Raw genomic sequence first — 144179 nt, 5'->3', positions numbered from 1 at the left:
AAGCGACCGAGAGTTGACAGCAATGTTGTATCGGTGCTCGGCCTGTATGGGACGATACATCTATCATATCGGGCAGAAAATTCGATATGCATCACCCTTGAATCGGTTATTTTTTAATAAATATAAAAAGTACTAAAAATATTTTTTAAATATTTTTTAATAGTTTTAACACGCGTCACGTTCTGATTGACACCTAATGTTTTTTTAGATACAGAACGATTCACTTGAGTATCAGTGTTGGTCAATACAGCTGAATTATTGGCCAAACGATTCATAGCCGATACCGACACTGACAACATTGGTTGGCAGGCAGCATAGTCGAGTGTAACAAGGTCTCTCACTCCTGTAGTGGTTTCTCCATCAGAAAAAAAAAAGTACTCAGCGCTCAAGTTTGGGATGGCAGTGGACCTGTGGACTCGCCCGTTTGAATCAGGGATGGATGACACGAAACGGAGATGGAGGTTAAAATCAAAACCCAAGTGGGGATGGACTTACACTTTCCCCCACCCGGCCTCGTCCTCTTTTTTGATTCCCGCTTTGCCCCGCCCCGTCCCGTCCCGTCCTGTCCCCAATCCTTCTTTAGAGATGGCAATGGACCGAGGGTAAATGGGTCTGGCTCCGCCTTGCCTGGTTTGGACCGGAGATGGAGGACATGAATGGGGATGGAGGTCGGGATGAAGATTAAAATTAAAACCCATGCAGAGATAGAGGGCAGAATTTGAGATGGAGCGAGAGTGGAGACCTTATCCCCTGCCCCCGCCCCCACTCAGATCCACTGGCAATTCCTACTCGAGTTTTTAACCAACCGTAGTTCACAGGCCTCAAATTTAAGATGAGACTGACGAGGGAGCTAAAACAAGCGATGGCTTACCCCCACCATTCACAAGGGGTGTGGTTAGGGATGGCAGTGGGGCGGGGCGGGGCGGGGCGGGGGACAAGGTCTCCACCCCCGCCCCGCCTCAAGATTTTATCCTCCACCCCCGCCCCGCCTCGCCTCAAGATTTTATCCTCCACCCCCGCCCCGCCTCCCAGGCGGGGATGGATTTTATCCTCCACCCCCGCCTTCATCCCCGTTTCATGTCCTCCATCCCCGGTTCAAACGGGGATGAGGCGGGGATATTGCGGGGAAAAGTGGTCGGGGTGGGGATGAGGGGGGGAAAAGTGCATGTCCATCCCCGCCTCCACCCCCGGACGGGGATGGATTTTAACCTTCGTCCCCCCCTCCATCCCCGGTACAAACGGGGCGGGCCCCCCTTTCCCCCGGTCCACTGCCATCCCTAGGTGTGGTGGTTGGGCCCGTTCCTCCCTTGCATTCTATAATTTTGGACTGGTACTACCGATGCATTAAACAGTTGGACACAGCTAATAAATACTGAAAATTGGACCGGGTAGTTCTAGATCCTACTCAACACCCATATTTTCCAGATGGACACACTATGAAAGTTCACGTATGGTATTATCATATTAAAATTCCAGTGCCTATACTTTTGAATGAACCCACTTACCTAGGAAAGCAGGATAAGTGGGGATAAAGAATTATGGAGCAAAGTGCAATATCTCCACTTATCCAGAAAAGTGCATCAAGTTACCCCCTCTTTTTTGGAAAAAGAAAAAAGAGGGTTTAACTGGATCCACTCTTCTGGATAAGCAGGGATATTAATTGCATAGTGACAAAAGTTTAAAACGGCAAAATATCATTTTTCGAAAACTTGCGAGAATTTGAAATTTTTCATAAATCTTGCATTTTCTGGTAATATCTTGGCAATAAAAATTAAAATATAATTTTTATAAGAAAATATTAATAAAATTTATTTAAAATAAAAGCACATGGTTTTTTTACGACAAATAGCCATTTAAAACATAAATATCGTGTTTAAATGGGCATTTATTTATTTTTCATAAATCTTGCGATATTTTAAAAATCTCGCGTGAAATTGCCGTTTTAAACTTTCAGGCAATTTCTCGCGATATTATCGCTAGATTTTCTCGTAAATTTTGCGATATTTGTCTCCACTTTTCTCCATATTGCATAGAGAGTATTTTTTAGGGTTTTTCTAGCAAATTGGTCTCCGCCTTATAGCTGATTTGCAAAATAGATAGTCCCTGACTTATGCCATTTTGCAAATCAGTCCTCCCATTTCTCACCGTTATTACAATCTGGTCTTTCTGTCAACAGCTGCTAGTCTGACCATGGTTAGCTGATCACCAAAATGCCCTTCATCAAACACTAGTCAAACAGCCTCACGGACGGGCCAAAACGCTGTTTTTTTTATAATCGATCAAAATAGGGAGGGATGAAAATAATCCTTTTATAACTTGCAAGTTATCAAAACCAACAAAAATACGACCAACTAAACCGTAAATGGCACGAGCATAAAAAGTAGAAAAGATCAGTTAGAATACCAATATTTTTTTTTGGGTGGTCATCACAAGTACACATAAAAAGCGTAATCCTAAGTACCCAAAGCATATAGATGAACTAATAAAAATTAACAGAAGTTCATATAATTAATAGTTCAGTCGACACAAGTGCAATAAGCTTAACTGTTTATAAAATAAACTTAAAAACAGTTCACAAATAACAAGAAGAACGAAGATATGTAGCATCATCTAGACATACCAAAAGTACCTTGACACACTTGAGTTCAGAAAAGTTAACTTGACAAAGATAGTTTTTTCTTTTTTAGCACTGAAGAGTCTCATTATCTGGCACTTTTGGTGTAATACTGTGTATTTTTTTTATGATTTTTTAAAATTAAAAAATATTATTTTTAAAATTATATATTTATTTAAATTGATAAAATTGTGATAATATATATTAAAATATAGGTGATATCAGCAGGGTCTAGGCATGACCCAGAGCCCCTCTAACGTAAGTTATTTGAGTTATTTATGATTTCAAAACATTTTTTTTAACCTTTCAATTTGAGCGAAATTCAGGCAAAATTCAAAGGTGAAATTCAGGTATGACCACCGATAGATCCACCTCAGAATACAGATCCCGTTGGCGACCTGTTTTTCTGATATCATATTATGGTTAGCCCAAAAAATATATTTTTTAAAAATGATCGGCCTCTATTTTTGACATTTTTTGAATTGGATATGACTGGATCCGTTCTGTTTGATCCAAGTTAATATGGATCTGAACTCAGTCTAGAGATTCATATTGACTAGGATTTGGTTCAGATATGATCCATGTGGATTTAGATCTTGGATCCAGATTTGGATCTGAAATCCATCCATAATCATTTTCAAACTTTAAAATCAACTCTAAATTAAAGATATGATGAGGTAGTAGAACTTTACCCCATAAAGAGTCTTCCAGAAGGGGTGTCACCCTCTGAAATATTCTTTAGAATACTAATTAAAGTAAATAATTAAAATATCTAGAAGATAGAATAGAGTTCTACATGAAGTAGAATTCTACCCAACTAAGGAAATTTTAAAAGGAACGTTGCCCCCTATTCTAGAGACATTAAATCAATATAAAAAGGGGTCATAATCTCCCTCTCTCTAGAACTCATGCTCTAGAGAGAGAGTGAGATAGGAAAAAAAACAAAAAGAAACAAAAATTGAGAGAGTAAAAAAAAATAAAAGAAAGAAGGAGAAGAAGAAAATAGTTTTTTTCTAAACATCCATCGATTTTTTGAGTTTTCACGCTATAAATAAGGTACGGGTTTCTCTGTAAATTCTTACGGGCCAGGAATACGTATAAATCGATTTTATGTATAAGTATTACAGGGAAATTTTTTTTTGATTCTATGTGTATATATATAAATACATAATGTCGAATATATATATATATATATATATATATATATATATATATATATATATATATGTGCATATTCAGATTTGATGATTTTTACATCTAAGAATAGGCATGTCGATTTTGAATTTTTATTGCTTATGCCTAGCAAATATACATATGAATGCATATAATCAAATTTATTGATTTTTATTGTTCATGCCATTAAATATAATTGTGGATATGTATATGTACAGATTTCTAATCATGCAAAGAATACACATGTATTTAGGTTTATTGATTTCATTAAGCTTGCATCTGAAATCCTTAAGAAGTTCAAATTTGATTTTCTTGGCCATGCATCTAAAAATATGCATGAAGTTTTAAATTTGTCGATTTTGATATTCAGCTTATTTCATATTGCCGATTATCCAATATTCACGCATTCTGAATATATATAGCCTATGTGTAATGATTTTTTTAGTTTGTCTCTGAAATAAAATTTGTGTTTCAGATTTGTATACTTTTCTTTATTCAAAACTGTTGAGTTCCATTCTTATGCATCAGAATATATGGTTCTGATTCAGATCTGTCGAGTATATATATATATGAAGATCTGCTTCAGATCTGTCAAGTATATATATATATATATATATATATATATATATATATATATATATTGATTTGGATCAGATTTGTCGAGTACATGCACATGTGTTGATTTAGATCGGTTTAGTTGCATGCTTATGTATCTGAATATACATATTGTTTTGGTTCTGGTTTGTCAAGTTGCATGTTTATACATATGAATATTTTATCTTGATTCAGATGTATCAAGTTACATGCTCATACACCTGAGTATATTTGTATATTTCAGTTTTTATCAAACTTTGTACTCATGTATGTATGCAGATCAGCATGTATAGTTGAGTACACAGGTTTGGCCGACTCATGTACATGACTATGATCATATACATGGATTAGCCAGCATAATGCACATATACTACAGGTCTGGCCAACCCATGTACATGTTCGTGAACATGTACACGGATCAATCAGCAGGGTTGGCAAATATTTTTTTGAGGTCTGGCCAACCTATGTACATGACTATGATCATGTACATGGATCAGTCAGCATGCTGAAAAATTGTATTTTTTAGCTTAGCCGACCCATGTACATGATTTTGATCTTGTACATGGATCAGCCTCAGCTGTTAGCATGTTATTCGAACCAGCAGAGGTAAAAATTTCAAAATAGTTGATTGAGTACAAGAAATTGGTCATGTGCATGCTTAAGATTGATATATGTATTCTTTTTGAGATGATACATAAACTTGATTTTGATTTGATTTATTTGCAATTGTGTATGTCATACACATGAACCTAAAATTTATTTGATGTTTGTATGACTGTGATCATATGCATGTTTGGTTGATTATGCATAGAATTTATTATGAATGGTGTGTTCGCATCTATTTGCATGCGTATATACTTAACTTAATGTGCATTCATATTTGGGTGTTTTAAATGTACGTGCATTGTGAACATGTTTGAAAACATTGTGTGTTGCATGTTCACTGAAATTTTGCAAGTTGCATAAATTATTTTTGAGGTTGTGTTTGATGGTCAAATGTGAACCATTGCGGGCCGTGTAAGCCAGGAGCATGTGTTTCTCCAACTATTGCTGATTTTATTTATGCAATGCAAAATTTATTTCTAAAAAATGTATTGGTTTTTCAAAGTTAATTGCATTGTTAAATTGTGAGGGTCTGGGCATAAAATTGTTTTTGCATGTTAATTTGCAAAACTTTTCTTGTGTAAACAACTCAAAAATTTATTTGAAATGGCAAAAGAGACCAAACTATCTAATTAATTTCTTCCTTAATGTCCCTTCCACAGTGTTTGAATCTTGCATGGCAGTCATGGGGGACTATAAGGATACTAAAACTCTGTATGTGATTGTGGCCCTAAACTCAATATTGTGGTTCACCTTCCACCTACAATTTTAGAAAAATTCAACTACTTTGCCTGGAGTTAGTATTGTTGACTCGGTTGTAGTTATTGGTATATCAAGAAAGTGGTGTCGGTAGATGTTGATTTTCCTAATATCCCAACATTAGATGTTGATTTTTAATATTTCGATGGATAGTGTTGATTCCTAATATCAGTCGAAGAATAAGTGTGAAACCCAGTAATTAAATACAAAATTGTATGTTAAACTACAACTGAGAATCTAACTTGAACTTCAAAAATTTGCATTTATTTTTAGTATTCGTGGGTTTAAGGAAAAGTAAAAATTAAATTTGTGTGCATTTAATAGGGACATGCATGCAAAAGCAACTCTGATAAATAACTTAATAAGTTATTCATGCATGTGCATTGAATCATGCATATATTACTGTTCAGTATTAGTTCATGCATTTATGCATATTTGGTTTTTTATAGTATTTGTCTATGCATCATATTTGGTTAAATGCTTGAATGATAAAGTAATTGTGGTAAGTTGTTGCTTATGATATTTCTCTGAAATTTATGCATGAATTTGTTTATGTTATTTTATTTACTGTTTGGATTTTTAGAGGAATTCGTACAAAGAACTTTGGTTCTTACCCATTTACTTAAAAGTGTTTTACAGGCACGAATGCTCAGTAATGTTTTGATTAGCTGGCTGGAGATTGAGAGTTGTGTGACAAGTGTTCTGGTTTCTGATAGGATGACTCTATTGATATAAATGATTTCTTTTATGTCTTACATATTTGACTTTTGATAAATAAATAAAGTTTGATTTATTTTTTCAGTTGATTCAATGCACGGTATGGTTTGTGGTTTGGTATATTAAATTTGTGATGCCCCGGATCCTTGGGTGAGTTTCTGCAACTATTTAAAAAAAAATTAACTATGTTTATGAGGGTTAATTGAGGTCGTTACAACTTATGAGCTTTCAACATGATTTGTAGAGAGAGAAAGGCCATCAGCAAAATCAAAAGACAACATTAACTACCATCAAGTTGTATTTCAACATGTTATACTGCTGAAATTCCTTTTTGGGGCATTCTAAGCTTATGAAAAACTCAAAGAATCCATCAATCTTCAAGCTTAGCTCTCTTTCCAATTTAAAGGTATCACCATCCTGAAGTACAAAAGACATTGGCAGATGAGCAAAGATATATCTAATGATGTAAATATTTTTTTATTCAATAATTAATATTACCTTTGGCTTTGTCTTCTCATACAAATCATCAGTAGTACAATTGATAATCTTGCAAGCTTGCTCATTAGAGATTGTAATGCCAGCAATATATAGTAATCCTCAGTCTGTAATTGTAAATAATTAGAAGATAAAAGGAATTAGAATAACATATATAAACTCAATTTTGCAAAAATAAAGGCAAAAAAAGATAGCTTTATTGTTTGGCTGTTGAAATCAACAACGCTCTCATAGTTCCATATTTCACTTCAACTTTCTTATTGAATGATGGGCATGCATTGTACCATGGCATACTATTGAAATCAATATACAAAATCTCACCATGTATTTTGTATACCTTATGCTGCAAAGATGTAAATTTCAAGACAATCAAAAGGATAGAAAACAATGGTAGTTGTTGAAACAAATTTTTAGAGTTTAGGTAATTTAAGTAGTTATCTTGTTCAATGAGCAAGTCACTGATATATTTCTTCAGCTCGAGCAATCGATGATGAGGACCCACGGCTAAGAACATTATCAGGTGTTGCCAATAAATAATTTTGCTATAACATTTCTAGTGGAGAGGAATCTATCTGAGAACTTTTTGATGTGATCTTATCCTTCACATCAACATGAATAAGCAAATTAGATAACCCGTGAACAACACACATTTTTTAAAATAAAAGGTGGTGACATAATTACCAATCATAGAGAGCCACAATCTCTTCTACTTTTTGGGTTAAACGGTATTGTCATATCTGAAGATTTGATCGATAAATCCTACAAAATTAAATAAATGTGTATCTAAACATCAAAATGTTCAACTGTCCATAAATATTTTGTACCACATATATAAACAAGAATAATTAAGTATTGAATAAAGACAATACTCACAACAGTACCTTGTCACACTCATTATTGTCAACATCAAGACATAAGGCGTTGAGCAAAGCTCTAGGTCATCAATATTATGTATGGAACAAAGTTCATTCCATAATGTTGCTAGGAAAGTTTTAAAATTGATGATTTCTTTCCACCAAAAGTGTTTTAAAAACTTTAGTGCCATATCTAAGACAAATCAGTTTTTCTAGTGGTTTAAATACAAACTTTGTTCTCCATTCTTTACTTTGGTAAGCCTTGTGTCCATGGGTGGCTTGCGGACGTTGCTGCGCATCGTGCAGCAACGGACGCGCCGTTCGCGCGCACGCGTGCGCGCGCGTGCGTGCGCAAGGGCGCTTGAGGCGCAATGTGGCGTTTTGATGGCGCACTTTGCACTTCGCAGCGGTGCGAGGTGCATATGAGGCGCAAATATCCGTTTTGATTTTTCGGTTTTGAGATATCTGGCCGTTTGAAAAGTTTAATATCATTTATATTGAGATTAAGGCGCTTTGTGACTGTTGGACGGTTTTGGAGGCCTTTGATTAACAGTCAAAGGTGGGTGACCATTCCGGTACCTTTTTGTCCTATTTTCAAACCGTCAGATTTATGGCCATTAATCTCATTTATCGCAAAACGTTTTGGCCACTCTAAAAGTCTATAAATTCTTCTTTTTCGTCTTTTGAGGATGATCAGAATCTCTGACTATCCAGTTTTCTCCTTTCTTTCTTCTCGGTTTGGCTTGCAGAGTTCATGTGTGGGCGAGGTCATCTGTTCTTGCGAAGCAATGACTCTCTTGAGGTTCAAGCCTAGTTGTATCCTGGGAACTCAGTCGTAACAAAACCTTTTTTCGCATCTTCGGAATTTCCGGAGTGAGGCGATTGAAGTTCTAAAGATAGCGATCTTAAGAACGTGCCTCTAGGCTTGAAATCTCTTTTCAGAAATCCAATTTTCACGAGGTTGGTATAACAATTTTAGAACTTCAATTATGGCCTCTGGTTCGACATCCAACTCCATCAATCTGCTTAGCCGTGACCTTGAAAAACTCGATCGATTTGATGGGTCAAACTTCAAGCGATGGCAATCAAAGGTATCTTTCTTGCTGTCTGAGTTGCATATCGACTATGTCCTCAAAAAGCCCTGTCCCACTGTCGTTGCTGGAGAAGTTGAGACAGAAGAACAGAAGAAAGAGCGAGAGAAGTGGCATACTGACAACTACAGATGCAAAGGGCATATCCTGAACACTTTAGCTGATTCACTCTTTGACCTGTATTCACCATTGGAGTCGGCTGGAGAATTGTGGAATGCTCTCGAGATCATGTACAATGCAGAAGATGCTGGTAACAAAAGGTTTATCGTAGATCAGTATGTTAATTTTTCTATTGTTGATGATAAGCCTATACTTGCTCAAATTCATGAGATGCAAATACTGGCCTATAAGATCAAAGGAGAAGGTATGTATCTTGATGATGACTTCCAAGTTGCTGTCATCATTGAGAAACTGCCGGATTCCTGGAAAGAATATAGGAATCACCTAAAACATAAAAATGAGAAAATCACTTTAGATGGCCTTCTTAAGGACATCCGAATTGAGGAAGAGACTCGTCTTCGTGACAAAAAGAATTCGAGTCCTAAAGAAGGTTATCCTAAAGTGAACTTTGTTAGTAACAAGGGTGGCAAAATCATGAAAACCTAGAAAATCAAAAAGAATTTTGTGAAAGGGAAAAAGCCAACTGATAAAAAGAAAATTAGTTGTTATGTTTGTGGCAAGTTTGGCCATTTTGCTAGAGAATGCAGAGAACGGAAAAGGACTGGTCCTAAGCCAAATGAGTCAGAGGAGAGGCTTGTTGTTGTAATCTCTGAAACCTTTATGGTTGCTGCAAATAAGGACTGGTACCTGGATACTGGAAGCACTGTTCATGTGGCAAACGACAGGAACTTGTTCAAGTCGTATGAAGTAGTGGGGGAGGGATGCAATCTCTTTATGGGAAACTCTTCCTCAACTAAAGTGCTGGGAAAAGGGAGTGTGGAAATTAAGTTCACCTCCGGGAAAGTCCTAACACTTGAGAATGTCCACTATGCTCCAGAAGTTTGAAAAAATTTAATCTCTGCAGATCTCCTGTCACGAAATGGTTTTAAGATTGTTATTGAGTCTGGGATTGTAACTGTGACCAAAGGAAAAATCTTTGTAGGAAAAGGGTTTGCCACTGGTGGTATGTTCAAGATGAGCATAAATGAAGCTACTACTTCTGTTTATATGGTTGACTCCTATTTTCTTTGGCATTCACGATTAGGACATATAAATTCTCGTTGCATTCATAATATGAATAACTTTGATCTTCTTCTGTGTCATGTGAGAATAGAACATAAACATAAGTGTGAGACATGCATTCAAACTAAGCTAACTAGACTCCTGTTTCCTAGTGTAGAAAAGAATTATAAATTGCTTGAATTAGTGCATTCTGATGTGTGTACGATGGATAATGTTTTGAGTCGTGGTGACAATAGGTACTTTATTACCTTTATAGATGATTACTCAAAATTTTGTTATGTTTATTTGTTGAAACATAAATCTGAAGCATTTTCCAAATTTCTTCTTTATCTAGCTGAAGTACAAAATAGGTTTAAAACAAAGATTGTACATTTAAGAACAGATAGAGGAGGTGAATACTTAGGTGGAGAATTTGATAAATTCTGTGAAGATAATGGCATTATACATCAAACGTCAGCTCCTAGAACTCCTGAACAGAATGGAGTAGCAGAAAGGAAAAACAGAACACTTGTAGAAATGATGAATGCTATGCTGCTTAATACGGGTTTGCATTCCAACTTATGGGGAGAGGCTATACTTTCTGCTTGTTATATTCTTAATCGAGTTCCTTATTCCAAATCTGATAAATCACCTTATGAATTGTGTTTTGGTAAGAAACCTAATCTGAGTTATTTTCGTGTTTGGGGTTGTTTAGCATATGTTAAAATTCCAGAAAATAAAAGGAAGAAGGTTGGACCTAAAGCATTTAAATGTGCATTTGTTGGGTATGCTGAACATAGTAAAGCATATAGATTTCTGGACATTGTTAATGATGTTATTGTAGAATCTAGAGATGCATCTTTCATAGAACATAAAAATGCATTTGATTCTCTTCTTAATGACAGTCGAATTATAGTAGATGAACTTCCTGTAAATGACATGATTGAATATTCTAATGAATGTGTTGATGAACCAGAAACTGAAGTTAGACTCAGTAAACGCATTAGAAAACCAACTAATTTTGGTTCTGACTTTTATACATTTCTAATTGAGAATGATCTTGTGTCTTTTCAAGAGGCTATGTCTTCTCAAGATGCTGCCTTTTGGAGAGAAGCTATAAATGATGAAATAGAATCAATTATGTCTAATAATGTTTGGAAATTAGTGGATTTACCTGTTGGTTGCAAAACTATTGGCTGCAAATGGATTTTCAAAAAGAAATTAAAAGCTGATGGTACAATCGATAAATTTAAAGCACGTTTGGTTGCAAAAGGCTTTAAACAAAAAGAAGGTATTGATTATTTTGATACTTTTGCTTCTGTAACCAGAATATCTACTATTAGAATTTTGATTGCCATGGCTGCCATATATAAGCTTCAAATCCATCAAATGGACATGAAAACGGCCTTTTTGAATGGAGAATTAGATGAAGAGATATATATGGAGCAACCTGAAGGTTTTGTAGTGTTAGGGCAAGAGCGCAAAGTTTGCAAACTTGAGAAATTCTTATATGGATTAAAGCAAGCCCCTAAGCAATGGCATGAAAAAATTGATAGTTCTCTGGTGCATAATGGTTTTAAAATTCATGATGCGGACAAATGTGTCTACAGTAAAGTAGATAGTAGCTCAATTATTATTATTTGTTTATATGTTGATGATATGCTTATTTTGGGTAACAATAGTGAATGCATAAATCAAACAAAAAGATTTTTATCTTCCTTGTTTTGTATGAAAGACTTGGGTGTGGCAGATGTTATTTTAGGAATCAAAATTATAAGAAATAAAAATGGCATTGTATTATGTCAATCACATTATATTGAGAAAATTCTTACAAAGTACGGATATCTTAATAGTTCACCAGCATGCACCCCATATGATCCAAATATGAAATTGACTCCTAATGACGGTGCTAGTGTTCAACAATTAAAATATGTCAGTGTTGTAGGTAGCCTTATGTATGCAATGAACTGCACAAGGCCTGACATTGCCTATGCAATGAGTAAAGTGTGTAGATACACTAATAATCCTGGTCATCAACACTGGAATGCAGTGAACAGGATTCTTAGATATCTAAAGCATACTTTAGATTATGGAATTCACTATACCTAGTTTCCTGCTGTTATTGAAGGGTATAGTGATGCAAGTTGGAATACTGATTTTGAAGATTCCAAGTCTACGAGTGGTTGGGTTTTTACCCTTGGAGGAGGAGCAGTTGCATGGGGGTCTAAGAAACAGACCTGTATAACTCATTCTACAATGGAATATGAGTTTATTGCTTTGGCATCTGCTTGTAGAGAAGCTGAATGGCTTAAGAATATGCTAGTGGATATTCCACTAGGTGAGAAGCTTATACCTGCTATTTCAATGTTTTGTGATAGCCAATCAGCTATATGTAAAGCAGGTAATATGAAATACAATGGGAAGTCTAGACATATTAGTCTAAGACACAGTTTTATAAGACAAATGATTGATGACAATATTATTTCATTGAAATATGTGAAGTCATGTCAAAATTTGGCAGACCCATTTACGAAAGGCCTTTCGAGAGATGTCATCAATAAAACATCGAGGGGAATGGGAATTAAGCCAATTAAGTCATCACCTAAGGATACCCAACCTAGAGCGCTGGAGATCCCACATGCATAGGTTTAATGGGAAACGAATTGGTGAATGACAGATACTGAGCATATTTATGTAAGCCCATTACTGATGTGTGCTCATGAGCTGTAACTAATATGAGGGTTGAGCTAATAGCTCTTAATGAGTTTGTAGGCCTTAAGGCTAAGGTGTGTGTTACAGTACACCTAGACAAACTCACCTATATGAGTGTAGAAATGTGAGCCGTTTCTTATGAGAATTGGCAATTCTCTAGAGCACTCATGAATCCAGGAAAGCACAAGTCTCTAAATGTGCCAACATGAAATCCACACAACTGAACTTTTGGAAACCTATGTATGATTGAAAACTCCGTTAACAATATAAGGAGCTAAGTTCAAGGTAAGTCCACTTAGCACCTTGGTTAATTTAGGTTTTCTTTCAAATAGTGGGGGTTCAAGTCATGCAGACACTCTCACTGATGCATAAGTTTCTAGGAAAGCCAATTATATTTTAAAACTAGTGGGGGATTGTTAGGAAAGTTTTAAAATTGATGATTTCTTTCCACCAAAAGTGTTTTAAAAACTTTAGTCCCATATCTAAGAGAAATCAGTTTTTCTAGTGGTTTAAATACAAACTTTGTTCTCCATTCTTTACTTTGGTAAGCCTTGTGTCCATGGGTGGCTTGCGGACGTTGCTGCGCATCGTGCAGCAACGGACGCGCCGTTCGCGCGCACGCGCGCGCGCGTGCGTGCGCAAGGGCGCTTGAGGCGCAATGTGGCGTTTTGATGGCGCACTTTGAGTGCATATGAGGCACAAATATCTGTTTTGATTTTTCGGTTTTGAGATATCTGGCCGTTTGAAAAGTTTAATATCATTTATATTGAGATTAAGGCGCTTTGTGACTGTTGGACGGTTTTGGAGGCCTTTGATTAACAGTCAAAGGTGGGTGACCGTTCAGGTACCTTTTTGTCCTATTTTCAAACCGTCAGATTTATGGCCATTAATCTCATTTATCGCAAAACGTTTTGGCCACTCTAAAAGTCTATAAATTCTTCTTTTTCGTCTTTTGAGGATGATCAGAATCTCTGACTATCCAGTTTTCTCCTTTCTTTCTTCTCGGTTTGGCTTGCAGAGTTCATGTGTGGGAGAGGTCATCTGTTCTTGCGAAGCAGTGACTCTCTTGAGGTTCAAGCCTAGTTGTATCCTGGGAACTCAGTCGTAACAAAACTCTTTTTCGCATCTTCGGAATTTCCGGAGTGGGGCGATTGAAGTTCTAAAGATAGCGATCTTAAGAACGTGCCTCTAGGCTTGAAATCTCTTTTCAGAAATCCAATTTTCACGAGGTTGGTATAACAAATGTTACTCTAATAACCTTGCATCTACAAATTATAAGTTTTATTAAGAGAAGAAAAGAAAGTTTTTATGAAGTAAAGCATTTCTAATAAAACATGCATCTTACTTATCATTCATCAGTGTGAAATCCCTTGTGGTAAAGTTTTCATCTCCATTCTCTCTTACCTCTTATAATTAGATTGGTTTACAGGACAATACCAATGATGTCTATTTGGAAGACAATTAATGTTAGTGAAACATAATGCATACCAATGTATATTAGAACAACTATAAGTTAACAAAAAGAAAATCCTTAGTTAACTAATATACCAATTATAGCTTGTTTTTCATTGTAGCCAGGAATTGACTCAAATGACACAAATGAGTAGAAACATTGTTGTAGAGGAAATCCAGGTCCATCAATTTTTTGCACAACAACGCCTGATCTAATAACTATTTCTGATTCACTACACAGATATATGTAGTCAAGTGTTGTTGGATTGAGTTCAAAGTTTTTTATTTGATAGACTAATCCAATCACTTAGAGTGCTTGGAACAATGAAGTGGTTGTATCATAAACAATAGCAGAAACATGATTTCCCTGTATAGAAAACACAAAAAGATTTATTCACAATATGAAGCAATAATGTATAAGGATTAAATAAAAAAAATGTGAGTACTCATTGTTGATGTATAGACCACCATTTTAAACATCGACCCTATACTGCTATTTCTCATTCCATATTGTCTTCCAGACCTCATTGTAAGCACTCCGATTGTTATTGATACAAACATTGCATGTTTACCAAAACACTTTGTTACGAATTTCATTCAAAACATTGGAACAAAAAATACTAACAATTTAAAAATAAACATCTATATATGAAATCATAGCAAAAAGGTCATGAATAATTTAACAACCCTTGAGATTTTAAATTTCACAATATTTTTGCTGCAGAATCTCATGCAAAACCTTTCAAAAAACATTAGAGTCATATGAAAATCTCTCTATGTATTTTTAATATATGTTTTATTTTTGTAAACTTTTCTATGATCCCCAATATAAACTTTAACTGTGTTTGAGTCCTTATCCATTATAGAGCAGATCCTTTCAGTTGAAATTTCTAAGTAATATGATAGGGCAACCCTTTTTCAAGATTATTTTGTGACGAGAGAATCCTGATGGAGACAAAGTGTTCAAAAATTCTAATGAATAAAGATTTTCACAATTTTCAGCTTATCTATTAAAGCTATAGTATGTTACTTTAGCTTCATGAAATTGACATAATATTCAACTATTAATTAAATTAACATTTTCAGTTGTAGTAGACAAAATCCCTCACTCAACTAACCATTGGTGATTTGAAGAGTTAGTCTCAATCCCATTATTAACAAAATTCATTTTTGCAATCTTATAGTATCATCAGTCTCATCAATTAATAATTTATTAGGAACACGAACAAAGTTCTCACCAAGAAGTGAAGAACAACCATTTCTTATATTAAGGACATAACTTGCATACTCAAGATAAATAGATGCTCTCATATTGAGAGCTAATAGCAGGATGCGAATAAAAGGCCAAACTTTTGATCTACAAAGTGAATATTTCAATTACAACTACTCTAGGTTCTTTTAGAACAAGTAATACTTGTTTAAAGTATCCTAACAAAACTACTTTCCCACCAAATGTTATTTGCAATGTTCTCTCCAATACTTCAAAAGCATATTTCACGACCATATGTGCCTCATCTCAAATGATAAGTTATGTATTTTTTAAAGCAGATTTCTTAGATATACCACACACACATGTTTCAGTAGTCACACTTAATGGTATTTTGAACCTTGAATGAGTTGTATGTCCTCCAGGTAAAAAACAGTAGCAACACCTAAAGAAGTTGTGACAATGACCATTTTGTTGTTGTCACGTAAAAATGTGATTATTGCCCGATACCAGTAAGATTTTCCCAACCTAGTTGGTCCATCAACAAAATATAATCCACCATTTTGTTCTTCTATGGTGCCCATGATCTCTTCAAATGAAAGTTTATGTTCAAAATTCAATGTTTCATAATCAACCCTTTGTCCATCTAAAAATATCGACATTAATATCATTAAAAACACCTCCCAAAAGCATCTTCTGGTGTAAGATTTTGTACCAAAGATGGTAGATCATAATTTATTAAGTTTTTGTTATTCATCTCTAAATAATGATTTACATCAAGTGACACCTTATTTAGTATTGTGACATCAGTTAAGTTCTCATTGTGCATAAAATCTTAAGTCATTGCATAATAAAATTTATCCCATAATCCCTAACATTGATAACCTCACAAAAAACCAATAATGTTGCAAACAACCTACGCAAAGGCATTTGATACTCAGAGGTCTCCTCCATGCATTTTATTACACAATTGTCATGCTCAACAAAACCAAAGGTGTGAGAAAAAATTTATTTACCTAAAAAAACTATCATTTCATCCCTTACCATTATTATTACCATTTATCTTTATTATTTCAAGCCCAATGGCCCATGTCTTATTATTTGTTTCAAATTTTTTGAAAAATGTCCAGTCACTTGAGAATATTCAACATGGATAAGTTTGATGAAAGCCTTACGGTGAGAAGGTTAAAGTGCATCAGAATGAAAAGTCTCAGGCTTTTATATGCTATTTGGAGATGAGCTTTCTGGAGTCCTATCTCTATCTCACGAGAATCCCCATCTCATGAACTCGTGAGAGAGATTCAATGTACATAATCCTATACTTAAAATCCTAAAACACTTTCTACTTATCTTTTCCTTAAATCCTAGGCTAGGGAACCCCTTAACCAATAAAAAAGAGACCTCCTAGATCTTGATCAATCAGATCTTGCCATCTCACGATCCTCAGATCTCAGATATGTAGGAGTCGTATCAAAATCTGCCAGAAAATTTATTAATAGGAGTTCAGCCTTTTCATTCCAACATCTAGCACCCAAGATATAGAAGCGCCCTTACCTTGCAGAAATCCCTACTCAACCTAGCCTTTTAAACCTAGTATCTTAACCTAGCTAAGCCCATTTAGTCTAGCATATAACCCAAATTCTTTATCTCACCCACTTTCTAGATCCCACACTTACCTCGTCACCGTCGTAGGAAGGGGCTACCTATGTTCGATGTGAGATTCAACTTCCTTTTGTATTTATTTTGTTTATTTCATTCATTTATAAGTTTGGATTTTCTAACATTTACATATTGTTTGTGTTTCATGCTTTTTTCGAGCTTTGATGAAGGCTCCCACCATCAAACTCGTTTCTTTTATAGGATCTGCGTACGATATACGACTACTCGCAAGCTAAATCCCGACATTGAAGATTTTAAGCATCTTGTGCAACTGATCTTTGCTCAACGAAAGGTACACAACTTGAAGAACGAACCCCACAATTCTCTAATCTCAAGTTTGGATCTGATTTTTTAATAAAACCCGCTTTTTGGTTTTTAAAATTTGAGAATATATATATATATATATATATATATATATATATATATATATATATATATATATATATATATATATATATAAAGGCTATCAACAAAATAGCACACACAACCAAGAAACACCTAACAACCTTAGGTATTATATATTGCCTACAGTGGTTGCACCGCGCTTCATCTCCTGACAGTCTCTCATATTTTTAACAGGCATAAAAGCAAGTTGAACAAGCATAAACCTACAAAGAGGAAAAAGAAAGACAACAGCAGCATGTCTAGTTCCCAATAGAGAACGAAACCAGAACAACACACACACACACACAGAGCATAGTGACAAATATTGCGAGAATCTCGATAATATCATGAGAAATTACCTGAAAGTTAAAAACAGCCATTTCTCGTGATATTTTTAAAATATCATATTTTTTCATCAAAACATAAATATCATGATTTAAACATAATATTTACGTTTTTAAACGGATATTTATCATGAAAAAACAGTGTTGTTTTTATTTTTAAGCATTTTTTTAATTATATTTTATTATAAGAAAATAGTTTTTATATTTTGAATTTATTTTTTATTGTCAAGATTTTGCCAAAAAATGCAAGATTAAAAAAAACAAATTCTCCTGAGTTTTTTACTGCATATATTTTGCCGTATTTTACTTTTGTCACTATGAGAGAGAGCAGAAAAACACCATATCCCCCTATAATCACATGAATGTCAGAATCACATTTTTTTATATGCCGATCTGGAACATGAGCGGCTCAAGAAAAATTTGCATCCATCAAGAAGGCAGGCAATCCAGTCATGGTGTTTGGCTATGTCACAATGATTCGTGGACTAGAGGACATGGGATTGACTCCAAAGTTGGAATTTTCTTTTCAAAGGTGGGACATGAGGACACTAAAGTTTTTAATCAATAAAAAACTATATTTTAATATTTTAACATTAAAATGGCTTCTTATTGAAATAAAATTAAAATATTGACAAAATATTTTTTAAAATATTAAAATAATATTGTATGTGTCGGTGTCAGTGTCAGTGTCAGTGTCGGCTTGTCTGCTCGTGTCACCAAAGACATACAACCAAAATGGAGGTGTTTGGGATGCCAATGCCATTCATGATGGATGAACGGCATCGTCCATACCCCTGACCTGACCTGATCCCCTCTCCTATTATTTAGGTGACCAAGAGTACCCATCTTAAAAATGATTCAACTGAGGTATAGATGTTTTTTTACCAACAAACTTGGTCAGTAGGTTTAATCAAGCAAGCCAGTATCGCTCATTAGGGGTGCCAACGGGTGGGGTTTACCCGGACCCTACCCAGATCAAACCTTATAGGGTCTGGATATGGTGGTAAATAAGAAGACCCATTAAGACCTGGGACCAGACCCAAAGGTCCGATTAATACATGGATTCGGCTATAGTTTGTGAAAATTTATACCAGACCCATTCCTGACCTGAGTTCTGATTAAGACCCACAATTTTTCAATGCAAAAATGATAAAAAAAAATATTATTTTCCCAGGTCTGGTTCATTTTGTTCTTATGGGATCTGGGTATGGTTTCTCTTATATAAGTGAACGCGATTAGACCTGTGTTTGGACCCGATATTATACCCAAAATCAGATCCAAGTCTGATTCCACCTGGGTCCTAACCAAACCCGACTCTGTATAAGTATCATTGTGCCAACAATTTGAGAACGTCATTTTAAAATTGTTGAGTATTTGTGTATCATATCTTTCACTAAACAAAATGTTACTTATTACATGGCACTTTGTAATATATTGAAAAACCAAACAGTTGCTATTTAATGCCAAAATTCTCTCTCTCTCTCTCTCTCTCTCTCTCTCTCTCTCTCTCTCTCACAAATTATAAAAGTTTATGTTAAGCATGGGCAGGGGCGGATCGGGGAGGGGGGGGGGGGGGGGGGCTTAAGCCTCTCCTCAGGTTTTGAAAATTTATATTATTTTATTATAAAAAATAATATTGCTTCCCTTTATATTTTAGTTTTATATTTTATTTTATTATAAAAAAAATTTGCTTTCTTTAAGCAAAATATAAAAATTTATATTACCTCCTTTTATATTTTAGTTTTATATTTTATTTTATTATAAAAAATTTGTGCCCCCCTTTAAACAAAATATAAAAATTTATATTGCCTCCCTTTATATTTTAGTTTTATATCTTATTTTATTATAAAAAAAATTGCCCCCTTTTAAGTAAAATCTCTCTCTTTATATTTTAGTTTTATATTTTAGTTTTATATTTTATTTTATTAAAAAATATTTTGCCCCCTTTAAGCAAAATTCTGGATCCGCCACTGTGCATGGGGTATCCAGCCACATGCATAAATTCCATTTTGACATGACTTGTATTAACAAATATAAGGATAAGTTAATACTGATAGTTAGTGACCATAATCTTTAATTATGACAATATTCGAACCTGTTAAGAGAGTTCCCCTCTTTAACAGTTTGAAATAAAGAGACTATGACATTAAAATTAGAAACAAATGTAAGATTAAAGCAAGTTCCCTCTTCATCTCATAGTAATCAAACATACAACCAACAATACGGCTGAACAGTGGTTGCACCGCTCTTCATCTCCTGATAGTCTCCCATATTTTTAATAGGCATAATTGCAAGTTAAACAAGCATAAGCTTTCAAAGAGGAAAAAGAAAAACAACAGCAGCATGTCTAGTTCCTAATCGGGAACGAAACCAGAACAACGCAGATAGAGAAAGAGCATACTGACAAATATTGCGAGATTTATGAAAATCTCGTGATGATATCGCGAGAAATTACCTGAAAGTTAAAAACAGCAATTTCTTGTGATATTTTCTAAATATCACATTTTTTATCAAAACATAAATACTGTGATTTAAACATAATATTTACATTTATAAGGGTTATTTATCATAAAAAAAAACCATGTTTTTTATTTTTAAATATATTTATATTATATTTTCTTATAAAATTTAATTTGTATATTTTAAATTTATTTTTTATTGGCAAGATTTTGCCAAAAAATGCAAGATTTAAAAAAAAAAAATCTCCTGAGATTTTTACTGCATACATATATTTTGCCGTATTTTTACTTTTGTCAGAGAGAGCAGGTTGGTAAGACGTGACATGACGAAAAATACACCCTGTCCCAAGGCAGAATTGGACATTTCTGGCTAGTATAAACTGTATAATCACATGCATGAATGTCAGAATCACATTTTTTCTATATGCCGATCTGGAACATGAACAGCTTAGAAAATTTTGCATCCATCAATAGGGTAGGCAATCCAGTCACGGTGTTTGGCTTTGCCACAATGATTCGTGGACTAGAGGACATGATATTGACTCCAAAATTCGATTTTTTTTTTCAAAAGTGGGACATAAGGCACTAAATTTTTTAATCAATAAAAAAACTATATTTTTAATATTTTAACATTAAAAATGGCTTTTTATTAAAATATTAAAATAATATTGTATGTGTAAGTATCGGCGTGTCCGCTTGTGTCACCAAAGACACAACCAAAATGGAGGTCTTTGGAATGCCAATGCCATTCATCAGATGGATGAACGGCATCCATACCCCTGACCTGATCCCCTCTCCTACTACTTAGGTGACCAAGAGTACCCGTCTTAAAAATGATTCAACTGAGGTATAAATGTTTTTTTTACCAACAAACTTGGTCAGTAGGTTTAATCAAGCAAGCCAGTATCGCTCATTAAGGGTGCCAACGGGTGGGGTTTACCCGGACCCTACCCAGATCAAACCCTATAGGGTCTGGATATGGTGATAAATAAGAAGACCCATTAAGACCTGGGACCAGACCCAAAGGTCCGATTAATACATGGATTCGGGTGAAATTTTATACCAGACCCATTCCTGACCTGAGTTCTGATTAAGACCCACAATTTTTCAATGTAAAAATGATAAAAAAAATTATTATTTTCCCGGCCTGGGACTAGTTTTTCCAAAATTCTGATCATGATGTGTTAACATGATTAATTTACTAAAAATTGACGCTTGGGTCATGCCTTTTGAATGGAAAAAATGGTAATGGGAGCTTTGAAAATTTATGAAATTGTAGGCCGTTCATTTTTTGAAACCTTATAAAAACATATCCATGCATCGGAATCAAATGCTCCAAGAACTTATTCCCATAAAAACAAATGCATACATCACATCTATAGGGTCAGAGTTTTAAAAAAATACTAAAAATCCTATAAATGTTTCTTATTGAGTTGGTTTAGGAGGTTTTCTATTGATTAGGTTTTAATTCATGTGCCAAAAATTTGAGAACGTCATTTTAAAATTGTTGAGTATTTGTGTATCATATCTTAGAATAAACAAAATGTTACTTATATGGCAGTTTATAATATACTGAAAAACCAAACAATTGCAATTTAATCTCTCTCTCTCTCTCTCTCTCTCTCTCTCTCTCTCTCTCTCTCTCTCTCTCTCTCTCTCTCTCTCTCTCAATAGCCACAAATTGTAGAAGTTTACGTTATGCATGGTTAGGGAAGGATCCAGGGGGGCTTGAGCCCCACCTCAAGTTTTGAAAATTTATATTATTTTATCATAAAAATTAATATTGTTCCCTTTATATTTTAGTTTTATATTTTATTTTGTTATAAAAAATCCCCCCCCCCCAACCTTCAAGCAAAATATAAAAATTCAATATTGCCTCCTTTTATATTTTATTTTATTATAAAAATTGGTTGCCCCTTTTAAGCAAATTATAAAAATTTATATTGCATCCCTTTAGATTTTAGTTTTATATCTTATTTATTATAAAAAAATTTGCCCCCCCCCCTAAGCAAAATCTCTCTCTTATCTTTTAGTTTTATATTTTATTTTATTAAAAAAAATTTGCCCCCCTTTAAGCAAAATCCTGGATCCGCAACAGTGCATGGGGTTATCCAACCACATGCATAACTTCCACTTTGACATGACTTGTATTAACAAATACAAGGATAAATTAATACTGTTAGTGACCATAATCTTTAATTATGACAATATTCGAACCTATTGAGAGAGGTCCCCTCTTTAACAGTTTGAAATAAAGAAACTATGACACTAAAATTAGAAACAAATGCAAGATTAAAGCAAATCAATTACATGCATGATGAGACAAGTTTCTGGATTGAGAAGGGGCGTTTCCCTATGATCATGAACCACTCCAGTACTATGTAAACAGCATTTTATGAAGAAAATATACAAGAAACTTCCTTAAGGGTTTCCTAAGCTTTGAAACAGCCAAAACCGAAGTTCTGTGGGAATTAATACAAAGGAGCAGAAACCAAGGTTGTGGAAATTAATGCAAAGAAGCAGCAGGAGGAAGAAGAAGCAAAAACAGAAAAAAAAAAGCAAGAGAAGAAGCACAAGATGGGGTTGAAGGAGCTGAAAGAAACATCAACATTACTAAGGCAGGGGATCAACAAAGAGTAAGCAAACAGATCCAAAACAAAGGGCCGAAAGCAGCAAAACAGAGAAAAAAGAACACAGACATCAGCCAGGGTCTTGAGGAAGAGAGGGCGGCAAGATGGGGTTGAAGGAGAAGAGAAGGAAGAGCATACAACAGAAGAAATGAACAGAAGATTTACTGAGTTCATTGCTAAAGAGCATGAGAAGATGAGCCGTGCAGAGCTCTTGAGTTCCAGGGCTTAAAGCAATCACAAAAGAGTTCTTAATAGGCAGACATCATTGTTAAGAACTCCAGCATTTTATGGGAATGCTAGTTGTTCCAATTTTTTTTTTTTATCTTTTTCCTTTGTTTGCTTTTCTTTCTTGTTTGGGTTTTTCCCTCGTGATTTTTCAGATGGCTAAATGAGATGCTTGTAACCTGAAACCAAAACAGCAAACAATTTATAGATTTTTTGTTGTATATTTTAAAAAGTAAGATATAATGTTTTTAAACATATACTCATTTGTATATTAGTATTTATTTATTGTAAAAATATTAATATAAACATGATTTATTTAGGCCTGGCCATATGGAGGGGCCGTTAAATATCTAGTATATATACACTTTTTTGGCTTACTGCCTCACAGGTTTTTGAGGAGCTTTTCATTTTTTCTTAAATCTAACCGTACATATGTCTTGTACATGCTTGATTTTACAAGAATCTAACTATTTGAACATCCAATTCTAACACAGTATAAATTTTAAAAATCAATTGTCTAAGATTTTCATAAATATTTAAAGCTTAAAAATCATCTTTTTATCGAAAAAACATGAACCAAGTGTTTACTAGCAAATCAACCACGCTGAACATATCTATATGGTCAGATTTGTGAAAAACAACTCAAAAATACCCATTTGCTCATGGAAGACTAGTAGTAGGCAGCTATCACTTTTCATATATATATATATATATATATATATATATATATATATATATATATATATATATATATATAGAGAGAGAGAGAGAGAGAGAGGTGGTAGCTATTAACCACTTTTCTAGCTAACCTCCAAGGCTTTTCGAAGAGTTTCATGTTTTCTTAAATCTGACCATAGAGATGTGTTTTACATGTTTGATTTTATAGGAATTGACTCATGGATCATCCAATTTCGATATTCTAAGTACGTTTTTATAAGGTTTAAAAAAACAACAATCTAAAATTTTTCTAAGTATTCAAGGCTTAAAAACTCAAATATTTTATCAAAAAAACATTATCCAAGTATGAAAAAACCCTTCAAAAGCCTGATTAGGTGGCCTGTTAGATAGAAAAGTGATCAACTGCTACCACCTTCTATATATATATATATATATATATATATATATATATATATATAGATACATATATGGTAATACATCAATGCTAAATGAAACATGTTAAACGAGGTTTTCAGGCTTTTTCGTTTTACTTTTGAATTTTGACCATAGAGATGTGATTTTATAGGGATCAGCTCTTGAAGCATTTGATTTTGACACATGGGTGGGTTTTTATAAGGTTTGAAAACCAATGGTCCAAAATTTTTGAAGCTCGAAGGATTTCTTTAAAATCGACTACACCCAACACATTTATGGTCAAAACTGCAAAAAAAAATGAAAAAGCTGAAAATTAAACCCATTTAGCATATATATATATATATATATATAGAGAGAGAGAGAGAGAGAGAGTAATGCATTTCTTAGGCCCCTTTTTCATTAGGTCTTGTTAGGCTCCTCCAAAAACCGTAGTTTTAAGTATTTTTCTCACGTTTAATACCCTTGATGTGATTTATAAGCTTTTTTTTGTGGGAACCGGATTTTGGATCGCCAAAATCTGACCTGTATGTAGGTTTTTCTGGTGATTCAAAATCAATGGCTATGAAGGTACCAGTTTTTTCTGGCTCAGAAAAACATTTTTTTGGTCTAAAAACATGATCCAAGAATTTATTCCTACTAAATAGAACATGTTAAACACATCTAACAGTTTAGATCTATCATAAAACACTTAAAACCTATGGGACAGAACGAGAAAAATGGGGCCTAATATGTTCAATTATATATATATATATATATATATATATATATATATATATATATATATATATATATATATATATGTGTGTGTGTGTGTGTGTGTGTGTGAGAGAGAGAGAGAGAGAGACGAATGAAACATCAACATTACTAAGACAAAGGGTCAACAAACGTTGAGCCTGCGAGCAAACAAACAACAGACCCAAACCAAGGGCCGAAAACATGAAAGCAAACAAAAAAAACATAAGGACAGAAGTCCAAAAAAGAACGAAAATTTGACAAATTCAGCTAGGGTCAGGAGGAAGAGATTGCGGTTGAAGGCGGTGGAGACCAAGGCAACAGAGACGCAAAATTGCGTACACATCAGCCAAGATGCAATGCACGAGCTTATTGAAAACAATCGGAGTTTGATGGAATATCACATTGTTGCGGGCCATCCAAACAGCCCACCAAGTAGTGAGGAGTCAAGTTCTCCAGATCAGTTGTCATCTCTTGCAACTGTGCACCTGCGGCGGGCCCCGCAGAAGATCGAGCGCGAAGGAGCCTTGTCGCACGTTAACATTAGGTTTGTTTCACGTACTCTTGAAGAGATCCACAAAGATGGGGGGCAGGCCCAAAAGAGATGATAGGTGGATTCTTCCGCCACATTGCACAAGACGCAAGGAAGCTGAAAACCCACTCTTTTGAGGAAGTTGTCCATCTGAACCCGATCATGCAGAATCAACCAAGCTAAGAACCGAGACCCGGAGTTGGGCTTTTAGCCTATAACAAATGCTAGCTCCAGGAGGAAGAAGAGACCGATAAAGAGATTTGGTGCAGAAAGCACCGCTAGGCGCAATTCCCCGATGCAAAAGCTGGGCGGCAGGGTCGGGATTGCCCTCATTCATGAGGACGAAAGACATAGCTTTGAGCCACATGCGACGCAGGTGCATAGTAGAAAGCTTGTGATGACAACGATAAAAAAAGAATAACTGAAGGGAGTCATATTTAGCATACAGTAAGGGAGCACACAGATTGCCAGGACGGTGTGTCATCCAGCATTGCTTCACGACGAGAGCAATACTTCTAAGTCTCGGAGCAAGAATCCCCAGACCCGTCATACACCTAGGGGAGAAAGAGCGAGAGATACAAAAAATGAATCAATGTTGGATCCCATCTATTCTTTTGCATTTTTAAAATGTGTATTAAAAGAACCTATGAATTCAAAGAAACAAATGAGAAATGTTGTGAATATACAGTGTCTTGCAACCCGGCCTGATCTGAATTAGGCTCATAGGCCTAACAGGCAGGTCGTGGGCTTTGTATTAGACCCGGGCTCGACCAGGTTGGTCAAAGGGTCGAGCTTGGCCAGGCCCGTCCTGTCAACAGCCCGGTCAACCCCATCCACTAAATGGGCCAAGCCTGCCCATTGTTCAGCCCTAATCATCATTATCATTGAGCCTTATCCTGGCTACATTATCTCAGCTTTCATATTAATGGAATTACAGCCAGCTGACGCTTATGTCAATCCTCTAAGACCATTTAATTGGGTGCAAAAGGATGCGTTTGCATGTCTAACCTTTTTGGGAAGGTACATAACTAAGCTTAGAGGTAACACAAAGGAGTGAATAACATTATCCTGTCCACAAATGTTTAAGAAAAGAACGAGACATCTTAGCTGAGCTCAAGGTTGGCCCTTGTCTGATAAGCGAGCCGACTGCCAAGCTCAAGCAGACCTTGTTGGCTTGTCGAGCCTAGCTAAGCAACGTGATGGGATAGGCACATTCCGGCCTAATGGCTTGATTGGGCCAAGTGGGATTCCAGGTTCTCGCGAGTACTTGGTAGTTTCTGACCGACTGGCTCCCCAATTCTCCCGTCTCATAGCTGCTTGGATTTATGTATGTCAGAACACCTGAAAAGTCAGAATCTGTCTCGCTGGAGGCATCCCTTGCCACAAGGTTAAAGCTGGGCGTACTCTTCAGAGGGCAGGGGGGTCAGAACAACTAAATACATGAGAATTCAGATCGGAATCGAATCCGGAACAGCCAAAAACTGCAAAACCTTCATCCTTGATCTGACCTATTTGCATCCCTGCTTGTACTCTTGCTCAAGAGAAGCCTCTTTCATCTGAAAGGGTCCTTTTGGAGAGAAAGAGCCCTTTTGGAGAGAAAGAGCTTCCCCGGGGGAGAAGTGAACCCATTTTAACAGAAAAGTTGATTTTTTGAATTTATCATGCGGGTCCCATCATATATTTCCCTGACATGTTTGTTTCACCCTTTGTAAGAAAGAGGCTCTCAGCCCTGTTTCCTATGAAAGAGAGCCACTCAAAGAGGAAAGGGCATGAAACAAACGCCCCCCAACTCCCTAAGAAACTGCCATGCAGTGTGATCCATGCAGAGCTCGCACTAAAAGAGTGCACGTAATTGTGAATCTTTTTAGGTGCCTAACAAAAACAATATTAGTCATGAATATTGGCATGTGGGTGTAATTCATTGACATTGTGATATTTGCAAATTAAATGAAAAATAGAAAAACTAGGATTCTTTCAGGATTTCATTAGTTTTGAAAAATATCGGGATACGTCCCAAACCCAACCGACTTTTGGTGAGATGAAGAAACTGGAATAAATCGTTGAACAAATGGTTTTTAGGAATTTCAAACAAGATTCATTTGCCAGAAGTGCTGATTAAGTGAGATGATTTTCTAGTAGCTCAAGAAAATGACGCTGACTGGGTTCATTTTTACAGTTTCCTCAATTTATGCCTTTATTTTTCTATTTTATTTACCATGAATGATCACGCCCTTAACTAAGCTAAAATAAATAAAGGTGTAAAATTTTTTATAGTAGAATTCTCTCGCACACTTTTCATTCTATTCCAATCCAATTGGTTTGGCTTTGTACCCCACTGGATGCAAAAATTGCATCCTTGAATTGAGTCAGCTTAATGAAAGCAATTAATATTCTTCGATAACACATGAATGACAAAAGTACCCTTGATCGTTATCAATAGTGAGAGAAGCACATGCTAATAAATTATTTCAATTAAAAATAATAATAGTACAGTACATCAAGCTTGACCACCAGGAGCATTATACACCTCAAAGTTCAAAATGATGCAATTTCCATTCAGAAGGCAACTATGCCAAGAAACAAAGACCACAGAATTATATGGGTAACTCCCAACATATGACACAGGGGGTACATGCAACCAATGCATGGTGCAGGAAAAACCACAGAATTATATGGGTAACTCCCAACATATGACCATAAATCAATCAGGCAAAGTGTCATCCTTCGGGACCAAACGGGCTAAGTTACTGTATGCCATCTCGTAGATGGGTGACAATGGTGCAGATAGCTCACCATGCCTCCACTAGGGATGGATCTAAGATCAGTGTAAAAGACAATCAAGGGATGTGGGCACTAATTTCTTGCATAAACCTGAAAACAAAAACCCAATTGATTTTCCCCAGTGGTGTGTAAACGTGTATATATAATCAAGGGAACCAGAAAACCATCCAAAGGATTTAGAACTTGCTTTCAATTCACCTTAGAAAGGCCACAGGTCACCCCAAAGAGACCGTCGAGCCTGTTGATGTAGGGTCGGGTTCTTATGTTGTGTGACAATCACACGTTCAAAGCAGCCATCAGAGCCATCACGTTTTGTTGATCGGCATACATCCATGGATATGCGCTTACCCCTTCTCACAGGTGTGAATATAATCCTGCCCCATCCACTTCCAAGATCTGCAGGAACAGTTTCGTCTTCAATTTCTTCCTCATGTGTAGCATCAGCTTCTGTGAGATCGGAGACATCACTTCCTGGATCCACTTCATATGGTATATCCTCAATCTCGGACAGAAATTGATCCTCTGTCCAATATTGGTCATAGTTAGTACCAAGTCTAACCACATGAAGGAAAATCGAAATGTAGCATAAGGCAAATTCATACGTGGTTAGCACATAAGTTTGACCCTGTAATGTGAAATGACAATTTATGTGGCACTTCATCCTTTGATGGGAAGAATTGAAAGTTGAAAGCTATGCCTAATTAGTGAAAATGGGGCAAGCATCTCACCAAAGTCAATTTCAAGGTCTTCAGGATTCCGTTTAGCATGTTGTTCTTTCAAGGTTTCAAAACTCATACCATCAAGTGGCCAAGCTGCCCTGCAATACCAGCTTTAGTTAGAAAACTTAATAGCATGTCAAAGTAGATGCTTATGTGCAAAATAAAACAGAGATGCAACACCAAAATCAAACCACTGTCATTCAAGATCCAATTTAGAAATGCAAGATCAAACACTTATAGACCAAAGCTATGTCACATGGACATGCTAGACAAAATCGCATGTCAAGAGACACAATAGGATGACATAAGGCCTGCATGTTATGATATGCATCAGACGTACATTATTTTTGTATCTCCTTAATTATTTTGAGTTTCATGTTTAGTTAGTAGGCATACAGTTGAAGAAAATAAGAATTATTTGATAATGAACACTGGAGCATATGATTTTGTATCTCATGTCGATATCCCCATCTGTGTCTGTACCCATGTCTATATGACATAACACTGAAGAAGTTACCCTTAGTAGAAACCATGTTCAGTAATGTACAGAAAAGAACAAAGCATGTATGCTTTCATAAATGAAGCAGAAAAGGAACACAAGCATGTATGCACAGAGGTTGGCACCACCCTTGCAGTAATTTAGTAATCATAAAGTTCAGAAATAAGTCAACAGCTGAATGTTCACAGAATCATTTTCAGGCAAGTACAAATGAAAAGGCACCTCTCTAATTTGAGTATGATAAGTGCAACTTATTTACCGTGTGCCATAGATGTACACTTTGGTATCAATAAAATTGTGGTACTCACTGTTGCTTATCCAAAAAAAAAAAAAGAGTTGCAGCACATTGGACTGAATAAAATTGTGGTTCTTTTAAATTGATGACCTGCATATGCACCATGTAATCATGAGAGATTAACAAACAAGATGGTCCCTTTCAAATCGGCTCCAGTTCAGTTCTGACATTTCTTTCTTTCTCTGGTCTTTTCTGGTACATATCAAAAGCTTGAGGAGCCTAAGAGTACTGTTACATGATGCCATATGAGTTTCCTCCTTTAATCTTAATACTCTTTTTGTTACTTTTCTATCTTCTTAAATACTGATGATAATTGTAACGAAAATCTTTCTTCTCATGATCAAACAGGTCCAGGACAGAGTGAATAAACACCTTCGCAATCAATAACCTATAGTACATGGGAAGCTATGTCACATAGGTGCGGGTGTGGTGATGTGGCACTTTAAAAAAACTTGGGTGCGGGGGTGCGGGAGGGTATATATATATATATATATATATATATATATATATATATATATATATATATATATATATATATATATATATATATATATATATATATATATATAACTTATCCATAAAGCAAGCTCCCAATAAAAAAATCTGTTTTTCACCAGAAACAATAAAAAATTTAGAAGTATTGCTTAATCAGATTTTAATCGGATATTGCTTAATCAGATTTGGATTTATATACATTTAATACAAAAGTTCATTCCAATGCAGTTTTTACTTTTTTTATTAATGCATTCAATACAAAAGTTTGACCTACTCGGTTCTTCCCATTTAATACAAAAGTACATTTAATACAGAATTTGACCTACTTGGTTCTCCCCATTTAATATAGAAATTCATTCCAATGCAGTTTTCACTTTTCTATTAATACATTTATGACAAAGCTCTATAAAAAGTATAAAAGAATGTAATGGCTCAACTTTTCATGAAAAAGCTTTTTAAAAACAGTAAAAGAATGTATATGGCTCAAAACATTTAATGCACGACGTTTCAAACTTTCAAAGCTTTGTATATGGGACAAAACTTTAAATAATTTTAAATTTATTTTTTTAATGTATTTATTTTGGACAAAAATAACCCTAGGTGCGGGTTGACCGCACCCAAGGTCACATTGACTACACAGGGTGTCACACCTGCACCGGCACCCGTGTCGCGTCTGAAAAAGGTGCAGGATCCGACCTGATCCATGTCACCGTCCATGTATGTAAAGATCATGTATTTAGTTATCGGGTCTGGATATACAAGACCCAACCCATAGTGTAATGTAAACTTAAATACATGTTTAGGTCACGATTTTTTTTACCGAAATTGTGACAGCCGCAGTCGATCTCTCCCTTTATCTCCCTCTCTCTTTCTCTTCTCTTTCTCAATACAGGAACAAGAAGGAAAATTTACATGGTATCAAAGCCAAGATTCAGCTAAGGGTTGAAGTGGATTCCGAAGGTGCGGCAAATCAAGGTTTGAGGTTTCGCCTATTCTTTCCTTCATTTTCTTCAGATTTTTTTTCTCTACCACGATTTCAATCTCCACCTCTTGTTTTCCCTTTCTGTTTTCCCACCTTTTTCATTTCTTCCTTTAGTGGATTCACATCTCACGTGAATCCCTAATCTATTCACGCAGGATTCACGTGAATCTTGATTCACGTGAACGTTGTACATCAAAAGGTCGTGAATTTCACGTGAATATTCTTTCTTTATTCAAATCTCTTTTCTTGTATAACCCTTCTTTATTTTGGGCAGACTTGCAGACTTGCAACATAAAATCTGGGACACGTGAATCTCCTTTTTTTTAAATCTCCTTTTTTCAAAACTTTTTTTTTAATCTCTTGTTTTTGTTTCTGTTTCACGTGAATCTTCTCTCTTTATTCAAATCTCTTTTCCTGCATACCCCCCAATTGATATATAATCTGGGATTCTAAAATCTAAAAAAAAAAAATTTGTTGTCCAGCCTGCTGTGCGACAGAAAATCTGTTCATTTCTTTGCTCTCATTTGCCTTTTCTCGTATCATTTTTCTTCTGACTGTTACGAGTGGGATTCACATTGAAAACTCAGTCTTTCTTTTGACAGCTTCTGGTTGTCTATCTTTGAGTTACTCAGTGCAAAAAAAAAAAATAGGCGATCAGCAAACCTCTCTGACTGCAGACTGAGCACTCTGTGAATACTCCAAAAAAAAAAGAGGTTCCCTTTCTTGTTAAAACTCCTTTTTCATGGATCTTCATTCCTCTTCATCCAATCTTTCCTCAAGTTTTCTCACTCAACTCGTTTCTGAAAAGTTAACTACCTCAAACTTCTTGATTTGGAAGAGACAAATCATTCCTTTTATAAGGAGTCAAGGTCTCTTAGGTCACCTTGATGGAACCACTCCCGTCCCACTCGAATTTGTTACGAGAGAAGAAAAAGACGACAAAGGAGTAAGTTCAATTGTGTATGTCAAGAATGTTGAGTACCTCAACTGGGAAAGGAAAGATCAATCAGTGGTTGCATACATCACTTTCACCTTGTCCCAAGAGGTCCTTGTTGTCATTCCCGACAATTGTACAGCTCTGCAACTTTGAGAAAAATCGGTTCAAACATATTCACAAGTTTCGCAGGCCAGAATGGTTTTTCTCAAGAGGGAATTCCAGATGTTGAGAAAAGATTCCATGACCATCATGGAATATCTAAACAAGATGAAGACTATCACAGACCAACTTGCAGTTATAGGATGCGCGGTGAGTGACAGCGATATGGTACAACAGACTCTGAGTGGATTGGGATCCGACTACAACATGATCATCACTTCCCTATTGTGTCTCCCTGCCCTTCCTACCTTTGATGAGTTGCGAGCAAAATTAATTCAGTATGAGATGACTCTGAAAGGGTTCTCTCAGGAATCTCACGTTCACACAAATTCTCAGGAAGTTTTTGCCACAGGGGTGTCTTATGGTAGAAGACGCGGACGAGGAGGACAAGGGTGAAGTGGACACGGAGGGCGTGGTTTGCTTCCCACTCCAAATATGTTAGCTCATGCGCAGGGGTCAAGATCCATTCCTACCTGCTTACTTTGTAACAAAAAGGAGCATATCAAGGCAAATTGTTGGCATAATCCAGAGAATAAAGGAAAGGGTCCACAGACAGAAAACAAAAGGAAGTTCTCAAGCAGTGGAGAGATTAAAGATCTGCTGATATCTGCCTTGTCAGAGTTGAAATTGAAGCAGAGCGATGAAGGCACCTGGTTTGTCGACTCAGGGGCAGCGACTCATGTAACAGGTGATGCAGGTAAGATTTCTAATCCCATTCCTTATTTTGGAAAAAGTAAGATTGTCACTGGAGATGGATCCCACCATCCTGTTTCTCATGTTGGAAAAACTGTCATTCCCATGTCACATTTCACTCTTACTCTTTCTGACGTTCTTCATGCTCCTGACATTAAGAAAAATATTGTCTCTGTTTCTAAACTTATTGATGATAATAATGCTTCAGTTGAATTCACTCCCTTCTCTGTGCAGGTCAAGGACCTTCGCACGAGGGAAACATTCGTTGAAGAAAAGAGACGAGGCAATATGTATGTCTTTGAAGAACCTCCTTGTCATGCTGTCCGCCCTGTCCACCTGAATTCAGAGCCTTCATTAGAGTCGTGTTCATCTTCTTTTGCTAATGTTTTTAGTGTTTCTGAATGTAATAAGCCATTCTTATGGCATAGTCGATTAGGACATTGTGGGGGCCATTTCATTGAGAAACTTATATCTAATAATCTCATTCCAAAAGAAAGTCTAAATAAGGATGAGAACAGTCACAAATGCTCCAGTTGTCTTTCCTGCAAGAGTCATGTATTGCCTTTTCATTCCATTAATAAGAGAGCTTCAAAACCTTTTGAGATAATCTGTTCTGATGTATGGGGACCCGCCCCAGTTGCCTCTGGATCTGGGAGCAAATACTATCTAATCTTTGTTGATAGCTATACTCGATACACTTGGATATATTTCATAAAAAATAAGTCGGAAGTCTTCTCTTTGTTTCAAAATTTTCTTTCCCTTGTCAAAAATCAATTTTCTGAGTCCATTCAATTTTTCCAATGTGATGGAGGTGGGGAATTCTCATCCCGTGATTTTATCTATTTTCTTCAAAGTAACGGAATAGGAAGAAGGGTGTCTTGTCCTCACACCCCTCAACAAAATGGAATTGCTGAACGAAAACATAGGCATATCGTTGAAAGTGCCATGAGTATGCTTCATGACAGCAATCTTCCCATCAACTTATGGACAGAAGCTTTACATTCTGTCGTGCATGTGATAAACAGACTGCCTATGGTTATTCTGGAAAATAAGTCTCCTTATCACTGTCTTTTTGGAACTTATCCTAGTTATTATGATCTGCGTGTTTTTGGATGTGTTGGCTATGTGCATATCGATCAATCCCTGAGAAACAAGTTTCAAGACAAAGCCCAAAAGTGCAGATTTGTAGGATATGCAGATGACTACAAAGGATATAGGTGTTATGATCCCACCAACAAACGTATCAGAACCTCAAGAAATGTTGTCTTTGATGAACAAAATTTTGATCACGGAGCTGACACAACGAATATGTCAACTGAAATTTACTATCCTTGGCTAAGCTCAGAACTTTTTGTTGGCTCCAATTAAACATGTTCCTCAGATTGCGTGCAACAAGAAGAAGAGGTATTTGAGAACACTGGGACGTCGGGGTCACAGAATGCAGAGGAAGTACCGGGCAGATACAAAGGCATTGTCTATTCCAGACAGAGACCGACAACATCAAGCCATTTAGATCATGTCTCAGTCGCCAATCCTACTCCTCATACCCTCGCAGTCAGAAAATCAAACCGCATACGGCATCCTATTGACAGGTGGGTTAGTTATAACAACTTCTCCTTGGATTTTCAATTGTTTTTAACTGCCATCAATAAGGATGAAGAGCCCATCATGTATTATCAGGCAGCAGCTTCTATGAAATGGGTAGAAGCCATGAATGATGAAATGCAAGCCTTGCATGAATGTGGAACATGGGAAGTTGTTCCCAGACCACCTGACAAAAATGTTGTCGGATGCAAATGGGTCTACAAAATTAAGTACAAGCCAGATGGAACCATTGAACGATATAAAGCAAGGCTTGTAGCAAAAGAATTCACTCAAATAGCAGGGCAAGACTATGATGAGACTTTTAGTCCGGTTGTAAGAATGGGAACGATTCGAATTATCATTTCCCTGGTTGTTGAACATGGATGGAAGTTGAGTCAGTTTGATGTAAAAAATGCATTCTTACATGGGGATTTGAAGGAGGAGGTATACATGGAACAACCCCCTGGATATCAAGAACAAAATTGTAAAACCCATGTATGCAGGTTAAAAAGAGCCATCTATGGCCTGAAGCAAGCATCTCGCTCTTGGTTTGATAGCTTCTCATCAGAGATTCAAAAACATGGATTTTCACGTTCCATGCTGGACCACTCATTATTTATCTTTAAAAGTCAGTCTGTGACCACTCTATTATTAATTTATGTCGATGATATTATCATCACAGGAAACTCTGCGAACCACATCCAAGAAATAAAAGACTTATTAGGTCAAAGGTTCAAAATGAAAGACCTTGGAGTTCTACGTTATTTCCTTGGTGTAGAAGTTGACAACCAGGCTCATGGATTGACACTCACTCAACACAAGTACACCGTAGATGTTCTCAGCAAGGCAGGCATGAAAGACTGCAAACCTCTAGGAACTCCGAGTGTACTTCATCAAAAACTTAGAGCTCATGATGGAGATCTGTGTGATGACCCCACCAGGTATCGCAACATAATAGGAATGTTACAATACCTCACATTCACTAAACCTGATATTGTTTATTCAGTCAATCAAGTGTCTTAATTTATGCATGCGCCACGTACTGGACATATGGAAGCGGTCAAGAGGATCCTTAGATATCTGAAAAGGACTATTGGGGATGGATTGATATATTTACCACAGTCCCATGGCCAAAACGAGCACGAAATTACAGTCTATTGTGATGCAGAGTGGGCAGGAGATCCCGACGAAAGAAGATCTACATCAGGATATTGTGCCTTCATTGGAAGAAATTTAGTCTCTTGGAGCAGTAGAAAACAAAAAGCTATCGCTAGATCAAGCACTGAGGCTGAATATAGATCCATGGTTGCGGCCACTGCCGAAGTCACATGGATCAGGCATCTTTTAACTGAAGTAGGAGAAAAGATCTCTCACACTACCTTGCTTTGTGACAATCAAAGTGCTATCAATATGTCATTCAATCCAGTACATCACAGTCGTGCCAAGCACATTGAGATCGACCAACACTTTGTGAGGCAGAAGGTTGAAGAAAAAGAGATTGAACCTGAGTTTGTCAGTACTGAAAGACAGGTTGCAGACATATTTACCAAAGGGTTAACCAAGGATCGCTTTTGGATGCTTAAAAGCAAGTTGTTCATGGTCCAAAACCATGATCAACTTGAGGGGGGGTGAAAAAGGTGCAGGATCCGACCCGATCCATGTCACCGTCCATGTATGTAAAGATCATGTATTTAGTTATCGGGTCTGGATATACCAGACCCGACCCATAGTGTAATGTAAACTTAAATACATGTTTAGGTCACGATTTTTTTTACCGAAATCGTGACAGCCGCAGTCGATCTCTCCCTTTCTCTCCCTCTCTCTTTCTCAATACAGGAACAAGAAGGAAAATTTACAGCGTCGACGTGGGTGCGACGGCCTCTATGCTGAGTCCATGTGACATGGATGGGAAGTCTCCATCTTCCTAGGTATGTGATTATTGTTTGTGGTCTTCATCTTCCAAGGTATGTGATTATTGTGTGTTTCAAAGTTTGGTTGAATGGCCATGCATCTTCATAAGGAACTCTTATTTTATTCTGAAAGAAGCATATATGGAGGACCATGCTATTCATAAGGTTCTTCAGCATGCCATGGATCTTCAAGATGATGGGACTTCAATGTTGTTCCTCTTTATTAGTTCATTATAAGAGTAAACATTAAAGCCAAATTACTTTTCCATGATAGAAAGAAGTATGTTGAGCTAGAGCGTCAATACTGTACACATGGTGGCATTATCTTCACTTCCATGTACTCACTAATGAGCTTCCAGTTAACAGGTTTCTTTACAAAATCAGTTACTTCATTTTGTTGCCTTGTCATCCCCTTACACTCGCCATGATCACAAATAGCTTGTGATTTCAAGGTAATTTTTGTGTGCATGAATGCATGAGAGAGAGAGGGAGATTGTCATCTATCAAACCTAGGTAATGCTCTAGTTTCTATTAGTCTGGAAATTTTCTTCCAAATGTTAAGCGCATTTGACCAACTACCATCATGAAATTGAGGCTGAATCACTCAGATCTTTAATTTTTGAGGTTTTCCCAAACATTAAGTGGAAATGAATCAGCAATGCACAACAATGTAATCTACAACAGCAGTTATCGGAACAATATGTAGTCAATGTAATCTACAACAACCAATACCTTGTATAGTAATAAACATGAACAAACAAATAGTTACAGAAAACACTTTTGTACAACCACAATCCTAAATAGGAAAGAGATGACAAATAAAATTCACCTGTGATAGAGCTCATCTATAGGAAGATGATACCATAATGGTGAAATATTTTAAAAAGCATGCGTCACTGGAACTTAGTGTAATGAAACAAGGGAAAAAACAAAAAGAAGCCTCTAAGGGCTCACAAGATTACAAGGCAATGTGCACAAGTTCACTAAGGGACAATACAAAAGCCAATTAATGGAAAATACAAAAAACACAAAGGTGCATATAATAGCCACTAAGGGCAATCACAAGAGAGCACAACACATAAAAAATATATCTTTTATTCACTAAAATGCTTAGAAAAAGCATTGAGAAAAGAGGGGGCAAACAGCCCCTATATATACACAATAAGGGCCATTGGGAGCTCCCCAATAGTCGTTGGGAGTTCCCAATGACTCTATGGACTTTTGACCATAAAGCCCTCTCACAAATAAGAAAAGATAAAAAATAAAATAAAGAAAAAAAAAGACAAATCTGTTCATACTGGATAGAACCTATTACATAGGTAAAATGACCAAAATACCCCTGATGGGTATTGTCTATTACATCAATATATACAATTATATATATAATCAATATACACAATTATATATATACATACACATATTTTAACACTAAGATTATATTTTGCACCAAAAGAAAATGTTCCCCATTCAAAATCTAACAAACACCCCAGTTGTTCAGACCAGAGCAAGGATTGCTTACTGTGGTCGTTCACCACGCCTTATAACAACAAAACAGAACTTCTCATCCTCAAAACCCCGCAGTGTTTGGTTCTTTTCTTTCTGCAAAAAGAAGTCGAGACAATATCTGAAGCAGTTCAAGCAGAATAAAAAATACTGTAGCAACTACATTCCAACTTAATAAACATAAGAAACACATAATTAGACATACTCTGTAATGGACAAAAACTGCACAGTAAAGGAGGGATTGTGCAGCCACCAACTCATGTTGACACTATTTTCCATGACCTTAAGCTTAAGCCATTTTTTACTAAGGGCGACCTATTCTGTCTGCACATTTACATTTCATTAATACAAATTTACATCTCTTGGATTTAAAGAAAAACTAGTAGCACATGCACATATGCATGAAATATAATTGTATACACATGTGAGATGAACTTTTCTCTAGACCAGCCTTAGCTCGTATGCCATTGCTACTCTTGACAAACCTCAGAAACACACTGTTAGATGAATAGAAGGATGTGCGCTGGCTTCAACACCATCCTTGCCCACATCCCTCTGAAGGACAACACATTAAAATACTCAAGGTATTTATACATCAAAAATAGTGTGATAGGCATCAAACATATTGTTAAACTATAGGACGATACAAAAACCTTTGCATCAGATAATATACACGAAAGGCAAAACCTTTGCATAAATGTCAAACCTAAAAGGCTATCCCTATTGCAACATTATTGAAATCAAAAGAAAACAAGAATTTATGGGTGTTTTGAAAAAAATATATGATATGCACAAACCCTTGTATCAAATAGCATATCTAAAACCAGGCCATTGCAATAACTTATTGAAAGCAAAGGAAGAAAACAGGAACTTGTGGGTGTTTCGAAAAAAAAATATGAAAAGCACAAACCCTAACCATTAAGCACCAACTACTAAGTGATGGGAAATCAAGTTATTAACCTGTGAGTGAGCATGGACTATGGATTACTTCAAACTCAATATCCTTTTAAAACAAAATTATACGGATAGAAGAAATTGTTAGAGATAGAAAATATCATGGCACCATCAGACATTAGTTTCAACTTAGCAATACTATGGCGACATTTCAATCGATTTTAAATTTATTAAGATATTTGTCTTTATGTATGTGCATAAAATGCTCAAATACAGTACATACAATACACTCTTATCCCCAACTACAATCAAATAATCTTAGCACTTGTTGAACACTGCAAAGTTCATGAAAGCATGAAACTGCAATTCATAAAGCATTCTCAGTGTATAGGAGTTGTTGATGTCTATGGCTTGTAGCAAAGAACTCTTGTGCCAACCAAATTTTAGGTCTTATTGAAGAGAAAAAGCTTTAGATTTAAGAACTGCAAATTAAAGACAGATGGTGGCTCTTTCTAAGAGTTTGTAATATATACCAATGTGAGTGCAAACAAGGCAACAATTTGTAAGGCACTACCATAAAAGTATAGTCGTGCCTATATTCCACCCAATAGGTTTGTGTCCTATGATTCCTTGTCACCAAACTATAGAGCTTTCTTGATAGCACTACATTTTATCATGAACCATCACATTAAAATGAAGCTAAAAAATTTTAACATTAAATTGAAGCAACGAATGTAGAATTAGATGCTCTTAAGAAAACCAAGACTTGGGGAAATAGTTACATTGTCATTAGCGAAGAGAACCATATGATCTATATCACATAGGTGCGGGTGCGACGACGCAGCACTTTAAAAAAACTTGGGTGCAAGGGGGAAGGAGGGTATATATATTTTTAATATTTTAATATATATATAAAACTTGGAGGCTCGAGGTACCCCTTGGGGGAGGAGGGCTCTGTTAGTTTTGCAACCTGCAGTCCGTTCCACGTTGGAGAGCTGCAAAACAGAGAGAGGTAGAGAAAGGGAGAGAGAGGTTTGGGGAAAACCGATACCCTGCTGTACATGGGTCGGCTGCTGTGTATTCCTTTATGTTAACATGAGATTACAAACAAAATTAGGGTACTAGAATACCCTTTTTACAATAATCAATATTACATAATGCCATTAATGAAGAAGTGGGTGTCACGGGTCTGGATCTTTAGATCCATGACCCGTAACCAATGAAAACACTTCTTTTCACCCTCCCTCAAGTTGTGCATGATCTTGAATCATGAACAACTTGCCTTTTAACGTCCAAAATCTGTCTTTAGTCAATCCTTTTGTAAATATATCCGCCACTTGATCTGTAGTTCGAACAAATTCAGGCTCAATCTCTTTCTCTTCTACCTTTTGTCTCACAAAATGCTGGTCTATTTTAATATGCTTGGCACGACTGTGATTAATTGGATTAAAAGACATACTAATGGCACTCTGGTTGTCACACAAAAGAAGTGAACGAGATATCGATTCTCCTACTTCTGTCAGTAGATGTCTAACCCAAGTAGCCTCTGCAGTAGCGGCTGCCATTGACCTGTATTCAGCCTCTGTACTGGATCTGGCAACAGCCTTTTGTTTCTTACTACTCCAAGAAACCAAATTCATCCCAATAAATACACAATAGCCGGATATTGATCTGCGTTCATCTGGATCTCCCACCCAGTCCACATCAGAATAAATAGTGATCTCATGTGCACTTTGCCCATTTGTCTTTCGTTTATATATGAGACCATCCCCAACCGTTCCCTGTAATGAAATAAGCGGAAGAAACCAAGAATGCTAAAGCATTCACTATGTCCCACACGGACAAATGCAACAAGCACAAGAGAGAAAATCCACTAAGGGATATACAAAGGGCCTTATAAAAAGGCTACACACATGAAAAATAATATCACTATTATTGAAGAGAAGCTCTCAAGAGCAATACAACATACATGGGGGGTTCCCCCTATTTATAAGAAGAGGAGACCAAAGGGGCTCCCAATAGAGTCGTTGGGAGCCCCCAACGGTCACATATGTGACCGTTGGGGGCCCCAACGACTCCATTGTGGGGCCCCTTTTCGGTATCCAAAAAATACAAAAATAAAAAGAAAAAGAAAAATAAAAAATAGTGAAATATGAGAAACAAAATAAGTACCGCTATGGGGTACTTTGTGAAATGACCATAATACCCCTATCGGGTATTATGGTATTATTACATATGTTTTAACACCCCCCCTCAAACTTTACGGGGGAATGACCGAAAGTTTGCCAAGGAGGAACAAGAAGCGAGGAGCAGGCAGGGCTTTGGTGAAGAAATCAGCAAGTTGATATTCTGAAGTGACATATGGCAGTGTTACTGTCCCACGAAGATATTCATCACGTACATAATGACAATCCATTTCAATATGTTTCGTCCTCTCATGGAAAGTGTGGTTGCTGGCAATGTAGATAGCACTTTTGTTGTCGCAACAAAGCTTCGAAGCCCCGGTAATTTCGACTCCCATATCTTGAAGAAGACTTCGAAGCCACACCAGCTCCATTGTAGTGGTTGCCATAGCCCTGTATTCTGCTTCAGTAGACGACAATGAGACTTTCTGCTGTTTCTTGCACCTCCAAGCAATTAGCGAATCTCCTAGGAATACACAAAAGCCAGTAGTTGAGATTCGATCATTTGGGTTTCCTCCCCAGTCAGCATCAGTATAAGCTAGTAAATCTAAGGAAGAGATTGAGGATAGGAATAGCCCTTTAGTCAAAGTATTTTTAATATATCGAATGATCCGGAGCACAGCACTCATATGCACAGATGTAGGAGCATGCTGAAATTGGCTTGCAGAGTGCACAGCATGAGCAATATCGGGCCTGGTGATAGTCAGATAGGTGAGGGAGCCTATGAGTTGCCTATAGGGCGTAGGATCGTCCAGCAGAACTCCATCCTCCAGTCGTAGTTTAGCATTGATAACCTCGGGAGTCTCCACCTTTTTATCATCTGAAATCCCAGATTTGGAACATATATCTGCAGCAAGCTTCATCTGTGACAGTATATACCCTCGAGGAGAGTATGCAACTTCTATGCCAAGAAAGTACCTGAGAAAACCCAGATCAGACATATCAAAATTATGTTTTAACATATTTTTAACTTTAAGAATACCGCTTTCATCATTGCCAGTGATGATCATATCATCAACATAAAGCAGAAGGATGATGATACTATTACCTGCATTTTTAACAAAAAGAGCAGTGTCAGTATAACATGAGCGAAATCCCAATTGTAACATGGCACTAAATCTATCATACCAAGCCTTAGGGGCTTGTTTAAGACCATATAAGGCTTTTAATAACCGAAGGGTTTGACCTTGGTTAACACTGATTCCCGGCGGAGGATCCATATATACTTCTTCATTCAACTGACCATTAAGAAAGGCATTTTTAACATCTAATTGGAATATAGGCCATTTCTTAGATGATGCTACCGCAATTAAAGTTCTAACGCTTGTCATGCGAGCCACGGGAGCAAAAGTCTCCTCATAATCGATGCCATATTCTTGTGAGTATCCCTTAGCAACTAATCTAGCTTTATAGCGCTCTAGGGAACCATCACTTTTTGTTTTGACTTTGTAGACCCATCGACATCCTATAGCTTTCTTATTTGGAGGAAGGTGAACTATTTCCCAAGTTTTAGCTTTATTTAAAGCATCTAGTTCAACTTTCATTGCTTCAACCCAATGAGGTATACTTTTTGCTTGATTATAATGGGAGGGTTCATAGTAAGAATGCAAGGCTATTAGACAAGCTCTATATTTAGGTGAAAGAGTTTCATATGAGACAAACCTATTAGGTGGAATTGATTCTCTAGAAGAACGCCTAAGGGAGGTTTCTTCTAGGGGTTCATTAAGCCGCAAGAATTTTTCTAAAGCACTAATAGGTTGGGCTTCCTCACGCCGAGTGTATACTTGGAGATTGTCACCATTAGTTGGTGATACATCATCATCATGAGAATCATGAGTATTTTCTAAAATTTCCGGATGACTCAAAGAGTCATCATTTGAATCTTCTAAAAGATCATTGATAAACATATAATCAATTTCATTTGATTTTTCCAATATGTCAAATCCATTTTCATCTTCTAAAAAGGTTACATCTTTGGAGACAAATAACTTATTGTTTTTATGATCAAAGCATCTATAGCCTTTTTGATTTTCACCATATCCTAAAAATACACATTCTATTGCTTTAGGTGACAATTTATCTCTTTTATGTAAAAGAACAAAGCATTTACACCCAAAAATCCGAAGACGATTGTAGTCGGGTGTCATATTAAAAAGTTTTTCATAAGGAGAGATATTATTCAATTTTGAAGATGGCATCCTATTGATTAAATAGGTGGAGGTTAACACGGCTTCGGCCCAAAAATTTTTAGGAATATTTTTAGAAATGAGTAAGGATCTAGTGGTTTCCAAAATATGCCTATGTTTTCTTTCCGCTAGACCGTTTTGTTGAGGAGTTCTTGGGCAAGATTTTTGATGACAAATGCCATGTTGTTTTAGATATGCTTGAAAATCATTTGATAAGTATTCTCCACCCGAATCGGATCTAAGAATGGATATTTGACTTTGAAATTGATTTTGAATTTTTGCATGGAATTCTTTAAAGAAGTTAAAAACTTCTGATTTAAAGTTAAGAAAATAAATCCATACATATCTAGTATAATCATCAATAAAAGTAACATAATATGAATAACCACCTTTAGATAGAACCGGAGATGGCCCCCAAACATCGGAATGCACCAATTCAAAAGGTCTTGTTGTCACAAAGGATCTAATAGGAAAAGGAGTAGACTTCATTTTGCCAAAAATGCAATCTTTGCAATTGATATCTTTTTCTTTACAAAACTTGTGTCCAAAAGGAAAAAGATACATTTTAGAGTAACTTGGATGTCCAAGCCTTTTATGCCAAGTTTCAATATTTTTGTCTTGGACATAAGTACAAAATGAGGTATTTGGAAGCATTAAATTATCCATAAAATAAAGGTCTCCCTTCCTATGGCCTTGCCCAATCCGCTTCCCGGACCGGAGATCCTGCACAAAGCACCCTTGGGATGAGAAAGATATTTCACATCCATGGTCGGCTATTTGAGAAACGGAAAAGAGGTTAAGATTTAATTTTGGAACTATTCTAACTTTTGGAACAAAGAAATTTTGAACATTTTTAGAATCAAGAGTTCCAACACCATTTATTTTGAGAAAAGTTCCATCGGCCGTAGAGACACAAGACATTTTTGAATTGGTGTGCACATTGGTTAATGCGTTTTCATGAGGGGTCATGTGAAAAGAAGCTCCGGAATCTAAAATCCAAGAGTACGTACCGGGAGGTGATGATGAGGCAATGGCGGCACCGGAGGTGGAAGAAGTGACCTTTAAAATTTGTTGAAGAGCCAAGGAGATTTGTCCAAGAGTGTCTTTGAGATCCCCGTTCTTGCCGTCATCTTCTTTGGTGGTGGATTCTTCAACGGAAGCCACCTTTGGCTTGAATGCCCCATTTAGCTTTGGGCAAACGGGTTTAATATGTCCCGGCTCATAACAATGGTGACATATAATCATTTTTCTTCCACCACTCCCTTGCTTACCAAAATGAGGTGGTTTGTATGTTTTAACATGATTGCCGGGTTTAGATACGGCAAGAACTTCCTCTATGCTTTTACCCATGCTATGCCTAGTCTCTTCTTGAGTAATCTCGGCAATAGCTTCTTCTAAGGGAGGAAACGTGGATCTATAGAGAAGTGAGGATCTCACTTGTTCAAATTCGGGACGAAGCCCAAATAAAAATTGAAACAATCTATCTTGTTCCATTTGTTTTTGTCTTAGAACCACATCTTCCATAGATACCCATTTAGGCTCTAAAAGAGCCAATTCATCCCACAAAGGATTTAGAGCACTATAGTAATCTTGTATGCTCATGTCGCCTTGTTTTGTGGTTCTTACTTTTTCTTGCAAGAAATAAGCTCTTGCAAGATCCTTTTGGGTAAACATACCCTTCATAAAAAACCAAGCTTCATTTGCCCGACGGAATTTTGCAATATTTGCACATACCTTAAGTTCGACATTATTCATAAACCATGCAAGGATTTTTGCATGGTTGCTCTCCCAATCTTCCATTTGATGATTATAATCTTCAATGGCATTGAGACGAGCATCGCCTTCAAGTGCTTTCTCTTGATCTCCTTCCATCTTTGTGAGCCTAAGTTGGGGTTCCGGAACGGTTCCCATTACATAACCCCAAAGCTTCTTGCCTTTGAGATTATTCTCCATTGCGGATGCCCACATCATGTAATTTTTTCCATTGAGTTTGAATGATAGATCGATCTTGACTTCCATTGCTACACAAGGAAGATGTGAGAAAGAAAGGAAGTAGAGAGAGACAAGATTTTACCTTTAGAAGATCTTATGACTCTGATACCATGTAATGAAATAAGCGGAAGAAACCAAGAATGCTAAAGCATTCACTATGTCCCACACGGACAAATGCAACAAGCACAAGAGAGAAAATCCACTAAGGGATATACAAAGGGCCTTATAAAAAGGCTACACACATGAAAAATAATATCACTATTATTGAAGAGAAGCTCTCAAGAGCAATACAACATACATGGGGGGTTCCCCCTATTTATAAGAAGAGGAGACCAAAGGGGCTCCCAATAGAGTCGTTGGGAGCCCCCAACGGTCACATATGTGACCGTTGGGGGCCCCAACGACTCCATTGTGGGGCCCCTTTTCGGTATCCAAAAAATACAAAAATAAAAAGAAAAAGAAAAATAAAAAATAGTGAAATATGAGAAACAAAATAAGTACCCCTATGGGGTACTTTGTGAAATGACCATAATACCCCTATCGGGTATTATGGTATTATTACATATGTTTTAACATTCCCTTCAGATATCATAATATCCGTTTAACTGCTTCCATATGCCCTTCACATGGGGCATGCATAAACTGAGAAACTTGATTCACCGAGTAGACTATATCAGGGAGAGTAAAAGTGAGGTATTGTAGCATACCCACTATGCTACGGTACTGTGTGGGATTATCAAATGGATCTCCATCTTGAGAGCTAAGCCTTTGATGAAGAACACTAGGAGTGCTTAAGGGCTTGCAGTCTTTCATACCCGTTTTATTGAGAACATCAAGAGTATACTTATGTTGAGTGAGAGTCATTTCTTCAGAGGAACTGTCGACTTCAACTCCAAGAAAGTACCGTAGTTTGCCAAGGTCCTTCATTTTGAACCTCTGATTCAAGAGATGTTTGACTTCTTCAATGAGGTCATTGGAACTGCCAGTAATGATGATATCATCCACATATATCAACAACAGAGTAATTGTGTCTTGGTTCTTAAATATAAATAAGGAGTGGTCAAGAAGAGATTTCTTAAAACCATATTTTTGTATTTCAAGAGAAAAGCTGTCAAACCAAGATCGAGATGCCTGCTTCAATCCATATATCGCCCTTTTTAGTCTGCAGACATATTTTGTAGGATTACCTTCTGCGTAACCAGTGGGTTGTTCCATGTAAACTTCTTCTCTCAAATCTCCATGAAGAAAGGCATTCTTCACATCAAGTTGGCTAATGGTCCATTAGTGTTCAATAGCTAAAGAAAGTATGACTCGGATTGTCCTCATCCTCACCACTGGACTAAAGGTTTCATCATAGTCCTGTCCTTGCTCCTGTGTAAAACCTTTAGCTACAAGTCTCGCCTTGTATCGCTCTATAGTCCCATCTGGTTTATACTTTATTTTGTACACCCATTTCGAACCAACAACATTTTTGTCAGGTGGTCTTGATACGACATCCCACGTACCACATTCATGTAGAGCTTCCATCTCCTCATTCATAGCTTCAATCCATCTTCTGGAATTTGATGCTTGAGAGAACGTTGTGGGTTCATCTTCTTTATTCAAGGCTGTTAGAAAGAGTTGAAAATCTAATGAGAAATTTTCATAACTGACCCACCTTACAATTGGATGGCGAGGACGTGTGGATCTTCTAGTATCAACAATGTTGGATGTTGAGGATGGGTCCATGACTGAATCAACTATGGTGGGTGACTCTCTTTCTCGTCGAGTATAGACAAAGCCTCTATATCTTCCTGGATTCAAAGTTGAGTCTGTATTTTCATGATCAATCATCCCATCAGTAGACACAGGTATCTTATCCTTTTGAGTGCAATTTGAGCAAGCATCACTAGCTCCTGCGAGGAGTTCATAGTTCAACCAAGGATAGTAAGCCTGAACTTCATGTTTTGATTCTGAAGAACTAGTACATTGACAATCAAAATTCAATTCATCGAAGATGACATTTCTTGATATTTTGATGCGCTTGCTCACCGGATCATAGCATCTGTACCCTTTATAGTCATCGGCATAACCCACAAACTTGCACTTCAAAGCCTTGTCCTGAAACTTATGTCTCTTTGAACTGTCAACATGAACATAGCATAAACAGCCAAACACATGCAAATCATAGTAGTTGGGGCAGTGTTGTGAAAAGCGTTGAGGCGTAGCGAGGCGCTCCACCAAAATCTGAGGCGAGGCGTAAGCCTCGAGGCGCAAAGCGTAAGCCTCAAAAAAAAATTAACTTAAAAAAAAAACTATAAAAATGATCTAAAATTATAAATAAATAAGAAATGCTTTATTGATGAAGCGCCAACCAACACGAGTTTCAGGTAGAGTTTCCATCAGATTGGGAGCCTCCCGACATTTTGCAGTTAGAGTTTCAGGTAGCGTAGTCTGTTCGGGTGCATTCGGGTTGCTTATGCCCTTCATGATGCTGCCGGTTTTATCAGGGTGGCTGGTGTAATGCAGAGCCCATTTGATATCATTCTGCCTGAGACTGATGTGTTGTCTGATATGCTAAATGATGAGGATCCGGCTGGTTCATTTGTCGGTGTTGTCCAACAATTCTATTTGGCTTGCCTATATGGAGGAAGCAATGAATGGACACGGGTGCTCTTAGGAGTGAGATCGTTCAAAAACTCTTAATGCTGCACTGTTGTTTAAGGAAGAAGCGGCCTGATTTGATGCTGTGTAAATTGTTGGATACTATTTCTGTAGATGGAGATAAAAAAAAAGAAAACCAAAAAGATTTGAACGCTAAAACTTATTACTTGCAAGCCAAACACTTTAATCATCGCTATGATACAAATTATAACTTGGAATATGGTTATCTCAGTGATGTCTTGGCCAGATATTTGAAACATGGCTCAGATGGCTTGCATAAAAATAGGCAAGACAATTCAAAGAAGGAAAAGATTTAAGTGGGGATCCACAGAAATCCATAAAAGCTTTTAGATTGTGGATATACAATTGAACAAAGGAAAAATCTAACCAAACTGCGATTAAACAGGACGCGAGCTCTTATTTCACAGCATATACGAAACATAAATCCTGAATCTCATTAACCATCAATGCTGTGTTTGGGATCCTTGAACTAGAGATGTGTTGCGGTTTCCCCAACATCCTCTGCACACCATTCAGCAATTCTATTCCCAACACCACATTTGAAAAACATATTTTAGCAACGACAATTTGGCAGAACCATCTCTCTCTCTCTCTCTCTCTACAGTTTCAACAAACCATTTAATTATAAGTTCATGTTAGACTACATAGCTTTCACTAAACTTACTTGAGGGTTTTGCAATCCTTTTTTAAGAGTTTAGACATTTCTTTATTTGTGTTAATACAGTGATAAAAAGGTGGTACTTTCAAATAAGAGATGTATCGTAAATATCATTTTTTTCGACATATATTCTTTCAAAATATCGTGATAAAAGCGTATCTCAGATAGGTGAAAACCAATAATAAGGTAAGCAGCAAAACAAAGAATTTATAGGAACAACTCGCAACACTTTGCCTGCGGTTTCTCTCACAAGAGTTGGAACTACACAATAAAAAATACATATTGGAGCGCCACTACTTCTTCTCTGATCTTCCCCACAGCGACTGCCAAAAAACGGGCCAGTTCCTCTGAGCTTCGTTCCATCCCAAAAGGGACCCTTCCCTCAAAGGGTCCCAACTAGAGGACACAATCCCATAACTCACCCCCAACAGAGCAGAACCAAAGAAGAAAAAGGAGACGGTGAAGGGCAACCACATGGGCACATCCAACTTCTGCACAACCTTCAGATAATAGAAGAAAGGGAAGAAGGGGAGTCCCAATACCAGAGGGATTCCAACAGAGAAACCCATTCTTCTCATCATTCGATTGGTTACGATCCCTTCTCAGCAGAGGCGATGATCGGCGAGTGGTGGCCGGCGGCGAGCAGTGGTGGTGGACGAGAGGGGACGGAGTGGAGAGAGAAGGGGCGAGGGCTTTCCCTCGCCCCGAAGCGCCTGTGTCTTTTTTAAAGACACAGGTTCTCGATTTTTCGAGAATACGGGCCCGGATCCGGGTCAAACTCGGGTCCGGGCCATCCGATGTTTAATGCGCGCCTCACTTTGAGGCGCGCCTCGCCTCAAGGCGTACGCCTCAAGGCGCATGAGGCGTACGCCTTGAAGCTGTTGCGCTTTTTAAGTGCGCCTCAAGGCGAAAAGGGCCTCGCCTCGAGGCGAGGCGCGCTTTTTGCGCCTTGAGGCGCGCTTTTAACAACACTGAGTTGGGGTGAATACCAAAAAAGAGACAAGTAAGAAGACTTGTTTTCCAAAATAGTCATGGACAATCGATTTATCACATGAACTGCAGAATGAAAAGCCTCTGTCCATAAAGTGATCGGAAGATTACTATCATGCATCATGCTCATCGCACTCTCAACAATATGGCGATGCTTTCTTTCAGCAATCTCATTCTGTTGAGGTGTGTGCGGGCAAGATACATTTTTCCTTATCCCATTACTTTGAAGAAAGTTAGTAAAGTCAATGGAAGAGAATTCACCTCCTCCGTCACATTGGAAACTTAGGATGTTTTCAGAAAATTGGTTTCTGACAAAGGAATGGAAGTTACGGAACAACTTGAAAGTCTCAGATTTATGTTTCATGAAAAATATCCAGGAATAGCGAGAATAACTGTCAATAAATAAAAGATAGTATCTAGTTTCAGACATAGAAGCAACTAGAGCAGGCCCCCAAACATCAGAACAAATAGTCTCAAAAGGTCTTGAAGCTCTTTTATTGATAGAATGAAATGGTAAAACATGACTCTTACATAAGAGACAACTAGAACATTTGTTGTCATTTACATTTATTCCTAAACTTGACTTGGGAATGAGGTTACTTGAAACAAGTTTCTCAATAAAATTATTACTGCAGTGACCTAGACGACCATGCCAAAGGTTTGGCTTATTGATTTCAGAGACACTAAAAACGCAGGTAGGATTTTCAGAAGACAATGATGATTGGAGCTTCAAGTTTGGGTCTGCAGAGCGAATATGTGCTGAAGGATCTTCTTGAAAAACATACATATTGCCTTGCCGTTTCCCTCTAGCGAACGTCTCCTTCGTGCAGAGATCCTTAACAAGAACAGAAGAGGGAGTAAATTCAACTGAGGCTTTGATATCATCAACAAGTTTAGAAACTGAAACAATGTTTTTCTTGATATTAGGGGCATAAAAAACATTTGAAAGATTGATGGAAGATTCGGGCAAGGGTATGATGGAGTTTCCAATATGCGAGACAGAGTGGTGTGATCCATCTTCAGTAACTATACTACTTCTACCAATGTAAGGAACAAGTTTTAGGAGCTTACCTGCATCACCAGTAACATGAGTCGCTGCGCCAGAATCCACGTACCAAGTGCCTTGCTCATTTTGTTTCAGATTCAATTCTGCTAAGGCTGACAATAACAACTCTTTTACTTCTCCGTTGGTCCTTGTATTGTCTGTGCCTCTTTTTGCTTCAGTTTGTGTTGATTTTCCTTTATTTAGGGGATTGAACCAGCAGTTAGCTTTGATATGCCCCCTTTTATTACAAAGAAAGCAAGTAGGAATTGGCCTCTGTCTTTGTGGGTTGGTATATGAGTTGGGTGTAGGCAATAATCCACGACCTCCATGACCACTTCTACCTTGTGCTCCTTTTCCCTTGATATCATAGTTTCCTCGTCCCCGTGCATAAGTAACCCCTGTAGCAAGAACTTCTTGTGCCCCAGCATGCATAGATGATTCTTCAGAAAATCCCTTTAGATTCATCTCATATTGTAACAATTTTGCACGCAGATCTTCAAAATTGGGCAGCTCAGGTAAACATAACAGAGAAGTGACAATCATATGATAGTCGTGTCCCAATCCACTGAGGGTTTGTTGTACCAAATCTTTATCAGAAACTGTACTTCCAACAACTGCTAATTGATCTGTGATGACCTTCATTTTGTTCAAATATTCCATGATGGTCATGGACTCCTTTCTTAACATTTGAAATTCTCTTTTAAGAAACATAATCCTGGCCTGAGAAACCTGTGAGTATGTCTGAACAAGTCTGTTCCAAAGTTGCATGGCAGTGCAGTCATCTGGAATGGCTACAAGAACCTCTTGTGAGAGTGTTGATGTAATATAAGCAACAAGCGCTTGGTCTCTTTTCATCCAAGCAACAAATTCAGGATTTCTAACATATACGGTAGTAGATTCCCCTTTGCTGTCTCTTTTTTCTTGTGATATGAACTCAGAAGGAACTGGAATAGATCCATCCAGATGTCCAGAAAGATCCTGACTCCTAATGAAAGGTATGATTTGCCTCTTCCAAGTCAAGAAGTTACCATTATTTAATTTTTCAGACACAAGTTGGCTGAGGAAACTTGAAGAAAGAACTGACTGGTTAGGAAGAGAATTCATGTTTCAGAGAATGAAGAATGTATTCAGCACAATCTGCTTACACCTGCAGTTCTGAATTTTTTTTTTTTTTTGTTGCAGGAACTAATTCAGATTGCTGATATGAAACAGAAATTAAATGACAATCAGATTTCTGATTTGTATATGAAATGGAATATCGGATATGAAAATCCAAAAAAAAACAATGTGCATATGGATTCCTAATGTATCGGCTTGTTAATGGCTGAATGAGGGAATCTGGGTTGAGTCACTCAAGAGATAAGAATAAACAGTGGCGAAACCAAGGTTCGGCCACCACCAAAGTAGGAGAAAAGGGAACGGTAGGGAGAAAAATTGAGAAAAGAAGAGGGTGAATAAGACGTGAATCCAAAGTTGGCTGGGTGAGAAAAGAAGGGATGAATAAGACGTGAATCCAAAGAAAAACAGAATTAGTTGGGTCAGTCGTGAGTCCCAGAAACCAGAAAAAAAAATCTGAGTTGTCTGGGTCAGTCGTGAACCAAAAAAAAAACTGACTGGGTCAGTCGTGATTCCAGAAAGAGGCGAGAAACAGGCTAAGACTGACTGGGTCAGTCGTGATTCCAGAAAGAAACAGAAAACAGATGTAGGATCTTCATACTTTGGAATGAAACTGACTAGGTCAGTCGTGAATCCAAAAAGAAAGGGAAACAAGAACAGCCGTACCTTTTTTTTTTCAGACTTTGGAAGAGGGGATAGAGGAGAAAAGGATCTTCAGACATGTCTTTTGAATCGATCCCAGTTTCAGCTGAAGCGTGGCTCTGATACCATGTTAGTTTTGCAACCTGCAGTCCGTTCCACGTTGGAGAGCTGCAAAACAGAGAGAGGTAGAGAAAGGGAGAGAGAGGTTTGGGGAAAACTGATACCCTGTTGTACATGGGTCTGCTGCTGTGTATTTCTTTATGTTAACATGAGATTACAAACAAAATTAGGGTACTAGAATACCCTTTTTACAATAATCAATATTACATAATGCCATTAATGAAGAAGTGGGTGTCACGGGTCTGGATCTTCAGATCCATGACCCGTAACCAGTGAAAACACTTCTTTTCAGGCTCAAGGTACCCACCCTATTTTTTTTTAATTGGGGGGGGGGGGGGGGGGGGGCTTGAGGTACCCCATTTGTTTTTAATGGGAGTGGGGCTCGAGGTACCCTTTGGGGGTAGGGGGCTCGAGGTTTCCCCCTATCTTTTTAATTTCACGGTTTTTTTGTCCAAATGGACTCTGTCAAAGTTGAGCGAGCTTATTTTGACCGCACTGGGTACCGTACTCGCATCGACGCGGGTGCGACACCTTATTGAGCGAATCCCTGTGACATAGCATAGGATGTAGATGGGTATATAAAGTTAAAATCAAAAGTGATGGAACCCTAAAAAGATATAAAGATAGGTTAGTAGTCAAAGGTTTCTTCCAAGAATACGAAATTGATTATGAAGAAACCTTTACAGTTTGCACTCGTAGCTAGGATGACTAGTGTTAGGACCCTTATAGCAGTTGCATCTATTAAAAAATAGCTTATATATCAGCTAGATGTCAAAAATGCATTTCTCAATGGAGAATTAAATGAAGAGGTTTATATGGATCCTCCATCGGGATTTAATACAGAAAAGGAAAAGACTCTTAGACTTAGAAAGGCCTTATATAGCCTTAAACAGGTTTCAAAAATATGGTATGATGGATTTAGTAATGTGATATCACATTTGAGATTGTCACAACCCTATAAAATGGCATGGTTCAAAAAAGGAAACGAGGTACCCATCACCCTGCGTTGCCTAGTTTGATTCTCCATGGGGGAGCATTACCTCGATGAAGTGTGGTGTGATGTGGCCCCTATGAGTGTGTGCCACATCCTTTTGGGGCATCTCTGTCAGTTTGACCGTAAGATCATTCATGATGGCCGTAGGAACACATACACATTTGTTTTTCAAGACCACAAGATAATTTTTCTTCCCACCAAGGAGCTCGGGCTTTCCCAGCTCGCGAACCTATTAGACCGATCTTACCTCCTTGAGCTGCCCGAAAATTGGCACTTTCCTTCTACATTTACTGTGTATGATCTAAACGCTTACTGTGAGAACAAGTCATCGGAGCCGACTTTTTCCCAACTAGGGGAGAATGATGCAGGGCACGATGGATCCGAGTTCATACAACGTGACTCACGTAGGGGACTGGATTTGCACTCTGAGAATCGAATCCAAGCAGTGGATCCAATTCCCATATTGGTTCCAAACCATGGAGGGGAGGTTCCGTTGTGTACCAGTGCCAAGCAAGCGCAGAGAGTACGGGTCGGACAACTCCAGATCCAGCATCACGCCCCGGATCCAGCCAAAGTCTTTAAAAACCCCTCTAAGGTTTCGTGCGCAGGCAGAGAACATTGAAACCCTTGCAGCAACTTTGTTTTTTTTGTTTTTTTTTCCTGTCAGACGTCTCCTTGATTTCCTGTTTTCTTTTTATGAATCTTTATTCATTTGTCTAGTGCCATTAGATTGATTTTATGCATTGTCTCATTGGTTCCTATTGAAATAAAAAGAGTAAAGAGTATTTCACTGTTTCGGGTGCCCTCCTGGGATTCTTTTCATTGGTCCATCGCACGACTTGGGGGTCGTGCCTTCGATTCAACCCACAGCACACGAGAAGTCGGTACTCCACTGCATCATATTTCATTATTATTAACTATTCTTTTGGTCAAAAGTACAGGTAGCAATATCGTTATTGAGAATGACAAACAAGGAGTTAGTGATATTAAAAATGTTTTAAAACAAAATTTTGATGTCTAATTTGGGTTTCTTAAGATATTTTTTAGGTATTGAAGTTGCTTACTCTCCCAAAGGGTATATCCATTCGCAAATGAAGTTTGTTGATGATATTTGTACTAAATCTATAATTTCAGATGATAAGAGAGTGGAGACTCTTGATATAGCCAATATTAAGCTAAGACTTGAAGATAAGACTTTTCTTGAAGATCCCACACCTTATAAACAGTTAATTGGGTCACTCACTTACTTATCTATCACTAGACAAGACATAGCAAATGTCATTCATTCTGCTAGTCAATTTCAGCATGCTCCAACCACCGTATATATGAATGTTGTATTAAGAACTGTCTGATATATAAAAAATATCATAACTAAAGGGCTCTTAGAATCATCTTCATCTTTGATTTAATTGCTTATACTGATGCAAATTTGGGAGAAAATCCCAATGATAGAATCTCAATTATTGGTTTTTATGTTTTTTTAGAAAATTCATTGATTGCTTGGAGATGCAAATAACAACAAAAAGTATCACTATCATCAACTGAAGTTGAATATAGAGTTATGGCTACGACAACCATGGAACTTGTATAGTTATAAAATCTTCTCAGAGATATGGGGGTTGTCATCTCCAAACTATGTCACACGGACTCGGCCAGAGAATCAACGCACCCGCGTCGACACTCCCCGACACGGGTGCGGCATCGGACACGGGGCAAACTCGGTCAACAAGTGTCAGACTCGGTCAACGCACCTGAGTTGAGTTCGTCCACTTTATAGACTCGATCAACTTTGACCGAGTCTATATTCGTCCAATTTTAAAAAGTAATTTGGACCCGATCCGGATCCAAAACAGTCGAGGGGTCGGGGCCCGACCCTTAAGAGGCGCAGAAGGAGGGGAATACCCCCCCCCCCCAGAATTCTTTTTAGGGTTAGGTCTTCTCTCATCTGAGCTCCGATAGGCCACCGACGACCCTCTGCCACCGCCCCCTCGAGCCTCCCTTTTCTCTCTCGTTTCCCGGCCACCCGGCACCGGCAGCCCCCCTCCCGCTCGTCGTATTCCGGCAGCCGACGCCAACACCCCCCGTGCGCCTCCCCTTTTTCCGGCCACCTCTAAGGTAATATCTCTCGCCCTCTCGTTGTCTTCTTCTTCTCCCTGTCATCCCGTTTTCGCAGGGGAGGGGCCAGTGCCCCACTTTCGCAAGGGAGGGGTTGAGCCCCTCCCTGCTGCCCTGTTTCCATAGGGGAGGGGTCGAGCCCCTCCCTGTTCCTTTTGTACGCAGGGGAGGGGCCGAGACCTCCCCTCTGCGTCGCTTCCCCCTCCTCTCTTCGTCTTCTCCTTCATTGGCGGCAGGCAGGGCCTGCCAACCCTCCTTATTGCAGGATAGGCAGGGGCTCAACCCCCCTTTCCTGCATCCCTTTGCTCACAGAGGAGGGGCTCGGCCCCTCCCTGCGCTCTTATTCCGCAGAGGAGGGGCTCGACCCCTCGTGTTCGGCAAGGGGCTTCGCCTCCCCTTGCTGCTTGTTTGCCCAGCATGGCAAGGGCACCGCCCCTGCCACACGTGGGTCTTCGACATGGGCAATGTCCTCTGTCGATTGGGGTTTTTCAGCAGGGCCGATGCCCCTACCCCTGAGCACTCTTAGGTAGGCAGGGGCCTCGCCCCTGCCTCTTCTCCCTGTCACATGTAGGCAGGGCAAGGCCCTGCCTCCCTGCATCTCATCCAGTAGGGGCTTCGCCCCTGCCATTCAATTTTTCCAGCATTGACAGGAGAGACGTCCCTGATAGTCGCTCTCTCTCCTGCAGCGCAGGCAGGCGCAAAGGGCCCCTTCCCCTTCTTACTTTTTCGATTTTGTGTTTAGTTTTCAATTTCACTTTTCTTTTCTTTTCATTTTTCACTTTAAAGATATAATGGCGAGTTCTAGTGGCAGTGTCAATACAGTTGGTTCAAATTCTAACCCTGAATTAGAAGTTTCTCAACTACTTTGGAGGCTTGTGACAAAAGGGATAAAAGCTAGTGGTGGTGGTGGGAATGTGCAGTTTCATTGTAATCTATGTAAGACTATTTTCACAGGTTCTTATATGCGTGTGAAAGCACATCTTTTGCATATTCGTGATCAAAGAATTAGGGCATATTCTGGGGTTGACAAAGACTTGTTAAAGCAATTAAAGAAAGAACAAGAGAAAGCTGAAAAGAAGAAAATTGCAGAGATGAGAAGCAATTCGATTAATCTGTCTTTTCCTATTGCTAGTGATGTACAAGAAGAGCTTTTGAAGAAAAGAAATATGGAAAGCAATAAAACAATACAAATGTCATTCAAAAACATGGCAAGAGCAGAAATTGATAAAAAGATTGGTTGATTCTTTTACTCAAGCTCAATTTCTTTTAATGTAGCTAGAAGTTCATACTGGAAATATATGATTACATCTTTGGCTAATTGTAATTTAAGTGGTTATGTGCCTCCTAGTTCAGAAAAATTAAGAACAGTCGTTCTTGCAAAGGAAAAAAATAGAATTGAAGACTTGTTAAAAACCCAAAAATTTGCATGGAAACGACATGGAGTGTCTATTGTTTCTGATGGGTGGACTGATATACAAAGACAACCACTGATAAACTTTGTTGCTTACTCACTTAATGAGCCAATCTTTTTGAAGACTCTTGACGCATCTAGGGAGTATAAAGATGTTGAATATTTAAAGAGATTATTTGTCGAAGTGATAAAAGAAGTGGGTGAAGCAAGTGTAGTGCAAATCATTACTGACAATGCTCCAGTTTGCAGTCGTGCAAGAATGAATTTGGCAATTGAAGATACATATTCACATATTTTTTAGACTCCTTGTGCAGCACACAGTTTAAATTTGGCACTTAAGAGTATATGCAATCCATCAAAAGATGATGCACATGCACGTGAAATGTGTTTATGGATTGAGGAAATAGAGCATGATGTTCAAAATATTAGAAATTTTGTTGTAAACCATCATCATGCCCTTTCTATATTTAATAGGCATTCTGATCTCAAGTTACTGAAAGTTGTTGAAACTCGTTTTGCTTCTCTCATTGTTATGATGAAAAGTTACCAAACCTCTTGTTGCACCTCGTTTCTTGTTTCTTCTCAACAAACTTTCGGTGATCACACCGTAAGTTTGAGGGGGGTGTTAAAATAAGTTTTATATATATATCCAATCTTGTAATTTGTATTGCCCCTCAAGGGCATTTTGGTCTTTTTACTACATGTAATAGGTATTGTTCATTAAGAACAGTTTTTTTCTTTTTTTTTGTCTTTATTGTTTTGAGCATGGGTTTTATGGTCAAAAGACCATAGAGTTGTTGGGAACTCCCAACGACTCTATTGAGAACTCTCCAATAGAGCTCAATGCTCCTTTATGTGTATAAATAGGGACTGGTCCTTTCTCTTGTATTTGATGCTTCTCTTAAACATTTTGTGGCTAATAAAGACTATATTTTTTATATTGTGTTCTTTTTTACTCTTGAAGTCTTGTATTTGCACTGTGTTTGTGAAGTGCCTTAGTGCTCTTGTATTGTCCTTTATTGGACTTGTGTTGGTGCTTGTGCACTTTGTATTTGCTTTTCACATACTTCATTACAAGTCCACACTTTTGCTGCCTCCAGGTAGAAGGCAGTTGTCACACATAGCAGCTTGAAAGCTTATGTTCACTTTTAGCCATAGGAAGCACACAGTATTGCCTTTGCAAAGCTTACACTTATTCAAGAGCCATGCACATCGCACTAATTATGTTTAGGTCATAAATTCACAACTTCTGCGAGCATTGGTATATTTTTTCCACTTCATCCCCTTTTTCCTTTGTACACAAAACTGGGAGATTTTTCCCATGGAATTTGAACCAAAGACCCTTCAGCTAAGACAATGCAACTCTACCAAATCCAGCTGCCACATTTAGCAAGGTTCCTGTGATGACCTATCCTCAAATAATTAGAGACTGTTGCCATCATATGAATGACTGAACCCACCATCTGAAGTCTAAAAGAAAGTATATTTGAGACGACACTTAATCCCTTATCTACGACCATATCAAAATTTCCAGACATTAAAATGAAGGTTCTGTTTCACTTGTTTTCTTAGTGAAAGTGCTCGGTCAGAAAGAATCATGCTCTCAACTTAAATTTCTTGTCCAGTTGACAGCTTGATTTACATGCTGATCTGAGAATTTACTGCCCGTACTATTAGTTGTTTTTAATTTCTAAAAGCTTCCCTAATTTTTCCTTTTCTGGAGTTTCAATATTTTTCATGGCTTATGCCCTAGAGGAGCCAAACCTCTCTTACAGCTTCCCACCTTCTATTATTTGAACAAATGTGCACTTTATGATACATGTTGATAGGTTTATAAGCATGATAGAACTAATACAAGATGTGCAAGCATATTTAGATCATAGATTCATATATGCAAGTGTCATGCAGTGCATACATTTATGCTGGTTAGGGGGTGGAGGGAGGTCAGAGGATAGCGTTAGGGGGATTGACTAAGCTGAGTAACATAAAGACTCAGTTAACTCAAGCCATGACCTGGCTAACTTGAGCAATAACCAAGTTGACCCACTTCATATCCAATTGAAGCTGTCCCAAAAGACACAGAAAAAGCCTAAAGCTTCTGATGTTATAGCCACATAAAAAGGAAAAAGCCTCAGTCAAAGACTAATTTTCAAAACTACATAAATACCTTATATGCTCGTTGTGATGACGTTCTCTCCAACCGCTGAACAAAATGACAATACTTTCCTGTGTTCTCCAAAGGACAAGGTCCATCATGAGGGCACTACAAAGCAGAAAACAAAAATTTATCGATGGTTCAGCAAAACAAAATATTATACTCATTGTGATAGGAAACCTGAAAAATAAATCACAAATACTCACAGGTGCAACTACAAAAGCATCACTTTTGGAAGGCACCTTACTGTTAGTAGCCTCCACCAGTTCTTCAGAAGCTTCATTGGAGATGTGGTTGGACTTTTTGGATCTCTTGTAAAAAAAAGAAAAACACAAAGGTTAATAAAAAATTTAATTAATTAGACTTACGAAAATATTGAAGGAAATATTTTTATCTAGTAGTCTGTATCTCTACATGGAGCAGGCAATAGAGTAGTCACAGGCATTGTAATAGCAGATGAACGACGCATATCCAAATTATAAGATAAAAGGACTATATGTTCAAAACTAATATGCCATTTGTAAGAAGCTTTCAGAAGATGAAGTGTTGTACCCTTTTTGCCATCCATAGGATGTGAGACCGCATTTGAGATATGATGCTAAACCCTAGGGGGGTGCCAGGCTCAATCAAAACCTGCCAATCCGAGTATATAATTGTATAATGACAAAGCTGAATAAAATGAATTAACGGGAAAACTACACGAAATGCAACAGAGGGAAGATACACAAAATGATAACAATAATGCTTATGAAGGTACAAGAAAATATATATTATTGTAACTATTGTCATTTCTGGGAATAACTAATGCACTTTTTTATATGGAAATAAGTAATGTTTACATTATGCTAACTACTATAGAAATTGGGATTTTGAAATATGAGCAAGGCGCATTTCGATATCAAAGCAAAACAAATCTACAGTCTTTTGCTCAATGACGGACACTACGAAAACAACTTGTACTCAGATGAACTCAATAAATCCACCAATATGGCAAATTCCAATCAGATGAACTTCATGAGTCCATTAATATGGCTAAATGCAATATCGTTACCATTTTACAGTTTCAAGCAATTAACATACTTTTTGCTTTCTTTGCATGTAAGTCCACCAATTGTTTTCGTGCATAATTTTAGGAACTTTTTTTGGCTTCCTAAAAATATATTTTATGATCGTAAATGCCACAAAAAGAGTTGCTTGTGAAGCAACAAAAGATTACCAAAGGATAATCTTAAGATGCTCAAAATTCTGAGAAAATGAAGCATAATCAAAATGACAGGCTACCATAATCAAGCATAAGCAAGCATTTTGACATTGTTAAAAAATCAAGGACATAATATACTTTATTGTAAGGCTAGAAGGCAGACCAAGACATCTTGTGTAAGATCCCAAAGCTGGCGAACTGTTGTAATCCGATCTTTCAATGATGGAATCTCTCCAAGAACATATGACTGCATTGATTTAGCACAAAAATATTAAATGGCATGAGGAACAGTATAGCATATAAAACAATGTAAGGAAAACATAATTGGAGCAGATGATTCAGTCCCTATTGTAAGGAAGTCATATGTGTTGAGATTTATGTATCATATGTATATTACCATTCTTGTATGCTGCCCCTTTATGTATTTATATGTACATAGCATTCTTTTTAGGGATATTTTTGTACTTTCTAGGGTCATGCAGAGTTAACGGTTTTGGCCTGCAGTGGGGTAGAGGGGATGTCCCCTTATATGGCTGTATTCTCCTCATTTCAAGGTTAATGAAGTTTCTCTTCTCATCTTTTTTTTTTGCTCTCTCTCATGGTTGAAACTCCATTACTTTGATATGGTAATCAGAGCCATATTCAACCTTAGATAGAGGTATTTGATGATCATCTAGAAGGAAATATGAAAAATTGTATATTGGTGTGTTGGGTGTGTGACTCGTTTCGCATGCCCAAGAAGGGCGTTTGTACATTTGATGCAGCTTGGTTTGATTGAGTCGAGGCTTTGGTAGCTCTTGATTTTAGATGATTTCTAAATCAAGAATCATTCCAATCGGAGGTATACTTGATTTTATATGGATTGTTTTCTGGTTTTTTGAATAGTGACATGAATGGTGTCCAGATTTGATGTTTTGATGGATTTTGATCAGATAGATTGTTGTTTAAGTGCCCTAAATGCATCGATTCAGGTTGTTTTTGAGTTAGGAAGTGATTGAAATCATCTTGGGTGTGTTGTGCATTTTTCTAGGTTCTTATTGCATTTGAGGAGGGTTCTTGCTGGCAGTAACTTGGTTACAGCTGTAGATCTCTAGTGCTTTGGTCTTTGGTGTATATGCTCTAGTTTGATTGTGCACTTGGTTGTTGCTGCTGGGTCATGAATCTTGCCATTTGTTTTCAGTTGTGTGATGTTTCTTTCATACCTGTAGTGATCTGGGAGTGATTGTCTTGGTATACTCCTTGGGATTTTACTGTGGTTGTGGGATTTGCATTGACTTGTGTAGTTGAGGCTTTGTCTTCTAGTATATAGCATATTGGAGTTGGTTTTATTGTATTGCATATTGTCTCTTGTGCAGGCATTGAATTTGTAGTTTGGGGGTTTGGAGAGTCTGAAGGAGACTGTTCAAGTCATTCTCATGAAATTCGACAAGACTAATTTTGCATTTTAGGGCTGATATTGTGCATACCATTGTGTTTGGGGTGTATCATGTATAGACACAAAACTAGTGGTGTTGATATAGATTAGTGGCTTGGATAGTGTGGTGATTGGTTGTTACATTATTTTTGGCTATTTTGTTGTCGTTATTGTTTGTTTTGTGCAAGAAATTTATTGTGTAATTGGGGGTTGTGGCTGTGATGGAGAAGGGAGAATTGATTTGGCTTGATCCAGCGAAGTTTGATGGAATCCGTGCATCTGTTTGTCAAAATGGTAGATTCACTGATGAGAGGGTTACAATGTCAGGAGCATCCAGAGGTGATGTGAGTGGCAATGAGATGTCACTATTGCAAAGAAATGGGGCACATGAAATGATCTTGCCTTGCATTAAAAAAAAAGAATGGAGTTTCTACGATTCAGTCCATTGGAGAGAGTCTGTGGGAGGTTTTGTTGTTAGTTACATGTTTTGAAGCTGATGCAGCAGATGCAACAGCAGATCTTCTAGTTGCAGCTCTTGACTTAATCACTCAATGTTGCCCCCTTCTATTGCTCTCTTATGTTCCCACTTTCTCTCCTGACATTGCCTATGCAGGTATTTTTAGTAGTCCTCTTGGGTGGCTGATAGATTTAGGAGCATCATGTCACATGACTGCTCAGTGGTACCTTTCGCACTACAAATGGCTCCTCCATGGTTGTATCCAAAGTTGGGTCCATTACTCTCAATTCTTGTTCCAAAAGTAAATTGAATATTTTACAAGTTTATCATGTCCCTTCTCTTGCAATGAAGCCAAATTACCAAGATTAATTGTATGATTACCTTCTCTCCTGATGATTATGATGTATAGTATCAACTGTCAGGAAGAAAAATTGGGGTTGGCCATAGGAGGGAAAACTTGCATAACCTGGACGGGCTGAATATGAGTTAACAAAGAAAACATTGAGTTAGACTAGGAGCTGCAGTTGTGGATGAGTCAAAGTTAGTTGTATTAAGGCATGTACAGGAGTGTGAGAGTTATAGCCTGGAGAAGGGCTATGCCTTGCCATTTGAGACTAGAGATACGAAACTTAAGTGCCCTTTCGATCTTGTTCATTCGGATGTGTGGAGTCTCTTATCGGTCCTGTCCAAGGAGGGTTCTTCATAGTTTGTCACCTTTATTGATGACTACACAAGATTGTAAAAGTATCTTCAACAAGATACTATGATCAAGACCTTAATATTCTTGATGATAAGCCCATGCACAATAAGAACTCTTTAAATCACTTGTGCACAAAAGCACAACCCACTAAATCTCACAAATGCACACATGCATAAAAATATAAGAAATTTGTATTGGAGAAATTGGAGACCATAAGCTCCAAAGAATGAATTTACAAAGGGGAGAAGACCCCTATATATAACACAAAAAAGGGGACCTTGGAGAGGCCCCAATGTGATTGTTGGAGACCCTCCAACGGTCACAAATGTGACCGTTGGAGGGGCCCAACGATCATATTGGGTCCCTCCCAAAGCAAATAAAAAAAGAATAAAAAGAAAAGTAAAAAAGAAAAAGGAAAAAAGTAAAAAAAAAAAAAGAAAATTACATGCACATTCCAAAGGGAATATGCGCAAAAATATAAAGGACTAAAATACCCCTACGGCAGATATATATATATATGGGCATTACAATGATAATGGATTACAATTTAACAACCCCCCCCCCCTCAAACTTAGGGCATGATGACCGAAAGTTTGCCAAGAAGAAAGTTGAATCGCGAAGAACACAAAGCTTTGGTGAAGAAATCTGCCAACTGATATTCTGAAGTTACATATGGAAGATCTATGACTCCTTTGAGATATGCTTCTCGAACATAGTGACAGGCCATCTCAATGTGTTTAATCCGCTCATGAAATGTATGATTTTTGGCAATATAAATTGCATTCTTGTTATCACAACATAGCTTGGTGGGCCCTTCAACATTGATCCCCATATCTTCTAATAACTGATGAATCCATACAATTTTCATGGTAGTAGTTGTCATGACTCGATATTCAGCTTCATTACAGGATAAATACACAAAAACCAGTGGTGGAGTGACGGTTATTTGGGTCACTTCCCCAGTCAGAGTCAATATAAGCAATTAATTTCAATTCAGAAGAAGAGGATAAGAATACTCCCTTGTTTAGTGTACCCTTTATGTATTTCACAATCCGCAAGATAGCACTCATATGAACTGATGTTGGTGCATGTTAGAACTGACTTGCAGTATGAACTGCATGAGAAATATTTGGTATAGTAAAACTCAGATATATCAATGATCCCACAAGATGCATGTAGGGGGTGGGATCGGAGAGAGGAATGCCATCATCAATCTTCATTTTAGCTCCTACTATAGCAGAAGTTTCACAAACTTTATCATCCGTAATACCTGACCTGTCAATAACCTCAGATGCAAGCTTAGTTTGAGACAAAAAATACCTTGTACGAGAGTATGTCACTTCAATACCCAAAAAATAAGTTAGAAATTTCAAATCAGACATTTCAAATCTATCCTTTAAAATTGATTTTATGCTTTTAACCCCTTTAGTATCACTTCTGGTCAATCTCTTCATTGGTTTTTCTAACGAACAAAGCAGTGTCAGTGAAACAGGATGAAAAATCATTTTCTAACACTATAGAGTTAAACCTATCATACCAAGCCTTAAGCTTGTTTTAAACCATAAAGTGATTTTTGAAGGCGAAACACTTTCTCTTTGGGAGTCTCCATTCCTGGTGGAGCATCCATATATACCTCTTCATTTAAATCGCCATTTAGAAAGGCATTTTTAGCATTCATTCGATAGATGTCCATTTGTTAATTGAGGCAACGGTGATGAGGCATCGGATAGTGACCATTCGGGTCACAGGGGCAAAGGTTTCTTCATAGTCAATCACGTATTCTTGACTATATTCCTTTGCAACTAACCGAGCTTTATATCTCTCAAGAGATCTATCGCTCTTAGTTTTTACCTTAAATACTCATCTGTACCATATTGTTTTCTTACCCTTAAAAATAACTTGAAATTCTCAAGTTTTTGCCCTGTTGAGAGTTGAAAGCTCACGTTCCATTGCTTTCAGTCACTCATCATTCTTTTTAGCTTCTTCAAAGTTCTTGGGTTCTACATAGGAATTAATGGCGCTAAGGCAGGCTCTATGTTTAGGAGTAAAGGAATCATATGATATGAACCTAGAAGGCATCTTTCTATTTCTCTCAGTTCTTCATAGATTTTCATCATTTGTTGAATTGGAACCACTAGGTTCACCATATTTTTCAATGGCACTCATAAAAATGTTTTTGTCTCTATGAATGTTATAGGGCCTTTCGATGCTCCTTCATCACTATATTGGGAGATAGGAGGATGGAAAGGAATATCTTCTTCGTCTTCTTTATCATTGGCCTTATTAGGAGTGAGTTCATCATCACTATCATCATCATGAGCTAATAATTCAAATAAAAAAGAGTAATCCATGTTTTCTTTAAAAGGTTCACTTCTTTCTAGACCATTAGCATTTTCCAAAAAACTCACATTTCTGGAAACATATAATTTATCATTCTTAATATCATAACAATGAAACCCTTTTTGGGTTTCAAAATATCCAAGAAAGGCGCAGGCAATAGCTTTCGGTGAAAGTCTGTCGTTCTTGTTAGTAAGAACAAAGCATTTGCAACCGAAAATTCTCAACCGACTATAGTCGTGTTCTTTGGTATACAATATTTCAAAAGACAAGATATTGTTCAAGTTTTTCGAAGGTAGCCGATTTATTAGATAGAAGAACGCTAAAGCAGCTTCATCCCAAAAACCTTTTGAAATATTTTGAGAAATAAGTAGAGTTCGAGTTGTCTCTATTATGTGTCTATGCTTTCTTTCGGCTAATTCATTTTGTTGAGAGGTTTTCGGACAAGATCTTTGGTGAAGAATACCATGACTTTCAAGATAATTTTTTAATTCACTTGAAAAATATTCTCCACAAGAGTCTGTTCTGAAAATTTTTAGATCCCCATTGAATTGATTTTTAATCGTCATATGATAGGTTTTAAAAGTCAAAAAACTTCATATTTGTGTTTAAGAAAATAAATCCAACAATATCTCGTGTAGTCGTCAACAAAAATGACATAATATGCAAAACCTCCTTTTGACAAGACAGGTGTCGGTCCCCATACAACCGAATGGACAATTTTAAAAGGTCTTGTTGTAAACATAGATCTTTGACAAAAAGGTGTTTTTTCATTTTCCCAAGTATACAATCGTTACAATTGAAATCATTTTTACATAGACTTTAAACAAAAGGTAAATGGAAAATTTTTACAATATTCGGATGCCCAAGTCTCTTGTGCCACACATTAATATCTTTTTGTTGGACAACATTACAAAATGTGTTCTTTGGAATTTGAAGAGAATCGACGTAGTAAAGATCGCCCTTCCTAGAGCCTTCCACAGTCAACCTCTCGAACCGGCGATCCTATATCCAACATTTGTTAGATGAAAATTTTATATCACGCCCATGATCCAAGACTTGAGAAACCAAAAAGTAAATTTAAGTTTAATTTAGGTATAAATCTAATTTTTGGAATAAAAAAACCTTGTTTTCAAAATTTTCAATTTCTTTTACTTCAAGAGATGTTCCATCCGCGGTTGAAACAAAGGATGGGGAGCGATTATTTGAGTAATCGGAAAAGGAACTCATACTTGGGGTCGTGTAAAATGAAGCACCCGAATCTAGAAGCCACGATGTCTTACCAGGAGGAGAAGAGGTTGACATGGCGGCTCCAGAAATAGCCCATTTGAGAAGAGGTTAAAGAGCATCCACAATTTGTTGCAATGAGAGAGCTTCATTTGAAGATGATGAGCACTCTTCCTTTTGAGGTTGGGATGTGGTAGCCATGGCTAGCAACTTCTTCCATTTTGGACATATTGGCTTGATATGCCCCGGTTCCTTACAAAAGTGGCACAAGAGCTTGCTATAATCTCTCTTTCCTCCTTGACCACTTGAACTTTGATTTTGATTCTTGAAACGAGGAGGCTTATAGGTCCTTAGATTGCTCCCCGATCTTGAAACCAAGTTTTTAAAACTCGTGACTCGGAACTCGACTCGTTCTTTATGGACTCGTGACTCGGCGGGTCAACTCGGTGACTCGGACCGGGTTTTGTTAACTTTTGATTTTAAAAGAAAAACAATATATAAATTATCATTTAAACATATAAAAGTTTGTAGAATGACTTAATTACTAGTGTAATTGATTAATAAGTAAAATAACATCAAGTAAAACTATATCTAACTTATAATTACTCATCTAATAGCAAGAAATCGAACAACCAAGCAAAACAATAATTCAATATTTCAATAGAAATAAGCCCTAAAGTAAAGTTAAGTTACAAAGTTCATAAATATAAAGTTAATGATCATAACACAATGACAAAATCAAATTTCATTCATCCAAAATTCATCCACTTTTACAAAATATGATATCTCAATTCTCAAGTCAAGAGTCAATGACTCAAATCTCAAATAGAGGCGAAGTGCTATTATTTGGAACTTCATTTGAATCAATTCTTGAGTTTGAAGTAGAAATTAATGGCTGAATTGGAGTACTAGTGGTTGCATTTTCCCTTGCATCTTCATCTTCAACTCCATCACCACCTTCGTCATCAATAAGATTAGCTTCTTCAATGTTTTCAACTTCCATCTCCAAGTCTCTTAAGAAATCCTTCATTCAATAAAATATGACACATTTGAGTTAACATGCAATAGAAAAAGACAAAAAACTAAATTAAAACAATTTTAATCAAGTTAAAATATCAAACAAACTTTTACGATTTTACTTCATCTCCATCTAAAACTCCTTCTTGCATGACCCATTCATCCATTGGTGTTTGCAAATATATATTGTCCAAAGAAATTGGGTCAAGACGTGTTCTCTTTAATTGCTTTTCTCTCAGACGTAAATTATAATGGACAAACACTAAGTCATTCAGTTTCTTTTGAGCTAATCTATTTCTTCTCTTAGTGTGAATTTGATCAAAGGTACTCCAATTTCGTTCACATCCAGATGAAGAACATGTTTGACTAAGTATACGAATAGCAATTTTTTGAATATCGAGGGCACATATTCCATGCATTTTCCACCACATTGCTGCATAAAGCCAAAATACACAAAAATGAAAAGTTGATTAAAGAAATATTCTTTTGCACAACACAACAATAATGTTAAAGATAAATCACCTGGCTTATGCTCATCTCTAGTCATAACAGCTATAGAAGTACCAAAATCTGCACTTGCGTCTTCAAATAACTCAAGTTGCTTGCATGCTCTTACTCTAGCTGAAATATTTGGCTCCAACTTCTCAATACATTGAATTAAACCACGCCTTACTTCAGGATGCTTTGTGAATTACATGAAATAGTGCAAATAGTCAAATACATTAAATTGGTAATTGATAAAAGAAAGTTCATATTCAAAATTTAAAACAATTAATAAAAAGATATAAACAAATACATACCTTAGAAAATTGTGGACTATAGTGGTATTTGGGATTGAGATAGTATGCTGCTGCATGAAGAGGATGATGAAGTTGATTTTCCCAACGATTGTCAATTATTTTTCAATAAGGTTTATACTTTTTCTCGTCATTGTCATGAATTTCTTTTATAGCCTCTTTGGCTCTATCCATAGCTTCATAAAGATAACTCATTGTAGGATTTTCTTCACCACCGACCATTCTCAAAACTTTGACCAGAGGTTCTATAGTTTTAACAGTTGATTCTACGACTCTCCAAAAATTACTATTCAATATAATATCCTCCATCTCTTTTCCCTCAGCAAATGATGAATATTTTGAATTGTTCCATTCATCTGATGCCATCATTTTTCTAAGACCACTTCGATGTTCTAGCAAAGATTGAAACATGATAAAATTAGTGGCAAATCTTGTAGTAACCGGTCTTAGAATTTCTTTCTTATTAGAAAATTGAGTCCTCATTAGGTTCAAAACAAAAGTATGATTGTAGATGAACTTCGTGATCCTTTTTTCTTTTTCCACACATCCAGCTATGCTTTTTATCTTAGAAAAATCTTCAAGCATGAGATCTATGCAATGAGCTGCACAAGGAGTCCAAAATATGGTTTTCCTCCTATCCTCCAACATCTTTCCAGCTGCTTGATAGTTGGCTGCATTATCTGTGATTATCTGTCATTTTTAAATTTCAAAACATTATTAACATACTAGACAAATTATAAATATCAATGTTTAATAGAAAATTACAAAAGAACAGAATAATATACCTGAACAACATTCTCTGCACCTACTGTTTCCACCACTTCATCAAATAATTTTAATAAATTTTCTCGATTCTTCACGATACTTGTTGCATCAACTGATTTCAAGAAGTAAATGCCCCTTGGACAGTGAACCAAAAAATTTATCAATGTCCTTTGTGTTGCATCTTTCCAACCATCAGCCATAATAGAACAACCCATTTCAGCCCAAGACTCCTTGTATTCTTTGAAATAATCATCATTTTTTTTAATTTCTTCTTGTAACAATCTTCCAGAAATCTCAGATGAAGAAGGCGGCTTCAATCCCATTCCTACTGAGGAACAAACTTCAATCATCTTCGTAAAGTAAGGAGAATTGGCTGCGTTGAAAGGAATGGCTGAATGATAAAAAAATCTCGCAATAGCTGAACATAACCTTGTGAAATTGTCTACGAAGAGACAATACATAAACAAGCATAAAAACCTTATAAAAGAAGTGCACGAAAGCACTCTCACAACACTTGAACAAAATACGCAAAAAGCGTATAAATAATAAACATGCAATAATGCATGTATTTCAATATATAAAAGCAAATGCTTGAGACTCTCAAGCTTATTCTACAACAAGGGGGAACACCCCTATTTATACAAGAAAGAAGAGGGCAAGAGGGGGCTCCCCAAAGGAGTCATTGGGGAGCTCCCAACGGTCACAATTGTGACCGTTGGGGGCTCCCCAACGACTCTATTGGGGAGACCCCCAATGCCCCTTTTTGAATGTGCAAAAAGGCAAAAATAAAAGAAAAAAAGAATTACAAAAAATAAAAAGAAAAAGGAAAAAAAGTACAGCATATTCCAAATGGGATATGCGCAAAAATGTGAAAAGACAAAAATACCCTTATCGGGTAAAAAGAGAAAAATGTATAAATATATATACTTATATATAGAGATACGTATACATATAATATATGTATACGTATCTCTATGTATATAAGTATATATATTTATACTTACAATAATGCTTTTGAGTATACATTTTAACAAACCTATCTCTAGCTTTTTTATCCAAAGCTGCTTTTATTCCAAGTTGTTTCATTGATGGATACCCTGCCTTCACTTTAACAAAAGCATCAAGATTATGCTTTGGGGCATCGTTCATCAATTTTTTTCCCTTTATATATCTTTTCTCAGAAGACTCATCACTTTCATCTGACAAGTTCATATCATTATCATTTACTTCAACAAAGGAACCAATCTCATTTACAATATTTCTCTTATATAATTTGTGTTCCTTAAATGACTCCAAATTCTTACGAATTTTTTTTCTTACAGATTCTTCGACTTTGTCACATGGTTCCACCTCTCCTTTAATACCAGCAAGATGATACTTAAGTCTATTAATGCCACCACTCATTTGTTTTGTACACCAAGTACATTGTACCCTCTTCTTTTTCTTATCAAGTGGTAAACCAAAATCCCACACAGGGTCCTTTCCTTTAGTGAATGCTATTGGAGTCCTTGAAGATCCTTCTTCTGACATTTCTTTGATGATTGATAAATCTATAACGCACGGTTAGTAGATTATGCACAAACCCACCAAGGAAAGTTAAAAACTTAAAAACATAGTGTCATACAAGTATAAAACTAAAACTATACATGGTACACTACATAATGCACACAAAATGAACACTGTATATGCTCATCAGCATAAGCAAGTTATCATTTTTTTTTACTATTAAGTTATCAACAACAAAAAAAACCATTAGTGCATGCTTCGTTGCCAAAAAAAATAAATAATGGATCCATGCTAATTTTTTTTGTCAAATTTGTTTGTTTAAAATAGCGAAAGAAATGATGGCATATTATTTCACAACTTCAGCAGCCTACATCTTCAACGGTGAGAATAAAGCAAACCCAATCTTGGCTGCATCTATCAAGGATAAGAACAAGAAATATGCAATGCTATTGATTTATTTACAAACTACCAAATAGCCACATTGAATTTCTCCAGAATATGATGGTGAAAAAAATAAACAAAAGCCTTCAAAGAAAAGTGTCCATAGAAAAAGAAGAGGTCTACAACATTGACATACACACAAGCAGAAAAAATAGAACTGCATCTCTTATACAAACATAGATAATAGAAATGTTCACAACGATATTTATATATTTGACAGGCTGCTATTCAAAATGGAAAAAAGTACCCCTAGTAACCATGTGGAAGTTCTCAAAGCAAAAATCCAGTGAACTTGTCATATATTTATTAAAGGCTGAGGAATTTGACTTGCAGTATTTGTGTGTCTGTGCCTAGTTTTCAATGTGTATTTAAGTGTGCAGGGATAACAATTCAGCTCCTGAAGTCATCAGAATTTGGTGTGGAGAAAGCAAGAACGTGCTGTAAAAATGAGCACCATTAGGTCCAGTGTCAAAATTTAACAGTTTGATTGGATGGAAACTTGGTGCTGCCTGTGAGGCGTACGCCTCGCCTGTGAGCCAAACTGGCGATCCAGGGGAGATTAGTGCTATTTAACAAAGGAGCCAATTGTTCTAGTGGAAATGGATTTTCTCATTCATAAGGTTTCAAATCTTTTATGAAGATTTGAAGGCAAATAGAGAGATGTAGGATAAGTGGAATCCACGTACAATAACGTTTGACCTTTTCTTTCTCCATTAATTTTAAAATAACGCTTGCAAATATGCCACAAAAAATAGCTAGAATAAAATGGCAGCTGCAAACTATTTTTTAAACAACTGGAGGCTAAACCTTGACCTTGCCAATTGGACTCCATTAATAACGGCCATGAAACTAAGGGAACTCTTGAGGGGGCAAACAAAGCCATGAAAAAGTCACATCTTTCCTCCTAAATGCAAAGACTTCACATCGTATGTAGCTTGGCTCCACAACCATCCATCTTAGCATTTCAAGAACTGAGGCGTACGCCTTGCCTGTGAGGCGTACGCTTCAAGTACTGAGGTGTATGCCTCACCTGTGAGGCGTACGATTCAAATACTGAGGTGAGGCGTACGCTTTAAATACTAAGGCGTACGCCTCGCAGGCGATGTCGCTGCAGCCGAAGGACCACCTTGAATCGAACGTTTAAAAACTCGCCGGAAAATCTTGCCGGAAATTATCGCAGCGGCAGAAAAAAACACAAAAGGGGAAAATTTGAAAAACATACCTGGTGGCGTCAAAAAATGTCGCCGATGGACTATTTTTGCTGGAGAAGACACGTCGGAGCGCCGTCGATGTGCCTTCGTCGGCGACTTGGCGTCACTGTTCACGCCGGAGTTAATGTTCGCGATGCAAATACAAAACGAAGAAAAATCCCACTGTTCACGCCGGCGTCACTGCTCGCGTCGGCGTCACTGCTCACGCCGGAAACTCCTTTCCGGCGTCGCTTTTCTCGCCGGATGGCTGGAGCTGCAGCCGCACCTTCTCGGCTTTTCCCCTCTTCAGTCGAGGGTTAAACGCAATAAACAGTGAAAACCCTTTAGGTTTTCACATTTCGTTAACCATTTAAAGGGTAAAATAATTAATATTGTGAAACTGCCATTAAAACAAACCCTCCGAGTTGTCCGTTTTTTTTGACCCATGACTCGTCCCAAGTCGCGCGAGTCCTCCAACGAGTTTTGTAAAAAGGAAAACGACAGAACTCGCCCGAGTTCTACGTGACTCGTGACTCGGCCGAGTCAGGCCGAATCTAGCCGAGTCATGCCCGAGTCTTGGTCACCCGAGTATGCCTTACCGGGTTGACCCGCTGGAGGGCCGAGCCGAGCCGAGCCGAGTCAGCCGAGTCAACGAGTTGACTCGGCGAGTTTTTAAACGTTGCTTGAAACGACACTAACACCTTTATTTTCTTCATTATTGGAAGGTGTTGCTAGAACACTTGGGTTATTCTTACTTATACCCATGAGTGTCTCTTCCCCACTTAGTTTAGTAATTACATCTTCAAGAGAGGGGAAAGTGAAGGTGGATAGGAGAGACGATCGGATTTGTTCAAATTCGGGCCTAAGCCCATTCAAAAAATTGAAAAAATGATCTTCTAATTGCTTGTGCCTAAGCTCAATAGCCTCTCCGCTCCATTTGGGTTCAAGCATGGCAAGCTCATCCCAAATGGAAGACAACTCCACGAAATACTCTCTAATAGTTATTTCGTTTTGTTGAAGGGTCAAGGCCCTTTTTTGAAGATAATATTTGTGGGACAAATCCCTTGAAGTGTACATTTTTCCAAGGTATTCCCACGCTTGAGAAGCTTTCTTGAACTTTATAATGTTGGCATCGATTCTTGTCTCTATGGACTAGAAAATCCATGAGAGGATTTTGAAGTACATCTCCCGTTCTTCATGTTTTTTGCTATAATCTTCAAGAGCCTTGATTCTTTTTTCTCCTTCAAGAATTTTTATTTCTCCTCTCTCCATCAAGGTTATCTTAGGCTCTAGTTCGGAAATCGAGCCTTGAACATAGCCCCAAAGCCCTTTTACTTTAATATGCATCTCCATATTTCCGGCCCAAACGTGATAGTTGGAGTCATTAAGTTTAAAGCCAAAGAGAGAAATGGGAGTCTTTTTCACCCATTGGAGAGGAGAAATGAGAAAAAAAGATGCGTACCTCAAGAGATGTTTAGATCTTTCTTTGTGGAAGAATCTTCTAAATTATTGGATAAACAAAAGGATCCACCCCAATCACCAAATATTTGAGGGCATGTTTTTCGAGGCACCAGAAAATGTGAGAATCTGCACGATGTTTCTTTCTCCAACCTCGCTCTGATACCATGTAAAAGTATCTTCAATAAGATACTATGATCAAGACCTTAATATTCTTGATGATAAACATGTGCGCACATGCATAATAAGAACTCTTTAGAATACTTGTGCACAAAAGCACAACCCACTAAATCTCAGGAATGCAAAAAGGCATAAAAATATAAGAAATTTGTATTGAAGAAATTGGAGAGCATAAGCTCCAAAGAATGAATTTACAAAGGGGAGAAGACCCATATATATAACACAAAAAGGGGACCTTAGAGAGGCCCCAATGTGATAGTTGAAGCCCCTCCAACGGTCACAAATGTGACCGTTGGAAGGGCCCAACGATCATATTGGGTCCCTCCCAAGGCAAATCAAAAAATAAAAAGAAAAGTAAAAAAGAAAAAGGAAAAAAGAAAAAAAGAAAATTACATGCACATTCCAAAGGGAATATGCGCAAAAAATGTAAAGGACTAAAATACCCCTATGGCTGATATATATTTATATATATATTTATATATATATATATATAATTAGATAGATAGATATACATATATATGAAATATATATGTATATGTATCTTTCTTTATATATATAAAATATATATGGGCATTACAATGATAATGGATTACAATTTAACAAAGATATACTTTAGGTATATTTCATGAGAAGTAGAAGTGAACTCTTTGAGATCTTTAAAAAGTTTTGTGCTATGATTGAAACTCGGTTCTCAGCTAAGATTAAGACTCTTTGAACTGACTCTAGTAGTGAATATGTCAATTTCGTGTTTGATAAGTTCTTACCGGAAAAAAGAATAGACCATCAAAATAAAAAACGTGTCCCTATACTCCCGAGCAGAACGGAGTGGCTGAAAGGAAGAATAGACATATTTTGGAGACAACGAGAGCTCTTCCCCTTGGAGGTTGTGTGCCAAAAGCTTATTGGGCTGATGCAGTTCAATTGGTTGTCTATCAGATAAGCCCTCATGCCATCAAGTGTTCTTAAGTGTACAACTCTATTTTAAAAGTTGGAATGGTTCCAAATTATAGCATCATGAAAGTGTTTGGGCATACATGCTTTGTGCTTTTACCTGATAGATATAGACAAATTGGCTCTCAGAGTTGTTAAATGTTGCTTTCTTGGTTTTTCAAATTGTTAAAAGGGTTATGAGTGTTATAATTTGGTTGAATGAAAATGAAAAGTTTGGGTATCTAGAAATGTTGTCTTTCACGATGATACGCCGTATTTTAGTCAGATTAGAGATAAGGTGTGAGATGAATTTAATTTGTCTTTCTTAGTGTCATTTCCTGAAAAAGAATGAATAAATGATTGTGTGGAAGTTCGGGGGAGCAAGTCCATTTGAGAGATAATAAGTTTGGACAAACATATTCTAGAAGACATGAAAATATTGTTGAGATTCCATTATTGGATCAAGTGGAAGCGAAGAAAGTAAAAAATATAGAGGTCAATCATGATTCAATTCCTTCAACTGAACTTGATCACTCAAGCTTGAAGTCACCTACTTCATTCTCGCCTCAGGTACGCCAAAGTTCTAGAATATCTATTCCTGCTCATTTTGTGTCTTACGAGTCACTCTCTCCTAGACATCATGCATTTTTGGCATTGATTCAATCCTATGTTGAGCGTCAGTCCTATTTAGGGCATCTTCGAAAGAAGCGTGGCAACATGCAATGGCTGAAGAGATGAATGTGATGGAGAGGATGTGTGCATGGGAGTTGGTAAATCCTTCACCTAGAAAGAATATTGTTTGGAGCAAGTGAGTCTATAAGATCAAGACAAAGGCAGATGAATCAGTTGAAAGATACAGCGCAAGATTAGTGGCAAAGGCTTACGGTCAACAGTTTAGAATTGATTTTGCATAAACCTTTGCACCAGTGGCTCATATGACAACCATAAGGACCTTACTAGTAGTAGTTGTAGTGAGACAATGGAACTTGTGGCAACTAGATGTGAAGAATGTTGTCTTAAATGATGATCTAGATGAGGAGGTTTATATGGAGTGTTCACAAGGGTACTCAGATCCTGAGGGTAGAGTTTACAAGTTGAAAAGGGCGTTGTATGGACTCAAACAAGCACCACGAGCCTAGTTTGAAAAATTCAATTTTGTTTTCAGATCTCTTGGTTTTGAGCAAAGTTATCATGATCCAATATTGTTTATGTCATCCTCCATTCAAGGGAGGTGCATATTACTCCTATATGTTGACGATATGATTTGCAGAAGGTGGATGATACCAAGAAGAAAGTGGCTAATATTTTTTAAATGAAGGAACAGAGAAAACTGAAGTATTTCTTTGGTTTAGAGATTGCATACTCGAAGAGGGGATTATTCATATCTCAACATAAGTATGCAACTAATTTGGTTGTGAAGGCAAGATTGGCAGATGATTCAAAGAGAGTTAGTTCTCCCATAAAAGCAAACTTAAAGCTAAGGGCTTCAGATGGAGTGGAATATAAACAGTTAGTTGGGAGTTTGATATACTTGACTATATCCAAACCAGATATCACTTAAGCAGTCCATGTGGTTAGTTAGTTTATGACCTCTCCCAGGACAGTCTATCTTATTGCAGTTCTCAGAATCATTAGATATGTGAGGGACACCATGAACTATGGAATGTTCTTTTCATCGTCTTCTTCAACAGAGTTGAGAGCTTACTGTAAGGATCACCTTTCTACTACTAGATTTTGTATTTTTCTTGAAAGCTCTTTAATCTCTTAGAAAAGTAAGAAACAATAGAGAGTTGTCTTATCTACATTTGAAGCAAAATACAGGGCTATGACTCAGGTTACAACTGAGATTGTTTGGATAAGGTGGCTATTGAGAGAGTTAAGTATTCATGTTGATGGTCGAACTTCCTTATATTATGACAATATGAGTGTCATTCATATTGCAAAGAATACGAAATTTCATGAAAGAACTAAGCGCATTGAGATAGATTCACTTTCCAAGGAGATCCTATGAAGATGGAGTTTTCTCACTTGAGCATGTGGTTCCTAAGGATCAATTGCAAATGTGTTCACTAAGAGTCATACTACATTTTAGTTCATTCCTGGATGATTTCATTTGCATCATCTCAAGTTTGAGGGAAAGTATTGAGACTTATGTATCCTATGTATATTACCATTCTTTTGTGCTGCCCCTTTATGTATTTACATGTACATAACATTCCTTTTAAAGGTATTTTTGTACTATTTCAGGTAGTGCAGAGTCAACAGGTTTTGTTCTGTAGTGAGGTAGAGGAGATGTCCCCTTATATGGTTGTATTCTTCTCATTTCAAGGTTAATGAAGTTTCTCTTTTCATCTTTTTCTTTGCCCTCTCTCTCATAGTTGAAAATATATTGCTTTGATAATAAGCAAAGAGAAAGTTAAAAGCAAACAGTTGATTTTTTCATAGAGTAGATGCACCAACAGTTGATTTTTTCATAAAGGAGTAGACGCATATCCAAGCAGCCTCTATGAGAGATTTAAACAGTTAACAGCTAAAAAAGATGTGGAAACATAAGACAGCAACTGCTAGTAAACATACATACTCTAATAAAACTACAAATTTAGACCTCAGCCGGCACAAGGATTATTCTCAACCCACCAAGTTGACGTGGGGGGTGGTGGAATAATTCAACTCAAAGCAACCATGAGACCAGCAAAGCCAAACTTAAAAACTGACTGATGGTCAAAAGCCAAACTTAAAAACTGACTGATGGTCATTTATTTATGTCAAACAACTCTAAACAATAAATTGAGACACTAAAGCAATATGTAAAAGAAGTTCAAGGAACTTTATTGAGATCAGGAAGCTTACAGCGATTACAAGGTCATGCTCTCTCTCAGGCTTTTCAAGTTTTTGAGACAAAACTTGAATGCTTTCATGGTTCTGAGTTAGTGGCAAACCCTTTACATCTCCCAAACCCACAGAAAATGTCAGTCATCAAGGATCTAAAAGAGAAACATCTTTTCATGACAGTGAAGCTCGCCAATCTAAATCAAAGAAAACAACAGGGCAATAATCAAAGGTTCAAGTCAAGAATTATTACCTTGTAAAAGGCTAATACTTGCACGCAGCATAGATTTAGATGGCTCCACCAAATTGATCCGCTCTAAAGATCGTGACCAGAGCTCATGCATTGCCCTGCCAGATTTGAAATAAGAACAAAAAGCGAAATCAACACATTTAGATGACTGAGCAACTATATTGCATACTGCCAGTGAAAATATTATTTATCAGTAATAATACGGAAAGAGCTAAATCCCTTCCTCATCATTGATCTTGCTATTAACAAAAAGCCTAAGGCCACCTCACCACTAAGTTCTCTCAAAAATTAAAGGAAAAATATATGGTGGTTCTGTCTGTACCATGATACCATACAGTGGTACACACTCTTGTTTGTATAGATCTAGACACCAAATGGTAAACCTAACCTGACAGATGTGTTTAGTATGGTTTATTTACTATATTAGAAGGTTCTATCATGTCTAATACACCATAAGATTCTATTTTTTTAGACAGTGAAAATCAACGGCTCACAACTCATGAAAATAAGGATGGTTTAAAAATGGTATAAAACATCGTATTTGAGTCAACTTTAACACATGAAAATAATAAGTAGAACATTCCAAACAAGATCCAATGGTTAGATTTTGCATTTAGAGCTTAGATCTATGTAAATCAAGTGTGTACCACAGCAGCACCCAAAATTAAAAAGCACAAAAAAAGGAAAAAGACTATGTCACATGGGTGCGGGTGCGGGTGCGGCACTTTCAAAAACTTGGGTGCGGGGGTGCGGCAATATATATATATATATATATGTGTGTGTGTGTGTGTGTGTGTGTGTGTGTGTGTGTGTGTGTTTACATATATATGTATCGTGTATTTATTATATATATTTATACATATATATTTCATATGTATATGTATAAGATATATACTTTTTATGTATTTTCTTTTGTAATGCCCACTAGGGGTAATTTAGTCTTTTTGTTAACATGTAAATAGGCATGTCCACTAGGGACATTTTTATAATCCTTTACTTTTGTTTTGTTTTTTTATTAGTTTAAGGGGTAATAAAGGAGCCTCCCAAAAGAGCGGTCACAAAAGTGACCGTTGGGGAGCTCCCAACATCCCCAACGTCTCTTTTGGGCCCCAAAAGTGTGTATAAATAGGAGTCTTATCCCCTACTTTTCTATATACTTTTTCAAGCATTTTATCAATAAATCTGTTTTTATTTTAAACTCTCTCTCTTCTCTTTCTTAAGTGTATTTGGTGTTTACCCTTTGTGACATTGTATCTTGTCCATTAGAGACAACTTGCTTATGTGTTTGTGCCTTCTTGTAGTCACTTTGTGACATTATTCTTGGCACTTGTATTTCATTACATGGTATCAAAGCCACTAGGTGTTCGAACGCTCTTGGGACTTCTTTCTTTTATATTTGAGTATGTCTAAGCTTCACACTCATTTTTTCAACTCTTTCTCAATAGTCGACAAAGATGCAAAGATTGACCTCTTATTCAAATTGAATGGGACCAACCATAGAATGTAGGTGACCGCTATGGAAAACAACCTCAAAGGCAAGAAACTTTGGGGATATGTATGTGACACCGTTCCGAAACCACAACTAAAGCTCACCAAGAAAGAAGGAAATGAAGAAAAAGCTTTGGGTGATGAAGAAAAAGTCAAAGCTATTGAAGAATGTCAATCCAAAGTTGAAGATTGGGGAAATGAGCATGAATAATGTGGATCTCAATATTTGTGCTAATCTAGCTAAATTTAAGAAGGCAAATGAAGGATGGTTCTTCATGAAAGGTATGCATACTCAAAAGGATCTTGCCAGGCATTTCTTTTTACAAGAAAAAGTAGAAGAAACCAAGGAGATATGAGCTTTAGAGACTATTATAGTACTTTATCTCCTCTATTTGACGAGCTTGCTCTCCTTAAACCACAATGAGAAGGAAGTGTTATTGCTATGAGGCAAAAGCAAATAGAGGGAAAAAGATTTTTTCAATTCATTAATGGGCTTCGACCTGAATTTGGACTAAGAGGATCCCTTCTTCATAGGGAATCTACTCCTCTTAGTGAAGTTTTTGCCGATCTATGCCAAGAATAAACTCGCTTGGCTCTTAAAAAAGACATTGATGAGGTCCATGCAGTATCTAAACTGAAAATAACATGAGGACATATAAACCCCTTCACTTTTGAAAAAGTAACTATAACAATGGTGGAGGAAGAAAAAAAATTCACCATCGTAATGAGCCGAAACATCTTAGACCCGATTGTTGACTTCTATTGAAAATAGTCCAAGCAATTCAAGTAAAGAATCAAGAAGAGATGGAGACATAAAGGACTCCATTGCTCAACTTACAGAAACTCTCCAACAATTTATGAGAAATAGCTCTTCCACACCTTTCACCTCCAATGTCGCGGTCTCATCAACTCCCGGTATGTCCTCTTGGATCCTTGATTCGGGTGTCTCATTTTATATGACTCCAAATGCATCTCTTTTATCCAAACCAAATATTTACTCTTTTAAATCATTCGTTTTCATGGCCGATGGAACATCTTTACATGGTAAAGGAATGGGAAACCTTAAAAAAATTTAAGTAAAGACAGAATTTTATGTTCCAAAATTTAAAATTATTTCAAAATTAACTTAAATTTTTTCTTCGTTTCTCAAATAACTTATTTTGGATGTAGTGTTTCTTTTTCACCTACCAATTGCTATGTGCAGGATCTCCGATCCGGGAAGCAGATTGGGCAAAGGCTATAGAAGAGGAGACCTATATTATATGAATTTTTTGTCATTACCATCAAAATTGTTGAAGATTAAGAGGTTTTAAGTTTAAGTTTTCCTAGACTAGAGGTTATTTGTTATTTTTGTTTAATGAGGGACTTATATGTAATTTCTTCTTTTTGGCCTCTCTTTATTTAACATAGAGATTAGCCCTAATAATGATTAACGAGTTCTCTTATTGTGCAGTCATCTCTCTCTCTCTCTCTCTCTCTCTCTCTCTCTCTCTCTCTCTCTCTCTCTCTCTCTCTCTCTCTCTCTCTCTCTCTCTAGGTTTCGGTGCATCTCTTCTACCTTCTACATGGTATCAGAGCCATTGATCTCGGGAGCGTGATCGATAGTGATTAATCTACACCAACGAAAAAAAAAATTGGAATCAGGCGTGCAGGTTCTTTTTTCTTTTCTCTCTTGTGTAAGATCTGATAACAGATCTGGAGTCTGACCAAGGTCATGACACAGATCTGTCATCAGATCTAAGGGACACGGTGCGTGTCTTTGGTCTGGTAGCCGTAACCCTTGACCCTAGCCCTTGAGTTTTGGATATTTTTTCTGCCGTGATTTCCTGTTGTTTGGGAGCAGCGGCAATCGCATTTCCTGTGTTGTTGCTTGTGATCGAGATGTGACTGATTTGTTTAACCGTGCCCTGAAGAACTGAAATTCTTGTTGGTTGTCGCCTGTATATGTCTGGGAGCAGCAGCTGTCGTGAATTTTTTTTGCGTCTGCATATTATTGTTGGTCGTGAATCTAGGTGTCGAGTTCTTCTCAAAATCTTAGTTGGTTTTTTTCATTTCAGAATATGAACTTCAGCAGTCGTGATTCCCTGCTGTGTCGAGATTTTTTTTTATCATGCGTGATGTGAAAGAAGCATGTTAGTATATGTTGTTCATTACTGTCGTGGAAACAGCAAGCGTGATACACTGCTATGCTGAAAAAAATTATTATTCATGTTTGTGGGCTGCTGTTCATTACTGTCGTGGAAACAGCATGCGTGATTCCTTGCTGTGCTGGGAAAATATTCCTGTTGTGGGCTATTGTTCATTACTGTCGTGGGATTTTGTATTGTGTACAGCTGCTGGTTGTCGTATTGGCTGATGTGTGATTGTAACACACGCTATTCCCTGTGTTGCTTGAAGCCTGTCCAGATTTTATCTCTGCTGAAATAGAATTATATCTTCAGTATGGTTGAAACTTCGAAATGTGATTCCAAAATTGAACATATTGGGGAGTATAAGCATTTGCCAATCCCTTCTCGTACGGCTCTTTTGTAAGGTTGAATGAAACTAACTATGCCAGATGGTCCAGAACTTTTATGATGTCGGTATCTGGACATCGTAGAAAACATATCTTGTTGGAAGACGAACCCACTGAAAAAGTGGAAAATATGTTACTTGGGATGAAGATAATGACATAGTTATGTCATGGATCATGAATAGTGTTGAACCCCCTATTGCAGATGGTTTAATTTGTCAGAAATATCCACCTGCAAGGGTTAGAGATGAGGTAAAGAGAGAAGAGAGGGGTCGGCGACAATAGGGTTTTCCCTCTTTTACTTAATATTTATAAGTGTTGTACATAGTATAACATTACACAAGAAGTAAAAACTAATTACAAACATGCCACCACCCATGCATCCCAAGATGGATCCTTGGAATGTGGTGCGGGTCGGATCCATGATCCAAAACTAACAGCCTCCCTCAAGTTGAGTATGGTCTTTGATCATGCTCAACTTGCCTTTGAGTGCCCAAAACTGATGAGTGGATAATCCCTTGGTAAAGATGTCAGCAACTTGCATATCTGACCGAACATATGCAGGTTCAATTTCTTTTTCTTCCACCTTTTGCCTAACAAAATGTTGATCGATCTCGATATGCTTCGTGCGACAATAAAGGATGGGATTAAAAGCAATATTAATAGCACTCTGATTATCGCAAAGAAGCATAGAGGACGAGATTGGTTCTTGTAATTCTTGCAGTAGATGTCTCACCCATGTAACATCGGTTGTTACTGTTGCTATTGCACGATATTTTGCTTCAGTACTAGATCGCGCCACTGCCTTTTGCTTCCTGCTACTTCATGTTACAATATTATTGTCGATAAGAATGCAATACCCCGAAACTGATCTTCGCTCGTCAGGATCACCCGCCCAATCCGCGTCTGTGTAGGTGAATAGTTGATGCCCTGACATATAAGTTGTGTCCTTGGTGTACATCAAGCCATCTTCAATCGTACCCTTTAAATACCGAAGGATCCTTTTTACTCCTTCCATATGTACATCTGTAGAAGCATGCATAAACTGTGAAGCCTGATTGACAGAGTATGCTATGTCAGGCCTAGTGAATGTTAAGTATTGTAACATCCCTACAACTCAACGATACAAAGTAGGATCATGATAAGTAGTGCCTTCTTTTGCACTTAGCTTATGATTTAGAAGGCAAGGTGTGCTAATTGGTTTACAATTCTCCATCCCTGTAGCAAGTAAAATATCAATGGTGTACTTATGTTGGCTCAATATAATAGTCTCATGTCGACTATCAATTTCCACACCAAAAAAATATCGCAAGGGACCCAAGTCTTTCATCTTGAATTTAGCCATCAGCATAGACTTAACCCAAGATATGTGAACCTCATCACTCCCGGTAATAATGATGTCATCAACATATATAAGCACCCAAACAATAGTTGAATCGCTTTTGAATATGAACAATGAATGATCTAGAACACTTTTAGTGAACCCATGATGTTGGATCTCCGTGGAAAAACTCTCAAACCAAGATCGAGAAGCTTGTTTCAAGCCATAAAGAGAGCGTCGAAGTTTACATACCCAATTGGATGAATCATGCATACTATAACCAGGTGGTTGCTCCATGTAAACTTCTTCCTTTAGTTCACCATGCAAAAAGGCATTTTTAACATCAAGTTGACTGAGTGACCATTCATGTTGTAATGCCAATGCAATGATAATTCTGACGGTGCCCAATTTTACGACTGGGTTGAACGTTTCATCGTAATCCTGCCCATACTGCTGTGTGAAGCCTCGTGCGACCAGACGAGCTTTATAGCGCTCAACACTGCCATTCGGTTTGTGCTTGATCTTGTACACCCATTTGGACCCTACAACATTCTTGTTATCTGGTCTTGGTACAATTTCTCATGTATTGCATTCATGCAATGCTTCCATCTCCTCATTCATCGCCTCTACCCAGGCACAGAAATGTGCAGCATCATGAAAAGAGGAAGGTTCTGTTTCTTGGGACACTCTGGTTAGAAATGTTTGAAAATCCAAAGAGAAATTGTTATAACTTACCCAGCGATCTATAGGATGTCTAATCCAAGTGGAACGTCGTAGAGGAGTCTCATCATTGACTGGATGAGCTCTACGAGAATAAACAAGACCAGAAAAATGTGAGGATGTTGTTGTAGGAGGAATGTCTTTCATATGCGGTTCCACGGCAAAAGCATATGGTTCATTGTCTGTCAATAAAGATGAATCTTCATAAGGCAACGAGTCATATAAAAGTGAGTCACTGAGCCAAGGATCATAATTGTCCTGTGTATCTGTGGAAGACGAACCCAGAGTGTCAAAATTTTCATCATCAAAAACAACATTTCTAGATACCCGAATTTTGCCTGTATGAGGATCATAACACCTGTATCCCTTATAGTCATCTGCATACCCAAGAAACTTGCAATGTACAGCTTTGTCTTGAAACTTATTTCTCAATTAATGATCAATGTGAACATAACATACACAACCAAAAGGATGTAGTTCTTCATATGATGGATGCTATGTCACACGGACTCGGCTAAGGAGGTGCCGCACCCGAGTCGACACGCCCCGACACGGGTGCGGACTCGGGTGCGGCTTCGGACTCGGCCCGGACTCGGCCCGGACTCGGTCAATGCCGAGTCGGACTCGGTCAACGAGTCCAGGCCGAGTGCGTCCACATTTTGGACTCGGTCAACTTTGACCGAGTCCAAAAATGTCTCTACAACAACAACAACAACAACTACGCCTTCATCCCAAAACAATTGGGGTCAGCGATATGAACCAAAAAGAAATTCATTTTGGGTCTTCCACATGAATCCTTTTCCTCCAATCATTTCTATCCAACGCCATGTCCTCGGTGAGGTTCAAAGCATTCATATCCTTTCCTATCATCTCCATCCAAGTCTTCCTAGGCCTACCCCGACCTCTTTTAACTAATATATTTTCCCATTTCTCCAACCTTCTAACTGGAGCATCATTAGGCCTTCGCCGAATATGTCCAAACCACCGTAAACGATTCTCTCGCATCTTATTTTCAATGGGTGCAACACCTACCTTCTTACGTATCTCTTCGTTCCGAATCTTATCTTTTATTGTATTTCCACACATCCATCTAAGCATCCGCATCTCAGCTACACTCATTTTTTGAATATGATGTCTCTTGGCAGCCCAACATTCCGTACCATATAGTAAAGCGGGTCTAATAGTCGTCCTATAAAACTTTTCCTTCAACCGCAATCGCATTCTACGATCGCACAGCACTCCAGTAGCACTTTTCCATTTCATCCACCCAACCTTTATCCTATGATTTACATCTCCATCAATTTCTCCATACTTTTGAATGATGGATCCCAAATATTTGAAATAATCATTCACCGGTATATCTTGCTCACCAAGCTTCACTACACTCCCATCACTACTTCGTTGCTTACTAAACCGACATTCCATATATTCAGTCTTACTCTTACTCAACTTAAAACCTCTAGCTTCCAATGTCTGTCTCCATAATTCTAACTTAGCATTAACCCCAGCTCTAGACTCATCAATCAAAACAATATCATCAGCAAACAACATACACCACGGTACATTTTCTTGAATTGATCTCGTAAGTTCATCCATCACTATCGCAAATAGGGAAGGGCTTAAAGCAGATCCTTGATGTAACCCAACCGTTATCGGAAAATTGGTTGTCACCCCTCCACAAGTGCGGACATTGGTTACTACTCCTTCATACATATCTTTAATTATACTAATGTACTTGAGAGAAACACCTTTCTTCATCATTGTCCACCAGAGAACGTCCCTAGGTACTCTATCGTATGCCTTCTCTAAATCAATAAAAACCATATGCAAATCTTTGTTCATCTCTCTATATCTTTCAATAAGTTGTCTAAGAAGATGTATAGCTTCCATAGTTGATCTTCCAGGCATAAAACCAAATTGATTCTCCGATATCATGACAACCTAGACTCAATCACCCTCTCCCAAAGTTTCATAGTATGACTCATGAGTTTTATACCACGATAGTTTGTGCAATCTTGTATATCACCCTTATTCTTATATAAAGGCACCAAAGTACTCTTCCTTCACTCATTAGGCATCTTATTTGTTCGCCAAATCAAGTTAAAAAGATTTGTCAACCATTCTAAACCTTTCTCTCCCAAGCATTTCCAAGCCTCGATAGGTATACCATCTGGGCCAACTGCCCTTCTTGATTTCATTTTCTTCAAAGCCTCTGCAATTTCTTTCTTTTGAATCTTGCGCATGAAGTCACGATTTATCTCATGAAAAGGAATGGAGAAGTCTCCAAGATCTTGAGCATGACTATCATTAAATAGCTTATCAAAATAATCTTTCCATCTCTCCTTAATCTCCTCATCTTTGACTAAAACCCTTTGCGTTTCATCTTTGATACATCTAACCATACCCAAATCCTTCGATTTCCTATCTCTCATCTTTGCAAGCCTATAAATATCCTTCTCGCCTTCTTTGGTATCCAACTTGTCATAAACCTCCTTATATACCTTAGCCCTCGCGTTTCGAACAACTTTTTTAGCTTCCTTCTTTGCTATCATATACTTCTCCAAATTCTCATTATCACGACTCTTACTTAGATTTCTATAACACTCTCTTTTAACCTTAATAGCTAATTTGACATCCTCGTTCCACCATGATGTATCCTTACCTAGTGGTGCACCGCCTTTAGACTCACCCAATACCTCCTTAGCTACTTTTCTCATACCACCCGCTATCTTATTCCAAAAATGTCTCTAAAAAACTAATTTTTTATATTTTTTATTTAAAAAATATATATATAAAAAAAAGGCACTGTGACTGTGCAGTCTTTGCAGTGTGCACAGTCACAGACTGTGCACAGTCTTTGCAGTGTGCACTGTGCACAGTCTGTGACTGTGCACAGTGCACACACAGTCTGTGACTGCACAGACACCTGTGGCATTTTAAAAATAAAATAAAATAAAATTATATATATATATATTTTGCCGAGTCCCCGTGTCCAAAAATTTTAAAATTGTGCCGCACCCGTGTCGCACCCGCACCCGCACCCGCACCCATGTGACATAGGATGGATGACAATTATAAAGAACAAAGTATGGAGAATAATCTTCAAGGATGGTCATGGGCAACCTGTTGATAACGTAAACAGCTGTATGGAAAGCCTCGGTCCAAAGAGAGAAGGGAATACCCACTGTGTGGGTCATGCTCAAGGCTGTCTCAACAATATGCCTGTGTTTTCTCTCAGCTACTCCATTTTGTTGACGGGTATGAGGGCAAGAAATGTTACGTGTAATGCCATGCTCCTTCAAATATTCACTAAAATCATGGGATATGTATTCTCCCCCCCATCACACTGGAAATATACAACATTGGTATTGAATTGGTTTTGGACTAGTGCATGAAACTGTTTGAACAACTTGAAAACTTCATGTTTGTTTTTCATGAAGTAAATCCAACTAAAACGAGTGTAAAAATCAAGAAAGAGTACATAGTATCGAGATCCAGAAAGAGAGGCAGTGGGCGCAGGACCCCAAACATCTGAGCATATAATCTCAAAAGGCTTTGTTGCTCTTTTATTGATACTATAAAAAGGAAGTACATGACTTTTGCATAAATGACAACTTGGACATTTTGACTCTAAACTGACTGCGGGTATTAGAGCTTTAGCAGACAACTTGTCAAGAAAAACTTGACTACAATGACCCAAACGAAGATGCCATAAGTCTCGCTTATTAAGTTTCAAGACTCTAGATGAAGAACTATGATCTGTGGATCGACTCAAAAATGTTGGAAAAGAAGGAGCTGAAGAAGCCACGGCTACAGAAGACGATGTCTTCAAAGGCACATGAGATTCTTCAAAGACGTACATGTTCCCGCGCCGTTCACCTTTGGCGAGCGTCTTCTTGGTGTGAAGATCCTTAAGATAAACAGAAGGAGTAAATTCAACGGAAGAATTTGTTTCATCAACTAATTTAGACACAGATAGAATATTCTTTTGAATAGCAGGTGTGAGTAAGACATTTGACAAGGGTAATTGAGATTCAGGCAAAGAAAGGGAGACATTTCTAGTGTGAGAGATGGGGTGGTGAGATCCATCTCCTATGACTATAGTGTCATTTCCAGTGTAAGGAGTCAAGTGAGAAAATTTACCTGCATCAGAAGTAACATGTGTTGCTGCCCCTGAATCAATATACCATATACCATCATCATTTTGATGCAAGTTCATCTGATTGAAAGTAGTCATAAGGATATTTTGTACGTCTTGTGAAAAGAACTTGTCCCTGAGGAGTGTGTGCAAACGTCTGAGTTGCCCTCTGCCCTGGCCTCCCTGTTTTGTTCCGGTTCTGAGGATTGTACCAGCAATTTGCTTTAACATGTCCCCGCTTGTTGCATAGAAAACAAGTAGGGACACGTCCCCCTCGTGGTACACTGCCTGAGCCAAGGCCTCCTCGAGCTGGTGTAGGTAGTAATCCTCCTTTGTTTATAGTTGTTCCATTTGGACGAGGAGGAGTAAATAAGGCTCCCGTTTGAATAGGCGTATGTGCCATCATCACAGGATGAGTATCATCTGACGCGTGTTCCTGATTTAAACTGACCTCATATTGCAAAAGTTTAGATTGAAGATCATCAAAACATGGAAGAACTGAGACAACCTGGAGTGTTGTGCAAAACATGCGATATTCAGGTCCAAGGCTACTTAATACCTGTTGTACCATGTCCTTATCTGATACAGGACTTCCAATGGCAGCTAACTGATCTGTAATAACCCTGACATCCCCCATGAACTCTGTAATAGATTTGTTTCCTTTTCGCATGGATTGGAATTGCCACTTGAGTTGCAAAGCCCGAGATTCAGAAACCTGAGAAAAGGAATGAGCTAGTCCATTCCACAACTCGGCAGCAGATTGATCATCAGAAATAGTTTGTAAAACACGGTCAGAAAGTGTGGATCCTCACCAGTGGTTGGACAGGGAAACATTTTTATATCCTCCTCCTTACAGTTGAAAAATGTTCTTCATGCTCCCAACTTTCCTCAAAGTTTACTCTCTGTTAGTTGCCTTACAAAAGAATTAAACTGTAAAGTGATATTTGATCCGATGGGTTGTTATTTTCAGGATTTGCTGACGGAGAAGAAGATTGGTGGAGGCTATGAAGAAAATGGAGTCCACTACCTACATCATCCAGTGGGTATTGTTCATGCTGCAGTGGAACACTCATCCAGTCCTGTTCAGTGGCATCGGCGTCTTGGTCATCCTTCATTGTCAAAGCTTCGTTCTATCTTTCCTCAAATTCCTTCCACTACATCATTTCAGTGTTAAGCATGTTAGTTGGGCAAGCATCATCGAAGTTCGTTCCCTTCGAGTCAGAGTCAGTCTAGTCATAAAGTTTTTGAACTTCTTCATGCAGATGTATGGGGTCCTAGTAAGATTCCTACTAGGACTCAGTGTCGATATTATCTTGTTATTGTTGATGATTTCTCTAAGTTATCATGGGTGTTTTTAATAAAAGAACGATCTAAAGTTCCAAGTATTATCAAATCCTTAATTCTTGAAATAAAACTTCAGTTTGAATCTATTGTCAAGATTGTTCGCACTGATAATGCTCTTGAGTTTAAATCAAAAGTTATGTTACAATTTTACCAAGATCATGGCATTCAACCCCAAACTTTCTGTGCCTATTCATCTCAACAAAATGGGGTGGTTGAGCGAAAACATCGGCACCTGCTTGATGTTGCCCGGACCATTATGATTCAATCCAATGTTCCTGCATTATATTGGGGTGATGCGATTACCACTGCTTGTTATCTGATCAACTGCATGCCTTCATCTGCTGTGGGTGATCAAATACCACTACATATCCTAAAACCTAATACCCCACTCTTCTCTTTCTCACCAAAAATATTTGGATGTGTTTGTTTTGTACACAAACTTGGTCCTGACCGTGATAAATTATTTGCTCAAGCTACAAAATGCATATTTATAGGTTATTCAAAAAATCAAAAGGGATACCGATGTTATGATCCTATTTCTCGCCGAGAGTATGTCAGTGCGGATGTATCTTTCTTGGAATCCATTCCATATTTCTCTAATACTGCTTCCCCTCTCCAGGTTGGTCCAGCTGACTCTTTTCCCTTACCTATACCTTCTTTTCCTTTGGAATATGTGCCCTTGGTACCGAACCAAACTTCATCATCTTCACGATTTAATAATCCTCCATTGGTATATGTGTGTAGAGCTCCACCTCTGCCCGAGCCTCCATCCTCTTCTTCTCTTGAGGTAAGTACTACTGACAATAGTGATCTTCGTGATGATGATAACAGGCCTATCGCTCTACGAAAGGGGACACGACAATGTACCTTATATCTCATATCTCATTTTGTCTCCGATGTCAGAATTGGAAATCAAATGAAAACTTTTATTTCAGCCTTATCTGCTGAAACGATTCCTCTGAACTATCAACAGGCAGAGCTAGATAACCGCTAGAAGCTGGCTATGCAAGAAGAAATGGATGCTTTAGTGTCTCAGCATACATGGGATTTAGTTGATTCCCCAGTAGATGCTGACATTGTTGGATGCAAATGGGTATATACAATCAAGTACAAATCAGATGGTTCTATTGAAAGGTACAAGGCCAGATTAGTAGCAAAAGGATATACTCAGACATATGGTATTGATTTCTTTGAAAGCTTTTTTCCTGTTGCACGGATGGGCACCATTCGTCTTGTTCTCTCAGTAGTTGTACATCATGGTTGGAGCTTATGTCAATTAGATGTGAAAAATGTGTTTCTATATGGGGATTTATCTGAGACAGTGTACATGCAACAACCTCCAAGTTTCGAGGTTGAGGGGGAGTGTCAAAAGGTGTGTAGATTGAGAAAGGCGATTTATGGCTTGAATTAAAGTCTGTGTGCATGGTTTCAAAAGCTATTTGAAGTGATGTCACGCTTTGGCTTCAACAGGTCAGCGGCAGATCATACACTATTTATCAAAAAAACTAATTCAGGCATAGTTGTTATGGTGGTATATGTGGATGACATCATTCTTACAGGAGACGAAGTGAAAGATATTGAAGCCACAAAGGCTCATCTTCAAAAACACTTTGTTACAAAAGACCTTGGTTCACTTAGATATTTTCTGGGTATAGAAGTTGCCAGGAGCCGTGAATGGATGGTTTTGTCTCAACAGAAGTATGTTCTTGACTTATTAAAGGAAACGGGAATGTTGGGAGCTAAACCAGCAAATATTCTCATGGACCATAAAGTTCAGTTATTTGAAGAAGGGTCAAAACCGGTCGATAGCAAAAGTTATCGCTCACTAGTAGGGAAGCTACTGTATGTAACTGTAACCAGGCCGGATATTGCTTTAGCAGTAAGCAAAGTTAGTCAGTTTATGGACAAACCAACTGAGGTACACTAGAATGCAGCTATAATGATTCTCAGGTATTTAAAATCTTCTCCTGGAAAAGGGTTATTGTTCAGGAAAGGTGGAAATCTGGAGATAGTGGCCTATTTTGATGCTGACTATGCAGGATCTATAGTGGATAGAAAATCTACCACAGGATTCTGTGTTTCTGGGAGACAATCTGATTTATGGAGAAGTAAGAAGCAAAATGTGGTTTCTAGATCGAGTGCAGAATCAGAATATAGGGCTATGGCCCAAACAGCTGCTTAATTGATGTGGGTTCGTACTGTTCTTCATGATCTTCAGGTGAAGGTTTCCTCTCCTATGACCATGATGTGTGATAACAAGGCTGCCACATATATAGCGAACAATCATGTCTTTCATGAGAGAACAAAGCACATTGAGGTTGATTGCCACTATGTAAGAGATATGGTTCAAGCTGGTCATATCTCTACCAAATATCTAAAGTCGGAGGACCAAGTTGCAGATATGTTTACAAAGCCTCTTGCTAGACCAAATTTCTCAAAATGTTGTGACAAGCTGAGCATGATTGATATCTATGCTCCAGCTTGAGGGGGAGAGTTGAAGATTAAGAGGTTTTAAGTTTAAGTTTTCCTAGACTAGAGATTATTTGTTATTTTTTTTAATGAGGGACTTATATGTAATTTTTTCTTTTTGGCCTCTCTCTATTTAACATAGAGATTAGCCCTAATAACGATTAACGAGTTCTCTTATTGTGCAGCCGTCTCTCTCTCTCTCTCTCTCTCTCTCTCTCTCTCTCTCTCTCTCTCTCTCTCTCTCTCTCTAGGTTTCGGCGCATCTCTTCTACCTTCTACAAAAATCATTTTGTAAGCATGTTCAATCTAAAGATGGTGTCACTTGGCACAAAAGGCCTCTCTAAGTTGTATCTTTTTCCATTTTTGGAAAAAAATTATAATAAAAAAAATTTACATGCAATAATTGTATTCTTGGAAAAATGTATTCTCTTCCTTATCAACATAGCAACTTTATTTTTAAGAGACCATTTGAATTTATGCATTCGGATGTATAGGGACCATCACCCGCTATATCTAAAGGAGGATACTCATATTATGTTGTTTTTATTGATGATTTCACTAGATACACTTGGGTTTACTTTATTAAAAACAAATCCAATGTTTTTTTTATCTTTAAAGAATTAATATCCTTATTCAAAAACAATTTTAAAATAATATAGCAATTTTTAGATCTGATTTTGGAGGGAAATATATGTTAAATGAATTTTAAAAGTATCTTAAACAAAATAGCATTATTCGTCAAAGATCTTGACCTAAAACACCCCAACAAAATAGTCTCGCCAAAAAAAAACATAGGCATATTATCGTAACAACAAGAGCTCTTCTTATTTATAAAAATGTTCCAAAGAGCTTTTGGGCCGAAGCCGCTCTTTCCGCAATTTATCTTATAAGTGGGATGTCATTCTCATTTTTAAATAATGGTTTTCCTTTGAAAAAATGTTCAAAATATGTCCATATTTCAAAGATAAAGAATTTTTTGTTGTGAATGCTTTGTTCTTTTTCAAATACAAGATAAAATTTCATCAAAAGCCCTTGAATAAACTTTCATCAAAAGCTTTTAAATGTGCTTTTATTGGCTATGGTGAAAATAAAAAGGGATATAGGTGTTATGATATTAAAAGTAACAAACTTTATATTTAAAGAAATGTGACTTTTCTTGAAGAACAAAATGGATTTGAACCTCAAAAACCTAAGGAATATATTGACTATTCTTTTCTCTTTGACTTATTACCTGGAAATGAGTCTAAAGATTCTAATGATACTATTAGTGATAACAATTCTCATCAAAATGATGATTTGCTTCATCAAATTGATGATTCTCCCAATGAGAATCCCAATGATATTCATGGATATACTCGGCGAGAGGAAAATGAGAATCAAAATTCTTTTGACATGTATTCATAAAACATTTACTTAGAGGGCCAAGTTGAAGAATCCCTACCTAGGTGATCTTCTAGGAGTAGTAGACCTCCTCAAAAAATTGTGTCATATGATTTTTTTTTCCTAAATTATAGAACTTCTCTAATGATGATCAATTCCAATCATGAGCCTTTCAACTTTAATGAAGCCAAGCAACATCCACATTTGATTGATCCTATAAAACTTGAACTAGATACACTCAATAAAGCTAACACTTGGACAATTGTAAGTATTTCTTTAGAAAAAAAGGCTATTGGGTGTAGATGGGTTTATAAAGCTAAAACTAAGAGCAATGGGTCATTAGAAATATACAATGCTAGGTTAGTTGTTAAAGGGTATGCACAAGAATATGGAATCGATTATGAGGAAACCTTTGCTCTAATCGCTAGGATGACTAGTGTAAAAACTTTAATAGCCTTAGCGTCTATTAAACAATGGCCTATCTACCAATTAGACATCAAAAATGTCTTTTTAAATGGAGACCTTTGTGAAGAAGTCAACATGGATCCTCCGCCGAGTCTTGAGATTTAGAAACGAAAATTTATTAAACTTAATAAAGTTATTTATGGTTTTAAACAAGCTCCAAAAGCTTGGTATGATTGTTTTAATAAAGTTGTTTTTGACAATGGATTTACTTGTTATATTGATACTGCTCTTTTTGTTAAGAATGTGGGAAATTACATAACTATTTTATTATTATATATTGATATAATCATCACTAGGAATGATAAAAGGGGCATTGAGTTATTAAAAATGTTCTTAAAAATAATTTTGTTGTCGGACCTTCGATTTCTAAAGTATTTTTTAGGGATTGAAGTTGCATATTCTCCTCGTATATATGTTCTTTTTCATATGAAGTTTGCAACAAATATTATTGTCAAGTCTGGCTTAACTGACGGAAAGAAAGTGAAGATTCTAGAACTAATCAACGTTAAGATGAGAGCCAACGATAGAACTCCTTTAGAAGATCTCACTCCTTATCGTAAATTGATTGGGTCACTAACGTATTTGTGTATTACCAAGCCAGATATTGCTCATGTCGTTCATAGTGCAAGTCAATTCCAAAATGCTCCCACTACTATTCATATGGTTGTTGTCATATAAATTATCAGATATTTAAAGGAAACAATAACAAAAGGGTTATTCATATCCTCTTCTTCATCTCCTAATTTAATTGCGTATACTGACTCTGATTGGGGTGGTAACCATCGTATTTCTACCACAGGTTATTGTGTTTTTCTTGGACAATCATTAATTTCTTGGAGATGTAAAAAGCAACAAAATGTGTCATTGTCTTCCACGAAAGCATAGTATAGAGCGATGGCCACAACTAAAATTGAACTTGTCTGGTTACGAAATCTGCTTAAAAGTATATGACTCATCATCTCTATTCCTTCAAAATTGTGTTGTGACAACAAAAGTGATATCTACATTGCTAGAAATCACACCTTCCATGAACGAACAAAGCACATCGAGATGGACGGTAATTATGTTCGAGATAAATTTTTGTGAGGCAACATTCAACTGCCATATGTCACTTCAAAATATCAACTCGTAGACTTTTTTACAAAGCTTTGTCATCCCCCCGTTTCTACTTTCTCCTAAGCAAACTCTCGATGATCTCACCGTCAGTTTGAGGGAGGGTGTTAAAATATACATGGATCTCACACACACATATATATATATTGTATATTTATACATATATATGTGTAAGATGTCTACTTTTATGTATTTTCTTTTGTAATGCCCACTAGGGGCAATTTAATCTTTTTGTTAACATGTAAATAGGCATGTCCACTAAGGATATTTTTATAATCCTTTATTTTTTTTATTGGTTTAAGGGATAATAAAGGGGCCTCCCAAAAGAGTTGTTGGGGCCATCCTCAACGGTCACTTAACGTCTCTTTTGGGAGCTCCTTTTGGTCCTCAAAAGTGTATATAAATAGGGGTCTTCTCCCCTACTTTTCTATATGTTTTTTCAAGCATTTTATCAATAAATCTGTTTTTATTTTAAGCTCTCTCTCTCTCTCTCTCTCTCTCTCTCTCTCTCTCTTCTCTTTTGTAAGTGTGTTTGGTGTTTGCCCTTTGTGGTATATTGTATTTTGCCCATTGGAGACAACTTGCTTATGTGTTTGTGCCTTCTTGTAGTCACTTTGTGACATTATTCTTGTCACTTGTATTTCATTACAAGGCGCTATCATGTTCATATAGCTTATTTATGTACTTGTGCATAGTATTCTATGTTCATTAAGAGAATTACAACAATTGCCCTGTTTATTTATTTTTATTCATAAATGAAGGCAGTGCTTTTGCCCCTTATGCATTTGTATATTTAAATAGAAGTCCAAAGAAGTGAATATGGTATCCAAATGACAATAGATATATAGAAAGCATGTCTAATTACTCTTCTTCTAAGCGTGGGATAACCACAAGGAGTTGTCGATTTTTTTTCTACCAATTGGGGCTCTCCCTTCACCACCTCCATGGGGATGGTCTATCGGATTCATAACCACTCTTATGCACAAAAAATAGGCCAATTTAGTAGATTTTGGTTCAATTCCTCGGAGCTAAATTCTCAATGGTACATGTCAATGGAATATCTTCCAGCCTCCGATTTCTATATAAAGGATGTGGCATCTTCCTCCAAGTCATACACACAACTTTCATTGAATAAGACTTTCCACAAATTGAAAGTGAATTGCACTCCATGAATATGATATTTATCTAGTATGACAAGATGGAGTGTTGGAGTATTACTATTAATCAATATTGTGGACACTTGTTCATTCTAATTAAATCAAACCAGTGTTATTAAAAACGTGCCTCAAGGTGCAAAAAGCACGCCTCACCTCAAGGCGAGAGGCTTTTTGCCTTGAGGCGCATGTGTAAAACGCAAAACCCTCGAGGTGTGCGCCTCATAGGCCTTGAGGCGCGCCTCAGGCTGAGGCGTACACGCCTCAAAGCATTTGGTCAAATGAGGGTCAAAACCCTCATTCGATCAAAAATTAGGGATAAACATACTGCCCTCTCGACTCTCACAGTTGCAGCATTCTCTTTGTCTCTCTCGTGGTGGAGCCGAAACAGGCACGCCTCTCTCGTGGTGGAGCTGAAACAGGTACGTCTTCCTCTAGGCTTTCAGCCGGTTCTCCTGGCAGATGATGGCGTAGCGGGCGAGCCCGTTGGCATTCTCGTGGATGGAGAGCTCAGAGGGCTCGTTGGGTCCGATCTTCAGGACAGCCCTCCACTTGGCAAAGCGAGCGTCGGCGTTGTAGTATTCTGCGCACCGCTTGCCAAGGCCATCGAGCCCCTGGGTGGTGGTCTCGTCGTTGGTGCCGACGAGCTCGACGGTGCCCTTGTCGACCTTGATGACCGGGAGGACTCCGCCCTCCTTAAGCACCTCGACGAAGGGCTTCCCGGAGGCGGTCTTCTGATAGAGGGTCTACTCAAAGAGGATGACTCCGCTCAGGTACTGGAGGGTGCCAGGGGTGCAGAAGAGGAGCTCACGGAGGGCGTGTTTGAATCGCAGAAGCCGCTTGAGAGGGGACTGATCAGTCCATGCCTGGGTGTCGCCCCATGTTTGACATGCCGGAACCAACTGGTCTGACAGGGAGTCGTTGGTTCTCGCCTCTTTGTTTTTAACAGGGCATAAGGGAACCAGTGAGTCGCACCCCCAGGTCCTAGACAAACGCCACCTGGTGTGTCCAGTGAGTAACACCCCCCAATAGTATACTTGAAACGCTGAAAAAATCTCGCCCACGAACAGATTTGTCTGTGAGTATATTTGAAACACAGGACAAATCCCCCGGGACCGCTTTGCCCCCCCACGGTGTTTGAAACACACAGGTAGGGGCAGATGAGGTACTATTCTATCAAATTCGTCCAGGGTGTAGCTTGGTGGTGCCAGAGTGATACCCTCTTATTTATTCTCTGTGAAGCTCAAGCTCTTCAATTTTAATGCAAGCTATCAAGCACAAATTGTTTCATTGTTTTTGTTGAATTTTATGTTATGCCCGTCTTTTCTTTATAGGGTTTTGAGAATGTTGAATTTGGTACCAACTCGTTTGTTGTTGAATTAAAAACAGAGATTACTTTTATTACTTTTTATGATTTTAAATACATAAACAAATTTAAGAAAAAGGCCTAATCACTTCTAGTATGAAGAACTAAGCATCTCAGAGAGTCGTAGCGTGGTATTGAGGTCGTCCATAGCCTAGTACAGGCATCACAGGTAGGTTTTGGGTTGTAGGTCTTGAGCGAGAGTATAGATCTGATCTTCACTCATGAAAGCGAGTGGAAAGGCACGAGTGCAAACTGGCATTGTGTGGCAGTTGACCTCTTGCGATGGTTTTGAGCATAAAAGTAATATATAATAGTAATTTGACAATGTTTGAATAGCAAACTGTAATGAAAATTAACGTAAGAATAAATTCATGCATAATTGTAAATATCTATCATCATAATTCATATACGTGGCATCAATCTTATGCAACTAAAACCCCGAAAAGAAGAAAGGTGACCCTAGTTATGTTTGATCTGGGTTTGTATTGGCTTGCCCTAACGCATACAGGTAGGCTTTTAAGTCGGCCCAAGACTCCACTAACAATGGTTCTTATATACTTTACTTCTCCGAAGTAATTATTGACATCAGTGTTATAAAAAACACATTTCTTTATTTATTTGTATTTTTATATATTTTTTATAATTTTTTAAAAGTTTTCAAAAAAAAAATTGAGGCTTATGCTTTACGCCTCGCCTTGGTTTTTGGTGGAGTGCCTCGCTACGCCTCAACGCTTTTCACAACACTGAATCAAACACATGGTCCACTCACTTGTTCTCATTTCACTTTCATGATTGAGCCAAGTAGGATTTGGGTCAATGCATAATATTTACTAATGCACATTGATGTTGATCTCGTTAAAATGTACATATATATACTATATATATTATACACATATGTATAATATTCTTTTTTTGTATTTTAGTTTTCCTTTTCTTTTCTGTATTTTCTATTTTTTATTATAGTTAACAGGCTGTTGACTTCTAACGGCTAGAAATCTAGCTGTTAGAATCAGTCTAACAGCCAGTTTTCCCCCCTCTTGTGTATATAAATAAAAGGTGTTTACCCCATTGTAAGTATGCTTCTTGCATACTTGTTCAATAATAAAATAGTAACTTTTTACATATTGTGTGCCTTCTTTTGTTGTGTGCCCTTAGTGGCATTTGTGAGTGTGCCTTTAGTGACCCTTTGTGCTTGTTCACTTTGGATTCTTTGGTGGACTTTTGTTCGTGCTTGAAGGCCCTTCTTTGATTTTGAAAAACCTAAGGAAGTTACTGAGTATTTTTTCCGATTAGATTTTATTTCAAAACATGATATTGATGTTTGTGATTGTGAGTTTGGTCTTGATAGTGACAAGGAATCAAGAGATGATATGATTAGTGAAGAGCAATCTCATGGTGATAAAACTTATTTGCAATACACTAAACATAAAGATCTAAATCCTCCATGTGCATTTGAGAAATATTCTATCATAGAAAATGAACAGGTGTAATCTAAAAGATTATCTAGAACATCAAAGCCCCAGAAAAGTTTGTATTATGAATCTCTTTCATCTAAGTACAAGGCATGTATTGTGTTAATTCACGTACAACCTTCAACCTATGCACAAGCCAAGGAACATTCAGAGTGAGTAGAATCCATGAGTAGAACTAGAAGCATTAGAGAAAGTCAAAACTTGGACACTTTAAGATATTTTATAGGGAAAGAAACCTATATGGTGTAGGTGAATATATAAAGTGAAAACCAACAGTGATAGGACTCTAGAGAGGTATAAAGTCAGATTAGTAGTCAAATGATACTAATAAGAATATGGATTAGATTATAAAGAAACCTTTACTCTCATTGCTAGGATGACTACTCTTAGGACCTTAGTAGTCGTTGCTTCTATTAGGAATTGGCCAATTTATCAAATGGATGTCAAAAATGTCTTTCTTAATAAGAATTTGGTTGAAGAAGTGTACATGGAGGCACCTCCTAGTGTGAACATCCTTGGGGAAAAAGCTCTTTGTTTGAACAAGGCACTTTATGGCTTAAAGCAAGCACCGAAATTATGGTATGACTGGTTAAGGTTATGCTTGATATTGTCTTTAGATCTTGCTTGACTGATACAACTTTGTTTGTTAATAAAACAGATGCATGTATTGTCATTCTACTCATGTATGTGAACGATAAAACCATCTTCGGGAGAAACAACCTAAGTTGAAAATATTAAAAAACCTTTTAAAAACAATTTTGAAAAGACTAATTTTGATTTTTTAAGATACTTTCTAGGGATTGAGGTTGCTTATTCCTCTAGATGGTATTTGTTGTTTCAGTCTAAATTTTCTTTTGACATTATTTTTAGCTCTAAAATTATGGATGATAAGAAAGTAGACACTCCCAAGGTTACTAATGTCAAGATGAGAATCGATGATGGAGAACCTCTTAAAGATCCAATACCTTATCGACAACAGATCAAAACAATATTACCTTTCAATTACTAGACCAAATATAGCACACGTTGTACACATAGCTAGTCAATTTCAACAAGCTCTTACATCTATTCACATGGGAGCAGTTTTACGAATTATTAGATACATTAAAACTTCTATTTCTAAAGGCTTTTTTTAGTCTTCTTCATCTATATTAATATGTATTAGATTTAATTGTTTATATTGATATTGATTGGGGAGGTGACCCCAACAACAAGCACTCAACCATGAGTTTTTATGTTTTTATAGGTGAAACCCTAGTTTTGTGGAGGTGTAAGAAGCAATAGGTCTCACTTTCATCAACAGAAACCGAATACAGGGTCATGGTCACTATCACGATGAAGATGGTTTAACTGAGAAGATTACTAGCTGACAAGGGGATTCGAGTAACAGGAGCTTCGAAGATGTATTGTGACAACAAGAGTGTCATTTACATCGTCAGCAACCACATGTTTCATGAGAGAATAAAGCACATTGAAATGGACTATCACTAAGTTCGAGAGGAGTATCTTCAAGGCAACATGCCCTATGTTACATCAGAATATCAACTGGCAGATTTCTTCAACAAACCTCTCTCAGCTCCTAGGTTCCACTTCCTTGGCAAACTTTCGGCCATTATATTGTAAGTTTGAGGGAGTGTTAAAATGTATATATATAGTGAGTGGTAGCAGTCTGACGGCTTTTGTGCCTGACAAAAAAGGGCATGTGCTGAGCGTCCACAAGCGCGCTACTGTCTGTAAAGGGCCTTTAGCGGCGCTTTTGAAGCACCACTAAAGTTCCCAACAGCTTTTTAACCTTTAGTGGCACTTCAAAAACGCCGCTAAAGGTCCTTTTTACAATGGATGTGCGTTGAGTGTCAGTGCGCATCCATTTGCATCAAGCACAAAGGTGGTTAGGTAGCTACCATTTTCTATATATATATATATATATATATATATATATATATATATATGTATGTATAATATTGTTTTTTGGTATTTTATTTGTCCTTTTTCTTTTCTGTATTTTTTATTATAGTCAACAAGCTCGTGACTAGTTGTTAGACACAATCTAGCAGCTAGTTGTTAGAACCAGTCTAACAACTAGTTTTGCCCCCTCTTGTGTGTATAAATAAGGGGTGTTTACACCATTGTAAGTATGCTTCTTGAATACTTGTTCATTAATAAAACATTAATTTTTTACATATTGTGTGCATTCTTTTGGTGTGTGCCATCAGTGGCCCTTTGTGATTGTCCACTTTGGATTCTTTGGTGGACTTTTATTTGTGCATGAAGGCCCTTCTTTCTTTACAGATATCACCACCCCCTAACTACCTTTATTCGTGTTTCAGAGAAGAAAATCATAGATTACATGTTTCAAATGACAGATAACACGTAAAGGTTCCCTCATTATGAGAGAAATACTCAATAATGTAACACTATGTGGAATGAAAACTGATAATAAAAATACTAGAGTTGTTTACCATATTGCAGCTCCTGAACCAGAGCCAAAATCTAAAGCCCTCTTAGGAGAAAAATCCACCAGCCTCCGAGACACCTACATGAATCAGAATAGTTAGTGCAACTTTCATGCCTAGAAAGTTCAAAGATATCATTCAAAAATAGCAACACATAATATACAAAATGATAAAATGTTCAAAATCAAACAAGCATACATTTTAGTATATGACCTAAGCACCCACATATTCAGACAAATTGGATGCGCTGGCACAAACACAGAATCCCAATTTACCCACTTTTCTGGATAGGTGGAATATGCCCAAAAGATACATTTAGATGCCATCCAAACTTCACAGTTTACTCAAATTTGAATTTCCCATAGAGATATAACGGCATCAAAATATCTCCTGATGCCACTGATATCAAAAAATTTCCTGCACTTTCAGCTTTCCCACTAGTAATGGAAATTTTGAAAGACCAGAACATTTTAATATTAGTTGTCAACCAGTATACTGATCCAAATCCAACCAAGGCACAATTCACTTAAATTTTTTATTTCTAGTAAATGACAGTCAAATCTAAAACAGTTGATACTGACTGCTGCCCAATAATTGTGAAGTACACACAAAGAAGATAATTTTAATTAGTTCAATCATGGTTTTCCATCATTCAATACAACAGTTTCATAAGGGTCCCATTCCCTAGCATGAAAAACTACGTCAAGAAATGCATTAGAAGGTACATATTAGGATTATATACCATAAGTAACATCATTACAAGCACAGCCAACAACCTACAGTAAACCAAGCATCATAAAACCCTTTTTTAATTGGGAAAGAGAGAGACCATCATAAGCCTTGCTTTACCATTTTCCTCTCTCGTTGTATAATTTCTATAATTCCAAGCCTTATATCCAAACCCCATAACATAAAATGTATTTAAAGAGGGACACTATGATCAAGTACTTATCTTTATAGTAGATCATTTAACAACACCAATTACAAAATCGATCAAAACAAGCCACAATAATAAAACTAAAAAAGGGAAATCAAGGAAAAAGCTCAATCATCTCTAACATGTGAATTCATACGCCACCCAACGTTGAACTACCCATAACCTAGATCGCTCTCATTAGCAAATTCACAAACAGATAGTGGGCATATCAAACCAAGGCAGATAAACCTAAAGATGAAAAGAAAAACAAACACCATGTTGGATTTCTACCTCTCTCAGCACTCTGTAACACGCGCAATAGACTGCGGGCATCCGGGCGGCCACATACGCGGCGGTCTCGTTGTCGGTATACTTGAGGCCTATATCCCCATACTCGCTCTTGATCTTCCAACGCTTGGAGTGCTGGCTGGACGCCATGAGAGGGTCCTCGACGAGCTCGCGCGACGCCGCGGAGCTAATCTGTACATTGGCGTTCTTGATCTCGTTGAAGGATTCTGCCAACCTGAGGACCTTCCTCTTCATGTGGTCCTGCTCCTGTTCTGGGGGCTCCCCATCTCCCAAAATCACGAAAACGCTACCACCACCCAAGAGAAAACTTCTACTGAGAGAAAGGGGGGGGGGGTGAGGATTTACCTTGAAGGAACTTTCTGATGGCTCTGCGGAGGCGATGAGGGACGCGGTGGATTCCAAGAGACTGCCTCGCGGTAGAACGAAGCGCCTCGGCCGTCCAGACCTTCGCGGCAGTCTCTGGAACTAACGAAGACGCCATTTCCTTATTCTTCTTCTTCTTCTTCTTAAAGCTTTAGTTCGGAGTACAGGGCACGGTGAGCAACAAAGCAAAAATGGCGGCATTTGTACCCAGGGATGTCAACGGGTCGGGTTTACGCGAACCCGAACTCGACCCGTATCAAACCCTACAGGGTCCGGATATGGTGATAAATAAGAAGATCCGAAGCTCCGATTAATACATGAACCCGGGTATAGTTTGTGAAATTTTATACCAGACCCTGGCTAGACCCGAGTTCCGATTAAGACCTGCATTTTTTCAATGTAAAAATGATAAAAAAAAATATTGTTTTACCAGGTATGTCCTGAGTCTGGTTCATGTAGTTCTTGTGTGGGTATGGTTTCTTTTATGGTGGATCTGATTAAACCTAAGTCTAGACCAAATACCATAAAATCAAGACCAGGTCTGTTTTCACCTAGGTCTGAACCAAACCCAACCCAACCCGTTGGGATGCATGACTAGAGTTTTGACACGTATGTTCAAAATCCTTTTCAAAAGTAAAATATGGTGACACAGATTTTTTAAATATTTTAATCAATAAAAACTATTTTTTATGATGTTTTACTATGTAAAAATGCATTTGAAATATTACTAAAATTTAATAAAATCATATTTAAAAAATATTAAAATAGGGTTCGTATATGTCATTGCGTGTCCAACTCTTGTCACTGATGACATGCCCCTAAATGGCGTGTCAATATGACATCTGTGGTTCCTATGTCAAGATTGAGCCCGGCTAAAGCATGAGGCTGCTGTTGCTTTATCACGCTTGGAGAAAATAAGGCTGGGTAGTCATACCCACAACTAGGGGTTTTACCTGTCAAGGAGGACGAAGTGACCCAATTCTGGATGTAACAACGGGCTTCGGGTGGTTGGTAGGAGCTATCAGTGCACGTCTCCATGTGGTGGGATGTTGCATGTTCAAACCCCAAACTTTCGTTGAATAATAATTGGTAGGGTCTGACTAAACCCAGCTAGCCTTTTAAAAAAAAATATAGTGTTTATGGAGAGTTGTTGGTTTAGTAACACCGCATTGAGTCTGTCCGCCACATTGACAAACGGTGCATAAAATGACAATTAAACGGCTGTTAACTTGGGGGTAATGGGGCCTCACTTTCCATGCCCCTTTTGGATCGAGGATGGAGGACATAAAACGGGGAATGGACTGAGGATGGAAGTTAAAATCAAAAAATCGTGCGGGGATGGAGGGAGGATGAACTTACTTTTGCCCTCACCCCACTCTGTCTCCAATATCCATTAAGGAAATTATATATATATATATATATATATATATATATAACCATAACATAAAACCGTTTCTCGAATCTCTTTTCTCTCATTCAATCTCCTTTCTCGCTTTCTTCTAACGAGCCATGCGAGCTCTCATTTCTCTCATCTTTTCTCTCTCTTTCCTCTAACAATGGAAGATGGTAATGACAAAAGGATAACAGGGCCTTGCCCCATTTAGACCGGGGATGGAAGACATGAAATGAGGAATGAACCAGGAATGGTAGTTAAAATCAAAACCTATGCAAGGATGGAGGGCAAATTTTTTAGACGGGGCACCCCCACCCCCTGGTCCACTGCCATCCCTACATAGAACAATAGATATTTTTCATATTTCTCATATTTTTATCAGCAAAATAGCTATATTAAAATAATGGAATATGAGTAAAAGGAATTAAATAACAAAATACATAAAGAAATATCAATGTCACTTTTATCTCAAAGACAAACATCATGGTAAATTTGCAAAAGTAATAAAAAAAAGTTTTTGCCGCTTAAACATATCGCAAATTATCATAATATTTTGTATAAACACCCAATTTTTGACCGACATTTTATACATCAATGGACTCATGTTATAAGCTTACTTTAGGAATAAAGTAGACTTTAATCATATTTTTGGCCTTCAAAACAACTTTGTTGAAGATTTTTATCAATAGGAGAATTAAAGTTAAGGATTTCATCTTTCTAATAAGCCAAAAATCAAGTTGATCTTATACTCAGATCAAAAGTTATAATCAAAATAAGTTGTCAAAAGCTAACAACTCATAGAGTATTGTCAACATTCTCCAAATCTATAGTCAGCAGTGAACCCTTTTTCGTGTTTGTTGTCGAGACTTTTCTAACAACACATGCATTTTTCATCAATAACTTGACAACCCCATGCATCTATCGTCAACTATTGCTAACGATACTTAGTATTTGTCATTAGTGTTATTTATTGTCAGCATTTTTCATCGACTTTGGAAAGTGCATTGCTTAGAAAATTCGTTCAGATCTTATCTCTACCCCTTTCCAAACCAAAATTATGATATTCTCAAATCCCAAAGCACCTGACTAATCTTACCCTGCAATTTAAGTTAGAGTAGCTTGGACCAATTAGACATCAACTTTAAATGCATCTGAAAATGCAGATCCTGAATATTCAAAAAACTTGTTCGGATCCATCAGAAAAAATATAAATAAGGGCCACCTCCCCTATTACAGCATCTAAAATTGGAGTCCTAGTTGCACCTTTCCTTGTTCAAAATTCTGCATAACTAAGCATAGCGCACTTAGCCTAATTGAGCCTACCTACCCAAGCCTAGGACCTAGTTCCCTTATTGTACCCATCTTTCGGAGCCCACACCTAGTCGAAGTGTTATATGCAGAGGCAGAGCTAGGGGGAGGATTGGGCTGTATCACAGTCCTGCCTTCCGAAACAGTTAATTTTTTTTTTTACTAGCCCAGCCCTGATTCCATATGAAATAGATTTTTATCCATTTTTTTAGCCCAGTCCTAGTGCAGTCCTAGTCCAGCCCAGTCCTAGCCCAGCCCTAACTGCAGCAAATAGTTTGACTTGTCTATATGAAAAAGATTTTTATTAATAATTGTAGCCATTTTTTATTTTATCTTAAAAAAAATATTTGGGGGGCACTATCCCCGAACCCCCGACTATCACACCATTTTTTTTTTTTGCTACACCCCTGTTTCCCCCCCCCCTCACATGAATCCTAGCTACGCCACTGGTTATATGTGTTCCATTGTGCTCATCAACAATGTTTATGTTGGGTTGGGTACCGGGTCCGCCCATGATGGGCGAGATCCGAACCCGGCCCACCACTTAAGGAGGGGACGGTTTTAGAAATCGATGCCTCCCTTCTTTTTTGGGGCTCTCTCTCTCATTTTGAATACACAGAGAAGAAGTGCAAAAGAGAGAAAGTGTTGTGCACATTTTGTTGTGCAAAAGAAGAAAAGTGTTGTGCACATTTGTTGTGCAAAAGAAGAGAAAGTGTTGTTCACATTTTGCTGTGTGCAAAAGAGAGAAAGTGCTGTGCACATTTTGCTGTGAAAAAGAGGAAAATGTTGTGCACATTTGCTGTGTAAAAGAGGGAACCAGTTGTGCACATTTTACTGTGCAAAAGAGGGAAACGGCTGTACACATTTGTTGTGTGTGTACACAGTAGTTAAATGTGCACAATAGAAGAAAGAAGAAGCAACAGTGATAGTGAATCAGTGGGCATTTGGTCTGTGGATAATCGTCCTCTCCAAGTGAGAGCACGAACTCGTTGAGAAAAGCAAGCATCATCGATCCGCTGTTCTTTTCGCTTCCGCAACAAACTGAAAGGTATGTATTCATATATCTACATTTGTATCAGAGCAACGGGTTTTAGATGCTCATTTTTGCTTGCGAATTTATTTATTTTTATTCATGGCCGGAATAAGAAGGGGTTCATGCTGGACGCATGTTATGGGGCTTGTTTATATCCCTAGTGCCTAGGGCAACCCGATGGGCCAAGCCTACTCGGCTTGCCATGGGACAGGTTAAGGATGGCATGGGCTGGGCATGAGCCATGTTGGGTCTGACCTGCAGCCAGAAGGGCTGCTAAATGCTGCAGCACAGGCCCGGTTTTGGACCAAATGCTGCAGCACAGGGCGCAGGTCATGCTTTGGCAGGCAGCACAGGCCGCAAGCCTGCCCAGGACCTGTGGCGGCAATGGCTGCAATTTTTTTCCCAGCCTGCAGCATATGACACAGGCTCAGTCCAGCCTTACCCGGCCCTGTGGCACAGGCCACAGGTTTTCTCATCCGGCCTGACCCGGTTTTGCGGGTCCAACCGCAGGCTTGTTTGCTCCTGGCCCTGCGGCATAGGCCGCCGGCTTAGCCTGGCATGACCGGCCTTGCGGCAAAGGCCGCAGGCCGAGTTCTTGGAACTGCAATGCGGGCTGGAAATTTTTTGAACCTGGTAGGGCCAGGGTCCTTGTGGGTCGAGGCATTTTAGCTAATGGTTGGAGCCACGAATGAGTCGGGCATTCATGAATCCATTTTTTATTATTTATTATATATTTTATTCATGTATGTGAATGAATATGATATAATCATATTGATTATACGATGAATTTTTAAGTACTTTGGAAGTACTTATTCTATGAATTAATATCTTATTCAAACAGTTATAATACAGTTTAGATGAATATAATTATCTTACGGAAAGTGGGAGATGATTGTGAACGTAGTGATCTTTCGATTCCACACCCTATGAAAAATTATATGTTATCTAATCGTGTGATTATAACTGCATATAGATGTGCTAATGATTAGATCATAACATGCTTGAATAACATTTTTTGCGCATTGTTTTATTCTTATCTAAAAGGACATGGCTGCACCAAGTAAATCAATAATGGACTTGGCACGTATTGAAAAACTGAATGGTGATAATTATGATATATGGCATAGAAAGATTCAGTTTACACTGGAGGAGGCTAAGGCCTTGGAGGCTCTCAACCATACTGTGGAACGACCTGAAATTGGTACTAGGGCACAATCTCGTAAGGATATGGAAACCTATGAGAAATGGAAGCGCATGAATACTGTTGCGCGTGTCACCATGCTATGTTCTATGCAGGATGACATCATGTGCCAATTTGAGCATTATAAGACTGCCCAACAGATGTGGATGGCCCTTAAAGATAAGTTTGGGGGAACATCAGCCACAAAACTAAGGAGGCTGACCATCAGGTTCGATTCATACAGAAAGTTCCCTCAGCACACCATGAGCCAGCATCTCAGGGAGATGGCAAACATGATTAGAGAGCTCAATAGTGCATGGCATACCCTTACAGATGAACAACAGGTCCAAGCTATGATTCGTTCTCTGCTACACAGTTGGGAACATATGAAAATCAATATGACTCATAACGAAAGTATTAAGACTTTCGATAATATCGCCCGTCATGTAGAACTGGAAAATGATCGCCTTGAAGCGACTCAACAATCTGGCATAAGGGCATATGTGGCAGAAAGTTCGAATAAGCAAAAATCTTTTAAGAAGAAATTCTATGGACCAAGAAGGTTCAAGAAGGGTAATAAGAAGGGACAAGACAAAGAGCAAGAAAAGAAGCCTTATCAGCGCTCTGGGAAGCGTGGAAGTAAGAAAAATAAGGCAAATGCAAAATGCTTTAAGTGTGGCAATTTGGGTCACTATGCTCGTGAATGTCATGAGCAGGAGAAGGTACATTCTCTTATGACTCCTGTTTTTTGTACAAATGTTTGTAGTTGTGCACTAATTATTGAATCTAATCCTATGCGGATTGTAAACTCATGAGCCACTGACCATGTGACCAAAGACCGCACAAACTTCGTCGAATATAGGAAGATGCCATCTGTTTCGAAGTGGTTGTTCCTAGGGAATAACACTAGAGCAGAAGTCAAAGGAATCGGGACTTGCAAATTGGATTTGCAAGGAAGACGATCTCTATTATTATATGATGTTCTGCATGTTCCAGAGATTCGACGAAATTTAATTTCAGTTTCTGCTTTGTCTATGTTAAACTATAAACTTGTGTTTGGGGATGTCAATGTTGACATCATTTGTGGACAAACTTTAGTTGCTTCTGGTTTCTTGATGAATGGTTTCTATGTGTTGGACACAGAACTTATTAATTTGAATGTTAATGATGAATGTTTTTCACTTGTTTCAACTGCTAATAATATGGATGTGGATGTATCTGTATGGCATGCTCGGCTTGGACATATAGGGCAAAAGAGAATGAATAGGCTCGCACGATAGGGTCTTTTGGGATCCCATGCGAAGATTGAAATGCCTATATGTGAGCATTGTCTTGCTAGAAAAGCAACACGATTACCTTTTGGAAAGGCAATTAGAGCAACCTATCCTCTTCAATTAATTCATTCAGATATATGTGGGCCAATGAATGTGGCAACGAGGCATGGAGCTTCATATTTCATCACTTTTATTGATGATTATACACGATTCAGCCATGTGTATTTAATTACGCATAAATCTGAAGCATTGGATTGCTTTAGATCTTTTATGAACATGGTAGAGAATCAACTTGATCGTAGGATCAAGGCTTTGAGAACAGATCGTGGACGTGAATATCTATCCGAACAATTCAAGGGATTGTGTGATGATAAAGGGATAGATAGACAATTAACTACTCCTCGAACTCCGCAACAAAATGGTGTTGCAGAAAGGAGGAATAGGACCCTCTTAGAGATGGTCAGGTCCATGATGGCGCAGGCAAATTTACCTATTTCCTTTTGGGGTGATTGCTTATTAACTGCCGCTCATGTATTAAATCGTATACCATCTAAATCTATTTCTTCAACTCCCTATGAATTGTGGAAGGGCAGAAAGCCAGAATTGGCTTATCTCAGACCCTGGGGGTCTGCTGCATATGTCCATAATCTTTCCCATCAATATGGAAAATTGGGTCCTAGGAGAAAGAAGTGTATCTTTATAAGATACTGTGAACATTCAAAAGAATATGTATTCTTAGGAGAGAATACTGATGGGAGTATTTCTGAAATAGATTCTAGAGATGCCACATTTATTGAAAGTGAATTTCCTAAAAGGGGAGAGATAGAGCGTCACTTCCAGTTCTATGAATTGGATGATGAAGATCAATCTAAAGAGATTGATCATCATGTTTTAGAGACACAAGAGGATGTGTCTATACCACTATTGGATAGTGGGAGTAACACTCAAGTGGATATTGATTTTGATGATGATCTGACAACTCGAAAGAGTCTGATGAAGAGAATTCCTCGTTGGAGATTCCAAATCGAAGGGGAAGCCTTTGTGGTTTTGCCCCAAGATGATAATATACCTAAGAGTGTTAGAGATGCTTTATCTTGTCCTAAAAGGAATGAATGGCACAAGGCAATGGAAGAGGAAATGAAATCCATGGCATTCAACGAGGTCTGGGATCTTGTTAATCTTCCAAAAGGAAGAAAACCTATTAGGAGCAAATGGGTTCTCAATATTAAAAGAATTGCTGATGGATCTATCGAGCGATATAAAGCTCGTTTGGTTGCTAAAGGATACACACAAATGGCAGGGATAGACTATGATGAAACATTCTCACCTGTGGTCAAATTGACCTCTATTCGCCTTTTGTCAGCCATAGTGTCACATATGGATTTAGATTTACATCAGATGAACGTTAAAACTGCATTCCTTAATGGAAAACTGGATGAAGAAATATATATGGAACAACCCGAGGGGTTTGTTACTGCTGGTTTTGAGCGCAAAGTGTGCAAGCTCAAACGATCCATTTATGGATTAAAGCAGTCATCCAGACAGTGGTATTTAAGGTTTCATGAAACTATCATGAGCAATAACTTTGCTATGATTGATGAGGACCACTGTGTTTATCTTAAGCGTCAAGGTCCAAAATTTATGATTCTAACTCTATATGTGGATGATATTTTATTGGCTAGTAATCATTTGGAGTTTCTAAAAACCATTAAAGAATGGTTGTCCATTCATTTTGAAATGAAAGACATGGGTGAAGCATGCTTTATGCTGGGCATAGAGATAAAAAGAGACCGTTCAAAAAGACTTCTTTCTCTTTCACAAGAGTCATATATAAAGAAGGTCTTAGAACAATTTCATATGCAAGATAGTAAACCCATAGATACTCCTGTTGCAAAAGGGAATGATTTAAGTCTTAAGATGTGTCCAAAGGAATCTAAATAAATAGAAGCTATGTCCAAAGTCCCTTACTCCAGTGCAGTAGGCAGCCTTATGTACCTTATGATGTGCACCCGACCTGACATATGTTATGCAGTAGGGTTGGTGAGTAGATATCAAGTTAATCCAGAACAAGACCATTGGAAGGCTGTCAAGAGGATTATGAGATATCTTAAAGGCACATCGGATTCAGTTCTTTGTTACCATGGTGGTAACATGCGTGTGGTAGGCTATACTGACGCAGATTGGGGTGGGGACCCTGATGAGCGTAAATCTACGTCTGGCTATGTGTTCTTGATGAACAATGGAGCTATATCTTGGTGTAGCAAGAAGCAGACGTGTGTAGCCTTGTCCACAATGGAAGCTGAATTTGTTGCAGGATCGTTCGCAGTGCAGGAATGTGTTTGGTTAAGGAGATTCATCAAACATTTGGGACTCTCTTCTGAAGCAAAACTGCCAGTAACTTTATTTTGTGATAATCAAGCGGCAATTGCGTTTGCTAAGGATCCCAAGTTTCACAATAGAACCAAACATATTGATACGAGATGCAAGTATATGCGCGATATTGTATCTAAAGGCAAGGTTGCCTTGGCATATGTTAATACCCAAGATATGGTGGCAGATCCCTTTACTAAGCCAATCTATAGGGATTCTTATGTTAAACATGTAAAATCTTTGGGTATTTGTAAGATTTGATATGCTAATGTTATTCATATTTTCTTTCTATGATCATTGTATAGCATGTTGCACATCTATATGAGTATGCTACCAGGTTTGAGATAAATCTTCTCACACGGATTTATCGCCTCAGACGCTGCTTGTGGGCGGGCTGAGATGAGATGTAACAAAATCCAGGATTGCTGAATTAAGAAGCATGTCGGATTTTGGGGATATCATGTGATTATAACTCAAAAGAGTGGGAGTACAATGAGTTATGATATCTGCCATATATACGTATATGGGATGCATCGCCCTAACCGGGTTAGGATGAGGTCTTGTGTATATTTAACTATATGGAGAGACCGACCTTGATATCTAAATATCAAGGGTAACCTGGTTGACCAGATCTGAGGACTTGGATAGACATTGCATGGGAATGTGGATCCTGAAGGACTCAAGTTAGTTTCTCGGGGAGGAACTGAACTAATAAAAAAAAAATCTGTACGGCAAAGAATTTATGGTGTATGCATACACTCACTGGAGTGAGAAAGTCTTGCCGTAATACGTGAGTCATACCACGTATGTCACACCATGACTATAAGTCGACCACAAAAGGAAATGAAGAATGGTCCCTGCTTCTTCATTGTGTGAGTCCTTAATATATATATATATATATATATAGATAGATATATATTTTGATGTCCATATTGACTTTTAACCTTATTTTAAGGAGAAAGATGAGTGTTGCTACTTTAGCATGTTGCTTAAGGCCATGTATAATTCGGTCTAAAAGAACATGTCTGGGAAAGCAACTTATCTTGATTCAAAGAATAAGAGTTGGAAAGGAAGATCATTTGACATTTTCAGATTATGCACATGTTAAAAGCTAGCTTATTTTTCTGCATCCTGGGGATGTTTTGGGTTTATGATGAAACATGTGGCATAATGAAAGGCCTTGTCTAGCATAGCTTAGCACTATAATATGTGCAGAGGGATTCAGTATGCTAGAGTATAAAAAATGTATTTGATCTAGGACACAGTGAGCTTCTTACTTGGCTTGTGCAGGTATACCTTGTGTTATCTTATTGTTTGCAGGTTTAGACTATTAATATGTCTCCACTCTCTAAGCTCACGGGTCGCACGGTCCATTTGCCAGTATGAATACCTGATGTTATTCACCATATGAACACCTTTGGTGTTCTTTCTTCTTATATCTCTTCCCATCATCTGCGAGTGGGAGAATGTTGGGTTGGGTACCGGGTCCGCCCATGATGGGCGAGATCCGAACCCGGCCCACCACTTAAGGAGGGGACGGTTTTAGAAACTGATGCCTCCCTTCTTTTTTGGGGCTCTCTCTCTCATTTTGAATACACAGAGAAGAAGTGCAAAAGAGAGAAAGTGTTGTGCACATTTTGCTGTGCAAAAGAAGAAAAGTGCTGTGCACATTTGCTGTGCAAAAGAAGAGAAAGTGTTGTTCACATTTTGTTGTGTGCAAAAGAGAGAAAGTGCTGTGCACATTTTGCTGTGAAAAAGAGGAAAATGCTGTGCACATTTGCTGTGTAAAAGAGGGAACCGACTGTGCACATTTTACTGTGCAAAAGAGGGAAACGGCTGTACACATTTGTTGTGTGTGTACACAGTAGTTAAATGTGCACAATAGAAGAAAGAAGAAGCAACAGTGATAGTGAATCAGTGGGCATTTGGTCTGTGGATAATCGTCCTCTCCAAGTGAGAGCACGAACTCGTTGAGAAAAGCAAGCATCATCGATCCGCTGTTCTTTTCGCTTCCGCAACAAACTGAAAGGTATGTATTCATATATCTAGAGTTTAAAAAGCTACCTGAGCTTGAGGTGAGATTCATTGTATTTTATTACTCATTTTGTTCATTTGTTTCATTTTTTTAAGTTTAAAATTTCCTAACCATGGTATAGTGTGTTTTGTTATTCCTTTTTTGTGCCTTGGTTACTTACACCAACAAGCTCACCTATTTTAGGATCCACATACAAGTTATGTACATTCGCAAGTTGAAGACCCACAAATATAGATTTCGAGCTCTTGGGGAGGTTGATTCTTACTCATTGAACAAGGGAAGGTGTGGAACCTTGCATAACAAATCCCATAACTCTCAAATGCAAATATGATTTTTGGATCTCTTTTCTAAAAATAATCTTATGAAAAACCCTTCTTTTTGTTTTCAAAAATTTGGGATCCACAAAATGACAATCACGATGAGAATCGTCTAAGCTACTAAATCAACATTTTTGAAAAACCAATGTTGTGAGGTTAATATTTTATTTATTTTATGTGTTTTTCAAATATTGGATCCATTATGGATCAGAAATTATGTTTTTTGTTTTCTATCATGTTCAACCATGTCTCGTTGACAAAGTCATATCTCACTGTCTGTAGCTAGTATTTTCGCATTCTAGGACTTGTTGAAAAATAGACCTTTGGATCTACTGTTATTAACTTCAGTGTGAGTTTGGATTTTAAATCTGAGGTCTCCGAAAATGCCCAAAAGCATTTGGTTTGAGTGTGGTTGTTACTAGATCCAATGTGAATTGGATATGACTTGAACAGATTCGAAGTTGAACAGCTAAAGCTATTACTGAATCCATATCTGTTTAGCTTACAATTATTTATGTGCTTTTATATATAGTCGGATTCAGATATTTTGCAAATCTTAAAACTACATTCCACCCATTTAGCAAGTCAGATATGGAATGTGCTACCTAATTCAACTAAGCAATAATCAATTGTTGGATATATCTGAAACAAACCCGATTCATTGACATCTCGATCGATCATCACGATCTGATGGTCTTAAGTGGTCTATCTAACAAATATCGGTTTCTTAGATCACCTAATACCTGGTTTGTGAGTCGAGCCCATTATAGGCATATAAGGAGACTGAGGTCCGAATAAGTTGGACTCTTGGATTACGGTCTTTGCACCCCTAGTACAACAAGTACATCTGAAACATGTTGGATCGAATGGAGTCAGATACATAGATCTGAACCAAGCTGTTAGCATCTCTAAAGGAGATAACGTAAAGAATGAGATTTAGTTTTAAATTTTCTTGTAGTAATAATCCAATCAATTTTTTTCAAAGGAGAATAAGAATAGTGAATGATAGGAATGCACACGAGTCAGGCTCGAGCCAAGCTTGGCATGTACAAGCTCGACTTGCCCAATTAACTATATGTACAAGCTCGACTCGAGCCTGACCCGAGTTTTGCCTGGTTCGTTAAACTCAATTTAAGTGAAATGGAATGAGCTGGCCCGAAGTCAGTATGTGGCTCAGACAACCGAGGAATATCATGTGGTAAGATTGCAACCAAGGATGGGGCGTTGGAGCAAGGCCAGAGGGATGTCCATCCAAGGGGAAATCGAGTGAGTGGTCGCCTGTGAGAGGGGCGGGAGACACAGGGTGATGGCATTGAGGCCCTGAAGTGTGGTGGTGGCCTGGTGGGCAACGATGTTGAAAGATCGTTGCGGCAAAGGAGTGTCGATCGTTAGGGCAAGGCGAGAAGTAGGTCTGTTCGATGGGAGATCGAGCTAGCGGTCCCATGTGAGAGGAGCAGGAGACACAGAGCGATGGCATCAGGGCCCACTTTTTATTTATTTTGGGGTTGTCTCATAGTACAATAGCTTGTTAGGAATGCATGGGGGTGACAAGGACATGCATTTGGAAGCACATATGTCACTTACATCGATGCTCGTAGATATGGAAACTCAAAGCTAGGGTCAAAATGGGTGACAAGGACATGCTCGTAGATAAGGAAACTCATTTAACACAAAGGTCATTCTCCTTCAGCACTTGAAACACAGTTCTCAAGTGCCCCACATGTTCCTCCATGTTGCTGCTATAGATCACGATATCATCCAGGTAGACTACCACGAACTTGTCTAAGTAAGAGTAGAAGATCTGGTTCATTAAAGTTGTGAACGTGGCTGGAGCATTTGTCAACCCGAATGACATTACTAAGAATTCATAAGCACCATAGCGAGTTACACAAGTTGTCTTCGGCTCATCACCTTCAACAATCCTCACCTGCCAGTAACCCGATCATACATCTAACTTGGAAAAGATACGGGCACTGCCTAGCTAATCAAACAAGTTCGCTATCAATGGCAATGAGTACTTGTTCTTCACCGTGACTTTGTTCAAAGCATGATAATCTACACATAACTGTTTGGAGTCGTTATGTTTCATCTGAAAAAGGATTAGGGCACCAAATAGAGCTTTTGATGAACTAACAATGCCTGTATCCAATATCTCATCTAGCTGTCTGCATAGCTCCTTCAGCTCAGTTGGCCCCATACGATATGGAACCATTGCAGGAGGCTTCACTTTCAGGGTCAACTCAATCTTATGGTCGACCTCACGTCTTGGTGGAAGTCGCTTCGGCAATTCCAGAGGCATCACCCCCTAAAACGTCTCTAATAGTGGGGCTAGGGTCGGCGGCACTGGTGCTTCTACATTCCCTTCTTCTGCGCACACTACAACTAAAAATGTCTGTTACCCATGTTTGACACCCTTCTTCAGTTGCATTGTCGATAGCACTGAAGACTTGCCTTTCTGCGTAAGGCACTGCACTATGTGGGACAGGTCTAACCTCATGATCGTCAACGTGTTAAATTTTGGCAACATCATAACATTCTGGCTTCGCAAAAACTCTATACCCAAAATCACTTTGAAATCATCCAGGGGCACCATAGAGAAGTTCGCTTTACCGACCCAACTCTTCACTTGAATAACCACGTCTCTTGCTTCACCAAGGATGGTCTTGGCCTCAGAGTTTACCATTTTGATGGTCTTCTTCTTTGACTCAGGCTTTAAGCCCAACCGCTCTGCCTCTTCCCGCGAGACAAAGTTGTGTGTGGCCCCTGAGTCTATCATTGCTGAAGTAGGCTTTTCATTCATAATGACTTCCAAGTACATAAGTTCCTTACTGACCTGCATGTTCTTAGATGTGCAACTTCTAGCAGCGTTAATCGATCACATGGCCCCCACCCTTGGTTGCATCGTCTTAGTGTCACTATATTCAATATCGTTGCATTCTTCCTGTGTAGCGTTGGCTTGCCAATCATCCTTCACAAGGCGCTTTGGGCATTGCCTGGCGATGTGCCTATCGCCACAGAACCAGCATGTCACAACTGCACCCTTGTTGCTATTGTTATGTTTTGTGTAGTTCTGTTTCTTTTCAGATTGATGGCCTGTCAACGGCCCACCTTTATCATTACGGCGCTCATCCTTCTTCCCTCCGTGGTCAGGATTCTTCCTGACTTTGGTGGATGGAGTGAAAGGCTTGCACTGAGTGTCAACTAAGCGCTCGGCCGCCACATATGCATCTTTCAAAATACGAGAGTTGCTTATTTTCACTTCAAACTGTGCCAATGGCTGAAGTCCCACAATGAACTAGTTGAGCTTGTCGTCTTCTGACATGTTAGGTATCTCCAGCATAAGCTTCTGGAATGTTCTGACAGAGTCTTGCAACGAACTAGAGTGTTTGAGCTCATGAACCATCTGGTACGTTTGCCTCTGCGTGTTTCTTGGCATGAAATAGTTGTGCAACTCTATTTTGAAGTTGTCAAAGGTGTCTATCACGCATTGACCCCTCTCCATGTCGCTGCGTTTCTGCCTCCATCAAGTAAGGCCGTTGCGGCCTTAATCCTTAGATCCTCAATGATCACATTCCGGATATCCAAGTAGTCTTTTACTTGGAACAAAAATTTCTCAATGGCCTTGCTATCACGAGAACCATTGAATTTCGTGGGTCTTAGTACATTAATCATTGATGGCCTCTCACCATTTTCGTCATTTAGGGTCACTGCTCACTGTAATGTATGATTCTTCAACTGAAGCTCCCCTACTTCAGTCTGCAAGTCGGCCACTATAGTCGTCAACGAAGTGACCTGCCCCATTAGTAAGTTTACCTGTTCTTGCAGGCTCGCCACCACATCGTTCAGTCCATTGAATGATTTACATGTGCATGAAATCGCTTCCTCATGCGAAGTCACATCTTCCACTAACTTGTTAACAGTTGCAGTCAACTCTTCTTGGCCCCAAGGTGAACCCATCTCCTCAGCTTCGGCAACTGCCTTGTCTTTGGTATTGCGCAAGTTTTGATAAGGCACTGCGATGTCTTGCTCACAAATCGCAGCCTGTTAGCGTGTTTGTCGACACTGACTCTAGAGTCCCTTCCCCAGCACGAGAACGAGCTCTGGTACCACTTATCACAGGCTTATTTCATTTAATGGGTCAGCGCAGTGCAATGGTCCCTCCTCACCGCCGCAAGCCTACTTGTCAGCTCGCTTGCCGGTCGCAGAAGCTTGTAATCAGAGTGCAAGAGAGCAAGAGAGAATATAGGGAGAGAAATTGCAATCACAAGAAGCAATCACAACGAGGGTGAACAGAAGAAAGCTCAACGCATTTACTTCATTCACAATTTTGCGCGTAGGCTATTACAGTTCAAGTATACGGGCTGCCTCTTCGAGGTATTGATTCAGCTGAACCGGGCAGCTTACATCAGACTCAACAAAAGCAAAACAAACTCTAAGCGCAACTGTACAATGTAAGTTGCAAGGAAACACTCCATGTATTGAAGAAAAATAATTGGTCATGGTCATGAAGGCCAAATATGAACTAAAGGGTTGGTCTTGACTTTGGCTACCGAATTACAAATTAAAGTTGGACTCCAGAATATGCATGGTGCAAAGAAATTGAGTTCGTTATACAAGGTTGTACAATCAAGGTTGTGATGCATCCCGAAGCCATTGCTGAGCTCGGTGCCCACGCAAGTGGGCGAGAACGGTTACCGCACCGCACGGGATGTGCATGCAAAAGAGAATGCCATGTGGGTGTGGAGGTAAACGGGCCACACATGCCACGTGGAAACAAATGACTACCATGATGTGCGCAATGTGAGCTCGAGCGGTTGTCACGCCATGTGCACGCAAGTGGTTGCCACGCATGCGAGAGTCGCTGTCATGCATGTGCAATTGCCGTGTGTGACGTGCGCACGGACCATTGACGTGCGATGTGCGCAAGCGGTTGACACAAGTGGCATGCACGCCTATTGCAGTGCCACGTGTGCGCATGCAGTTACCACGTGACGTGCATGCAGATAGTTATTGATGTGCCATGCGTGAGCGATTATGGACGCCACACACACGCGTGCATGCACAAGCCTTTCTTTTCCTACCTTTTCTCTCTTGTACGCTCACTATGGGCAGTTAGCTTGCTTTTAGCACTTTTGAATTTCCTCCAAGGCTATTTAAGCCAAACTTGTAATGTGTTTGACAATCATCATCATCTATCTATCTATCGAATTATGAAAATGTTTTGAAGTGTTGTTTGTCTGTAGGATTTAGAATCAGGAGACTCTTTTTTCTTTTTCTCTCCGTTGAAATGAGGTTTCAGCACAAGACCATGAGATCCTTCTCATTATGCCACTTCGGCTCACGCAAGTGCTGCAAAGCACTTGGGTCTGCTTGGGACAACAATGGCACGTAATCAATGATGTCAGTGGAGTAGACACACGTCCGACGAGCCAAAGAACCGGCCGGCAACCTAGGGGCTTTCTTTCTTCCCCCTTCACCAAAGAAGGTCTACAGCATCGGGCTGATCACAAACGTAGTTTGTGCATCCGAAGCTCTTCATTCAACCATGTATGAGTGTCGCCTTCGGTAAGCTCTCTTTCATGTTTAGTTTTGCTATCTTACGTTGTGGTCATCGTTCCCACAAAATCCCTTACATAAGTAACTCAATGTATTCAGGTTGGTCCATTGTTGACTATTCTCTTTAGCGTATGGTCGCTCCCAAGTGTCGACACTATTGTGGGTTCACACGGCACCTTGCCGAAAAACCTCCCGTTGGACTGGACGAACGCGAGTCACCCGCGACTCTACGGCCTTTGGAGGCCTCATACCTTGCAATGTTGTTTTCCCTTGTGCGCTACATCTGCGCACTCTCCTCCACGTACAGTCCCTGTGTGTCGCACACCCACATGCTACATTGCTCTCTGTGCAAGTGCCTTGCACCTTGTACCACACGCTCTGTTCTGCGCCCAGCGCGCAGTCGCGCCCCATGCCTGATGCAGCCCTCACCTGCTGTCGCCGGCGTCTTGCGTCTGCCGCAGTCCTGTGTCTACAACAGCCAGCATCCTGCGCCTGCCATAGCTCATGCCTGGTGCCTGCCGTTGCTCCGTGCACCACACTACACCACTCTGCATAGCGCACCATGTTCACAAACGAGTGCTCTGTGTGCTACACCCTGCGATGCACTGTGTCGCGTGCCACCGCCTGGCATTTTGCTTGATGCCGCACACGGCCCAGCGCACTGCGTGCCCCACGTGCTGCCGCACACTGCACCGTGCCACGCACCACACTGCGCATTGTTGCACCCCGCGTGCATCCTGCACCACACTGTGTCACAGTGCCGTGCACATTGCGCATCCTACGTGGTTCCCTGCCCTGCACCAATGTGCAACCATCTATGTTGAAAACTGTGTAGTGCAATAGGCCACTGACAGCAGACTACGCCCTGCGGTGCATCTATGTTGTGCACTGCTATGCGCCCCGTGCAAAGGCATTGCTCCCAGTGCTACGCAACTGTGTTGCTCCCTGCACTGTGCCCCGCACTGCATCCTGTGCAAGTGTATTGCACACTGCCTGTGCCATGCATGGCCCTGCAGCACTCTGTGTCTGCACCCTATGCAAGTGCCGCAACCTGCACCTGCTGCCATTTGCTGCAGGCCTGCAGCAGCCCGTGGGCTACAACCCCGCAACCTCCACTTGTTTGAGCTGCTTCTTCCAAACCGCGCATGCATTTGGCTTCAAATTTGGTAAGCGTGTTAATACTTAAGTAAAGCACATGCATGTGTAAGGGTTCACTCTTTTGAGCTTGAAATCTAGGTCTGTGCACCCGTGTAAACAGCCATGTACCATAGTCGTGTGCTAAACAAAACCCCCACTCAGTCTTTGTTTTTTTATTTGTGTGCGTTATTGACGTATCTAAGCCTAAAAATGCACTCGGCTACCTGTTTGCTGCCTTAGAATTTACAACTCCGCAGACAAAATGTATCTGTCACCTTACACTTGGAAAAGGGCCGCACCAGCTGGTAACTAGGACACTCTTTTATAATGATCCTTGGCTTTTTGTCTCACCACTTTTGGAAGCTTACTCATCTTTGTACTGGGCAGCTAAGCATAAAGGTAGCACAATTGCGGCATGGTGGTCTACAGATGTTGGATGGAATGTTACTCTCAGGATTTGTTCATCTCCACAAGTAACTCACGACTGGATTCAGATGGAACTTCTTGTTACAAGGAGGTTAAATGGGGAGCCTGATAGGCTTTGGTGGAACTCATCTTCGAGCCCCAATTTCTCTTTGTTACTAGCTTGTGATTTTATTTCAAAACCAAGGGTGCAATGGCTACCAAATCATGCGTTGTGGGGGTGGTGGTCTTCCTATTAGAGCATCATTTATGGGGTGGCTGGTGTTGATAAAATCCTAACCGTTGGTAATTTAATGAAGAGGGTCTTCTCTTTTCCAAGTAGATGTTCGTTTAGTGCATGAGGACACTTTTCACTTATTTTGGGGATGTCCCATAGTACAAGGGCTTGTTAGGAATGCATGGGGGTGGCAAGGACACACATTTGAACGCACATACGTCACTTAAATCGCTGCTCGTAGCTAGGGAAAATCAGGGCTGAGGGTCGAAATGGCTGTTTGTGTGGAGATACTGGCTTTTGTTATGTGGAGATGTGTGGTTGGAAAGAAACAGCAGAATTTTTAGGGAAAAGCGGACTTCCTTACCCGCCCTATTCGCACCCATTAAAGGATTGCTGCTGGGACCAGTGCAAGTCAAATGGCCTAATTCAGACTGAGTTTGGAGAATCTCATTGGACGTGCTGGCTGCTCTTCTTCAAACACCAGCAGATCTGTGATTCTGTGTATCACTAGTCTCACTGTCCTTTTTGCTGTTTATTTTGACTGTTCTACTGTTTACTGTTTTTCACTGCTCTTCTTTTTGTTGCTATATTCTGAACATTGGTGACCCCTCGTGACCATGTTCTTTTGCTGTTTGCTGCTATTAATGGAATATCCTTTCTGTCAAAAAAATGAATTACATGGTTAGATGGTAACAGGCTAAAGCAGGCTTTGCAGAAATGGGCATCTTGTTCAACCCCAGTTTTGTTGAGTTCCTGAGCCCAACATAATGAACTCTTATACCACTTGTCGCACTAGGATGAACTGAACCAACCCAAACTGAACAACATCAAGATAGATAAATATATATATATATATATATATATATATATATATATATATATATATATATATATAGAGAGAGAGAGAGAGAGAGAGAGAGAGAGAGAGAGAGAGAAGTTTCCCAATGAAACTCTAACTTCATTTTCCCATGAAGCACTACAATTCATGACAAAATAAACAGTCAAACTCTGACTTGACTCTTAATCATACATTAAGGTCCTGATTAAATCTATTCACTGACTGAAACAAATCATTGAACCACCCTAGAATCCTACTCACTTAGACAATTGGGCATTAAATTACACCTTGTTCTTCCTATTTTCCTTTTTTTATTAAGGGTACATGGTTCTTCCCTACTTTTATAATGAGTCAATTAAGTCGTCATCGAAGTCGTTGTCAATTCCATAGTCCAAGAAAGCACATAGCAAGCATTTAACTTTTGCCCTATCCATTGTAGGATTAATTACCAGCATTAACGACCATCGAGGACTCCACCTGAAGCATTGCAACTCTATGGATCAGCTATGGATGGACCCAACCACTTGTACTTCCCAAAACAAAATGCAAGTTTATGGGTCCTCCACAGACGGCACTAGAAGTTACTCATTCTAAATGCAGTTATCTTCGGGGCCGTTTGATTCATGGACTGTCTTGGACAAGAACACTATGTTCTGTCCTGTCTTGTCCTGGCCCTGTACAAGACAGTTACAATGTGTCTTTTTCCAGTGTTTGCATCGATCGCTTTAGAATGTTAACTGTCCATGTATGTCATGTTTGATTCATCATCGCGGACAACTTAGACACATGTATAATATGGGTACAATAACTTCATTTTGGATCATACGATATGCTTCACCAAAATAATGTTTGGATGTGTTTACATTGGAATTTAGCCCCGAATATGGATATCGCATTCAATCCCAATACCAAAAAATGTTTAAAATTTATGTATTTTGACAAAAAAATTAAATTCATATCCTTTGGACACACACTTGCAAGATGGGTATCATATTGGATCCAAAAAAAAATATGAAAATATGTTAAAATTTGTGTATTTTAACCTCAGATATGGGTAGCGTATTGGATCAAAATATTAAAAAATAATATTTTGACAAAAACTAGAAATCCATACTCTTTGGATATACACATGAAAATGGGTATCATATTGGATCCAATTATGTAAATATTTTTAAAAATTATGTTTTTGTCTCTTTTAGGTATCGTATTTGATCCAAATGCAAAAAAGGGTTAAAAAAACACTCACTATCGATTTGGATGGATTGACCTTAGGGTTGCAAATGGATGGGTTACGTGCTGAATATGAATTCAATATGTACTATGTGGATCTGAATCCAAATCCAGATCTTATTCAAATCGAAAATGGCAGGATTAAATCTGAAACAAACAGAAAAAAGTGGTGATATTGGATCATGTAAAACCCAATAAAAATGCTCTTTACAGGCAAAAAGAAAAATAAATTGGATAAGATTTTAATCCAGATCTTAATTAGATTCGAACTAAAATAGTTATCAAAATCTGATAACTGATTTAAGAAATCCAAATCAATCCAATTTCACACTTGTCATGAACACAAAAAAATGTGTTGCCCCAAATTCGAGAGAAAGAGAGCACAAAAAGTTCCCCCAAACTCAACAGAGAGCGAGCCGTGAACCATCTTCCCCCAAATTCAACAGTGAGGGTTAAACAGAGGGAGAGAGTGACGTCTTCACTCAAATTCAAGAGAGAGAGGTGGAGGGTGCTTAGATGAAGGCATCGGATCAAATTCCGTTGGTTCATGAGTGCGTCCATAGCTTTCAGAGGTGGGCCACGTAAGGCAAGGTGGTCTCGGGACCTCATCTAGAAGTTTCTTAGTTTCGGCTAGGGTTCCTCGTCATTAAAAAAACAAACAAACAAACACATTGGTTGGTTAATAGTAGTTTCACCCCCAAAAGGTAGCTAAATGCTTGATATAACTCCAACAAGATATTATCAACAGAGGCTCCGCTTGTCTGGTAGGAGCTATTAGTGCACTTCACCACGTGTTGGGATGTTGCAAGTTCAAAACCCAATGGAATTTGTGTAACTGGTGGGTCTGCCTAACCCCAGTTTGCCTTTCAAAAAACGAACTCTAAAAAGATATTAACATCTTTTTAAGTAGCAGTGTGGTAAATGGCCCTACACATAATGAAAGAGAGGAAAACAAAACTTCTTAGGTAATGAAAGAAGGGTTTTTCAGAAAAATGCTTTGACTAAGCTTTTCCTTCTAGAAAGCCCTTATAATTATGAAAAGAGGGAACCTTACATTGTGCTTTGGGCTTTGGAACGAAACAAATCCATTGACCCAAAACTCAGTCTTTATGATGCAATCCATAACATGCATGCTCTGAAGTTTTAAGACTCCCTCACCGATGGTATGTCTGAAAACTCTACAATTAGGCAATAAACATGCACTAATGATACACTCTCCCCAAAGTATTGTGCGAGCCTGCAACAGACACCAAGGAAACTCCACCCAACTCGAGCCAAGGTGGTAAGTTCAAATCCAACCTGCCCAAGTCGAGCCAAACTCATTGCAGCCTCTCAGACAACACAACCCAAGCTGAGCCTATACGCGTTCAATCAAGTCATAGCTTGTGCCCAAGCCCACTGAGTGAACAGGCCAACCCAATAGAATTCATTTCCACTCATCCCCTATGTTATCCCCCATCTTCATACGCTTCTTAAATTTTATGATGCAAGTTATTTTAATCAAATCTGACATTATAGATGGATTCAGCATGAACGATTTAATAAGAATGGATACTTGAATCTTATTTTTTGATGAAAAATATAATTTTTTAAATTACAAAATTTTGTGTTCTGTCAACTGTTGATTTTTGAATCGCCAAAAAATCAATGCACATAAGTTGACCGATTTAAATGTCAATCTTCACAAAATGAATGATGTAGATCACATCTATCGAGTCCGATTTTATCAAAACAACATGCATCAATGAAATCTCAAAAAGAGGTATGAAGGTAGGGATGACTTTGGGGAGGAGTGGAACCGTGTAAACTCACGTTAAGTACAGTTGCGAGTCGAGCATCAACATTTCATAGAACACTTGACTGTATTTCACATATACATGATTTATCTTTGTATAGGACGCTCTCTTTGTACAGTATGAAACGTACAAGGGAAGCTGTGTTACTGCGTATACACACGTCCTCTCCTCCCGAAAGTGGGCGGAGATGCCTCTTTTTCTCTTTTGCCTACTTTTTTTGCTTCCGTATGTTACTGTAAAAAAAATTTGCTGACTCCATGAGCCGCATCTGCTCCACCCTTCGGCCCCCGCCCATCGCGTGCATTTGCCATAAACGTCAAGATACAAGAGAAATGCTACCAATCGGAGCAACATAGACAAAAGCAACCGTCCGATCTGATATTCAAAAGGAACGGACGGTCGATCGTTCCACTGTCGTCATCTCCTCCGAGACCTCCCACAGCCGGGCTGCCTCGGCCTCGCTCGCCCCCAATCTCGACGTCGAAGCCTCGTTGCAGTCGGCAAAGTAGCGGCCGGAGACGCCGGAGAGCCTCGGGTGAGTCGCTACGTAGCACGTCGTCGCGGCTGCCTGAGACGAGCAACGGGAAATTGATCGGAAATCGGAGGAAAAAGAAAAAAATACGAAAACAATTCCGACGATCGCCGTCGAGATCGAGATCGTCACCTGCGGGATCGTTTTCAAGAACTTCGATGCGGAGAAGAAGACAATATCTGCACGAAACGAAGGAAAAAACGGTGAGAATCCTCGTGAAACGATTTAATCTCTTCTATAATGATCGGGAAAATGAAGAAATTAAGAAAAAAAAGCACCTGTAATTAGTCCTTCTCGTTCCCGCGTGAGCCGAGTCCGAACTATTCCCGGATGAACCGAGTTCACCGTCACATTCGCGTTCATTTTCTGCAATTCCACAGAATTAAGTCGGAATCAAGAGTCTCCGAGAACCAGAAGAAGCGATGGATTCCTCACCTTGAGACTCTTCGCAAGCTCTTTGGCGTGTAGAACGTTCGCCAGTTTGGAGACTGCATAAGCCCGAGTAGGGTCGTACTTGCTAGCGGAAAAGGAAAAACGGATTAAAAGATGTTAACGAAATGGAAAAAAATGGCTAAATCCGGTAACCGGAAATTTTTTCTCCAGATCTCCTTTTTCTTCTTACCTCTTCTTCTGCCACGACAATTCCTGATACTGGATGCCGTCGCCGTCGAACCAGCCGTGTATGATAGAAGAAACGTTCACTATCCGTCCTTCTTTCCCGGAAAGCTCCGCCGTTTCGATCATCTTGCTCAGCAATAGCTTCGTCAATAAAAAATGCCCTAAAATTCATGATGACCATCTCATCATTCGTCACCAATAAAATTCGAAGAAAAAAAAAAGTAAAAATAAGAGAATTTTGAAACAAACATTGCGGGAAAAATTATTACTTCCTTACCGAGATGATTCGTAGCAAACGTCATCTCAATTCCGTCTTCTGACACCGCATGCCGGTGGCAAAACTTGCCGGCGTTATTTCTGATTTTTTTTTCAGCAAACGAAAAAAAATGTTAAAATCGAAGCAGAAAAACAGTAAAGTCATGATTGAGAGACTAATGGCGGTATTAATTACATGAGGATGTTTAAGGGCAAGCCGAGCCGTTCGAACTCGGAAACGAAGCTCCTCACGGAAGCCATGGAGCTGAGATCCAGAACCATGACAATGATCTCTGCGCCCGGTATCTCCTCTCTGATCCGGCTCCTCGTCTCCTCTGCCGCTTTCACGTTCCGAGCCGGGAGGACGAGCCGCGCCCCGCGCTTCGCCATCACCCGAGCCGTCTCCGCGCCGATCCCAGACGTGGCTCCTGATCCAGAGCAGAACCAGTCGCTCAGCCAAAGAAAGAAACCGAAAGAGATAGAAAGATGCCTGAAGCAGAGGTTTTCGTTTGGCTAACCTGTGATGATCGCGGTGATGGAGCGGAGGGAGCACGAGCCTGCAGCTTCGGTAACCTGCTCGGCTGTGGACTTGGAGCCGAAGCCGCTCGGCCCAACTGCGCCGGTGAGGTATCTTACGACGTCCAGCATTCCGTTTACTGACGCGCGCGCACACACGCACAGAGAAAGTGAGTCTGAGAGTGGTTTGCAGGAGGGGCGCCGTTTCGGCATTTATATAAAGCCTGCGGTGGGCGATAAAAAAAAGGCTAGATGTGGGTCCCACGTCAAATTAACAGTAGGTTCAAGTCTTATCTGACGGTAAGACATAAAATAAATCATCGCTACAGGGGCCAAAAAGCTCTAGCGGTCGAAACGGGACTCACTCTGAGTCCCGGCGTGACCCGAATCTACAGTCGGACTCGAGCCTACCCCAAGTCAAGGCCACAGCCGATGGATAGAGGTGACGGTGAGAAAGCCCAATACTTTTGGTGCCTCTTCCCGAGCAAATGCAGCAAAAAACTAGACTGTGACATCAGAAAGGGGTCGGCTGTTCCGTTTTTCGTCATGACTATGAGCCATGAATGATCATTCGTCGATGTCCCCATTCCTTGCTGCACGAGTCGGGTCTAAAAAGTAAAAAAAAAAACCTTCTTTCTTCGTGGGAACAGTGCACGTGCACAGAGCCTTTTTCTACCCCTCCCTCCCTCTGCAGCGCACCTTCCCCGCCGTGTCTTGGTCCGAAGTGAGTCAGTGACAACAAAAAGTCAAAGATTAATGAAGCCTCGTGACTCGCACCCTTGGGAGAGAATAGGGTAGCAAACCAGCTCGAGCGAGGAACCGAAAGCCCAAACGGGTCCGGTTGGATCCTGAACCATCTGATATGCTCACCACCATGTTGGTTAAATTTGGTACAATGAGCCGTAGCATGATGCCGATATTTGTCGACCCTCAGCCTGGCCAAAGTTAAAGCATGTGGCCTCCAGATTGGAATTCGGATCAGCTTGGATTCCAAGGACGTCATTGAAATTTCAAGATGATCCTCACGCGGTTTTGAATCAAGACATAGTAAAGAATCAACCAATTCATAGATGGATTGAACGGGTTGAAGCTGTCTTAATCCATGCATGTCCTAACAAAAACTATGCTGCCAGGGACTTGTCACCCTCCTCCAGGGACATGTCCACTGGTGCGCTGTCTTAAGGGTCCCAATTTAGGGTAGACTGCCTTTCCACATGAATGGTCATTCTTGAATCGTGTGAACAATGTTAAATGGCATGTTGGTTCTAACTTTGCTTATTATATAGGAATAGGATGCCTTTTGACAAGAACGGTCTTTCTTGAATCGTGAGAACAAGGTTAAAAGACCTCTTGGTTCCAACTTGCTTATGGATGTATCCCAACTCTTGGAGTGTGTACACTAGTCTCAGATATTACTTGTTAGCCAGCTCTCCGTGGTCCAGTACTGTCCTTTTTTTGTAATGATAAGTGCGCAACAACCGAGGCACTTAATGGTCCTCAACGGATCTTAGTGGTCTTTATCACACTTTGGAGGACTCATATTGAGTGAGTGCAACGAGTCGCGATAGATGTCTATTAAAACTAACAAATGACAAACAATAAGAAAACACCCAGAAGATTTAAGGTGGTTCGACAAAGATAGCCCACATCCATGACCTAAACTATTCTCACTCTCTCAACGTCCTGCCAAGGGAGTGGTTGCTTTAGGTATATGTTGATTACAATTGGTAAGTTGCTTGTTACAATTGAATTTTTTATAGAATCTTGCTTGGGAAATTTAATAACTTTCTCAAACACAGAACTTTCACATTTGGAGAGTCCCGCTCTTCTGGAAACTTTCTTTCTCTCTCCATCTTTTTTTTTTTTAATGGGTAGGTAGGACGATCAGGATAGCTTTCCAAATTCACAAAACCCTGATTGAGTGAGCTTATTTTCAAATGCGCAGAGTCCTCATCACCTGGATTGACTGGACTTCTTTCCAAATACGCAGTCCTCATCGCCTGGATTGACTGACTTCTTTCCAAATGTGCAGTCCTCATTGTCTGGACTTCTTATGGAACGGCCTGACCTTGGATCCATACAGGCTGCATCTGAACCCGTTGCACTGCTATCTTAAACATCTCCCATTAAAACTCAGCGTGCCAAGAATAACGTTTAATTTGGACCATAATTCAGCAAACCGTTGGGCAGACAATGCCTTTGTGAATATGTTTGCACGTTGATCAAGAAGACGAGTGTTTTACCACAAGCTGCGTTTTTTGCATACCATCGTAAATGAGACGTACATCAATTTCTATATATGTGCTTACTCCACTGATGAAGAATAGGATGAGCTGTCATATAAGTTTCACTGACATTATCGCACCATAGCGTTGAGGGAATAGTGTTGGGCTACAAAGTTCTTTTAGGAGAAATACGATCAAGATGAGCTCTCCCGCAACTTTAGCAACTGCTCTGTGTTTGGCTTCAATGCTAGAACGGGCCACAATATTCTATTTCTTAGAACTCCAGGACAAAATGTTAGGACTAAGATAGACTGTGAATCCATTGGTGGATTTTCGATCGTCAGGGCAACAATGCCCCGTTTGCAATTGAAAAGACTTCTAAACTAAACTGAGAGACAAGTTGTATTATGAGCCCAAAGTGAATAGTATGTTTAACATACAGCAAAATACTTGTCCAATGATCAACAGTGGGCGACTGCATAAATTGACACACCTTATTCACTACAAATGAGAGATCTGGTCGTGTCAGCGTAAGACATTGCAGAGCCCTCGTAAGACTGCAAGATTGTATAGGGTCCAAAAAATCATTCTCCTTAATTTACAAAAAGAACACCTGACGTGGGTATGGGTGTTGTCATAGGTCTCGTACCAAATAGATTTGCCTTCTCCAAAAAGGCTAAGAGCATACATCTTTTGAGATAACAACCCATGTTTAACCTGAATAGCTTTAACACCCATGGAGATCACCCAAATCCTTTAAAGAAAAATCTCTACTTACGCACTCAAAGATATTTCTAATGGTAAAAGAAGAGTTTTCAGTAATTAGAAGTGTCAGTACTTGATCTCACAAATCCCATGGTGATCAGTGCTTGACTCAAGCGTTGATACCAAGCTTGAGAGGCATGTTTGAGGCCAGAGCTTTATGAAGCTTGCAAACTTGGTTAAGGTGTTCTGGATCTTGAAATCCAAGTGGTCAAGACATGTAAACAACTTCATTTAAATCACCATTCAAAAATGCATTCTTAACATTAAGTTATCTTATTTTTCAGTTGTAACTAACAGCTATAGACTACAATTGTTGTTGGTTTAACCACATGGCTAAATGTCTCAAAAAAATCAATACATTTTTCTGATTATATCCCTTAGTAACAAGACGGGCTTTGTACTATTTTAATGTACCATTAGCCTTTTTCTTAACTTTAAAAATCCACTTGCAGCCAATAACATGTTGAGCTGCCTAAGATGGTTCTAGAGACCAAGTTTTGTTGTGATTTAGAGCAGTCATTTCTTTCTACATAACTTCTCTCCAACGAGCATAACAGTTGGCTTGGTCAAAGGTATAAGGTTCATGGTCCTCAACATATTGAACAATAAGAGCATGGGAAAGAGGATACAACGTATTAAAATAGAGTTTAGGAATATGTGTACCATCTTGGGACCTAGTGGTCATGGAGTGAGTGCGAAGTGGTGGAGCAACGGGTACAAAGGCAACTTGAGTACTGGTCTCTATAATAGGCTGAGGTGACTTCGTGAGAGAAATTGGTTCATATTGGACTTCGTCATAAGAATTGGTGGACTTAAGACCATGTGTGGCCCTTAGTTCGATTGTGACTGGACTTTGGACAACTGGGATAGGAAGCGGTTCGTGAGAACAATTTAACTCCAGTTTTGAAACTAGTAGAACTGGACTCATGCTCATGGAAAGGAAATTTAGTCTTATTAAAGACCACATTTCTAGACGCAAAGATTTTATTAGTGTCCCTATTGAAGCGCAAATACCCTCGATGCATGAAATTGTACCCAATAAAAACATGGCACTATGATTTAAAGCCCAACTTGTGACTACGGTAAGGTCTGAGTCTAGAATTACAGGCACAACAAAAAAACATAAAGAATTTTGTAGTCAGGCCTTTGATTGAACAACACCTCATAAGGTGACTTGTTCCTACTAGTCAGGGACGACAACCTAATTATTAGAAAAATGGCACTGCTGAAAGCATAGGTCCAATACTTTGTTGGTACTTTAGCTTGACTCATGAGACATAAGCCAGTATCAACCACATATGATGTTTGCATTCAACAACACCGTTTTGTTCATGAGTGTGAGGAGATGACACTCTATGATCAATCCTACAACTATGCAAGTAAGGATCAAGGACTTGATATTCACCTCCACCATAAGTTTAAATTTTTTTAATTTTCTTGTTAAATATATTTTCAACACTTGCCTTAAATTGATGAAAAATATGCTCCATATCAAACTTATATGATATCACGTAAATCCAAGTAAACTATGAAAAAACATCAACAAATATAACATAATAATGATAACGATCAGAACTAATCACAGGAGTTGGGCCCCACAAGTCAAAATATATGAGATCAAGGGGTCTTAGAAACTTTATGATGATATAAAGAAAAAGGCAAGGCGTGACTCTTTCCTTACTGACAAGCATCACAAATATAATTTTCTACTTTTTTAAAGTAAGGTAAACCAAACTGACTAACTACTTGCTTCACTATCGGAAAAGTTGGGTAACCAAACTGTTGATGCCACCGATCCAAATTGGTCCTTTCTCCAACCACAGCCTCCATTTTCTAACCAAAAGGTACTCTTAGTAGGTACAATCCCTAATTATCTGTGCCTCACACGAGCTCTTTCTCGTTACTCGATCCTTTATACAACAAAAATCAAGATGGAACTCAAAAATGACATGATTATCATTTGCAAACTTATTAACTAAAAGCAAATTTTCACTAACTTCAAGGGCATGCAAAATATCTTTAAGGGGAAAATGAGTGCCCAAAGATAAAAACTCAGATGAAACAATGTTATTAATCTTAAAACCTGAGCCATTTGCAATCTTAATGGCATCTTGACCTTCTTATGGAGCATGTATAGCTAGATTGTTCAGATCGTGCATCACATGATGTGATGCCTCTGAATTCGAGTACCAACTGGCATCACTGGAGATCGACAATGTAACATGATAGGCATGTGCTTGAGTATTTTTTGCATTGTTGAGTACATTTGTGTCAAGATTGTGAGTGATTTGAAATCAGGTTTTGGTTGCATTATCACGGGCTAAACTTCAAAGGCCCATGCGACGTTGGGCAAACTTTGACCTAACAAGCCTTAGCGAGTTCCAAAAGCGAACACAACAGATCTTTTCGAAAGCAACAAGTGTGTAGGCAGTATTACATGCAAAAACATAATTACAAGGAGGCAACAATCACATAGAGCAGAGAGAGAATGAGAGAACAGAGGGAAAGAGAGAAATGTTCAACAATAATCAATTCATTAAACATGGGGTATATTGCATTTTGGCACCTGCAGGCCCTGGAGAGCGCACCCCTACTATGATGAAAAAGACCTTTTGGCCCTCAGTCTAAGTCAATTGCTAGTTTGATGTAGTGAAGCTCCCTAACCAAGTAGAATCATCGTCGCTCGACATGCACTCATCGAGCCCCTCGCAAGGGTGGATGGCGGCCAAAGCAGGCCCCACTCATGCCTGTTGATGCTCATGAAAAATTTGCATACTCATGAGCACCCCGTGCACTCTTATGTGCTACTCACGAGATATAGGGGTTGCCCACTCTGAACTGCACGCTGAAGCTCCTCTCCTAAGGCAAGTTACGTATTGCACGACTCAGACCACCCATCAATCTCCCTCTCTACGCAAGTCAAGAAGATGCAGAGAAAAAAGGTCATGACAGTATGGCTTGGTTTCTCTCAAAATTAACATACAACCAAATTGTTTTCATGATATGTCATGTTGAATTGTTGTCTCATCCCTGACCATGAGATTGGTTTTGATTAAATTGCCTATTATTGTAGCCTACATTGTTAAATTGTGTAGACTGAGTATTGGTCCCTTGCTGATTAATAAAGTTGAGTTTCACGTTTGGATTCAACATCACCCAATTGAGTTTCTTATGTCAACAACAATCCATGAAATTCTGTTAACGAAATGAGCTCCCGTTGAGTAGTAACATAGGTTCTAAAAGTAGAATACCGAGATGGGAGACCACGCAAAAGATGAAGAATCATATATTCCTCATTAACAGGTTTTGAAGCCAATGTTAATTCATGTCCTATCATTTTGGCTTTCTGAAAATACTCATCAAGAACAGGGACCCTTTCATAATGGTAGTAAGTTGCTCTTTGAGTTAAAGTATGCGAGAGTGAGAATGAGTGGCATAAGTATCTCTAAGAGTGTTCCAAACATCATGAGGTTTTCAGCCCCACGACTTGTGCATGAACACTTTTTGAACAAAAAAGATATTATCCGGCTTAAGTGAATCTGGTCTTGTTTAACCCAAGATACAAATTTTGGGTTTGGTTTCTGACCCTTTCCATAAGCAGTAGCCCTGGTCCTAGGCGGACTTGGCTTAGTCCTATCAATGAACCCATAGAGGACATGTGGCAGAAGTCACAGAGTGAACTGTGATTCCCACAATAGATCATTGTCTGTTGTGAGTTTTTTGATCAATAAATATTGAAGATTTGTTGGTGCAGACAACAAGGGGAGAGAGGTAACATTACTCATTTGTGAGGACACCATTAAGAATCAAACGATATAGAAATCAATGTGCACACCTTGTAACGAGCAGGATTTGCTGCAGACGAATACCCCAGCGATCACGAGCACCAAGAAGTCGATTTAGAGCTTGTGCTTTGATACCATATTAAAACTAACAAATCATAAAAACAAGAAGAAAAATTAACATGCAGAAGATTTAATGTGGTTTGACAAAGATTGCCTATATCCGAGACCCAAGCTACTCTTTCCCTCTCTCAATGTTGTGCCGAGGGATAGGTTCATTTATGTATATATTGGTAAGTTGGTTGTTACAATTCAACTCTTTAGAATTCTTCTTGGGAAATTTTGTAGCTTTCTCAGACATAGAATTTTCATATTTTAAGAGTCCTACCATTCTGAAAACTTTCTTTCTCTCTCCATCTTATTTTTTGAATGGGTATATGGGACGATCAGGATAGCTTTCCAAATTCACAGAACCCTGATTGACTGAGCTTCTTTCCAAATGCGCAGAGCCCTCATCACCTGAATTGACTAGACTTCTTTCCAAATGCACAGAGTCCTCATTGCATGGACTTCTTATGGGACGTCCGGACCTTGGATCCAGACACGCTACACTGCTATCTTTAACAATATCCAACCAGCTTCACTATAAAATACCAATCCGAAGGTTTGTCCTAGCCTCAGAGTTTTATGCCACCTGCATGACGACCAACCGTAGGTATGGCAAGCTTAGCGTGATCAGGTCGGGTGTCGTTTCTTAGGGTTATAAATCAAAATAAATAAATAAATAAGTTAAATCAACAACTGTGCACGCTCACCTACCCATAATTTGTTGACATGTACATAATCAGGAGATGAAGCAAACTTCTTCACTGTCTAAAACATTGATCTTGTACAAACTTCAGTTGCATGGTGTTCATACTTATAGATAATCAATGTTTCTTTTTTAAATTGGTCTTTTTATTTCTCTCAAACATTTGATAATTTAGTACTAGAGGATCATAATCTTATACAATAATGCCACTAGATTCGGGTAGGGATGATTGTAACATTGGAATCTGTGATATGGAAATGAGTTCAAATCTATAGGTTTTCATATTAGCCTTTCCAAGATTTGATGGATTCGATGAGGTTTCATCTATCATTATCTTTAGCATTTGATATTAGTTTTCATACGTATTGCATACAAAATTTCTTCATTTGAATCTACATAAATATGTGATTTGAGAGATTGAATAAAATGAAAAAGAAAGAGAGAATGTGAGACTTCCCATGAATATAGGCCTTTGGTCTGACCACATACATGTGTTTTTCTTATTTTTTCCTTTCTAATTTTTTACTTTTATTATTTTTATTCAATCCATTCTTAATTTTTCACACGCAATCCAACTGTCACGGGTTTACTCTTTCCAATAAGTCAGTGTGGCGCGACGGTCCTTCCTTACCGCCGCAAGCCTTTCTATCGCTCTGTCACGAGCATAGAATGTTTCGCAAACCCGCAATGTGTCAAGCTACCTAAGTTGGCCAGCTTAACAGCCAAAGGCTACGCACCAACACCTTTCCACGTGCTGCATCATTTTCATTGGCCCTGCGCACCACCCTGTGCTCAGCTGCTTAGTGAAAGTTGATCAAGCGCATTTTGTAATGTGCATTCCATGTAGTCCATGCCGCTTAGTGCATAGTCGCCCCATACCAGCTATCACTTTCGAAAGAGGCACAAACTTTGCCTTAGCTTTGCGTGCCATGAAGCATATTGCAGCTTCATGTTCACGACATGGCAAAACCTCGCCACCGAAGGAACAAGACCTTGCGGCCCCAAGTTTGAAGACCAGTTGATGATTGAACATCATAACGAAGAGCACCACCTAAACTCATTTGCCGACGCCTAGGCATTTACTCGCCTAGCCCTGAGTCACCATACTCGGTTGGAATCACCTAATGTGATCTTTAGGAGAATTAGCCATAACCCACATGCACCCTCGTACGTCCAACCGCTACGCGTGGGATACTCTTGCAAGCCGAGATGTTTTTAACCAAATTTCCAAAGGCAACATCCTCTAATCCGCTGGCACTGCTTAACCGAACAACGCTCCACGTTTGTGCTACCACACAGCGATGAACTAACGACGATACTGATGCCTATCTCATGTCGTGCTACCACCGCATGTCACCAATCAAGCAAATGCACACCGTGCGTTCCTACACTCAATGCATTTTTTATTCAATAGAGCTCCGCACTGCACATGCCCCATTTCGAAAGATCGGTCTGGGACATTCTCCCCCACCCAAAACCATTGTTGTCCTCGACAATGCTGGTGCAGGTAAGAACACAGTCTTCACTGATATGTCAGTTTCTCTTTATACTTATCTTTGGTTTACTCTTTTTCTTCAGCTTACTCAACTTGTTCGAGTTTACATCCACTATCGTCGCAACCTTTAACACGTCAAGTCTCATTCCTTTAACGCATCTTCAATCACTTAGGCAGCGGTCTTCTGCTTTATCAACATAGCGTATTCTCTGCTCATGAGACCCAAGTGCAGTCTCAAATACAAATGGGTCACCCTCGCCCACACGACAAACTTGTCGTCTTTATGATCATGGTTGGGGTGCCTTTCAACCCCAGCAGGGGCAAGTCCAAGCCCTTCGTGGTCCTCACAGATAAAGACGACCATCAATACGTTCCGCATGGATATCAACTCCCTTAAGCATCAACTTGTGTTTTTTAACGGTCCAAACTAGTCCTCAAGTGGGGGATGCCTTCTTAAGTATCACCTCAAAGTGGTCATTCAAAACATCTTCCTGGGCACTCGTCCTCACATGGGCACCTTAGGCCCAACGTTCCCTCAGAAACCAATGAGCCACGAACAATAACTTTTTCTGCACATATAATCCATTGAGGATTTGCCAACTCAAAGGACCAAAAAAATGAGCATTATGCTCAATTTGAGCACTCCGCTAACCCACAATCTTAGAAGAGAATCTAGAAGTTAAGTTGAGTCTCCCATACCCAAAGGTGCAAATCTATCCAGCCGAATCCAATGTGCATTCTCTACATGCGAAAGGCAAACGTCACACTCTACTTGTGAGCCTAACGCACAACTGGTAGGAAACTTTGGCTTATCTACTTTCCCTTAGCCAACTGAACAACAACCTTACACTTCTGCTTGTCATCGACAAGATGTCCCATACCAACTTGACAACATCTTGCTTCTGTGCTCGGTCAACCACACTTCAGTTGCAAAAAATTATGTAACCAAGATAACCCATCATTGTCCTCTTCAGTGTCACACAATGAAAGGCAAGGTCTTCGTGAATCTTTCTACTCTGATGCCAATTGTCACAGGCCTATTTCTTCAATAGGCCAGTGTGATGCGACATTCCTTTCCTTACCGCCACAAGCCTATCTAGTCGCTCGATTGCCGCTGCGGAAGCTTTGAGTATAGAGAGCGAAAGAGAAGAGAGAGAGGAAAATTGCAATCACATGAAGGTAATCACAATGAGGGTGAACAAAGAAAGCTCAACGTATTTGCATTCATTCATTGTTTTGCCCGAGGGCATCTTACAGTTCAGATCTACGGGCTAACCCTTCAGGGTATTGATCAACCTGAACTGAGGTAAATGGTGGCTTGGAGAAAATTATAAATGACTCAACACTTACATCATGACTCAACCAAAGCAAAACAGACTCTAGACACAATTGTACAAAGTAGGTCACAAGGGAACATGAACCATGGAGGATCATGTTGGGCACTTGCAAATAGTGTTTCAGATGTTGAAGGAGAAGGACCTCTGTGTCAAGCGAGAGAAGTGTCTCTTTGGACAGGCGGAGATCAACTTTCTTGGCCATGTTGTGGGGCATGGTTTGCTGCGCATGGACGGGCAGAAGATAAAAGTCATCCAGGAATGGTGTCCGCCAACCAAAGCACTAGAGTTGTAGTCATTCCTTAACTTGGCGAATTACTATCGGTGGTTCATTGAAGGATACTTCTTCATTATTGCTCCCCTCATGGATTTGCTGAAGAAGAATCAGGTATGGCTCTGGATAAGAGCGTGCCAAGATGCCTTCGATAGCTTGAAGAAAGCTTTAATGAGGGAACTTGTACTACGATTGTCGGACTACACAAAACCTTTTGAAGTTCATACAGATGCTTCAAACTTTGCCATTGACGGAGTTATCATGCAAGAAGGACATATGATTGCTTATGAGAGTCAAAAGTTTAAAGGATGCTGAGAGGCGCTACACGATGTATGAACGTGAGTTGACGACCATCGTGCACTGCCTCAGGACCAGGCGACACTACCTTCTGGGTGCCCAATTCATCATCAAAACGGATAATGTCGTCACAAGCTATTTTTAGACGCAGAATAAGTTAACGCCCAAGCAAACTCGATGGCAAATGTTCCTGGTGGAGTTCGACTTCGCATTAGAGTATAAGGTGGGGAAGACCAATGTTGTTGCTGATGCCTTGAGTCGCAAGGCGGAACTGGCAGTTGTGCATGCGTAGCCTTCCGAAGTTCACTTGGAGGGTGCGCTGCTGGACCGCATCCGCAAAGGTATGCATGCAGCAAGACACAACGGCACAACACCTTGTTTCTCTTGTGCAAGCAAGAAAAACTCAACGATTTTGGCTATGGGATGGCCTCCTCGTGACAAAGAGAGGACGTGTCTTCGTGCCGCGGTGGGGAAGCCTCCGTCGTGAACTGCTTAAGGAGTGCCATGATACACTATGGGTCGGTCATCCAAGTCAAGAGCAAACCTTAGCACTTCTTGAGTATGGCTACTATTAGCTGCAGATGAGGGACGATGTGGAGGAATATGTGCAAACATAACTCATCTGCCAGCAAGACAAGGGGACCAACAAGAAGATTGTCGGTCTCCTTGAGTCACTGCCTATTATAGGACATCTTTGGGAAAGCATTTTCATGGACTTCATTGTTAGTCTACTGAAGGTAGATGGCTTCAGCTTTATCCTGGTGGGGTGAATCATTTCTCTAAATATGCCACCTTCATCCCAGTTTCGAAAGAGTGCCCTGCTGAGAAGACTGCAGAGCTGTTCGTAAAGCATGTTGTGAAGCATTGGGGTGTACCAAGAAGCATTGTGAGTGATTGTGATGCTCGCTTCACGGGCAAATTCTGGCATGAAGTGTTTCGGCTACTCGACTCTAATCTGCTATTTTCAACAAGTTTTTATCCACAAACAAATGGCCAGACAGAGCGCATCAATGGACTGTTGGAGCAATATCTCAGGCACTTTGTTAGTGTCAATCAGAAAGACTGGGTGAAGCTTCTGGACGTAGCCCAATTCTGCTACAATCTTCAGAAGAGTGAGTCTTCAGGCCACAGCTCGTTCAAGATAGCTATGGGGTAGCAACCGCTGACTCTGCATACTCTAGCCGCACAGGAGAAGGGAAGGTCATCATTTGCCTATCAGTTTGTTCAAGACTAGCACAAGCAGACCGAGCTGGCGAAGGCATTTTTGCATAAGACAGCTAAGAGAATGAAGAAGTGGGCGAACAAGCATCGTCGGTCTGCTGAGTTTCATGTTGGTGAAGCTTTATTCTGATTGCACATGCATCTTTCGTGGATGGCACCGCGAACTGATCAGGAAGTATGGGGCACCATTCACCATCAACAAGACAGTGGGCAAGTTGGCGTACAAGTTGGACCTGCCCCTGGACTTCAAAGTGCACTCGGTATTTTACGTGTGCAACCTAAAATTATTCTATATGGATGAGGAAGATCCAGAATGTAGTGTATCACAACGCGCTCCTATCCTGTAGAGGGCCCCGACAACACAACGGGTCGAGAAGCATCACAGCAAGATCCTTCATCACAAGGTCAACTACTTGGGCGAAGCGAAGAAGTATTTTGTACAGTGTGAGGAGGCAACAAAACCAACGTGGGAGCCAGCATTCTGGATGAAGAGCCGCTACCCAGATGAAGTCAGAGCTTACCATGAAGCAGATGGCTCCGAGGGTGGTGCATGATTTGAAGGGGGGAGGATATTATCTTGTGACTTACTTTGTACAGTTGTGTCTAGAGTCTATTTTTCTTTGGTTGAGTCATAATGTAAGTGTTGAGTTATTTATAACTTTCTCCAGGCCACCCTTGTACCTCGATCCAGGTTGATCAATACCCTGATGGGTTAGCCCATAGATCTGAACTGTAAGATACCCTCGGGCAAAACATTGAATGAATGCAAATGTGTTGAGCTTTCTTTGTTCACCCTCATTGTGATTACCTTCAAGTGATTGCAATTTTTTTCTCTCTCTCTCTTCTCTTTCGCTCTTTTGCACTCTCTATACTCAAAGCTTCTACAGCGACAAGCGAGCGACTAGATAGGCTTGCAGCATTAAGAAAATGACTGTCGCGCTGCACTGGCCTGTTGAAAAAATAGGCCCGTGACACCAACAATCCTGCTAACAAAGTTCTGAACCCAGATCGGGCTTGAATTCTAATTCCCATTTCGTAAAATCATGTGGAGCCACCAAAACAGTCAAGCAATGACAATTAATAGCCTACAACGAGGCATATGACTCTAATCTATAATATGGCATATCAATCTACGCTAAGGCCCCAAGCGAATCTCATGCTGGTCAGCAATTCTAGGGCACTCACCAACTCCTATATAAACAATTACAGCATCGTCCTTGTGTTGCCAAGAGTACGGCAAGGAATGTCTCTTTTACCTTTTCACCCCCAACCAAAGGCCCTGCAATGACTTAAGGGTGCAGGAATCTTCACGGTTTATACTTTACATGAAAGCAACGTCTCTGCTAACGTACACCAGCATCCTTGCGTAAGATGATGCAGTAGCAGTAGATACCTGTGAAAAAGATCAGGTGCAATAGGAATGCACAAATATTTGTGCATTAAGCACCTGATCACCCTCCGTCTTGGGGGCAGGGCCTGTCAGGTGTGGGATCCAAGACCTGATGGAGGGTGATGGGTGCTTAATGCACAATTTTTTGTGCAATCATATTGCACAAGATCCGAACTCTAGATATCTCCCTCTCTGCCGTGTTTTTGAGTTTATTAGAGTTTTGGAAGTGGGTACATATCAGGTCAAAGCATGCACTGATGGTAATCCTGCTCGCATGGATAATGCTTTCTAGATGGGTTCCACATTTTTTTTTCAGAGCCATTAATGCCATAGATAAACAGCCTTGTAAAATAAACTGCTGAAAATTAGTTGGCCATAAGGTATTTGGTATAAGCAAGCTCTGACCGATTACAGTCAAAGCACGCTGTGACTTGATACGCACTCAGAAGGGAAAGATGGGGAAGCTAAAAAGTTGATACCCACAAAAAAATCTACCATCTTTTTACTAAAAGAATGAAAGTTTTGCTTTCCTCTCTTGTCATTATTTTAAAAGTATAAATAAAAAAGATTTGGTGTGAAGCTCACTTCCTTGGTACCCCTCTCCTAATCTGTTGTCTCTTTATGGGGGTGGAGGTGGGATACGCCCACCTAATCACCTTTTTAACTGGCCTACTTTTTTTCTTCTCTTTAGTCTTGTTTATTTTGTTTTGATTTTGAGTGAGCCAATGAGGGACAAGGCCGTTTGCTTTATATATCTCGGTAAAGGAAGGAGAGATGAAATAGACAAGAGGTAGTGTTATTGGACAATGATTGAAAGACGTTGGGTGGCATCCTAGAATCCGAATGTGGGTCCCGCAGAAAGTGAGAGTTGTGCTTCTCACAATGGCATCGTATTATTAAGTCGTGCCTAGAGGGGATTAATCATCTTCCACTTAAGCACTATTTTTATATGTTTTTTATTTGTTAGAGATGGGGGGGGGGGTTGGTGTATGCATTAATCATGGTCATTATCTTACTTTAAACTATAGAGCAAAAAGTGTATAGAGGGATGGGCGACCGTTTAACCAAAAGAAGTTCCAAAATCTACAATCATTGACCATAGGACGGCTCTCCTTCTCCAATGCTTGAGCCGGACCTCATATATTTGTTCTTTATAATTTATTTACTAAAAAATATGTTTTACACAAAAACCTTACAATATATAGACATACTTTTCTAAACATGAAAAATTGATGGCTCACAATGCATTTAAAACTTTACAATATAAAGTAATGTTGGCAGTTGATTTTTAGTGCTTTAAAAACTACATCTAAACATCAAAAATTCATAATCCAAAACATGTCGCTCACTAAATGAATGACAAAAATTCAATATGTAAAGTCCGATGAATGAAAAACTTGATCGTTAGAGAAAGAATGTTATTGATTATCTATTGTAGATTTTTTACCTTCTTTTGGTTGGACGAGGGGAGAGATAGAGAGAGTTGAGGGAAGCTACCTATACGGATCCATGCCTACCTCGGCCTACAAGCTTTTGAAGGGTTCTTTTTCATGTTTTTCTTGAACGTGACCATACAGCTGTGTTTTGGGTGCTTTATTTTATAAAAATCAACTCTTGTATCATTGGATTTCGATGTGCGAGCAGGATTTTATGAGTTTTGAAAATCGATAATGTAAAATTTTTTAGATTCCCCTTTGATGCAATAGAATAAAATTGAAGTTTTTTCAAAATCTTTTTTTTTCTCACTTTCTCCCTAGACGTCTCTCTCTCTTTTTTCTCCTCCCTCATGTTTCTTCCTTTCCTCTGTGTGATTCATGTGAGGCCAGGCCTCCCTAGGATGGTCTTTCATCTCTTTCAAGGGCATAATCCCTTCTTGTACCCTTGTCTTGCAGCGGAATGCCCTACTGAAGCTAACGTTGAAACCCTGTCATTTGTAGTTCTGCATATCAGTCATCCTTTTAGCTTTGTCCTAGGTATTTATATACTCCCTGAACTGTTATCATGCCTTAGGACCAGTCCCTAACTTAACCTAAAGTTGCTTAAGCCGTCTAAACACCAAAACCACACTTGAAGGAGCAGTGTAGTCTCATTTTGTTGGTTGTTTTTCCTTTTCTGATCTTTTGCACATACCTTGACCAGACCTAAATGTGTAGACTTCTTTAGTACCTCCCTAGACCTGCTATAAAATCCCAAAAATTAATCTCAGTCTTAGGTAAAACCCTACCTACGTTTGAAACCTGAAATACCAAAATTGCACCATGTTGATTCGACATAATGTGTAGTTTCGCTCATTTTACCTCATCAGCCTCCTCAGTGATCCATCCTGAAATCTCTGACCCCTAAAACTATATCACACACCAACACATGTCCCTAGGTTCCTTTAGAAGCCCTGGACTAGGTCCTTTCAGATCGGGATCGAAATCTCTTTCTGATTTGCGTACTAGGCTCAATTTTGTCCTACTTGATTTAGTTGTTTGATCATATTTTTCTTATACCTCTTAAACTACTAAGATGTATCGTGGCATAGATCCTAGGGTTGTGGTTAGTGGTCGCAATAATATATATATATATATATATATATATATATATATATATATATATATATATATATATATATATATATATATATATATATATATATATTATTGCCTGTAACAATTGATGGATAATTATCGAACAATGCTCATTTGTTATTTTTTTTTATTTTAAGGTCTTTAGTGGTGGTTGAGACCACCATTAAAGACCTTTTCATGTTTATAGAGTGCCTCTGACCAACAATAGGCGCACGTTCAACCTAATTGTAGACTATTTGCTCGTCCACTATTATATTTATATATATATATATATATATATAGAGAGAGAGAGAGAGAGTCACTAGAATATGAAAACTAAAAATATGGGCATTTCTAACAATTTTTTTTGCAAATCCCACCATGTGGATGTGCTTGGCATGGTAAATTTGATAGGAATCAACTATTGGATTGTGTATTTTTTATTAAAAAAATGATTTTTGAATGCTTGAATATTTATGAAAATTATGAGCCATTGATTTTAAAGCCTTAAAAAATCTTGTTTATTCATCAAAATCATATTGTTCAAGAGTGGGTTCTTATATAACCAATCATGTAGATCACATTTGTATGGTTAGATTCAAAAGAAAAGTACAAAAATACATGAAATTTGTGGTTCACACGTTAGTTCTCATACTCTAGTGACTCAAATATGGTCAATATTTGATGCTATTGAAGGCATATAACTATTGAGTATAAATAACTTTCTTTTAATACTGTCTTTTTTTTTTAAATTAATATTTGGTGCTATTGAAGGCACAAAACTATATTATAAATCACTTTTTTATATTATTTAGACTTTTTTGTAGATCAATCTTTATGGATGTGATTTACAAGGTTTGTTTAATAGAAAGTGAGTTTTGAATCCTATGATTATGACATGTAAGCCAATTTTTAAAGGACTTTAAAAATCAATGACTTACAATGTGTTAAAAGTTCATGACTAAAAAAATAGTATTCTTAAATCGAAATTAAGTGATCCAAGATTTCATCCTTAGCAAACAAACTATATTGAACACATCTATTTTGTCAGATTCAGTCTATAAAGCTTGAACTTATGATTTTTAGTTAAATAGTTTTGTGCATTAACTCAT

At 38.6% G+C, this 144179-nt stretch overlaps 2 protein-coding genes across 3 annotated transcripts; both read right to left on the bottom strand.

Annotated features, from left to right (window-relative positions):
- Nucleotides 1–27942: 27942 nt before the first annotated feature.
- Nucleotides 27943–103019, bottom strand: LOC149833064 (uncharacterized). Of its 2 annotated transcripts, none has more exons than XM_090014878.1 (13): nt 102876–103019; nt 102513–102781; nt 101312–101385; nt 77914–78008; nt 77682–77779; nt 60576–60659; nt 59764–59844; nt 59418–59522; nt 59224–59319; nt 38063–38142; nt 28999–29087; nt 28427–28792; nt 27943–28360 (listed from the first exon to the last, which is right to left on the bottom strand). In XM_090014878.1, the coding sequence occupies exons 1-12, from the start codon at nt 103009–103011 to the stop codon at nt 28470–28472; spliced, it is 1530 nt and encodes a 509-aa protein (XP_089871004.1). In that variant the 5' UTR covers nt 103012–103019; the 3' UTR covers nt 27943–28360; nt 28427–28469. The 2 variants fall into 2 exon arrangements, with proteins under 2 accessions (XP_089871004.1, XP_089871005.1); XM_090014879.1 differs by having other exon boundaries at nt 28469–28792.
- A 22148-nt stretch (nt 103020–125167) lies between these two features.
- On the bottom strand, nt 125168–127053 carry LOC149833063 (short-chain dehydrogenase TIC 32, chloroplastic-like). The gene is made up of 8 exons (XM_090012693.1): nt 126924–127053; nt 126602–126833; nt 126428–126507; nt 126155–126311; nt 125968–126049; nt 125811–125898; nt 125665–125711; nt 125168–125568 (listed from the first exon to the last, which is right to left on the bottom strand). The coding sequence occupies exons 1-8, from the start codon at nt 127051–127053 to the stop codon at nt 125383–125385; spliced, it is 1002 nt and encodes a 333-aa protein (XP_089868819.1). The 3' UTR covers nt 125168–125382.
- Nucleotides 127054–144179: the final 17126 nt, after the last annotated feature.

Source organism: Nuphar pumila, chromosome 7, assembly GCF_984573655.1.
Source record: "Nuphar pumila chromosome 7, dmNupPumi1.hap1.1, whole genome shotgun sequence".
Classification (NCBI taxonomy): domain Eukaryota; kingdom Viridiplantae; phylum Streptophyta; class Magnoliopsida; order Nymphaeales; family Nymphaeaceae; genus Nuphar; species Nuphar pumila.
Note: the sequence above shows the minus strand (reverse complement) of the source record. Positions and strands in the feature narration are given on the sequence as shown.

Excerpts from the sequence above, each read along its gene's own strand:
- LOC149833064 (XM_090014878.1), bottom strand. The coding sequence starts at position 103,011 with ATGGCGTCTTCGTTAGTTCCAGAGACTGCCGCGAAGGTCTGGACGGCC. Across the intron at positions 101,386-102,512 it reads GTTACAGAGTGCTGAGAGAG|GTGTCTCGGAGGCTGGTGGA; the intron begins GTAGAAATCCAA and ends TGATTCATGTAG. Across the intron at positions 29,088-38,062 it reads AGGCGTGGTGAACGACCACA|GGCAGCTTGGCCACTTGATG; the intron begins GTAAGCAATCCT and ends CTGGTATTGCAG.
- LOC149833063 (XM_090012693.1), bottom strand. The coding sequence starts at position 127,053 with ATGCTGGACGTCGTAAGATACCTCACCGGCGCAGTTGGGCCGAGCGGC. Across the intron at positions 126,508-126,601 it reads TTGCCCTTAAACATCCTCAT|AAATAACGCCGGCAAGTTTT; the intron begins GTAATTAATACC and ends AAAAAAAATCAG. Across the intron at positions 125,712-125,810 it reads ACGAGAAGGACTAATTACAG|ATATTGTCTTCTTCTCCGCA; the intron begins GTGCTTTTTTTT and ends CGTTTCGTGCAG.